The sequence below is a fragment of the Hypanus sabinus genome, chromosome 27, assembly GCF_030144855.1.
Source record: "Hypanus sabinus isolate sHypSab1 chromosome 27, sHypSab1.hap1, whole genome shotgun sequence".
Taxonomy (NCBI): Eukaryota; Metazoa; Chordata; class Chondrichthyes; order Myliobatiformes; family Dasyatidae; genus Hypanus; species Hypanus sabinus.
Genome location: NC_082732.1, coordinates 9,666,228 through 9,810,406, shown reverse-complemented (window position 1 = coordinate 9,810,406; position 144,179 = coordinate 9,666,228). Strand labels below are relative to the sequence as shown.

Sequence of the window (144,179 nt, the reverse complement as noted above, 5' to 3'; positions counted from 1 at the left end):
CAATGTCTGTAGGTAGTTTTTGCACATTCTCCCCGTGACTGCGTGTGTTTCCTCCGGGTGCTCCGGTTGCTATAAGGGCCTGCTGTGCACTCTATCTCGATTAAAAAAAAACTGGTGTGGGACCTCTACAGATTCTGTTTAAAACTCTTTCCTATTGCCTTAAAACTATACCAATTTTCTTTAGCCCTAACAACCAAATAAAAAGGCTCTGACTATCTCCTGATTTGTGCCTATTAATTTTATATATCTCCATCTGGTCACCCCTTAGCCTTCTTTGCTTCATGATAAATAAGCAACTTTTCCTCATAACTGTAGTGCTCCAATCCAGACAACATCTTGATGTACCTCCTCTACACTCTCCTCAGTGTAATCACATCCTTCCTATAATATGGCGCACAGAACTGCTCCAAGTACTGCCTAACCAATGTTTTATGAAGTTGCAAAATAACCCTTTTTCTATATTGCATGCCCCAACCTTTAAACTCAAGAATACCATCTGCTTTCATCTTCTATCTGTGACTATACTCCTTGAAATCTCTGTACATCAACATTCCTTAGTCCTTACCGTTTACGATATATTTCACTTCACTACAAATGAACAGCACATTATTTTGTAACTTTGTCTCCTTTTTTGTTGCTTTCCCATTAGTTACCCTTCTCTTTTCTGGTGGCTTATAAAGGTGTAAAGATTTAGAACAAGTGTCCAGCAATCTCTTCCTTTGTTTCCCTTAGCGGTTTGGAATGACTGTTATCCAACCTTAAGGATTTATCCATTCTGATGCATTCCATGACATCCAACACCTTAATACTGATATGCTTTGAACTAGCATTGTACCTCCTTCCTGAACTCACCTTCCTCCACGTCCTTCTTGATGAATACAGTTGAGAGTTCAGACAATCCTCCGGTAATGAATGTAAAAACATCCATAATTCAGTTCTGTTCATAAATTGGAAAATATGCAAAATCAATTGAAATGGTAACCATGCCTCCACAATATTGTAATGAATGGCAGCAAAGGCACATTAGGTTGACAAGAAACAACTACTGGAAGTGGTAAGAGAGATGCAAATAGTTCTGCTATTCATAGGAGCAAACATATGTAAATAAACAGGACTTCTGAATTGTGTTTCATTTGGACATCAGTCATTTTCTCTGGCTTCCCTTTTTACTTGGCTACCCTGTAACTAGTAACATGCTTGCGCAATGTCTTAAGGTTCCCCTCATCTTGCCTGACAAAGATATTTCATGGCACCTTTTTACCCTCCTAATTTCTTGCTTTAAGTCCTCTCTTGCACCCTTTATATTTCAAGAAGGACTCATTTGATTGCAGTTACATCAATCATATTTTTTCCTCAATGAATTCTTCAATAACTTTTGTCATCCAGAATTCCCTAATCCCGTCTTTTCCTTTCACTTGTCACAACACTTTGGTTCCAATTGTTACTAAGATTATTTTAAAAGACTCCCACTTGTCAGTTGCTGCTTTGCTCACAATTATTTCCATCCAACTACTTTTGCCATGTGCTATTGAAATCAGACTTAATCCAACTCAGGACCTTAACTTGAGGAATGTAATGGTATTGCTTTCCATGCCCACAATGTCCTAAACTCATAAACAGATTTTAAGCCCTATCTGAGTTAAATATCTATGGTTGCCTTCATTATGGGAGGTTATAATGAATCCCCTACTCTTCACAAACTAGCTTATTTCCCTGTCTAGCCTTTGTAGTGAGGTTTAACTGCCAATAACAACTGCTTCAAGGGTGTGTTTTCCCCCACCCCCCTCCATCCCAAGGAGAATATACTTCCAGCTAACAAAGTAGTTTAAACACAGTTATTTTATTTTTATGATATAAGTTTAAATTCAGATGGTGTTTCTTAACACACATGTAACCCTCACAAAGGATTTCTAATTCCGAATTACAAAAGATTTACAAACTAAATCACCTGCTGTGAACTAGCAGCTTGATTTCTCTAACAATTTGCAAAACTCTGTGACCAATTTCAAACTGATTGCTGCTTGCAATTTACATTACAAAGCGAATACCAATTCTTGTTTACAACAGCAAGCTGATCAAAGCATATTTGTGAGAAGCTTAACTTTATAATGAACAACTCAGACCCTTTTGGACAGGTACTAGAACTGCCTTGCAACTTTTAGAATTCTGATGACTATTCCTGAAGAATTCTCCAGTAACAATCCTCCACCTACCCAGTTTCATTTCCTTAGTTAAGTTTAGGTACTAGCCAATCTCTCGTAGGATTATCAACCTTGTCTGACAAAAACTTTGGATACACGTATCAAATGATGTTTTATTTAAGCCTTCCATTAAGACAATCCCAGAAAATAATGGGAAATTTAAAATCCCTCACTAATATTACCCTATGTTGATGTAGTGTATATGGATTTCAGCAGGGCATTTGACAAGATACCCCTTCAGCAGGGCTTATTGAGAAAGTAAGGAGGCATGGGATCCAAGGGGACATTGCTTTGTGGATCCAGAACTAGCTTGCCCACAGAAGGCAAAGAGTGGTTGTAGACGGGTCATATTCTGCATGGAGGTCGGTCACCAGTGGAATGCCTCAGGGATGTGTTCTGGGACGCTTACTCTTTGTGATTTTTATAAATGGCCTGGATGAGGAAGTGGAGGGATGGGTTAGTAAACTTGCTGATGACACAAAGGTTGGAGGTGCTGTGGATAGTGTGGAGGGCTGTCAGAGGTTACAGCGGGACATCGATAGGATGCAAAACTGGACTGAGAAGTGGCAGATGGAGTTCAACCTAGGTAAGTGTGAAATGGTTCATTTTGGTAGGTCAAATATGATGGCAGAATATCATATTAATTGTTAGACTCTTGGCAGTGTGGAGGATCAGAGGGACCTTGGGGCCCGAGTCCATAGGAAGCTCAAAGAAACTGTGCTGGTTGACTCTGTGGTTAAGAAGGCATATGGTGTATTGGCCTTCATCAATCATGGAATTGAATTTAGGAGCCGAGAGGTAATGTTGCAGCTATATAGGACCCTGGTCAGACCCCATTTGGTGTACTGTACTCATTTCTGGTTGCCTCACTACAGGAAGGATGTGGAAGCCATAGAAAGGGTACAGAAGAGATTTACAAGGATGTTGCCTGGATTGGGGAGCATGCCTTATGAGAATAGGTTGAATGAACTGGGCCTTTTCTCCTTGGAGCGACGGAGGATGAGGGGTGACCTGATAGAGGTGTATAAGATGATGAGGGGCATTGATCATGTGGATAGTCAGAGGCTTTTTCCCAGGGCTGAAAAGGTTGCTGCAAGAGGACACAGGTTTAAGGTTCTGGGGAGTAGGTACAGAGGTGATGTCAGGGGTGAATTTTTACGCAGAGAGTGGTGAGTGTGTGGAATGGGCTGCCGACAACGGTGGTGAAGGTGGATACGATAGGGTCTTTTAAGAGACTTTTGGATAGGTACATGGAGATTAGAAAAACAGAAGGCTAGTGATTTCTAGGGTAGGGACATGATCGGCACCACATTGTGGACTGAAGGGCCTGTAATGTGCTGTAGGTTTTCTATGTTTCTATTGCTCCTACACTTTTCTGCAATTTGCTTGCTTATCTGTTGCTTTAATTGACTATTGGGAGGCCAAAAGTATAACCAACAAATTGATCCCCTCTATTATTCCCAAATTCTACCCAAGTGGCCTGATTGAAATCATAAGAGGTGACAAATGCCGAATTCTGAGCAACAATCAGTCACGTTGTTATCACCTCAAAACAACCTTTAATAACAAGGAACTGTCACAACTTCAGGCTGTCAGTGGAGTATTCAGAAGGTTGTAGCTTTTTGCTGGTGTATTTTTTTGTATTCTTTGTATTTATTAATTATAAGTATCAGTATTGTTATGTTTTGTGCTTTATATGTGTATTTGTTAGATCTTTGCTAGTTTACATATAAGTTGCAATAGTCCCTGATTACTTCCAATGAATTATCCTAGACTTTGCAGGTGTCCAATTAAGTATCTTCGGACTTTTGTCTCTTATTAAAATAACTTGTTAGCCTGTAATTAGTCTGGGGTTTTATCAGCTGGGCACAGATTCTTTTGTGCCTTTGAATGTACTTAAAGGGGGCAGTGCCAGCTGTTCAGTTGTCTTGATCTTTGCCTAGTGAAATTCTGGCTGAATTATCTAACACCTTGTAAGTTTGATTGTTCAGCTTTGTCTCTTTTGCTAATAAAATTTCTAGATTTGGTTAATCATTTTGTGTGATCCTGTACTTGGGTCTGAAGATGCAGTGTGAAGATACAGGGTAGCATTGCTGGTTAGAGAGGAGATTAACGCAATAGAAAGGAAGGATGTTAACCTGGAAGATGTGGAATTGATATGGGTAGAGCTGCATAACACTAAGGGGCAGAAGACACTGGTGGGAGTTGTGTACAGGCCACCTAACAGTAGTAATGAGGTTGGGGATGGCATTAAACAGGAAATTAGAAATGTGTGCAATAAAGGAACAGTAGTTATAATGGGTGACTTCAATCTACATATAGATTGGGTGAACCAAATTGATAAGGGTGCTGAGGAAGAGGATTTCTTGGAATGTATGCGGGATGGTTTTCTGAACCAACATGTTGAGGAACCATCTAGAGAGCAGGCCATTCTAGATTGGGTATTGAACAATGAGGAAGGGTTAGTTAGCAATCTTGTCGTGTGAGGCCCCTTGGGTAAGAGTGACCATAATATGGTGGAATTCTTCATTAAGATGGAGAGTGACATAGTTAATTCAGAAACAAAGGTTCTGAACTTAAAGAAGGGTAACTTTGAAGGTATGAGATGTGAATTAGCTAAGATAGACTGGCAAATGATACTTAAAGGGTTGATGGTGGATATGCAATGGCAAGCATTTAAAGATCGCATGGATGAACTACAACAATTGTTCATCCCTGTTTGGCAAAAGAATAAACCAGGGAAGGTATTGCACCCGTGACTGACAAGTGAAATTAGAGATAGTATCAAGTCCAAAGAAGAAACCTATAAATTAGCAAAAAAAAGCGGTACACCTGAGGACTGGGAGAAATTCAGAGACCAGCAGAGGAGGACAAAGGGTTTAATTAGGAAAGGGAAAAAAGATTGAGAGAAAGCTGGCAGGGAACATAAAAACTGACTGTAAAAGCTTTTATAGATACATGAAAAGAAAAAGATTGGGCAAGACAAATGTAGGTCCTTTACAGTCAGAAACAGGTGTATTGATCATAGGGAACAAAGACATGGCAGACCAATTGAATAACTACTTTGGTTCTGTCTTCACTAAAGAGGACATAAACAATTTTCCAGAAATAGTAAGGGACCGAGGGTCTAGTGAGATGGAGGAACTGAGGGAAATACATGTTAGTAGGGAAGTGGTGTTAGGTAAATTGAAGGGATTAATGGCAGATAAATCCCCAGGGCCAGATGGTCTGCATCCCAGAGTGCTTAAGGAAGTAGCCCAAGAAATAGTAGATACATTAGTGATAATTTTTCAAAACTCCTTAGATTCTGGATTAGTTCCTGAGGATTGGAGTGTGGCTAATGTAACCCCCCTTTTTTTATATATATATATAAAAAAAGGGAGAGAGAAACCAGGGAATTATAGACTGGTTAGTCTGACATTGGTGGTGGGGAAAATGCTAGAGTCAGTTATCAAAGATGTGATAACAGCACATTTGGAAAGAGGTGAAATCATCGGACAAAGTCAGCATGGATTTGTGAAAGGAAAATCATGTCTGACGAATCTTATAGAATTTTTTGAAGATGTAACTAGTAGAGTGGATAGGGGAGAGCCAGTGGATGTGGTATATTTAGATTATCAAAAGGCTTTTGGCAAGGTCCCACACAGGAGATTAGTGTGCAAACGTAAAGCACGCGGTATTGGAGGTATGATATTGATGTGGATAGAGAATTGGTTGGCAGACAGGAAGATAAGAGTGGGAGTAAATGGGACCTTTTCAGAATGGCAGGCAGTGACTAGTGGGGTACCGCAAGGCTTAGTGCTGGGACCCCAGTTGTTTACAATATATATTAATGATCTAGACGAGGGAATTCAATGCAGCATCTCCAAGTTTGCGGATGACATGAAGCTGGACGGCAGTGTTAGCTGTGAGGAGGATGTTAAGAGGATGCAGGGTGACTTGGATAGGTTAGGTGAGTGGGCAAATTCATGGCAGATGCAATTTAATGTGGGTATATGTGAGGTTATCCACTTTGGTTGCAAGATCAGGAAAACATTATTATCTGAATGATGGCTGATTAGGAAAAGGGGAGATGCAACGAGACCTGGGTGTCATTGTACACCAGTCATTGAAGGTGGGCATGCAGGTACAGCAGGCGGTGAAAAAGGCAAATTGTATGTTGGCATTCATAGCAAAAGGATTTGAGTACAGGAGGAGGGAGGTTCTACTGCAGTTGTACGAGGCCTTGGTGAGACCGCACCTAGAATATTGTGTGCAGTTTTAGTCCCCTTTTTGGAGGAAAGACATACTTGCCATAGAGGGAGTACAGAGAAGATTCACCAGATTGATTCCTGGGATGGCAGGACTTTCATATGAAGAAAGATTGGATCGACTAGGCTTGTACTCAGTGGAATTTAGAAGATTGAAAGGGGATCTTATTGAAACGTATAAAATTCTGAAGGGATTGGACAGGCCAGACGCAGGAAGATTGTTTCCGATGTTGGGTAAGTCCAGAATGAGGGGTCACAGTTTAAGGATAAAGGGGAAGTCTTTTAGGACTGAGATGAGGAAAAACTTCTTCACACAGAGAGTGGTGAATCTGTGGAATTCTCTGCCACAGGAAACAGTTGAGGCTGGTTCATTGGCTATATTTAAGAGGAAGTTAGATATGGCTCCTGTGGCTAAAGGGATCAGGGGATATGGAGAGAAAGCAGGTACAGGGTTCTGAGTTGGATGATCAGCCATGATCATACTGAATGGTGGTGAAGGCTTGAAGGGCCGAATGGCCTGCTCCTGCACCTATTTTCTATGTTTCTATGTGACAGGAACATTAACCTGCCTGTCCTGCTTTCCCTCAAACACACCACTAGTATTGTAATTCCATGTACTGATTCATTTTCTATGAGCCTCCTTGTACGGAATGAAATGTAGTTTGGTCTGGCAGCCCTCTCAATCGCTCCAACCTGCCTTTTTCTCCTTTGTGTTCTGGATTTGCTTTACTTTTCTTGTCTCTGCTCTCTTACTGTTTTGCTTCCCACTGCCTTGTAAAATTAGTTTCAACCTATCTGAGCAGGATGAGCAAATCTTCCTGCAAGGATATTAGTTCTCTTCCAGTTCATGTGCAACCTATCCTTTTGTACAGGTCCCACCTGCTGTCGAAGTTATCCGAATAGTCTAAGAGCCCATGGCTTTTCAAGAAAAATATTAGCATTGATAGAAAATTATCGGCCTGGCAGAAGGCGAAGAGTCAGAACAAAGGGGTTCTTTTCTGTTTGGCTGTCAGTGATAAATGGTGTTCTGTGAGAATCAGCGTTAAGACTGATTCAATGTCATATGTTAATGATTTGGTTGATGGAATTATGGGCAAGTTACTAGCTAATACAAAGAGTCCTTTGGAGTCCTTGTTAAACTTAAGGTTGAGTTGTTGGTAAGGAAGGCAAATGTAATGTTGGCATTCATTTGAAGAGGACTAGAATATAAAATCAAGTATGTAATGCTGAGGCTTCATACAGCATTATTCACACTGCACTTGGAGTAATTGTGAGCAGTTTTTGGGCCCCTTGTATAAGAAGAGATGATCCAGAGGAGGTTCGCAAGAATTATTCTGGGAATGGAAGAGTTCAAGGAGGAGTGTTTGGCTCCGGGCCTGTGCTCACTGGAGTTTATCAGAATGATGGATAATCTCATTGGAAAGGATTGCACATTAAAATGCCTAAACAGAGTAGATGTGGAGAGGCTGTTCCCAATTGTGGGGGTGTTTAGGACCAGAGGGCACAGCCTCAACTCTGAGGGACATCCTCCTCAACTCTGTTGTAAATGGAATTTCTTTTGGAAGAATGAATCAGTGGAATTCATTGCCACAGATGGCTGTGGAGGCAAAGTCATTGATTTGCTTGGAGGAGGTTGATGGTTATTGATTAGTCAGGGCATTAAAGCTTAGGTGGAGAAGGCAGGAGAATAAGGTTGAATAAGATAATAAATCAGCTGTGATGAAATGATGGAGCATCCTCGATGAACTGAGAGACTTAATTCTGCTCTTGTGGTCGAACCTGAAGCATTCCATCCTACACACACATTTTGCCTTGCACTTGCATGTCCTATCATCCTGTTACTACTCACTAGTAAGTGGCATAGTGTGTACTCATGAGATTCCACCCCTGAAGGTATTACTTTCTCACCTTCTAAATTCCATTTACAACACCTCATACTTCTAACAACATGAGTAGGAAGTAGTAATGTATCCTGTTCATCCTTCTCTTCAGATTGTTCAGTGGTGAGACATCTCCGACCCAAGAACCGGAGAGGCAACATCTATTCCACTACTGCTCTCCATTTACCTGCTGTGCAGGAGAACCAACCATACTGCAACAAATTTAAGTGTTGTTACTGCTTTCCTCTAAGAAGCTCCTGCTCCCGGTAGAATCTAATAACTGCTCAAGGAGAAAGTGACCACAGGGGTCTCCTACACTGCCTGCCTGCACTTGCTGATCACAAATCTCCTTTATTTCTTTCCTCTCTCAGCAGTGGAAAATTACAGACCACCTCATGCACTACCATGAAACTGTCTGAGTATTTTCTTTTTGCATTGATGTGTTTAGTCTCCTGTTTTTCTTTCTTCATTTTGTATCATTTGTGTTTAACTTGTGTTGTCTAAGTCCACGTACCTGGGATGCTGCTGCAAGCATGTTTTTCATTGTACCTGTATCTTGCTGTGCTTGTGTGCATGACAATAAACTTGACTTGACATGCAGTGTGACTAACTAGTTGGGCATGCCATCTCTATTTTCAGCATTGCTGAATTAAGTTCAGCTCAGAACTTCTCAGTGTGCTTAGACAGGAGCTGCAGATGGACACACCTCCAGCCAGATTGGTCACCAGTGATAAGAACAGTTACTTCCTTTCAACTATTCAGCTCTCGAACTTATCGAAAACTACCTCAGCATAGCTACACTAGGATCATTTTGCACTATAATGCTGTTTGTTTCCTTTTTCTAATTGTTCATTGTAGAATCTTGTATAACTTGTTCTATTTGTGAACATTATATGTATATGTATGTCTATATTATATACAAACGTATAACAATAAGATAGAGGAAAGAATTAGGCCATTTGGCCCATCAAGTCTACTCTGCCATTTCATTATGACTGATCCATTTTCCCTCTCTGCCCCCATCTCTTTACCTTCTCCTGGTGTCTCTACATGCCCTGACCAATGAAGAATATCAACTTAAGATTTAAAAAAAAATCGTAAAGAATTGTCCTCCACAACTGCCTGTGGCAATGAATTCCACAGATTCACCACTCTGGCTAAATAAATTACTCCACATTATTCTAATATTCCTCTATTCTGAGGCTGCGTCATTTGGTCTGTCCACATCCGCTCTATCAAGACATTTCATCGCTCATTAGGTTTCAATGAGGTCACCTGACATTCTTCTGCTTCCAGTGAATACAGGTCCAGAGCCATCAAACACTTCATACGACAAGCCACTCAATTGTGGAATCATTTTTGTGAACCTCCTTTGAACCCTCCAGTGTCAGCACATCCTCCCTAAGGTAAGGAGCCTAAAACTGCGCACAATAGTCTAAGTGAGGCCTCAGCAGTACATTCCTGCTTTTGTATTCTAATCCTCTGGAAATGAATGCTAACATCACATTTGACTCTATCTGCAAATATCTGGCACTTTTGACTGAAATTCTGTTGCAAATCATTTTTTCATTGCATCTGTGCATACATGTACTTGTGTATATGATAACACACTTGACTTTGACCCATGATATCAATGAATTTTCTCTACATCATCTCCAATGTGATCAAGCCCTTCCTACAGAGCAGTGGCCAGAACTGCACACCGTTCTCCAGCTGAAATCTGAGTAATGCTTTATAAAGTTAGATCATACCCTATCTCCTCTTGTATTCAGAGCCCAGACTTATGAAGGACAGTCTACCAGATGCCTTATGAACCATATTATCAAAGGTTTCAAAGGTACATTAAATGTCAGAGAAAGGTATATAATATACATACTGAAATACTTTTACTTTGCAAGCACGAGAACAGGAGTGCCACCAAAGAATGAATGACAGTTATCTATTAGAATCACAATGCCCCCCTCAGCTCCCCCCCCCACATGTAAGCAGCAGCAAAGCAACAATCCCCCCTCCCCCCAGCAAAAAGAAAGCATCAGTACCCACCACTACTGCAACACCAGTACTGCACTCAAATGTGCAGCAAAGCATCAGCAAAGACAGACTTGCAGTACCCCAAAGACTACTCATTCACCCGGTAATTTGACACATCACAGGCTCTCTCTCTCTCTCTCCCCCCAATAAGGAAAAAAGATGTCTCCATTTCACAGCAAGAGGGAAGACATAACAAGCAACTGGCTGATTTATGATGTTCAATGTCTGTTGTGTTGCTTTTTCCGAGCTCTATGCCCAAAGAGCTCTGGTCTCTGGGCTCACGGACAGCAGCCAGCTCGCGGCTTTCGATCTTCTGTCTCCCACGACACACCAAATTCCAGCAGAGGCACTGAGCTTCGGACTGCCCATCTCCAGAGCCACGAGATAACAGAACTTTGAAGATGAGCTAATCTCCTAGGCCGCATCCTTGGCATATCGAATAACGGGCTGTCGTGAAGCCCCGAGATTGGTTCCCATTCCTGCAAAGAACCGAAGTCAGTGTGTAATGCCAGGTCAAGGTTGTCAAAAAACCCCAGAAGGTTAAAAATAGAGATATTAAAGATAGAAATAGAGCTGTTTCCAAAGATGCAAACAAAGGAGTTGCAATTAGGTGCCATTGTCTCTGCGATGATATTCTACTATACTGCACATCTTGGGCAACTCAAGTAGTAAAATGCTTTAAATCATATTGGCACAGTGCAACAAACAGTAGCTTTAATGTGCTTTTACACAGTGAAGAGTTTGTAGGCAGTGATATCTTTAGTCATCCTTTTAATTTCGACAAGGCTATAGATGCTGGAAATCCAAAGCAACACCCACAAAATGTTGGAGGAACTCAGCAGGTCAGGCAGCATCTATGGAGAAGAAGAAATAGTCAACATTTTGGGCCAAGACCCTTCTTCAGGACTGAGATGAAATGAAAAGGTGAGGGGAGGGGTAAGAGACTGGCTGGAAGGTGAAAGGTGAAGCTGGGTGTGTGGGAACGATAGAGGAATCTGAAAGGAAAAGAGACACTTCCATAGGAGAAAAGGAAGGAGGAAGAGACCCAGGAGAAAGAAATAGGCAGGTGAGAAGTGAAAGGTCAGTGGGGAATAGAGGGTGGGAGGGGTTGGAAATTGTTTACTAGAAGGAGAAGTCAATGTTTATGCCATGACGTGGGAGGGTACCCAGATAGAATATAAGGTGTTGCTCCTCCATCCTGAGGGTGACGTCATCTTGCCACAAGAGGAGGCCATGGACCGAAACTTGGAATGGGAAACAAAATTATATCATTTTTCATTTTTAAAATCTTTTTATTGATACATAATCTTCTACAGCTATAAAATGATGTAAAACTTCAACAAGCTGATGTATATATACAATTAATAAAGCTGAAGAGAAAAAACTTATCAAAAAAGGATAATATATGAAAATGAATTTTTTTTTAATATTTGGTAAACACGAGGAAATCTGCAGATGCTGGAAATTCAAACAACACACACAAAATGCTGGTGGAACACAGCAGGCCAGGCAGCATCTATAGGGAGAAGCACTGTCGACGTTTCAGGCCAAGACCCTTCGTCAGGACTAACCGAAAGAAAAGATAGTAAGAGCTTTGAAAGTGGGAGGGGGAGGGGGAAATGCAAAATGATAGGAGAAGACAAGAGGGGGTGGGGTGAAGCCAAGAGCCGGAAAGGTGATTGTCAAAAGGGATACAGAGCTGGGGAAGGGAAAGGATCATGGGACGGGAGGTCGAGGGAAAAAGAAAGGGGGAGGGGATCACCAGAGGGTGATGGAGAACAGGCACTGTTCTCAATAGGCAATATTCGGCCACCAGGAAGTCACACTTGTGTTGGATGGTGCGGAGGTGTTTGAAGAAGTGGTCCCCCAATTTATTTATCATGGGTCTTGCCAATGTAGAAGAGACAGCATTGGGCCCACCGGACACAATAGACGACCCCAGCAGATCCACAGGTGAAGTGTTGCCTCACCTGGAAGGACTGCCTGGAGCTCTGAATGGAGATGAGGGGGGTGGTCTATGGGCAAAGACCCATGGTATGGGTTGCTTGCTAGGGTAAATGCCTGGAGGGAGATTAGATAGGTGACAAATGAACAAGGAAGCAATTCCCACAAAGTATAAGGAGGGGTGAGATAGATACGTTTAGTAGTTGAGTTCCTTTGGCGATAGCGGATGTGGAGGATAATGTGATTGATGCAGAGGCTGGTGGGGTGGCAGGTTAGGACATGAGGGATTGTATCACTGCTCCAGTGATGGGAAGATGGGTGACCGTGGATATATGGAAAATGGGGGAGATGTGGGTGATAAGAGGGAGAGAAACCCCATTCTTTAGGGGAAGAGGACATCTCCGATGTCCTGGAAAGAAAGCCATGTCCTGGGAACAGTTATCTCTTTGGATGAATCAGTTGCCTTTCTTTTCAAGTGCAGCTGACCTTCAAAAATAATATTCTCTGATACTGCAAAATCTATGCTCACCTGCTGGAAACAAATCCTACATAAGCCAGAGACTTTAGCCCATGATTACAAGATTGGGGGGGGGGGGTGCGGTGTCAGATGCAGTAACATGAGGGGAACAATAAGTAAACAATAATGCAGAGATTGTTCCCTCTCAGATGTCAGTCTGATGCCTCTATTGTCCTTGAGAAGCCTTTTGGCTAGGCTGATGTTAACAACAAATCGAACATCAACTCTAATCCACTAACAGGATTTATTCTGCAATTCTCAATTGCTGTCAACATTGGTTTGCACTGAATGCAGCCCTGCTTCTTTCCCTGTGATACATTCTTCCAAAACAATCATTTAGAATTCAAAAATCATTCATTTAGTGACCTCCAGCTCCTGATTACTGGCTATGAAAACTAAAATGCATCCACAGACTTGAGAGCCCAGCATCTAATGTGAATTACTTTTCCTCAATTGGCACACAACCAGTATTACATACACAAGTCATCTGTTCATTTTCACTGAGCTCTACCAATTTGTTCCAGCATGCTTCAGGTTTTAAAACTGGTATTAGTATTGGTTTATTACTGTCACATGTGGAAAAACCTTTTTTTGAGATACTGTTCATACAGATCAAATCATTACTGGTGCATTGAGACAGAACAAGGTAGAACAGTAATAACACAGAATAAAGTGTAACAGTTACAGAGAAAGTGCAGTACAGGTAAACAATAATGTGCAAGATCAGGATGAGGTAGGCTCTGAGGCCAAAAGCCCTTCTTATCATGTGAGGTCCATTTAAGACTAATGACAGCAAGATAGAAACTGTCTTTGAATCTGGTGGTATGTGCTTTAACAATCTTGCATCTTCTGGCCAGTGGAAGAGTGGAGAAGAGAGAATGTCCAGGATGGATGAGTCTTCAATTATGTTGTGTACTTGTCGCCTCTTGTTTTGTGGCCTCTTGTGGCCTGTTATTTTGCAGTTTATTGGTGAAGTATTATTTACTGCTATATTAACTCTGCTCTGTTTTTGGGTTAAGCCTCCTCTGTTTCCTGACAGGATGAGTGAACCAATGATGGACCGAGCGGAGTATGCTCAGCAGAAGGGAGTTGTCCATTGAGAGCAGCACATGATCCCAAAGCAGCAGGAAACCACTGACTATCTGCTTGCTACTCTCAACTAACTATCCATCTTATTACAACAACACCACACCAGTCAACCTTCTCTCCGAGCCCCAGATTTCCCGTCCCAGTGCATCTTGCATTTCGAGCTCTGGCCATCATTCCATTCTATGGACCAAGCCAAGATTGCCTTATCATTTCTCCCCTGACAGCACAGGCTCTGACCTGGGCTGCCACTAACTGGGACAATAAGACCACCATTTGCAATAAAATGAGATGTGCGGGTTTTTGACCATCGGGGAAGTGGATGCGGGGCAGCATTTCCAATACTCAGCCTGCGTCAAGGCTCAGACTTGGTGCTGGATCACATCATGGCATTCGGGACCCTCAAGATGCAGTGCGGCTGGAATGCAGAAGCAGTGCTGTTCCATTACCATCACGGCCTCTCAGAGACTGCATGTTCTCTCTCTCCTCCTCCCGACTCTACAGAGACCCAAGTCATAAGTGATGACATTGCCACAACATGACATAATTCAATCCAAGACTCCATTATAATGCCCACCAACCTCATTATTCTAGCCCTGCGAATTGACTAGCAACTTGTGGAATGATCCTCCAGATCAGCCAGAACCCCAGTTCCATTCTCAGAACTACTTCCGTCTGCCAGACCTCCAGTACCCGTGCAGTTAGTGAGAGCTCTCTTAACCCTCCAAGAGCATGAACATCACTAGAGAAACAACTTGTTCTCTTACTATGGGGCCGCTGATTACCCACACATTAAATGCCCACTGCATCCGGGAAAATGGCACCACCAGGAAGAGACGAAGGGCCTTTTATCTGCTAAGCTCCTCCTGCACCGTAATCTGAATTTTCTCTTTCTGCCTCCTCCACACTGACATCTCTACGCACACAGGAGGTTCTGCTGGGTTCCAGTGCAGCTAGCAACATTTTGGACAGGGCTTTATATATGCAACTTGGCCTCCCTATTGAAACCAACTCTTCACCCCTTTCTACATCACAGCCGTTGTTAGATGTCCCTTGGGGTCTGGGATGGTCAGGGCTCGCATACAGCCTGTTCCTCTTTATCAACTCACCTAACACTCCTCTCACCTTGGATTACCCCTGGATCACCACTCACAACCCTTTTAGAACAGCTTACTAGTGCTTCTGGTCTCTGTCAGATGAACCCCTCCAGGCCCTTTGTGGTACAGGTGGATGCATTTCATAAGTGCCAGGGCTATTCTCTCCCAGCAAGTACCAGACAGGAAGACAAGCATTTGTGACGCCTTTTCCTGCAAATTCGGCTCTACACAGTGTCATTATGGTGCAGGAGACAGGGAGCTACTCACCATTAAGTGGGCCTTGGAGGAATGGAGACAATGGCTGATGGGAAACCCCAAAGCTCTTCATGATCTGGATTGACCACCAGGAATTCATATCCATTCTGCAGACCTGCCAACTCAACCCACAGCAGGCTCTCTGAGCCCACTTCTTTGAGCTATTAATCTTCACCATCTCCTACTGATCTGGCTCCAATGCAGATGTCCTGTCAGAGTGGTTCAGCCCAGCTAATGGAGATTGACCCATCAATACAACTTCACGGATCCTTGCCCCAATCATCTGAGATCTTGAGAATCATATCCGCCAGGACTTATGACACAAGCCTGGGCAATCCACCTAACAACTGCTTGTGCATGCTGACAGCTATGCACTCTGTGTCAGGAACGGGGACTGGATTGGACCCAAATGCAGGACGCAGGCACTGAAATACTAGGATGGGGATGCCATGGCATGCAAAGGGTAAGGCAGGTGGGGCTGGATCCCAGAGTTCAGACAAGGCAGGCGGATTCCTCATGGCGGGCCGCATGGATCCCAGGCAGGGTCACTTCCCAGGCAGAAGCGCAAAGGCCTGGGCCAGTCGCAGGCACCTGGGCAGGTGCAGGGCACAACCCTTAGGGAGCAATAGATGGAAAGTGCAGAAACCCCCACCGGCCAGCGGCAATCCAGCCAGATCTGCCCAACAGAGGTAACAGATAGGAAGGGGCAGAACCCCCACCAGGCAGCGGCAGTCCAGCCAGATCTGCCCAACAGAGGTAACAGATAGGAAGGGGCAGAACCCCCACCGGGCAGCGGCAGTCCAGCCAGACCTGCCCGACAGAGGCGAGGGAACAGAAGGGAGCTGGGTCCAGGGTGAACAGCAGGACTACCTTGATACACCTGTAAACTGGGAAAGGCAACCAACAGCATGGCAGCACGAGCAAGGGGAAAAAGGCAGAACAGCAGGACCAGCACACAGGAGAAAAGCAGGGGAACATGACCAACTGGATAGAGCATATACAGAACAGGCCAGCAACCAGGGCAGAGCAGGATACAGACAGGATTCAGAGCCAGCAGTCCAGGTACAGAGCAGGACAACCCCACAACTAGGCTCAGTCCCCGAGCCCCTTATAAACAGCTGCCCCCTCATAGGCAACAGGTGTACCTCCTTAAGCCAAGATGATTCAATGCCTCCGTGTGACAGGAGGGCTGGCTGCAAGGCCCGGAGTCTGGAGTCCGCGGACCGGAGCAAGACCCAGAAGGCGGACTCCAGACCGAACCCCGACAATCTGAGGCATTCCAGTGGGCCCATTTCTCACCCCACTTCAGCCATCCAGATGGACAATGGACTCTGGGTTTTCTATGATGCCAGTTCTGTTAGCCCACTGCAATAGTAGACATACATCCATTCACAGTGACCCTCACAGTGGCCAGCCTAAATCCTCAACCAGATTCCCTCTGGGCTCCTGCAACCCTTACTGGTCCCCCGACACCCGTGGTCCGATGCCACCATGTATATATCATCACAGATTTGCCACTTTCCAGTGTGGCCATGGTCTTGCTGATAGTGGTAGACCACTTTCCAAGGTGGCCCACTTCATTGCTCTCTCCCAACTTTCATCAGCCACTAAGATGATGGGCCTGGTTCTCCAACATGGAGTACACCCCACGGTCTCCCTCAGACCATTGTGTCAGACCCAGACCCTCAATTCTTCTTCCCCTTCTGGCAAGCCTTCTGCTCCCTCCTCTGCCCCTCAGTGAGTTTGTCCCTGGCTATCATCTGCAGACAAACGGTCAGTCAGAAAGAGCAAATCAGCAAGTGTAGAAGTTTCTGCAAAACTTCACCACATCTGACCCTTCCACATGGAAAAAGTTTCTGCCCTGGGCCGAACTGTCCTATAATCTAACATTTCCTTTTCCACCGGTATGGCACTCTTTGAAGTGCTTCATGGTTACCATCCCCTGTTGTTTCCCTGCAGAGGAAGTCCTGTCTGCCAGGGCCCTGATTCAACATTACTGGAATGCTTCAAAGAAGGCACGGAGGGTCATCTTTGCTGCCAACTGTACCTAGTACTGACAGATTGATAGCCATCAATGCCCAGCCAGACTACTCCAGCCTGGGAACTGTTTGGCTGTCCACCGGGGATCTGCCCCTGTGCACCAGCTCACATGTTTTTGTCACAGTTCATTCATCCATTTTAAGATTTCCCATTGCATCAACTTAGTCACCCGCTGTCTCCAGCTGCCACCATCCCTCAGAATCACATGTACTTTCCATATGTCCTGCCTCAAGTCTATGGACCACTCAACCCACCTTAGTCTGCACCTCTGGAACCAAAGATGGTACAATGTATATGGTTCACTATTTGATGGATTCGTGTCATCGTGGACAGGATGTGCAGTATCTGGTGAACTGGAAAGGGTATGACCTGGAGGAGAAACTTGGAATCTTGGTCTAGTTTCATCTCGGATTTATTGTTCAATGAGGATTTCCACCTTACCCATCTGGATTGTCCTGGGCCTTCAGACACCAGCCCAAGGAGGTATGCATGTGCAGGCACCTCACAATCTGAACCCAGCTGACTGGAGTAACCTACCACTCATTTCCAACTCATCACCTGCAGCCTATTTCAACCCAGCTCTCACCCACAGCGCATGTTCACTCGTAAAACCAACTTGCCTCAACCAGGTGCTTCTACCTTGTTGCCTTGTCTGTTCTTCCTTGTTTTGTGGCTCCTCATGGCTTGCTATTTTGTAGTTTATTAGTAATGCATCATTCACTACCAAGTCATTTCCACGGCTCTGCTTCTGGGTAAAGCCTCCTCTACATAACACAACTTGCACCATCATTCTGTCAGGAAAGCAAAAAACTATAACACTATTGGAAATGGACTATTGAGAAATCAATAATTAGTTCATATTTAATTAAGACTGTCCAGTTGCTCATTAAGAATAACTTGTTTACCAATAGAACCCACCTGCCCTATGGAGAAATGGTAATTCTCCCCAATTTAGGCCACATGGAAAATATTGGATTAACTTCTGAATATGTACAAATCTTCATGTTGCTAGGATATCTTCCACTTAAAAACTATTCCACATGCATAAGGAAAAGAAGCTATAGAAAATCAAGTAACCCACGTCTCAGTGAGAAAGGGTTTGATAGACTACTTCAAAGTTTCTTTCTTGATTTATCAGTTCTTACTTCGTCTTGGAACAAAAGTTTACTCCACTGTTTCATGAGCCAGCTATAAGGCACTGCTACACAGTGATTTATCTGACTTATATGAGCCAACCTAAAAAATATCAATATTCTTATGGCCCTCTGGCAGAACTGTATGATGTGCTAATGGAACTGCATAAATTGATTTTTAGCTTTTTTGAAGGACAGCTGAGAGGTGTTTCAGCGTAAAACCAAATCAAATAGATCACATGTTAAAATGCATTTCAGTTCCATTGTATATCTTATACTGATATTGGGAGGAATGGGACTAGTAGAGTCGCTAGACAAGGCAACGGGGTGCTTCTCCTTATTGATGCCCTGGAACCACAATTGAAAGCTGAACGATGACATGTCACAACTAGTAAAGGCGCTTCCTCAGCACTCCAGCAATCCGTATTCAATCCTGACCTAGAGTGGTTTCCACACTCATCGTTTAATTGCATGGGCGTCCTTGGCATGCTGCAGTTTCTTCTCACCTTCTCTAGACGTGTGCGTCGGGAGGTTAATTAGCCACTGCAAATTGCCCCCAAATATGTAAATGAGAGGTTAAATCTGCGAAAGTTGTTGGGAATATGTGGAGAATTAAGAAGAATTAGTGTAATTGGGTGTCTGTCAGGGTGCACTTGGTAACCTCTCTCCAGGCTGCATGACTCAGAAGGTTAAGGTTACCTCTAAAGCCAGAAGGGCCAATAGCCAGCCTGTAATTATAGTAGGGGTCCTAGATGTGACATGATAATTGTTGGCTATAATACAGAAAATATATACATTCTGTTTACATACAGTGAGATCCCACAGCTGTAAAATGTGATGTCACCATATACAACCCTGAGATTTGTTTTCTTGCGGGCATACACAGTAAGTCCAAAAAACACAATAGAATCAATGGAACACCATACTCAACAGGCTGGACAAACAACCAATGTGCAAAGGGCAACTCACTGTGTGAATAAAAAATAAAAATAAAAATAATAAATAAGCAATAAATATCGAGAACATGAGATAAAGTCCTTGAAAGTGAGTCCAGAGGTTGTGGGAACATTTCAGTGATGGGGTGAGTGAAGTTGAGTGAAATTATCCCCTCTAGTTCAAGAGCACATTGTTTAAGAGTACTAGCTATTTCTGAACTTGGTAGTGTGGGTCCTGAGACTCCTGGACCTTTTCCTGTTGGTAGCAACAAGAAGGGAGCATGACCCGGGTGGTGGGGGTCCTTGATGATAGATGCTGCTTTCCTGCAACACCTCTCCATGTAGATGTGCTCAGTGAAGAACTAGGCCATAGCCACTACTTTTTGTGGGAATTTCCATTTAAAGTTTCCACACCAGACTGTGATCCAACTAGTCAATCTACTCTCCACCACACATCTATAGAAGTTTGTTAATGTTTTAGATGTCAGGCTGGATCTTCTACCTCAAACCTCAAAGGAAGTAGAGACACTGCCATGCATTCTTCATAATTTCACTTCCTTGCTGTGCCCAGGACCGATCTAATGAAATGATAACACAGAAGAATTTAAATTTGCAGACCCTTTCTACCTCTGATCCCCTGATGAGGACTGGCTCATGGACCTCTGGTCTCCGTCTCCTGAAGACAATGAATCAGCTCCTTGGTCTTTCTGAAATTGAGTAAAGAGATTGTTGTTATGGAACCACTCAGTCTGATTTTCAATCTCCATCCTATATGCCGATTCATCACCATCTTTTGATTCAGCCAACAACAGTGGTGTTGTCAGTAAACTTAAATATGGTATTGGAGCTGTACCAATAAGCCAGACAGGCTCTGATGCCTATTATAAAATTCAGTAGCATTCTTCAATTCAACACTGTCTGCAGAGATCCATTTATAATAATTCTCCAGAGTGGGACTTCACTTCACAATTTTTCGAATCAGGAGCGTTCTCACAACTAATCCACATTCATCACTGTAGTATTGAAATTAAATTATAAAATACCATAAAAATTACATAGCACCCTCCAATTTCAAATATCAAAGTACTTCACATGCAATGGTCTGCCTTGCAAATAAGTGATTTGCTGTAGGATAAAATGCTCTTAACCATTTTGGAACTCAATATCATTCCCCAGAGGTTAATGAGGAAAAGTGACAGGAACATACTGCAAACATTTGTTGCTGTATCCAAGGAGCCATGAAGAGTCACCACTAAACGTCTGAAGTTAACACCCCGGAGTTGGAACTTCATCTCCTCTTCTCTTTGTCTTTTAGCAAGTTAAAATGTGGCTTCCTGTAAATCTTCACTGCCCCTTATACCTTAGGAGATAACCATTACTCTTAGAATACCTTTTTGCCCTTGCTTATTCCTGCACTGCGATCCATGACCATTTACAAAGGTCGCTCAATAACAAGGAAAAATTACAAATAGTAACTAGTTCAATTTTGTAACCTTGGTTTCAGTGTTGTTCAGATGTATAATTTAGTCTTTTCTTGATCTGTTTTCAAAAGGGCTTCTTGGAAGAAAAATGCTAAACAGTACTTAGAAAAAAAATCAATAGTTCCCTGGCAGAGTTTTCCAATTCAGTAGGTATGCAACAATTAAAGTCATCCTTAAAATATTCTACATCACTACTTGACTTTAATTAGAAGTATAAGTCTGCATCAGAAGAGAACAACAGATGGTAAGTGTTTACCAAAGCCAGTACACTGCTTTTATGCTATTGATTCTCTGAGATGACTTCAATTCCATATCTAGAGACACAATTAGAAAATAAGTAGGAAAATTTGAATTGTAGTATACATTAAAGGGGCATTCCCATGCAAAGGATGTTTGCCAAGTCTGTCGTTGGAAACATCCTGAAGTATTTCGTATGTATCCTGATGCAGAGTTTTGACTGGGGAAGTCAGTAACTCCTTTCTGCTCACCGGTGCTCGACTTGCTGTGTTTCCGCAGCTGATAGTCTGTATATCAGCAGAGCAAGAGATGATCGTTAACTTCAGGGACGGAGCATTCGTCCCTGTCTGTATAGTGCTAAAGAGGAAATGACGGGGAGCTCAATAGCTTGTTCTGGTCCTACCATGCTGATGCCTTTGACCAAGAAAGTGCACCAGCGCTTCTAATTCCTCAGAAGGCTCAGAAAATTTAGCACGCCCCCCTCACTAATTTTTACAAAGGTACCAAAGGAATTGTCTTCCTCATCATGGCCTTGCACCTTGTTGTCTACCTGAACTGTGCTTCCTCTGTCAATGTAACACTGTTTTCTGTATGCTGTTTTTGATTTTCCCTTGTACTACCTCAATATACATACATTGTGAAATGATCTGAATGAATGGCACACAGAACAAAGTTTTATCTGATGAAGGGTCTCGGCCCAAAAAGTCGACTGTTTATTCCACCCCCTCAATACTGTCTGACCTGCTGAGTTCCTCCAGGAGTGTGTTGCTCTAAGTTATTTTAATCTATCTCAGTCCATAGGCCTATAATAAACCAATTATGAATTGTTGCTTCTTTTTATATACGGGACCTCTCTTAAGTCACGAAAAGCATACATTTTATAGCACTGTTCAGGATTTCAAAGCACTTCAGAGCCAATATGCCACTTTTGAAAAGTAATTAATGTTGCAAAATGGAAAGGGGGATAATAATTTACTCCTGGAAAATAACCAGAAACAGTGACCAAGTAATTAGCTTTTAGTGATATTGGTTTACCGGTAAACATTATCCTGGACAAATGCTTTTCTTCAAAATGATAGAAAGGAAACAATCAGGGGATTGATGATAGACCTTGCCCTCACCTAATGTGTCAGCTGAAGGATTGTACCTAATGATGTTGTGGTGAATAATCGACCCAACTTTTGCTCTCAACTGGTTGGAATGGAGCAAGAATAACACTTCATCTCCAAATGATTATCGCTGCCATTTAGCCAAAGCTGACACTTCATGAGGCTACTAGTCACATTCCCATTCCTTCTCTCCCTGGGAGAATTTCCAGGGACCACCAACTCCATCTAAAGTGGTGTAGCTAGTAAGGCATGGGCTGTACTATCTCTATAAACCTACAACTCTATTCATATATGATGTAGCAGGCAACACATTGGAAGCAGATTTAGATTCCTGAAAAACAGTGGGTTAAATTTTCTTCAATTTGAGAATGATTCCAAGCCTCTATACTGCTTAAAATGGCAGAGGCTTGTGCAGTGCTCTGTCAGTTCAATGAAGAGAACAGTTTTTACCCATTCTGCCCACTGTGCAAAAATGATAGTGATAGTGGAACAGAGAACAAAGACCAAAGGGAGTTAGTAAATGTGGGAAAGGAAGTAATTTTAAGGGTGAAATTCAACATGGTAAGTTGATTAGTATGCAAATATAGGTAATTTGCTTGTAGTATTATTGTAAGGAAATGGTGTCAAACTCATTATAATCTGCTCCTATCAGAATAATATCCAAATAGTGTATTATTTCCTGACGTTGCTCAGATTCACTGCAAGAGTTTGCATCTTATCATTGAAATGATGAGCTGGATGTGAATGCTTGAATTTAAATATTTCATCAGAGCAGACGTGGATTGTGCAACTCTGTGGGTGACCTCTCTGTTATGGAAACAGTCAGTGTTGTGATCTTCCATTACACAAAGCCTCTTCTCTGTGCCTATAACAAAAAAAATTGCTAATTGAAAAGAAGTAAATTTTGCCTTTACCTATTTACATTTTTCACATAAATTTCTTGAAGTAGAATTTTATCTCAAAATTGTGAATATAGATATGTGGATTCTGTAAGGATGAATTCCCTTAGCATGTTACAAGGGATTGCCTGAATCACTGACTGAAAATTAAAGCCTTCAGTTGTATTAGCCCTTGGCTGAAGAAGTCCTGGACAATCTTCAACCCCCACATCAGCTAACTAATCAATTTTTTGACGTTAAAATCTTTTTTTTAGCCTGGTTAGGCATTCACACTTCTGAGGCTTTGATAAACATTACAGTAGAGAATACAGCTCTGCCAATCTTCCTATTCCCATACCTCTGGAATTACCTGGAGTCCAACAAAGTACAATTGGCACATGCAGCACAGGGATACATTGAACAATTCTGGAAAACTTTGAACATGTTTGAAAGAGACTTCTTTACCCAAGAATAGTAGAACTGTGGAGCTCACTACACTGGTTGATTGAAGGAAATAATACAGTATTTAAATGAGGAAGGATTCCTGCCTTCAACCGTATCATTCTATATCTGTAATTTGTAAGGAGGAGCGCTAAAGATCCTGAGGATACTACAGAATGGATCAGAGATTTCAACGATTAGATGTCAAACTTCAAATCTGAGTTGAATTTGAATCAGTTTGAGACAAATGAGAGAAAAGTCTGTTCGTCTTGTACTTATTTATTTTTATTTATTGACATACAGCACAGAATAGGCCCTTCTGACTCTTTGAGCCACACTGCCCGGAAATCCCCTAATTTAACCCTAGCCTTATTACAGTACAATTTACAGTGACCAATCAACCTACCAGCCCATACATCTTTGGACTGTGGGAGGAGTTCTTGTGATGTCATCGTCGAGAATGGCAGCTTAAGTCACTAGCTCCTCTGGAAAAAGGTGTACTAAGCCCAGTTAACCCATCAAATATAGTATTTTTCAAAAAATATTTGAACTGAAAAGAGGAGCAAGAACGGGGAAAAAGAATGGAAATTTAAAAAAGCAACACTGCGGAGCCTGTGACCGAGAGGAGTGCAGCGAGCGGCTCTCCTACCCGACCGCATGCTAGCAAGGCGGACTCTGGGCTTCATTCAGACGAAGTGGCGAATATGATCAAAATTCTGAAAGAGATAAGGGAGTTCCAGAAAGATATAAAGCAGCAGCTACATGATATTAAGTCAGAGCTCGCCAACGTCAATCAAAAAATAGCGGTGGCAGAGACTCAAATTGAGAAGGTGGAAGATCGCATTCAAAACGTGGAACGGATACTGAGTAAGATGATAAAAATATTAAATAACCAAGAAGGTAAACTGCTTGACCTGGAGGTAAGATCATGGCAGAAAAATATCAGAATATACAACGTTCCCGAAGGAACGGAGATCTTGTCTGTGACGGAGTTTGTTGGAAAGTTGCTGCGGGATGTGCTGGAGATTCCCTCGACTATGGAGCTGGAAATCGAGAGAGTGCATCATGCGCTAGTCCCAAAGCCTACCCGAGATAGAGCAGATAAGCCACGCTCAATAATAAATAAATTCCTTCGGTACAGTACCAAGGCAGAGATACTATGAAGGGCCTGGGGTAAGAAGAGGGAGTTTTTAGATGATACATTAATGTATTTCGACCAAGATTACCCCCAACGGTCCTGCAGAAATGTAAAGAATATTCTGAAGTAAAGCAAGTACTAAAGCAAGAAAGGATTAGATTTCAAACTCTGTACCCTGCTAAACTTTGAGTGTTTTATGAAGACAGGATGCGGTTGTACTAGATAGTGGAAGAGGCGACTACAGACTTGAAGGCCAGAGGGTTGCCCATCAGCATGATAAAACCGAGGGAAAGCCTGGCAAATGAATTAGCCTGCTCCGCTTGGGAAATAGTGCGAGAATCAGTAAGGCAGGAGATGGGAGGAGGACGATAGAAGTATATCAGGAAGAAACCAGTTTTCCAAAGACAGCCCTCACCCCCATGTGAAGAGCCATAAGGTTTGGCTAACCTTAAAAATGTTGAGAAGCTAAACAGAAGCAAAAGCAGACGGTGATATACCTATCTCGAGAAATACTTATTATAATGTGGATTTTATATTTCTTAGTTGTTATTCTTTATTCCCTCACTTACTCCTCTTTCCCCACCAAAATTAGAATATATATGTGTGCATATATGTGTATATATGTAATACATATGTGTGGGTGTGTGCATATAGGAGGAGTACACAGGGGAATCTTTTCTGTGTAATGGATTTGTTCACTGACTTTTATGAATACTGCCCTCAACTCACAAGTAGGAGGGGTTATCCCCCACAGCTAGACATTTCCACTAGCTCAACGCAGGGTCATTACTAGAGACCTCAGCCTTGGAATCACACGTTTATTGCCATTTTTGTTATTATTTGCATTCCCTGGTTCTTATTTGTTCAGTGAGTAGAACGATTAAGTTTTACTCTGCTAATTTCAATGATACATTGACAGATAAATACAGATAGCAAAGGACAAAGTAAAATCCATTTCTTTTAATGTCAATGGGCTATTAAATCCAATCAAACATAATAGAATTTTATCCAAAATGAAAAAAAGAATAAGCCCATGTAGTATATTTACAGGAAACTTGTTTAAGTGATAATGAGCTTAGAAAACTAAAGAGAATGGACTTCACTAACTTGTTTTTCACCTCATATAAATCAGGACATAGGAGAGGAGTTGCTATTCTTATCTCAATTAAGTTAAATTTTAAAAAAGTATTTGAAATGGGAGATAAAGAGGGCAGATATATTCTGGTAAGGGGGAATATAGATGGAAATTCAGTTATTCTATTGAATATATATGCACCCCCGAGAAGTGATATTGGTTTCTTTCAGAAAATTACTGATATTATGATAGCGGAAACAGAAGGTCTCCTGATATGTGGGGTAAAATTTAAATTTATAATTAGAACCAAACTTAGACTCTTCCAATAGAAAAACCAATGAAACAAAATCCTTACATAAGAAAGTTAATACACTTTTTGAGGATGTTGGTATAATTGATATATGGAGGGACCTTTTCCCCGACAGAAGGGATTGCTCTCATTATTTTGCTCCCCATTCTGTATATACAAGAATAAACTATTTCATAACATTTGGAAAAGACAAAGACAAAATACACACCTGTGGAATTGGGACAATAGATGTAAATGACCATGCAACTATATATTTATCTGTTGATTTTGACCTACAACCAAAGAATACTAATTGGAAACTAAGTTCAAGTCTACTCAATGATCCATACTTTAAGGAACAAATTAAAAAAGAAATTGGTCTCTACTTAGAATTTAATGATAATGGAGAGGTTTCACCTCCCATTTTATGGGATACTCTGAAGACTGTCATAAGAGGGAAAATTATAGCGATTTCTTCATATAAGAAAATAATAAGGAATAAAACATTAGAGGAATTACAAAATATGCTGAAGGAACTAGAGAAAAACACAAATTGAATTTGGCACATGATACATTAGGGGAAATTAAAAGAATTAGGAATGAAATTAATAGTTCGGCTATGCAAGAAATCAGGAAAAATTTAACATTTCTGAAACAGAGACATCATGAAAGTGGATCAAAATCTATGAAAATACTGGTGTGGAAACTGAAAAAAAAGATAGCAGAAAATACAATTCATAGAATTAAGGACCCAAGAACGAAAATGATTAAAAATACGCTAAGTGAAGTTCCTGAAACTTTTGAAGTGTTTTACAAAACTCTATATTCCAAAGTTCCAGGGGGAAGCATAACCCAAATTGACACCTTCATGAATTCTCTGGAGTTACCCACTTTAAGCAAAAAACAACATAGAACAACGACTGCTGACATAACTGAAGTTGAATTAAAAGCTGTAATTAGCAGGCTTAAATTAAGCAAGTCACCAGGATCAAATGGGTATACTGCAGAGTGGTACAAAGAATTTAAAAATGAGTTAATTCCGGTTTTACTCCCCACACTGAACTGGGCTCTAAAAAAGGCACAAATGCCACCCAGTTGGAAGGAAGCGATACTCTCAGCTATACCAAAAGAAGGCAAGGATAAAATAGAATGCAGGTCATTTAGACCAATATCTGTTCTTAAAGTAGATTATAGATTATTTACCTCCATCATGGCCAAACGATTAGAGGAGTTTCTACCCATACTGATACGTAACAATCAGACAGGTTTTATATGACAATGCCAAACACAAGACAATATACAAAGGACTCTTCACATTATGGATCATATACAAAAAAATCGAAGCAATAATGATAAGTGTGGATGCTGAAAAGGCATTTGATTTGGTTAATTGGAATTTTCTTTACAGAGTTTTACATAGATTTGATTTCCAAGACACAATTATTAAAACTATACAGACACTATATGACAACCCACTGCTACGATTAAAATAAATGGATATTTATCAAATAATCTTACCCTAGAAGTGGGCATGTGACAGGGTTGTGCATGGTCACCGCTACTCTTTGCATTATATCTGGAACCATTAGCTCAATACATCAGACAAAATGAAGAAATCAGGGGAATTACTATTAAAGGGACAGAGCATAAATTGGCTTGTTATGCAGATGACATTTTGATCTATCTAGGGCAACCAACATACATACTCTTTACCTAAATTGATGAAATCCTTTGAACAATACAGTCAATTATCAGGATGCAAGATCAACATAGATAACAACCCAATTACTTTCATATTACTATAGCTCACCAAGGGAAATTGAAAGTCGATATCCCTGGGCATGGCACACAAAGTCTTTCAAATATTTGGGCATCATTATGCCAAAAGATTTGGCAAAATTATCAGAATGTAATTATCAGCCTTTACACAAAAAATTAAGGAAGATATGGCAATCTGGAACCTGATTCCTTTTTTCAGTCTCAGTTCAAGGATTGAGTCTATTAAAATGAATATACTGCCCAGACTGCTATATCTCTTTCAGATTTTACCAATAGAGATTATTAAAAATCAATTCAATGAATGGAACAAGATGCTATCAAGGTATATTTGGCAGGTTAAAAGGCCTAGAGTTCATCTCAAAACTTTGCAAATAGCAAAGGAAAAGCAGATAGGACCTACCTTCTCTTAGAGATTATTATTTTGCAGCACAGCACAGCTGTGATTTGTTGGTGCAACCCATCATATGACACTCAATGGAAAAACATTGAGGAGTGGGCACTTCCCAACCCCATACAAGTAATTTTGACTGATAACAACCTGCAAAGGTACATAAATACTATTGATAACCCATGGGTGAAATTGACCCTTAAAATATGGAAAACCACTATAAACAAATGCAACAATATGTTAATAAGATGCTTAAAATTGTAACCAAGGCAAATACATGCTTAATAAAGCTATTTAGAAAAGAATATCATTCAGATAATGGTAATAGAATCATTTCAAGCAATTATAAGGGGTTGTCAAATCTTAAAACACATTCGACTTCATACATTAAAACAAAATGGGAGAAGGAAGGAGGGATAATTATATCTGAGGAAGAATGGACAACAATATGGAGATATCAATGGAAATGCACGTTCACAGAAATGAAGGGAGTTTGGATGGAAAAACTTGATAAGATATTTGATTATACCCTCTCAGAAATCCCATTATGATAGTAACCTCCCTGTTTGCTGGAGAAATTGTGGAAATCAAAATGCAAATCATTATCATATTTTTTGGGACTGCCCTGTTATCAAAAACTATTGGAGGGGGATACACAATGCCCTCCAATACATCTTTAAATGTGAAATACCCTCGAGAGTAAGACCATATATTTTGGATTTCTACCTCAAGAATGGTTGAAAAGAGATAAATATTTAATGAATATACTGTTGGTGGCTGGTAAAAAGAATCTTACTAGAAAATGGTTATCAGAGGAAAGACCAACTTTAAATGCATGGATGGAAATTACAGTGGATATTTACAAAATGGAGACAATAACAGCATCTGTTAATCATAAGCTGGAACAATTTGATTCATACTGGGAAAAATGGTTTAACTACATAATGCCTCATAGGCCTGGTTTTATTCTCACAAATCAATGAATATGTTGTAAAAAAAATCACTCCCTACTTGTACATAGTTCTTTCCTTTTGCTTGTTTTTTCTTTCCACTCTTTTCTATAAGCGCATACCTCAGATAAATACTTTGTGGAGATTTGTGATATAGATGATTATATGATGTATATGTACAATTTCTGAAATACATCTTATGGAAATGTTTGATGATGAACTTCAATAAAAAAATAAATTACAGAACAAAAAAAGAAAAAAAGGAATGTGGGAGGAAGCTCATGCGGTCACGGGGCGAATGTCCAAACTCTTTACAGGCAGCGATGGGTCCCTGTACTGTAAAGTGTGGTCTGACTACCATGCTACCATGCACCCCCATATTTGGGGTTCTGGATAGATTAGTCTCACTGAGACAGGAAAAGGATGGTAGAATGAAGAAACCATGGTTCACAAGAGAAGTGTAACATTTAGTTAAGAGCAAGAAGAAGGAATACTTCAAAGGTTCAAAGATTAATTTATTAACTGCACAACTCTGAAATTCTTCAGTTCTCCAGGCAGCCATGAAACCAAGAAAAAAAATAAAAGGCAGCATGATTATCAACCCCCAAATCCCATCTCCCTGTGAAAAAAACAAACAAAAACACATCAGGCACACCAACCCCCAATCCCCCTCCCCAGACAAAAACCATGTCAAGATCAGTCAAAAAAAAAACATAGAATATCAAAATTATAAGACTTTAAAAAAGGGTCTATAGTCCAAGTCCACATCCAAAACGCAGAAAGAACCTGGGCAACACTAGGCAGTTGCAGGCTCTTCCTTCTCTGGTACAGAGCAACCAATCAAAAGGCAACCAACTAGAGCTTACCCTCTGCACTCACTTCAATTCTTCAATCTCTCTTGTCGGTTTAATCGGTGAACAAAAGAAATTATAATTGGCAATACGAAGCCTACATTAGCTTGCCCCCCATCCTGAAGCCTGCCCACTACAAGATTTGCACACGCTGCCTTTGTCTCAGAAACTGCAGAGTGCTGCAACCCCAAAACGATCTCCAAACTTCTGTACCTGCCTTGATGCTTCAATTGCCCTCACCACTTCGTCAGCGAGTAATGAATGCTATAATTGGAGAAATGGAGCCAAACATTGGCTTGCACGCCAGCCTGCAGCCCTTTTGCCACAAGGTTCACTCACTCTGATTCCCAGAATCCTCTCAGAGACTACGGAGGGGTGAAGCACCCAAACAATCTCTGAACGGCAAAACTTGGGCTCCAACCGTTCCAAAATCACATTCAAGTCCAGAAACAAACATAAAAGACAAAATAAGTGAAAGAGATGGTTTCATGATCTATCCATAAAATATCAACCAAAGGAGCCATCTTGATGGGACTTCAGGTTTAGGAATCAAAAAAAAAATCAGAGGTACATTTTACTGCTAAAGGGTAGAGTTGAGTACAATAGGGCCATTGAAGGGACTCTTAGATAAGGACATGCAGGTAAGAAAAATGGAGGAGTATGAGACCTGTGTAGGAGGTAAGGATGGAGTAGGTTTATATAGGAGCTGTAACGTTCAATGTTCTACGTTCATGTGGAAAAGCAAGATATTCTTCACCATTGATCATACCTTTTCTTTCGATATGGATTTGGCATTGGACATTGTGGATGTTGACATGAAGGGGATGGTCATCTGTCTGTTTACCATAAGAGGTCTATGATCTGTGGATAGGTTACTGGAAAAGCATTTTTGTTTTTAGGGTTATGTTTATTTATTTATTTTTATTTGAGACTACTCTGCCTTCTTGAGCTGCATTCATCTAATTTGAAGCATTTCAAGGGATTGAGAAAAATTGTATATTGCTAAGAAACAATCTGGAACAATCCATTATCCCCTCTGTTTACTTTAACGCCTTACTCCCAGCTACATTGGACCCTTTCCAGTTTGCTTAACGCTTGAATTGATCCACTGACGATGCAATAGGCTCTGCCTTCCACTCTGTCCTGTCCCACCTGGAAAATAGAGTCTCATATGCCAGACTGCAGTTTAAAGAATTCATTTTGGCCTTCAACACTGTCATACCCCAGAAATTGGTGGGAAACTGACCTCACTTGGTCTCAACACCTCCCTCTGTAAGTGGATCCTGAACTTCTTAACCGAAAGGTCACAGTCAGTGGGGGCAGCAACATCTCTAGTCCCATTATGCTGAGCACTGGTGCAACTCAGGGTTGTGTGCTCAGCCCGCCTCTGTCCACTCTACTGACACGTGACTGTATTACAGGATTCAGCTCAAACTGTGTCATCAAGTTTGTGGATGACACTAAAGTGGTCAGCCTCATCAATGACGATGATGAGTCAAAGCACAGAGAGGAAGTGGAGCGGCTGGTGGATGGGTGTGAGAACAACCTAATTCTGAGCATGGATAAGAACAAGGAAACCATTGTGGACTTCAGGAAGGTGCAGATGAATGATTCCTCTCTGTGAATACATAGAGACAGTTAAATGCACCAAGTTCCTGCAAGTTCACACCATGGATGACCTCACCTGGTCCCTTAATATCACCTCCCTGAACAAAAACCACGCAGAACCTCTAATTCCTAAGGAGATTGAGGCAAGCGAAGTTCCCCTTCCCCCCACTCAGATATTTTAACTGAATTTTATAGGAGCACCATTGAGAGCAACATGACAAGTTGCATCTCCATCTGGTATGGGAGCAGCTGAGCATGGGACCAGAAGAACTGTGAGAATGGCTGGAAGGATCAAAGGGGTCCATCCACTGGGGACATTTATCAGACGCGCTGCGTACCAATGGCCCTTAGTATTATTATTAAGGATCCCATCTATCCATCCAGCACACTCGTTGACTTTTTACCATCAGGAAAGAGACGGCAATGCATAAAAACAAGAATGGTCAGGATGGGAAAGTTTCCTCCCTCAGGCCATTAGCCTTCTGAACTTCCTGCTGCATTGCATTCAAAGTGTCACCAGTTAATCTGTTCTGTCCCTTATAATATTTAACCTATGAACTTTGTTTATTTATGTGTAATTCATCTGATATTATGTGTTACATGCGTGTTATGTGTACTACTGTGCTTTATCCGCTGGTTCAGAGAAACATGGTCTTGCTTGACGATATACATGAATATAGTTAAATGCCAATAGACATGACTGGACTTTAAATACTTTGTGTCTAGCACTTCAGGACACCTGGAAGCATGCTACACATATCCAAAGAATTACATTTTTACTATATAGTCACCATTACTTTGAGGATACAAAGAAGTGCATCTTTCAACTGCTGTCCTACCAGATGCTTCCATACCTCAAGGTATCCAGGAGTCCGAGAGAATGGATTGAGGAAAAACGAGCCCTCTGCATCACCGTATTTTTCGCAATTTGAGTAGAGTGAACAAGTGAGCAACTGCAGATCTTCCCACTGATATTGTTGTCAATCTCAAACCTTATCATGCACAAGCAACGTGCCATTCTATCACTGTCCAAGGTATCTAATCTACAAGTTCCTAATCAAGAATGAAAATTTAAGAGCTGCACCATGTTCAAGTTTATTGCCATGGGTACAAATACCTTGTAAATTAGTCTTTTTGCAGCAGCAGCACAGTGCATTACAAAGGTGACAAACATAAATTACATATATCTCCAGCTTCCATTGGTGACTGTGACTTCAGGAATTTCCTTCCTAATCTAGTCAACCTCTTTCTCTGATCACACTGGGAAACCATCCTCCACCTGATGCTGCTTTATGTGACACTGATAGAATTTCACTTACAGCAGTGTTCAGAAGCGACTTGAGATGATTTCCTATGTTGGATTTGGACTTTTAAAAATTCAAAATGAACCTTATTCATAATAAAGACAACATTTGCTAGAATATATTGTGCAATGCCTTCTTTACATTCATGGTCAATGCTTTCAGTACTGTTCTATTATGTTCCTACACAGCAATAGCACTGCTGCCTCTGATGGGACTCCCTGGGGTGGTATGCTCATCATTATTATCTGCTGTGTCATATGATGTGGGCGATCATGATCTTTCACCATGATTGTTCTCGACAAATTTTTCTACTGAAGTATTGCCTTCTTCTTGTCAAGTCAAGTTTCTAAATGTCATTGCACTTTTTCCCACGCAAATTCTTCAGCAACTTTTGCATTGCAACAATACACGCAGGTGACACCATTTTCTGTTTTGTATGTAAATATTTCTCATAGCTGCACGTTCCTGACCTCATGAACTTTTGGTGTAGCAGTTTCTACTGTTTCATTAAGCCATTCCGCTTTAAATGAACTAACAGTTCTTTTGCACTTCACACCCATTGCTTTTTTGTAATTCAACCTGGTGTATCAATAATTCTTTCAATAAAAGCAGTTTAAATAAGCCAGTGCTAAAATCTGCTGACAAATCATTGCAAACTCCAAGTTGTCTGCATCAGAAAACAGAAAAGGAAATGTGATTGAGTATGATTGTGAAATATACTTACCATGCCAACTAGGTAGAGGTTGACAACCTTTTCTGTGCAGTTTAAATTCCTTTGTGCTCTAGTAGCACAAGATGTGTGTTCATGCATAAGCACACACCTTAGAGGGCACATTGTTTATCCCTCCTTTGGCAGAGACATGTCTCCATCCTGCCACCCAGGTGGTATACTACTACAATAATTTAGGGGTCTCATCAGCCAACCTGGCCCATCCCTTTCTAAACAACTCAATTTGATTTATTATTGTCACATTGAAAAGCTTGTCTTGCATACTGTTCATGCAGATCAAATCATTACACACGACTTTGAGGTAGAACAAGGTAAAACAATAGCAATGCAGAATCAAGTCTAACAGCTATGGAGAAAGTGCAGAGCATGCAAGCATTAAGGTGCAAGATCATGATGGTCACAGCGTTCCTCTGCTGCTGTCCATCTGGTGTTTCCACTTCCTCTCTGGAATCACTTCCCAGATATTCCAATTTCTTCCCTCGTCAAGAGATGCTAGTTGGTTTTAATTGTTCACTAATGAGCAACTGTGTAGAAGTATCTGGCGGCAAGTTGGTGTGATTAGTGTAAATGTGCCCTTGATGGTCAGCACAGACTCAGTGGGCTAACAAGCCTTTCTTCGTGCTCTATGAATTTACTCCAGTTACAGAAGAAAAATCCATTTCCCTTGTCTGGTCTTGTTTATAAATGATTCTTGCCCTAAAGCAATGTAGTTGACTTAAAGATATGTTTTACGATGAGCAAGCAAGCCATTTCTACACTGTTGCGGACCAAGGAATAGGATCATAGCTGTGATACATGTAATATCGTTTGAGCAGTGATTGTTACTTCAGGGCTGTCACCCTTTAGTGATGGTGACTAGCACCTCTCTGGGTGCAACAACACTGTTGAATGCCACAGAAACAGCTTGTGAATAGACCTTGAATAAACCAAACCGACTTTGCTCCAGTTCTGCATATCTCATATATTGCATATCAGTCTGTACATTCTGCAATGAGCTTCATTTATGGTTATAATCTACTGAATCCAAAACTTTACAGCTATCTTCCTAGGATAACAAATGATCTGCTGGAGAATTCAATGGGCCAAGTAACGTCTGTGGGGGAAAGGAATTGTTGGAGCTTCTGGCCAAATGCCGTATTAGGACTAAAAATGTAGAGGGAAGATGGCCAGTATAAAAAGGAGAGGAAGAATAGTAAGATAGGAGCCTGAGGTGATTGTGGACTGAGGAGGTTGAAAGATAACAAGCAGGTTGTACCAGGCAGGGTGAGATACAGTGGTAGGTGAATGATAGCAAGAGACAGACAAAGAGAGGAACACATGATGCAGATAGGGCAAGGTTGAAAGAGGATAAAGACAGCTGCTGGATCGAGATAAGCAGGAACACAAAGCACCATTGGTGCTACAAATTGATAAGTAAAGGGGGCGAAGATGGGAACCATTAAGGAAGAGCTGAATGACAGATGGAACCAGACCCAGATGAGAAGAAGGGGTTGGGAAGCCTATAAGTGAAAAGAGTTTAATGAAGATTGGAGCCAGGAAGGAGAAATGAACAGAGATGGCTGATGCCCTTGGGCTGTAGACTACCCAAATGGAATATGAGGTGTTCTTCCTCTAATTTTAACTGGCAGTGGTGAAAGCTGAGGATGGATAGGTCAGTGTGGAAATAGGAAGGGGAATTGAAATGGCATGCACCTGGGAGCTGGGTGTGACTACTGTGGAACTTTTCCTAGGGTATCTAAAGCTGGGCTTGATGTGCTGGGTTTACAAGTGATCTCTGTATGCTTGAAGTTCAGATTGTGTGGGAGAAATATTTGAACATTTATGCATGTTCAGCAAAAATTGTGAAAGAAAATCTACTTTTAAGTTATTGGCATGACTTTTTTTTATTTAGAAACTTTAAAAAAAAGTCCAAGGAAATAAGCAACACCAGAAGAATGTTCCCAATTGCTGGAAAGAAAGTGAGATTACAGTAATTCCTAAGTTAGAGAAGGCCCCTGTTTAAGTAAAGGAAGAAAGAAAAGGAAATATTCAAAACTAAGGTAGTTGCAATGTGCATCCTCTATCACTAAGCCTTACCTGAGGTAGACAATGTTTTAGAAGACATTTGACAGGGTACGGGAAAAGGTCACAAAATGGATTGCGATGATTGAGAAGACATTGGTGGATGCTTGGTGGGCCAAATGGTCTGAATAAAGAGAAAGGCAAATGAGATTTCTCTCTTATGTTATATCAGGCTTCTATGTTTAATTTTTAAATATATTGATTGCAGGACAAAGACAGAAATGAGGAGGAATGTAAGAGCCCATGGAACATAACCTCTGGGAAGAAATCAGACAAAATGGGAGATAAGAGAAAGAAGAAATATTAAAAGACAATGCTGGAAAAATTCAGTGGCCTAGGAAACATCTATGAAAAGGGAAGCAAAACTAATGCTTCAGGTCAAAGATCTGAGTGTTTCCAACATTTTATATTTTTATTTTGGATATCCAACAGCTGAAAAATTTGATGATGCAAGTCTTGATGTTATCAGAAGGGTACTCTTCTGAAGAGTACAGGCAGACGAGTACATTAAGTACAAACCAAGTCTGACTTCTTGAACTTCAAACATTTTTTCAAAATGGTCTGTATGTGCAGGGGACTTAAATGATGAACTTTATCACCTATGCTTTGAGGTGTTAATATGACCACACTTTCCAGAGGGTGGTGTTGTATAATAGAGACAAGTTAGTAAAGTATCTCTGTTTTGTGGTTGTTCTGTGTAAGACCCATCTTCACAAGGATGGTGTGTTGCCTCCAAAATGCTAGGGTCAAAGTTGTCTCTGAGGAGCTACATAAAATTCTCCTGGGGGACAATGTACAGCCTAAGGTTGTTCTTCAACCAGGCCAACTTCAAGAGTGTGTTAGCAAAATATCACCAGCAAGTTTCCAGTCCCACAAGGGATCCAAACGTCCTCAACCACTGCTATATAACCATCAAAAATGTCTACTGATTACAATACTATTAAGTAGCTTACTAGAGTGATAAGATGGGGCTTGACTTCACTATCTACCTCATTATGATCTTGTACTTTATTGTTCAGCTCTACTGCATGTTTTCTGTAACTGTTACACTTATAAAGCATGCTATTGTTTTACCTTGTACTGCCTCAATACACTGAGTAATGATCTGATCTGTATGAACAGTATGTTAAACAAGCTTTTCACCGCATTCTGGTATACTTGACTATAATAAACAAATTTCAATACCATGTATGCATATTGGTACAAATAATATTAATACAGCAAGGGATGACGCCCTATAAAAAATGTATAGGGAGCTTGGTAAGGCATTAAGAAGCAGGATCTCAAGGGTAGTGATCTCCGGATTACTCCAAGTGCAATAGCAAATAAGGTCAAAAATGGGATAGACCAGATGAATTTGTGGCTGAGGAGTTGGTACAGAAGGCAATGTTTCAGATTTCAGACCATTGGGATCTCTTCTATGGTAGAGGTGACCTGTACAAGAGAGACAGATTATGATTGAACTAGAGGTGATTGATATCATTTCAGGGATATTTGCTAGTGCTACACAGGAAGGTTTAAACAAGAGTAGTGTGAGAGTGGGACTCTGAACAGGAGCAATGATGGGCCAAAGGAGTTGCTGGAGAGATCAAGTCTTGTAATCAGGATAGCCAAGGGGACAGAGGAAGAAGGGAAATAAATATTGAGTAAAACTGCATTTATTTCAATGTTTGATGTTTAACAGGTAAGTCATTCAAGTTCAGAGTGTGGATTGGAACGTTATACCCATAAAAGAAACATGGCTGATAGAAAGGCAGGACTGGCAATTCATTGTTCCAGGATACTGATGCTACAGGTGTGAGATTTGTACAAATAAGTGAAAAGGAGCTGCAGCCTTTTTGAAAAGGCAGGGTGAAACAGCGGTTTTTCAGCAATGAAATTCTTGGGGTATCATCCAGTGACCTTACGAATAGAACTTAGAAACAAGAAGGGGAGGGTCATTGTACTCAGTGAGAACAGGAGGAACAGGTGTGTAGAGAAGTTGATCACAGCTGTATGAATAATAGAATTAATTTAGTGCAAGATTTTAACTTCCCCAGTATTGACTGGGCTACCCAGACTGTTAAGGGCCTTTTAGTGGTGGTATTTGTGAAATATGTCGAGATCTAATTTTTGGGTGAATTGAAGAAGATCTAGCAGAGGTCAATTGGGTGAGCCTATTTGAAGGGAAAGGAACGAAAAGGAAATGTGAGGATTATAGGAGTGTGATAGCAAGTGTCCAAGAACAACATGTTCCTGTTAGACTGAAGGGCAAATCTGGAAAATTTAGGGAGCTTTGGCTGATGAGAGTTATTGAGGGTCTGGTTAAGGAAAAGAAGGAAGCTTACATTGGGTTTATGAGGATGGGATAGAGCAAGTTCCTTGATGATTATAAAAAGATTAGAAATACTCTAAAAGAGGGAAGATCAGAATGATAAGAAGAGGGCATGAGGTGGATCTGGCAGGTAAGGTTAAGGAAAATTCCAAAAGGTCCTATAACAATATTACAAATAAAAGGGTGGTTAAGGAGAGAATACATCCCTTAGAGATCTAGAGGGTGACTATGAAGCACAGGAGTGGGAAGTGGGATTTTTAATAAATATTTCTCCTCAGCAGTTAATGTAGAGGAAAGCATAGTTGTGCAAGGGATAAGGGAAACAAGTGGAGATGTTTTGAAAGACATTCATGTTAAATTAGGTTAGATTATTCTGTCACATTTAAATGTACAGTGAAATATGTTGTTTTACATCAAATCAAGTCAGTGCAGATTCTGCTGGACAGCCCATAAATGTCACCACACTTTTGGCCCTCACATCGCATGCCCACAACTTACTAACTCTGATATGATTCAGATACCAAAAACAATGAGACTTCAGAGCTCAGCACCCAAACATGAGTAATCTGTATGCTACGACTCAACTGTGGGTGACCTTGCGGCTGGAGTGTAAAGTATAGCTAGAGCCAATTTCCATTAGTCTGTGGACTAGTTCCAGTGCTGCAGTCAGCTTGTAAATTTTTGCAGTGAGGTACCATGCAAAGATATTGGGACAATTCAAATGTGCTGGGAAGTCAGAAGCAGCAGAGTGCAGTGGATCATGGAGACATCCATGCCCACTATCAGGAGTCTCTTAACTGAGCACTCCATCAAGAAGGTGACATAGATCATCAAAGATCTCTACCATCTGCAACGCGCCATCTTCTTGCAGACACCATTGGGTGTGAAGTACAGAAGCTTGAGATCTCAAACCACCAGATTCAAGATCAGCAATTGCCCTTCAACCATTCAGTTCTTGAACCAGCTGGCACTGCACTAATCACAACCTCAGTATGACAACACTATGATTAATCTGACCATCTTGCACTATAATAGACATAGTTTTTATTTTTTTCTAACTGAGATCATTCTTATAAAGGTTGTGTATAATCTGATGCTGTGTACCTGTGATGCTGCTGCAAGTCTGTTTCTCATTACACCTATACGTACCTCTACTTGTGCATATGACAATGATACACGTTGCTTCACATTATTTGGAACTGAGGCCGAATGTAGTTATTCCATTGGTTAGGGTGAAGATAAGGCAGCAGTGGGAAGAGAGCATGATCTGGATGGCGAAGGTCCCTGATGATGGACAAGTTCTTCTGTGACAGCACTCCATGTAGATGTGTTCAGTGGAGGGGAGGGCTTTACCTGGAATGGACTGGGTCATGCCACTACTTTGTGTAGGATTTTCCATTCAAGAGAATTGGTGTTTCTATACTAGGTTGAGATGCAGCCAGTCAATATACACTCCACCACGCATCTATAGCAGTTTGTCAACATATTCATACAAATCATTTTGAAACATCAGCATATCAATGAAGTACAGAGGGTAAGAAATAACAGAGAGTAGAATATAGCACAGTATTTACGAGGTGTAGTGCAAACACACAAATAAAATCCAAGGGCCATGTCTAGATATGTTAAGAGATCACGTGTTTACCTTTATGGAATCAAAGATCCATTTGAGGGTCTTATAAGAGCAGGAGAAGTTGTCCTTGTGCATGTTCTCATGTTTTTATATCTTCTGTGTGATGGAAGGGGGGAGAAGAGAGAACTTCTGGGATGGGTGGGGTCTTTGATTGCGTTGGCTGTTTTCTCAAGGCAGTGAGAAGTGTAGAAAGAGTTGACAGAGGGGGAGGCTGTTTTCAGGACAAATTGAGCTCGATCTGCAACTCTCTTTACAGGCAGAAGGGAGAATGGCAAAAGGTGCAGCTCAGTTCAGAAACTAAAAACTAAGTACATTTAGACAGGAAAAACTGCCCTCCCCCCCAAACTCCAACCTCAATTTATCATTGGAAATATTGACAATACTCATGGACCAGATTGTTCACCATAACACCATTTCAAACTCCAATTTAATATCATGCAGGTTAACTCCATCTTCCCCCCTACAGTTAAGAAAAATAGGCTTCTATAATTCAAATTCTCTTGAATTATTTTTCCTCCATACTAAGGCAGAGGATCTGTAATAACATTAACCATTTTGAATTAAGGTTACTCTTCAGGATTTTTGCAGAGAGTCAAGATTTATTATTTACAGATACAATGCTGTTTCCACAAAAATGACAATGAAGAAAACTGAGTTGATTATAATGATGCAAACTGCAACAACTGTAATTGGATTTTAGTTCTCTTCAAATTCTATTTTATGAAATGGTTGCATTATAAATATATAATTGCTTAGCAACTTACTATGAAATGTCCCGACTTAGAAAATGCCGGACACAAAGAAAAACCTTTTCCTATTCCAGTATTCCAGAATCAGAATCAGAATTTCATTGGCATACATTGTGAAATTTATTAACTTTGCGGCAGCAGTACAATGCAATACATGATAATATAGGAAAACAAACCGTGAATTACAGTAAATATATATTTGTATTAAAAATAGTTAAATTAAAAAAGTAGTGAGGTGGTGGTCATGGGTTCAATGTCCATTCAGTAATCGAATGGAAGAGGAGAAGAAGCTGTTCCTGAATCAATGAGTGTGTGCCTTCAGGCTTCTGTACCTCCATCCGAATGGTAAAAATGAGAAGGGGGTAAGGGTGGGGGTCCTTAATGATGGACACTGCCTTTATGAGGCCCTGCTCCTTGAATGATGCCTTAGATACTATGGAGGTTTGGATCACTATGGAGGTTTAGAGGACTGACTAAGTTTACAACTCTCTACTTCAATCCTGTGCAGTAGCTCACACCCCACCCCCATACTAGAAGGTGATACAGCCACTCAGAATGCTCTCCGTGGTACAACTGTAGAAATTCTCGAGTGTCCAGCAGGCCAGGACTGCAAGAATAGTGGACTGACGGCCAGTGATGGATTTCAACCTCTACCAATTTGTCAGCAAAGCAGCCGGGCAAGAGAAGAGAAAAGCTTCTTGTGTTACATAGAACTGGGAGCTATAAACTGGAAATTCAATTGCATGCCACTCGCTTTTTTTAACACTGCAATTCAAAATATTATTTCCCAGTGGATGTGATAATTGTTTTGTGTCACTCTGGAGATTCTAGGCATGAGTCACCCTTGATGAGATTCCCATGCATGGTGTAACATCATGACCTTAGTAAACAGCTGCAGAGAACGTAGACCAGATTTTCACAGAATGACCCTGTTTCTGTGCTGTAAAACTACATGCCTCAGTGTAAAGGCACACAAAGTTGCCAAAAGCAGCAGTAACGGAGTATTGGGAGTGTTTTAGAAACTAAGGAGGATCAAGAGGTAGGTTTAAAAAATATTGAAGGTACTTTAGAAAAATACTGCTGAGAAAGGAGCAGTAAGAACTTCTTTTCAACATGTAAACACTTAAAATAATAGCATGGACAAATATAGTCACACATTTGGAATGATGGGGAGGCCATTTTGGACTCAGATAAAGATAATTTTTTTTCACTCCAGGGGAGGAGATCCTTTGGAATTCTCTGCTTTGGATTGCTGTGGAGATTTAGCTACTGAATACATTCAAAACAGAGATCTATAGATTTCTAGGTAATATGAAAATAGAAGAATTGCAGGAAAATGGAGCTAAGCTAGATGATCAACCATGATTTTAATAATTGGCAGAGCAGGCTTGAAACGATAAGTTGTCCATTCCTGCTATTAATTCTTTAGATTTTAGTGGTTTTATGTTCCTTCAACTGCCACATCTTCATGTCTTCTTAAACCACTCTTCCGCCCCTCACTGTAGCAATATTTTATGCACCAAGAGTTGAGCATATGCCCATTTATATTGCTCAATTTGTTGATAATGCACTTATGAAGCTGTTTGAGGCCACTTTAAATGAGGTACAAAAGAAAGCTTTAACACTCAAGCAACTTAACAGCAACCAGGACAACTTATGCATTATGGTATATGATATAGAAGATCCCACCAATAATACCTCTCAATTTCACATTCTCCATCACCAGGAATGGCAATGGTTTATCATGCAGAAGAATACCAAATTCTCTAACATTGCAGCCACCAGTGTGACAGACAATGAACATCTCCAAGAAGAATGAGTCATTACCTACTCTTAATTACCAATACATGGCCATTACCATGTGTCCTACCTCAGGGAGCTACCACAGAAGAAGTTCTACTTGTTTGGACTCATGCTGGGTCAGCTGCTTGTGCTATTTAATGCCAGATTTTAAGAAATGAGTTCAGCCTGTCTGGACATTCTGCAGAGCTTGAGGTTGCTTGGGTTATTAGACAATTGGCTAGGACCAATAAAATGAAGTTAGGTTTAAGCAGAATGGCCATTGTAGGAGTGGAACAAGGTTAGTGTGCAGAACTCAAGCTTTGATAAGAAGAGATGGAGGCAAGTCGAATTTCTTGTCAATTTCTCTTTCCTTCTGTCTAGAGTAATGAGAATGAATCCCAAATCAGTGGTGTGCTCTTCCTGCAAGATGTGGGAAAACTGACACTCACAAATCTTCAACACACACAAAATGCTGGTTGAACACAGCAGACCAGGCCAGCATCTATAAGGAGAAGCACTGTCGACGTTTTAGGCCAAGACACTTCGTCAGTGCTTCTCCTTATAGATGCTGCTTGGCCTGCTGTGTTCCACCAGCATTCTGTGTGTGTTGTTTGAATTTCCAGCATCTGCAGATTTCCTCGTGTTTACTCACAAACCTTGACTGCTGCACCTGCGAGAAGTGTATCTGGGTGAGGCTCCTTACAGACCTAGATGACCTTTGGCTAATTTGAGAGAATGAGGATGTGATAGGTAAATGCTACAGGGAGGTAGTCATGCCTAAGTTGTAGGAGACTGGTATAGACAATAGACAATAGACAATAGGTGCAGAAGTAGACCATTCGGCCCCTCGAGTCTGCACCGCCATTCTGAGATCATGGCTGATCATTCACTATCAATACCCAGTCCCTGCCTTGTCCCCATATCCCTTGATTCCCCTATCCATCAAATATCTATCCAGCTCCTTCTTGAAAGCATCCAGAGAATTGGCCTCCACCGTCTTCCGAGGCAGTGCATTCCACACCTCCACAACTCTCTGAGAGAAGAAGCTCTTCCTCAACTCTGTTTTAAATAACTGACCTCTTATTCTCAATCCATGCCCTCTGGTACTGGACTCTCCCAACATCTGGAACATATTTCCTGCCTCAATCCTATCAAATCCTTTAATTATCTTAAACGTTTCAATCAGATCCCCTCTCAATCTCCTCAATTCCAGCGTGTACAAGCCCAATCTCTCCAATCTCTCTGCATAAGACAGCCCTGCCATCCCAGGAATCAACCTAGTGAATCTACGCTGCACTTCCTCAATTGCCAGAATGTCCTTCCTTAAACCTGGAAACCAAAACTGTACACAATATTCCAGGTGTGGTCTCACCAGGGCCCTGTACAAATGCAAAAGGACATCCTTGCTCTTGTATTCAATTCCCCTTGTAACAAAGGCCAACATTCCATTTGCCCTCTTCACTGCCTGTTGCACCTGCTCATTCACCTTCATTGACTGGTGAACTAGGACTCCTAGGTCTCTTTGCATTTCTCCCTTACCTAACTCTACACCATTCAGACAATACTCTGCCCTCTTGTTCCTGCTTCCAAAGTGGATAACTTCACATTTATTCACATTGAATGACATCTGCCAAGTATCTGCCCACTCACTCAGCCTATCCAAGTCTCCCTGTATTCTCCTAATGTCCTCTTCGCATGTCACACTGCCACCCAGTTTAGTATCGTCCGCAAACTTGCTGATATAGTTTTCAATGCCCTCATCTAAATCATTGACATAAATCGTAAAGAGCTGTGGTCCCAATACAGAGCCCTGTGGTACCCCACTAGTCACCTCCAGCCAGTCCGAGAAACACCCATTCACTGCTACCCTTTGCTTTCTATCTGCCAACCAGTTTTCTATCCATGCTGAAACCCTGCCCCCAATGCCATGAGCTCTGATTTTACTCACCAATCTCCTATGTGGCACCTTATCGAACGTAGCTGGGTGTAGCTGGGTGACTGTAAATAGAGGGAAAGGGAATAGGCAAATAGTGCAGAGTTGTTGACTCGGTGACTGTTGCCCTCAAAATCAAGTAAATCATTTTGGATACTATTGCAGGGACAACTTATCAGGGGAAAGCAGCAATGACAAAGATTCTGGTATTGAGACTGTGGCTCTGAAGGGAAGAGGGGAGAAGAGGAGTGAGTTGAATTGGTGAGTTTTATTCCAGTAGTGGGCAAGCTATTCAACAGGAATCACAGAGACTGAATTTATGAGCATTCGGAGAAACATAGTCTGATTAGGGATAGTCCGCATGGCTTATTGACGAGCAGGTCATTCCTGGTGAACCTGATTGAATTCTTTGAGGAAGCAAATTGATGACAGTGAGACTAGTGCATGTGGTGCATACAGATTTTAGTAAGGCATTTGGCAATATTCCCCATGATAGGCTCGTTCGGAAAATCAGGAGGCATTGAATCCAGGGAAACTTGTCTTGTCTACAGAAGGCAGTGGTAATGGACGGAGATTACTCTGCTAGGAGGTCAGTGACCAGTGGTGTTCCACAGGGATCTGTCCCAGGCTCCCTGCACGTTGTGACTTTTATTAGTGGCTTGGATGAGGAAGTAGAAAGGTGGGTGGAAGTAGAATTCTGTAGAAGTTTGTTATAGGTTAAAATGAGACATTGATAGGATCCAGAGTTGGACTGAAAAGTCACAGATGGAGTTCAATCTAGATATGTGTGAAGAGATTCACTTTGGAAGGTCAAACTTGGAGAATGTCAGGTTAATGGCAAGATCCTTAGCAGTTTAGAGGAGTAGAAGGATACTGTTGTCTACATCCATAGACCCCTCAATGTTGCCGCACAAAAATACCACAGAGGATACCAGGAGTTGCTCTGACATATAAAAAGGAAAAGAGAAATGAGAGCGGGTATTGGGCCACTGGAAAATTACACTGGAGAGTTAGTAATAGGGGACATGAAATAGTGTTTGAAATTAAAAAGTATTTTGTATCAGTCTTCACTGTGGAAGACACAAGCAGTATGCCAGGAATTCAAGAGTGGAGGGTGTCATGGGGCAGAAGTGAGTGTAGGTGCTATTACTTGGGGAGAAGGTGCTTCTGAAGTTGAAAGGTCTGAATGTAGATCTGTAACCTGGACCTGATGGACTGCAACTCACAATTCTGAAGGAGGTAACAGAAGAGATTCTGAAGGCAATAGTAATGATTTTTCAAGAATTACTAGATTTTGGAATGATTCTGGAAGACTAGAGTACTGCAAATGTCACTCCACTCTTTAAAAAGGGAGGGAGGCAGAAGAAAGGAAACTATAAGCCTATTAATCTGACTTCAGTGATTGGGAAGATGTTGGAGTCTATTAATAAGGATGAGGTTTTGGGGCATTTGGAGGCGTATAATAAAGAAGGCCAAAGTCAGCATAGTTTCTTAAGGGGAAGTTTTGCCTGACAAATCTGTTGGAATTCTTTGAGGAAATAACAGGCAGGATAGACAAAGGTGTGTCGGTGGAAGATGTTTACTCGGATTTTCTGAAGATCTTTGACAAGGTGCCACATATGAAGCTGTTTAACAAGATAAGAGCCCATAGTATTACAGGGAAGATACTAGCATGAATAAAAAATTGTCATAAAAGTGGCCTTTTCTGCATTGGCTGCCAGTGACAAGTGCTGTTCTGCAGCGGTTGGTATTGGAACTGTTTCTTTTCATGTTATATGTCAACCATTTGGATGATGAAATTGATGGTATTCTGGTCATGTTTGCAGAGATACGAGGATAGGTGGAAGGGCAGGTATAGTTGAGCAAGCAGGGAGTCTGCAGAAGGATTTGGACAGATTGGAATCATGGACAAATGGAATATGAAATTCCATGGCAGATGGAATATAGTGTAGGGAAATGTATGATCATGCATTTTTCTGGAGGAATAAAGGCATAGACTATTTTCTAACAAGGAGAAAATTCAAAAAGCAGAGGTAGAAATGGACTTGAGAGTCCTTGTGCAGGATTCCCTAAAGGTTAACTTGCAGGCTCAGTTGGTAGTAAGGAAGGCAATTCCAATGTTAGCATTCACTTTGAGAGGACTAGAATGTAAGAGCAGGGATATGATGCTGAGGCTTTATAAGGTATTGGTCAGAGATCATTGGAGTAGATTTGGGTCAATTATCTAACAAAATATGCACTGGCATATGAAGGGGAGGTTCACTAGAATTATTTGAGGAATGAAAAAGGTTACATACAAGAAGTGTTTGATTGTTCTGGGCTTGTACTCGCTGGAATTTAGAAGAATGAGAGGGGGATCTCATTGAAACCTAACGAATATTGAAAGACCTAGACAGATTGGATATGGAGAGGATGTTTCCTATAGTGGGAGATGTGATCACCAGAGGGCACAGCCTCAAAATAGAGGGATATCCATTTAGAAGAGAAGAAAAGATGATGGCAGATCTGTGGAATTCATTGTAACAAGCAGCTATGGAGGTCAGACCACTGGGTACATTTAGATCGATAATCTTGGATAGTCAGGATGTCATATGTTACAGGGAGAAGACAGTAGAGTGGGGATTATAAATCAGACAAGATGGAATGGTGGACCCCACTCGGTGGGCCAAATGGCCTCATTCTGCTCCTATGTCTTGTCATATATTAGCTCCCCTGAAAATTTCTATCGACATATGGGTGCTGAGCACTCTGACTGGCTCCATCTCAATCTGGTTTGGAGGCTTCAATGCACAGGATCACAAGAGGCTACGGAGGGCTGTAGACTCAGCCAGTTCCATCACATTCACAACCATCCCCCCATCTGACAATTTGACAGGGTGGTTAAGAATGTGAATGTTCTGTTGTCCTTCATTAGTTGGGGGATTTTGAGTTCAAGTGCTCTAGGAAATGTTGTAGCTCAGTCAAGGGAGCAGGATAAACAGGCAGCAAGAGAACTGGGGCACTAACTACTCTGAAAGCTAACCCAATCAGACTGGCGGTACCATCACTTTTCCTGGCCCGTGTCTGCTTGCTAGAAAATAAAATGGATTCACTGAGAAGAAATTGAATGCACAGAAAGAGATGAGATACTGCTGCATTCTAGTTTTCACCAATCACGTGGTTAGAGAACAACGTGACAACTCAGCATTTCAGGTCAATGGATAACTCTGTTCCATGTGGATAGAAACTCCCTGTAGGGAAAATCCAAAGGAAGTGGGTTCAGTGTATATATTAACAAAAGGTGGGGCATGAACTCATCAGTAGTTAGTGGTCAGTGGTGGTGGCAATTGAGTATCTTACAACTAAATTAGTTTTTTGAATTAGTGAGTGAAGGAGCAATATCATTGCAGGAAAGAAGGCCTTTGAAAAGAGCAAGTCTCATTGGGAATGAGGTTTATTTGAATCATTAAAAAGAAGGGAGGTTTAAATAGAGCAGCCATTGTTGGAGTGGGCCAGTGTTCAAGCTTTGGTGAGAACAGACAGAGGCTGTAGGTGCTGAGTCATTTGTTATCAATAGTTTTGATTGTAGGACTTGGGCTTGAGAAGTTAGAGCCAAAGATATAACAAGCTCAGTGAGAAGAGGCCGACATAGGTGAAGAACTGACATAGGTGAATGCAAAACTCAGAGATTTCAGAGAGAAAGCACAGGTGAGCCTTTTTTAATTGTCTGTGACTCCTTAGTCCTTAAGTCAGTGCAGGCAGGATTGTTATGGAGGTGGAATGCTGCTTCTGTGAGACGTGGGACCATCCAGGAAGCTGAAAACTTGATAGCTGAAACTTTTACTGAGGTGGTCACATCCAGACTGCAGACCTCAGATAATAGATGGCTGACCACCAGGAAAACTAAGGGGAGTAAACAGTCGGAGCAAATTACCGTGTGGATATTCCCCTCAGCAACAAGTATACCCCTTCGGATAACACTGAGGGCATAACGCGTTAGGGCATAGCAGCAGCAGCCAGACCAGTGGCAACGTGGCTGGCTCTGACACTCAGAAGGGAAGGGTCAAATCAGACAGCGCGATAGCGATAGAAGGCTCAATCGTTAAGGGGATCAACAGGAGATTCTGTAACTCAGGAAGTAATGTCAGGATGGTGAGTTGCCTCCGAGGTACTAGGGTCCAAGATGTCTTGGAGCAGCTGCAGGATATTCTCGAGGAAGAAGGTGAATAGCCAGAAATTGTGGTGCACTGTGGCACTAATGACGTAGACAGAAAAGGAGAAGAGGTCCTGCGAAGAGACTATAGGGAGTAAGGGAAAAGGCTGAAGTGCAGGATCTCCAAGGTAGTAACCTCTGGATTCGGCCCAGTACCACGTGTTGGTCGGGGCAGGAAAAGGATTGTAGTGCAGATGAATGGGGGTTTGAGGAATGAGCGCAGAGGGCATGATTTTCAGGTCCTTGGATAATCAGAACTTCTTCTGGGAAGGGGTAAGCTACACAAAAGAGACAAGTGGCACCTAAACTAGAGTGGAAACAATAACCTGGCGGGGTGTTTCCCTAGTGTTATTTAGCAGGATTTAAACTGGCAGGCAGGTGGGAACCAAAGCACCAGGCCAGAAAGTGGAGGGATGCAGAGGAAGGTAGATATCAGTGCCAATAAAACAGCAGGAGCAAAATAATAGATATGATAGTTTGAAGTGTGTGTATTTTAATTCTAGGACTATTATGGGTAAAGGTGGTGAATCTTGAGCATGGATCAGTACATAGAATGATGTTGTGGCCATTATAGAGACTTGGCTGAGAGAGGGACAGGAATGAGTGCTTAACATTCAGGATTTTGGTGTTTTAGAAAAGATAGAGACGGAGGTAAAAGAGATGGGAGGGGAGTTTCACTACTAATCAGCAACAATATCATAACTGCACTCAGAGGGGACATAATGGAAGGCTCGTCCACTGATTCTATATGGGTAGAACTCAAAACTAGGAAGGGTAGAACACTCTGATAGGATTGTACTACAGACCACACCCTCCCAACAGCCATAGGATATGTATGAGTTCCTAAATGAGTTCCTTACATCAATATTTATCAAGGAGCAGGATGTGGAGAATAGGGAGATAAATTCCAAGCGCATTAATATGCTAGGGCATTTCGAAGTAAAGGAGAATGTGGGTGAAGGACTTTCTAACCAACAGGCCTATTTGTTGTTATAATCTTTGGACTTTGTATATTAGCACCTGCCTGAAGGTGAAGGACAGTCCGGTGACCAACTTACCAAAATTGAATATGGGCAAGGAACAGTATAATAGGGGTTGAGAATGTTGGGACCTCTGGGACCTCTGGTGCTAATTGGGCAGGGTTTCTTTAAACAAGCTTGATTGAAGTCTCCGACTATGATTTGAAATGTGTCGGGATGGGGCATGTCTTGTCAGAGACAACAACCTGCTGTATCATGAGCGCTTGATTACAGCCGGCCACCGGTGGTTTGTTAACTACAGTCAGGATTATGGAGATGTACCTTGGTAAGTAGAATGGGCAGGATTTGATCATTAAATGTTTAGGGTCGGAGTATGTGGATTTGTCAAAATTGCCTCGAAGGAGCACCAACAAGAGTTTATCATAACACACACACCTCCTCCTTTTGCTTTTCCAAAATCAGCAGTTTGCTCCATTCTGTGAATCAAAAATCCTTCTGGCTTGACTGCTGAGTCTAGCCAGCCCAGAGAAAGCCATGTTTCAATAAAGAAGACAATGAAGCAGACTCTCAGTTCTCTTCAGTACAGCAGTCTTCCCCTCAGGTCCTCAATTTTGTTCTCCAGCGACTGCATATTTGCCAGCAAGATGCTGGGTAGAGAAGTCTTCACCCCTTTGCATTTCAGCCTGGCTTGGAATCGCCTCCACCCACCCTACTGCCTTGTTTTCAGCCATGGTGATGAACATTAAAGGTGCCACGTCTGAGTGGTCTGGGTTCTTCAGTCGATCTTGACATATAAAGGTCATTGAGTTGATTTAAACATCCAGGAAATAACACGTTGCAGATTGCAGTGAAAGTAATTAAAAAGAAGTGCAGTTAAGAGAAACATTGGAACAATTTCCTGATGATCACCCAATGTCCATCCTTGTTGACGAGACACATAGGTCAAGCGGTCAGGCAGTGTCTTTTTCCTTGGGTGGAAATTTATAATGCAAATATAAGATTATATTATTTATAATTTTGATTGGAGGGAAGTATGGGAGTGATATCAGAGGTGTTTTATACAGAGAGTGGTAGGTGCATGGGAAGTGCTGCTAGAGGTAGTGGTGGAGGCAGACACATTAGGTACAGTACATTTAACAGAAATTTCTTAAATAGGAACATAGATGAAAGAAAAATGGAGGGCTTTGTTGGAGGGGATCTTTGAGTAGATTAAAAGTTTGGCACAACATCATCGGCCAATGGGCCTGTACTGTGATTTATTGTTCTACGTTCTATGTTTGTAATGATTAACAACATCCATGACAAAGTACTCTTCAAGACTGCCATCACATTCACCACCCTGAACATGTAATTCTTCCATCACTAGTGAACCACATTTGCAGTGTGCACCATTTATAAAATATAGTGCAGTTTCTTGCCCAGTCTACAGTAGCTACACCTTCCCAACCCTCGATCTCTATGACCAAGAAGGATAAAGTTCACAGATGCAAGGGAATATCACTAGCTACATTCTTCCCCACCCCGTCTCAGGTAACACACACAAATTTGCACATCATTTTGACTTGGAAATGATTTGCTGTTCCTTCACCATTGCTTGGTCAAAAATCTGGAACTGGCTGTCTGACAGTATTGTGGGACTTTCGCCATGATGTGGAATCAAGAAGGCCAAGTTACAAATGTCTATCTGCTGCCACCTCTGATTCCATCCACAGTCATCTCTGTCACAATTCACACTCCTTCCAAAGCTCCTCCCTTACCCTGAACCACTTTCTCAATGGCAGTAAATCCTTCCATTCTCCACTGTCCTTTCCAAACTGATTCCAGCACTTATTCCCTCCACTTCCCTATCTCTATCGCTATTCCCACTCTCCCTCCTCTATCTGTCAATCACCCCTTGTCAACTGGATCCTCCTATCCCCTGCTAGCCCTTCCACTATTCCTTCCCCTCACCTCTTTAACCTGGATATCTCTCCTCGATTATTCAGTCCAGATGAATGGTGCCCATCACACACGTTGCCTAACCTGATTAGCTTTTGCCCCCAGTTTCCAGCATCTGCAGACTCCTACATATCCATGGGCAATAAACCATTGGTTTTAAAAGTGACATCCATATCCTGAAAGTAAGTATCAAAGGAAAGATGGGGAAATTTATTTTGCAAATTATGCTTTGAAATTCCACGCTTAGTTTGCTTACACCATGTATTGTATTTGCAGACATAAGAAAGATAACTATTACGCATTGTGGCTGCTAAATTAAAATGAGACTAGGATCCACTCTGCACTTCAACCAGTTCGCTCTGTTTGACTCACTGATTCAGGCATAATGCACTCCTCGCCTGTGTGTGACTTTTGTCTGCTTACCTCTCATGGCCACTATTACCCCTCTCCGGGTAATTCCTTTGGTTGGCATGTGCTTATTCCAGTATTTGAGAGATCAGTGACAAGGAAAACAGGAGGTCAGTTTTTTTAAGGAGCAAACAATCTTTCTTGATTTTTTTTATATAGAGAAGCCCTTGGCAAAGATTTGACATGTAATTTACACTGAACCACATTACTGCTGCACATACATTGATTTAAGGGATTTGTGACAGATGCAGGAGCTGTTCAGTGTTCTCAGAGTATGCCTGGTCCAAAATGTCAGTTCTCTACAGAAAACATGGCAGTGGATCAATATAACTCTGATCGGGCAAAGGTATTAAAATCCCGATTTTGGGAGATCTTGAAAGGTTTGGGGAAAGTCTCAGTTACAAAGCCCAGAGGGGCTTCTATCACAATAATCTATCCCTTCAACTTCAATAAATCACCTTTCCATTCCAATCCGGAGAGAGAGTCTGACCTCACCAGGGAATGAACGTGCTGATATCAGGAAGACTGTGCGATAGCACAAGGGTTTAAATGAAAGGAGAAACATACTGAAGTTACAAATATTCTTGCAGATTTGTATGAGCTGGAAATGGTACCACACTGGAAAGGATGTGTTAGAGCTACAGCATAGGAACAGGCACTTCAGCCCATTACATCTACACCAAGCACCATGCCTATCTATACTAATCCTATTTGTCCACATTAATTCCAGATCCCTCCCTGCCCTGTCTATTTGAGTACCTGCTCAGATGCTTGTTACATGTTGTTATTGTCCACACCTCCATCTCCTCCTCTGACAGTTCATTCCAAATACTAACAATCTCTTGCATGTATAAATTTACCACTCAGATCCCCTTTAAACTTTCCCCCTCACCTTAACCCTTTGTTCTCTAGTTTTAGACACCCCTACTGTAGGAGTCGTGCACCTGTTCTCCGCCTGCACTGTATTTTGCGTTACGCGTTTACAATGGCAATTAGTCACACGAGTGGGGGCACAATACAGGCAAAGGGAATAAGTTACGCATTCTTGCTTTGTTCATGGCAGCTTATAGCTTCGGTCTGACGGACGCCGTATATTTTGCAGTCCACTCAATTGCGCTTAGCTTACACTGGGTACATTTAAGTTTCATCACTTCAAGATTGTATGTTTGCTAATTGCTAATAAAGGATCGAATAAAGAATTTGACTTTTGAGAAAATCATAATCAGAGCTGGGGGTGCACCATGCAAGTATAACAAATCTGTAGGGTTCCAGGCAGTGGCAGTTGTTTAGTTTTGGTTTTGTCGTTACACCTGCCATGGAGAACAACCTTTACCTGCCACGTTAATGCCTGTAATAAATGTGAATAGCTTATACACTCAGTGGCCACTTTATTAGTATTTAGTGGTCACTGAATGCATGTTCATGGACTTCTGCTGCTGTACCCGTTCACTTCAAGGCTCTTTTGCACACCCCTGTTGAAGTGAATGGTTATTTGAGTTACTGTCACCTTCCTGTCAGCTTGAACCAGCCTGACCATTCTCCTCTGATCTCTGTCATTGACAAGGCACCTTCACCCTCAGAACTACCACATACTGCATGTTCAGTGTGCAAAATTTCCAGATCAGCAGGTTTTGAGATTTTCAAGTTGTCCCATCTGGCACCAGCAATCAGTCCATGGTCAAAGTCACTTCGATCACATTTCTTCCCCATTCTGATATTTGGTCTGGATAGAACCTAATCGTCTTGACCATGTCTGCATGTTTTTTTATTCACATGGAATTGCTGCTACCTGATTGGCTGATGATATGTTTGCATTAACGAGCAGGTGGCCACTGAGTGTGTAGTTACAACAGCACTGAAAAGTGTGAGCATGCCGGTGAGTCAGTGCTAATTATGTCCAAGGCAGCCACAAGGCCCTTCATCTGTAAGCCCACACCAGAGCCGAGCCTGCAAAGCGAATCAATCAGGTTTGGGGTGGGGGATGAGCAGAGAGATTTGGAGGTATCCATGAGGGTGGGGTGTAGCAGTTAGCGGTCAGTCAAAACATGGACCAGTATTGGCCCTGACTAAGCTTGGTGGGTGGGGGGAGATGATCAGAATAGGCTTTAGTTTGATCACAGATACGGTGTAAGGGCAAGTTGAATAACCAAAGGTGTGACTTTGGAGGAATTTGGAGTGGGAATTTGGGGAGGCAATTAGTCTGAGGTCATTAGAATAGGGCAGAAGAAAATATACGTCAATTCAAGCAGCATTTGAGGACACTTTGATATTGCTTACATTGTGTGATAATCTATCCTATCCCCAGGCATATATTAACCCCAGCCTCCACCAAAGCACTTCAAGCAGACGGTCAAGTAGACCTGCATGAACTCAAGCATCCTAATAGGGAAGAAGCAAGTATTTATAGGGTGACCCAGAACATCTCTCTAAGTGGCTGGCCATGTTAATCCATGCAGCTCCCTCTCTCCAGTGGGAACACTGAAACAATAGAGGCCTCCTTTCCTTGAGACAACATCAATTTCAATATCCTTTGAAGATCCTGGAGAATAGACTAAATTAAACCAATAGGAACTTAATTGATAAAAGAACTTAGAGAAATCTAGTCTAGTGTTTCTGTTAACTGCTTACTCCACAGAGGAAGACAGAAGCTTTTACACTAGACATTGTTTTGATGTGTAGAAAGCAGCCTCTCCATTGCTCCAATCCTTAAAGTGGTTTACAACAGATATTACTAAATGGATATGTTACAGCAGAAACAAATAGGAGATCACCAAGTTATGCAGCACTCCTGCAGGCTCCTCACCCCACTGGGCCATGGAGTCTTTAAGCGCCATTTGAATTGAATTGAATTGAATTGAATTGACTTTATTTCTTACATCCTTCACATACATGAGGAGTAAAAATCTTTACGTTACGTCTCCATCTAAATGTGCAATGTGCAATCATAGTAATTCATAATAAATAGAACAGTCAATGTAATACTCAAATCAACATGAGTTAATCAGTCTGATGGCCTGGTGGAAGAAGCTGTCCCGGAGCCTGTTGGTCCTGGCTTTAATGCTGCGGTACCATTTCCCAGATGGTAGCGGCTGGAGTAGATTGTGGTTGGGATGGCTTGGGTCCCCAGTGATCCTTTTTACACACCTGTCCTTGTAAATGTTCTGAAAACATGGGAAGTTCACAGACAGACAGACAGATAGACAGACATACTTTATTGATCCTGAGGGAAATTAGGTTTTGTTACAGTCGCACCAACCAAGAATAGTGTAGAAATATAGCAATATAAAAGCATAAATAATTAAATAATAATAAGTATATTATGCCAAGTGGAAATAAGTCCAGGAACAGCCTATTGGCTCAGGGTGTCTGACACTCCGAGGGAGGAGTTGTAAAGTTTGATGGCCACAGGCAGGAATGACTTCCTATGACACTCAGTGTAGCATCTCGGTGGAATGAGTCTCTGGTTGAATGTACTCCTGTGCCTAACCAGTACATTGTGGAGTGGATGGGAGACATTGTCCAAGATGGCATGCAACTTGGACAGCATCCTCTTTTCAGACACCACCGTCAGAGAGACCAGTTCCACCCCCACAACATCACTGGCCTTATGAATGAGCTTGTTGATTCTGTTGGTGTCTGCTACCCTCAGCCTGCTGCCCCAGCACACAACAGCAAACATGACAGCACTGGCCACCACAGACTCGTAGAACATCCTCAGCATCGTCCCACAACTATAAATGCACTGGGCTGTCTGCACCACTCTCTGCAAAGTACTGCGATTAAGGGAGGTACAGTTCCAATGCCAGACAGTGATGCAGCCAGTCAGGATGCTCTCAATTGTGCCCCCATAGAACGTTTTTAGGATCTCGGGGCCCATACCAAACTTCCTCAATCGTCTGAGGTGAAAGAGGTGCTATTGTACCATTTTCACCCCACAGCTGGTGTTCACAGACCACATGAATTCCTCTGTAATGTGGACGCTGAAGAACCTGAAGCTGTTTACCCTCTCAACCCCAGATCCACTGATGTCAACAGGGGTTAGCCCGTCTCCATTCCTCCTGTAGTCCACGACCAGCTCCTTTGTTTTTGCAACATTGAGGGAGAGGTTGTTTTCTTGGCACCACTGTGTCAGAGAGATGATTTCTTCCCTGTAGGCTACCCTTCTCATCCCACATAACACGTTCCATCACCTCCCCACAGATTCTACCGCTCAACTGCACACTAGGAACAAATAGGCAACAAACACACACATCACTGTGATGTGGGCGGAAATCCGGATACGACACAGTCCCAGGGAAAGCGTATAAACTTCACCCCGACGGAAACAGAGGTCGGGATTGAACTCTAGTCACTGGAGGTGTGAGGATGTGGCTTTCCCAGCTGTGCTATGGTAGCACCAAATCTCGGTGGTTTTATCGAAACATCCTTTATCAGTCACAGTCCATGCGCCATGCTTCTTCATGCAAACAAATTTGCCTTGGGCCTTAGGACAGTGCTGACAGCTGGTAAGAACCTGACAGACTGTAGGAAAAACTGCACAGCAAAGAAATCAGTTCTAAGTAGCCCTTCTACAGCCATTGTATCAGCTGGTTATAAATGCAATGGTAGTAGCCTACATTGTACATTAATCTAAACTTAAGAAACAGTGCATAACAGCTTGAAATGCCACAGTGTTTAGTTGATTTTGTATGAAAAATACTTCTTGATTTTATTTGAGGTTATGTTTAGGAGTCCAAATACAGTCAAAATTAAGTTTATTGTCATATCCACAAATACCTTTATGCGTAAGTGCAATAAAAATCTTACTTGCATCAGCATCATAGGGCCGTAGCATCAAATGAGAATTCACAAGAAAATAAATTATACATAAATTAAACAATTTTTACAAGAGAAAGCAGAATTAGAACAAAAAATATGAAGTCCATTTCAGTGAATAGTGATCAAATCGTCATGGTGTGACTAAACAGTAATGACTAGTGTTTTGTCAGTTGGTTCAAGAACTGAATGGATGAAAGGAAGCAGCTGTCCTTGAACTTTGTTATATGGGACTCTAGGCTTCTGTATCCCCTGCTGGATGCAACTGTGAGAAGTTAACATGGTCCAGATGGTAGGGGCTTTGATGGATATTGTCTTCTTGTGACAGTGTCTCATGTAGGTACAACTGATGGTGGGGATGGGTATGCCTGTGATGTATTGGACTGAGTCCATTATCCTCTACAGCTTCATAAGAATTACCATACTGTACCAAACCAAGATGCAACCAGTCAAGGAATGTCCTTAAAGTTTTCAGTGACAAGCTGAGACTCTTTAACCTCCTAAGAAATTAAAGACACTGGCATATTTTCCTCAGGATTGCATCTGTGTGCTGGGCCTAAGACAGGTCATCTGAAACGATCATGTCCAGAAGTTGAGAATTGCTGACTCCGCCGCGAATTCCCCAATGTAGACTGGCACGTCCTTGCCCTCCTTCCCCTTCCTGAGGTCAATAATCAGCCCTTTGGTTTCACTGTTGATGATCGAGACATTGTTGATAATCAGTTGCAAATGGTAAGCAGGCCTGGTTTGATTATCAATGCCGGACAATGGATATGGATGGTAGTCATTTCAGCTCACATTAGAACATTGATTAAGTGATACGATTCAATGAGAAGCGTTTGTAAATTTCACAGTAAGACCAAAGCTCAGAAATAATAGTTGCTGAGATACTAGAAACAGTAAGGCAACATTTAACACATTGATCAACTTGAACGAGTAAGTGATGTAAAAACTTATCAAGAATTAGACAACCGATGACGAAAATTATTACAGATTAAGTGAGACTACAAACAAGTCCTGGACTGGAAATGTAATACCTTCACACTGAGGGAACAACATCTCATTGGAACTCTGTACATGTGCATATCTAGATTCAGGACAGATGCATTTAGATTTGTAACTGATGTGATTAGCTCTAGCAGGTCTGTTAATTTATGGATAATGATAATCCAATGATTGCTCAGCTCATCTGTAAACGATATGGCAAGAGCTTATTGACTTTCAGTATAATGAGGGAGAGAAGATATTTCTGGAATGTCACCTGGTTCGTACAAAGCAAGGAATGCTTACTTAAGCTTGGAAGACTGTTCCTGGAACATGAAATAATAAGAAGAGGTCCCAGTGGCTAAAATAGGATTCTTCTCAGATTTTCTTTTATTTCCTTTGAATATAGAAGAGGCCATTCAGCCCAACAATCACCTCGCTTCACACAAAACTCTATAAAATTTTCTCTCTCAGACGCACATTTACTCTCGTCTGCTTTTCATCTCATCCAACGACACACAAGAGGTAATTTTTAGTGACTATTTAGCCTCACAACCTGCACACCTATAGAATGCGGGAGCGCCCAGGGTAAACTCACAAGGTTACAAGGAGAACATGCAAACTCCACACAGACGGCACTAGAGGCCAAGACTGAATTGAAGCTGTGAGGCGATAGTCCTACCTGCTAAGTTTGTTCCTCCAACACTTCTGTCAAATAAAGGTAGGAGTGTTTGAGGTTATAATGATGGAAAAAACATATTATCTTACATATGTACCCTCTCAGATGACAATAATTACTGCATTATCTGCTTCAGGCTTGGTTTTGTTGCAATATGCACCCGACAGCACAAGCTTCTGGGGTTTACTGCCTTTCTGGAAGCCAGCGTGGTCCCTTTGAAGATTCAGGCCCGAATTGGTGCCCATGTTTTGGTGCCAGGATTTTAATATTTAAAGAGAACCTGAACTGGGTCTCAGTATTCAGCTCTACTTTGGATTCGCCTTTAGCGTCTACTTTCGAACCTTATCCATGTCTCAGTCTCATATCGTGTCTCAATTTAGTCTCAGATACTCCAGCACTTGTTCCTTACCATCTTCTCCTGCATCTCTCATCACAGTTTAGTAAATTTGTTAGAGATCGTTAGTAAAGCCAAATCTACTAAAGCTTTTACTTGCAACACACACAAAATGCTGGTGGAACACAGCAGGCCAGGCAGTATCTATAAGGAGAAGCGCTGTTGACGTTTCGGGCCAAGACCCTTCTTCAGGACTAACTGAAAGGAAAGATAATAAGAGATTTGAAAGTAGGAGGGGGAGGGGGAAACACAAAATTATAGGAGACCGGAGGGGGTGGGGTGAAGCTGAGAGCCGGAAAGGTGATTGGCGAAAGGGATACAGAGCTGGAGAAGGAAAAGAACCATGGGACAGGAGGCCTCGGGAGAAAGAAAGGGGGGGAGCACCAGAGGGAGATGGAGAACAGGCAGAGTGATGGGCAGAAAGAGAGAAAGAAAGAGAAGGGGGAAAAATATAAATATATCAGGGATGGGGTAAGAAGGGGAGGAGAGGCATTAACGGAAGTTAGAGAAGTCATTGTTCATGCCATGGGGTTGGAGGCTACCCAGCCGGTATATAAGGTGTTGTTCCTCTAACCTGAGTGTGGCTTCATCTTGACAGTAGAGAAGGCCATGGATGGACATATCAGGATGGGAATGGGAAAGCTTTTCCTTGTGTATCCAATGCAACAAAAGTAGTAACTGTGTCCTTTCATTTAAAGTATCGGTTCTCCCTCCGACTATCATCCCTGACACACTTCCTGGAACCCTCACTGGGGGTATCTTGATAATTAATCCCGGCTCAGACTGAGGAGATGTGCTTGATACTCTTCGAAACATGGACTGAGCAAATCCAATTTAAATATAGTGGATCAGCGAGTTTGACATTTCTCTGTAAAACTACCAAGATGGGATCTGCCCTGTCAGTACAAATGTTAATGTCTTCAGAGGAATTCACGTCATGTGATATTCCATTTACTTAGATTTCCTGAGCTTTTCCCTGGGGATCTGGCATTTTCTCAGCTCCTAGATACATTATGTTTTGTTACATTTAAAGGAGACTAGGTAGAGAAAGGGTGAGATTTGCTGTGAGATTTAGTTCTAATTATATCCAAATCTTTAGCTCAGCAGAAAAGTGAAATTAGTTGGAGAATAGATTGCTGTAATCCTCTCTCTCCCTCACTCTGTATCAATACACATGTGCTCCTCAGTTACAGCGCTGGCAACAGCTGAAGTTTTCACAGATTAAGAACGCACAGTAGGCGGTGTGTATAGGGAAATGTTCCATCAGTGTTTAGAGATGATGTCTGCGAATAATCCTGTTTTATCACTTTGAATATGCTCAGCTAATGAAGTCACCAAACATGGCCTGAAACAAAACACAAAAAATAATTGATTGAGTTGGTATATTATTTATCTCAGCTGGTAGAAGACCACGCAGTTGCTGAGTTGCTTGGCAGTGATTAACCATTTCCTGCCTTGCGCCACTCTCTCTCACACTCCAATCCCCGAAGTTCAAGGGGGATATTAGACGAAGGTTTTTCACTCAGAGAGTGGTTGGTGCATGGAATGCACTGCCTGAGTCAGTGGTGGAGGCAGATACACTAGTGAAGTTTAAGAGACTACTAGACCAGTATATGGAGTAATTTCAAGTGGGGGGAGTTATATGGGAGGCAGGGTTTAAGGGTCAGCATAACATTGTGGGCCAAAGGGCCTGTACTGTGCTGTACTATTCTATGTTCTATGAACTAATTATCTGTTTGTTTATTTATAGAGATACAGCGCACAATAGGCCATTCCAGCCGCTCCGCCAAAATCCCCTGATTTAGTCCCAACCTAATCATGGGACAATTTAAGATAACCAATTAAACTGCCAAGCGGTATGCACCCAGAGGAAACTCATGTGGCCATGGGGCGAATGTACAAACTCCTTACAGGCAACAGTGGGATTTGAACCCTAGGTCGCTGGTAGAGTAAAGCATTGTGCTAACCACTACACTACTGTGCCGCCCAAGACACAACCCTCCCAGTGTTGCTGTCATGTTCTTGAGCTCTTAGTTCTCTCTTAGTTATGTTATAATTGTCACTTTAGAATTTTTAAATTTCCGTTCTTTGGGCATTATTTCAGATTGTAGTACAACCTTTGGACATATTTATTGTGACTTTTATTTGGACTTATTATATTTATTGTGGTATTTATTACTATCATATACACTGTTTGCTCTGTGAGCTTTAGTCAATAGACAATAAACAGTAGGTGCAGGAGTAGGCCATTCACCCCTTCTAGCCAGCACCGCCATTCACTGTGATCATAGCTGATCATACACAATCAGTACCCCGTTCCTGCCCTTTCCCCATATCCCTTGACCCCACTATCTATAAGAGCACTATCTAACTCTCTCTTGAATGCATCCAGAGACTTGGCCTCCCCTGCCTTCTGGGGCAGAGCATTCCACATATCCACCATTCTCTGGGTTAAAAAGTTTTTCCGCGTCTCTGTTCTAAATAGCCTACCCCTTATTCTTAAACTGTGGCCTCTAGTTCTGGACTCACCCATCAGCGGGAACATGCTTCCTGCCTCCAGTGTGTCCAATCCCTTAATAATCTTATATGTTTCAATCAGATCCCCTCTCATCCTTCTAATTTCCAGTGTATACAAGCCCAGTCGCTCCAATCTTTCAACATATGACAGTCCCGCCATTCCGGGAATTAACCTTGTAAACCTACACTGCACTCCCTCAATAGCAAGAATGTCCTTCCTCAAATTTGGAGACCAAAACTGCACACAATACTCCAGGTCCGGTCTCACCAGGACCCTGTACAGCTGCAGAAAGACCTCTTTACTCCTATACTCAATTCCTCTTGTTATAAAAGCCAGCATGCCATTAGCTTTCTTCACTGTCTGCTGTACCTGCATGCTTGCTTTCATTGACTGAAGTACAAGAACACCTAGATCTCATTGTACTTCCCCTTTTCCTAACTTGACTCCATTTAGATAGTAATCTGCCTTCCTGTTCTTGCCACCAAAGTGGATAACCTCACATTTATCCACATTAAACTGCATCTGCCATACATTTGCCCACTCACCCAACCTGTCCAAGTCACCCTGTGTTCTCATAACATCCTCCTGACATTTCACACTGCCACCCAGTTTTGTGTCATCAGCAAATTTGCTAATGTTACTTTTAATCCCTTCATCCTAATCATTAATGTATATTGTAAACAGCTGTGGTCCCAGCACCGAACCTTGCAGTACCCCACTGGTCACAGCCTGCCATTCCGAAAGGGACCCGTTAATCACTACTCTTTGTTTCCTGTCAGCCAGCCAATTTTCAATTCATGTCAGTACTCTGGCCCCAATACCATGTGCCCTAATTTTGCCCACTAATCTCCTATGTGGGACTTTATCAAAAGCTTTCTGGAAGTCCAGGTACACTACCTCCACTGGCTCTTCCTTGTCCATTTTCATAGATACATCATCAAAAAACTCCAGAAGATTAGTCATTTAGGTGAGCAATGTATTTCATTATACCTGGTGTGTTAGACAGTAAACCAATCTCAACCCTTCTGCTGTGATGCGGTTTCACCTGCAAAACTGGGAAACTATCAGAGCAAACAAATTTATATCTCTGACAATAAAATATTGAGATAGGACCATCAGAATCAGGTTTATTATCATTGGCATGTGACGTGAAATTTGTTAACTTAGCAGCAGCTGTTCAATGCAATACGTAATCTAGCAGAAAGAGAAAAAAATAATAAATAAAACATAATAATAAATAAACAAGTAAATCAATTATGTGTATTGAATAGATTAATTTAAAATGTGCAAAAAACAGAAAATACTGTATATTAAACAAAGTGAGGTAGTGTCCAAAGCTTCAAAGTCCATTCAAGAATCAGATGACAGAGGAGAAGAAGCTGTTCCTGAATCACTGAGTGTGTGCCTTCAGGCTTCTGTACCTCCTACCTGATGGTAACAGTGAGAAAAGGACATGCTCTGGGTGCTGAAGGTCTTTAATAATGGACGCTGCCTTTCTGAGACACCACTCCCTAAAGATGTCCTGGGTACTTTGTAGGCTAGTACCCAAGATGGAGCTGACTAGATTTACAACCTTCTGCAGCTTCATTTGGTCCTGTGCAGTAGCCCCAGCCCCCATACCAGACAGAGATGTAGTCTGTCAGAATGCTCTTCATGGTACAACTATAGAAGTTTTTGAGTGTATTTGTTAACATGCCAAATTGCCTCAAACACCTAATGAAGTATAGCCACTATCTTGCCTTCTTTATGAATACATCAATGTGTTGGGACCAGGTTAGATCCTCAGAGATCTCGAAACTCAGGATCTTGAAGCTGCTCACTCTCTTCGCTTCTGATCCCTCTATGAGGATTAGTACGTGTTCCTTGATCTTACTCTTCCTGAAGTCCACAATCAGCTCAAAGCTAACATCCATCGCTTGCTGAAAAAAAAATTAAACTGCAAGCAAAAGCGAAAAAAAAAAACTGGAAACATTCAACAGGTAATGCAGAAAATGTAGGGTTTGCAGAAACATTTCATATCTTCAGATAAAGTCACCCTCTCAATTTTCTGGAGCTCGTGTGAGAAGAGATACTTCCACAACGCATTATTAAGATAGATTGCAAGAGACTGTTCCTGCAGGAAAGGTTTCCCCAGAAGGAGGATGTAGATTGAGTGGAAGAGGTAAGAGATCTAGGGAGCACCTGGGATGGTCTTCTCTCACCCAGTGAATGCTGAGTGACTGGAATACACCACCAGAGAGAACTGTGGAAGCAATTTGGTGACAGCATTTAACTATTTTCTGAATGAGTTTACAACAGATTCTTGAATAGTTTAAGCACACGAAGTGCTAGAAGATGGGAGGAATACTGATGGGTGCCCAGTAGTTGCTGGACAGTTGGCTTCCATGCTTTATGATGCTATGACTCTATTGCTATTGAGGAGAGAGTTCTAGGACTTAGATCCAGCAAGACAGAATGAGTGACTTATCTCCATGGTAGGGCCGGAGGGTGTGTAATGGAACAGAGGCACCATGGACTACTAGCGCAGAGTTTGCAGAAAGCAGTGTCACAGGTAGACAGGGTATGAAGAAGATGTTTAGGCTGATGGGCTTCATCAGTCAGTACTGAGTATAGGAGTTGTAACATCATGTTGCAGTTGTGTAATTCACCGGTGAGCCGCACTGGAAATACCATGTACAGTTTTGGTCCCATTATTATAGGGAGGACATGGCTAAACTGGAAATAGAGCAGAAAAGATTTATTAGGATGTTGCCAGGACTCAAGGGCCTGAGTTAGAGGGAGAAGTTGGTCAGGCTAGGTCTTTATTCCTTGGAACATAGGTGAACCTCAGAGAAATGATTAAAATTATGGGAAGGATAAATAATGTCTATGATAGGGAGTCCAAAACAAGGGGTCATAGATTTAGTGTGAGGAAGAAAGTTTAAACGTGACCTGAGGGGCAATGTTTTGACAGAGGGTAGTAAGTTTATAGAATGTACTGTCAAAAGAAGCTGTTATGTTTCGTAACTCCAAAGCTACCGGTAATCAAAAGAAATAACATGGAAGCCAGAAGATGTGGGTTTACTAGTTTTACTTTAAGCGAGGTTCACACAGTTAACATGGTGGCATAATGATGTATACCATTCACTACTTCTTACTTGTAACCCATAATGAATTAAGTTAACAACCAAGAATGCTTAATCAAACAATATATTTATGATATTACTCAAGTATTACTGAATATTAAATGCACAAGAGAAGTGGCTGAGGCAAGTACTATATTGTAATTTAAGAAAGTACATGGAGGGGCAGGGCTTAGAGGGATATAGGCTTAGTGCAGCAAATTGGGACTAAGTAAAGATTGAGCACCATGGTCAAAGGGCCTTGGTAAATGCTATCTATGCTGTAATTGTCTATGACCCTATGACTCTAATGACATATAAGAAGAAGTCTTCGAAATAATAATGCTCCAATGTGCCTGCTGCCCTTATCCTTTTAAGTGACGATTGTAACCTTAGGACATACTGTCCAAAAATGTAGGCAATTGCTCCAACATAACAGCAGATGGTACAAACAGTGACCAGGGTGCTTGCTGACTTATGGTTGAGCCTTTCCCTAGATAACCTGATGGCATTCCCTGCAGCACATTGATTATTGGTTGTATGATTGCTCTGGTTCTCCTGCCAACTGCATTCATTATTTCTGCCCTCATTGAGGACAATCAAGCCACCACATGCAAAGAAATATCATAGGAAACTTTTGTCTCAACGCCTGATCAGTTCTCTGATTGAACTTGATGAGTTGTCAAAGGACAACTGAGAAAATTCTGAATGCCTATATTTTTGGTAACTGATGGAATGAATCAGTTTTACAGGAATCCTTAAAGACAAGGATATTCTATATTGAATTCTTGCTTGTTATTGATTTTCCTTGCTTTCCTTACCTCCGTTATCTCATCCAACTGACAATTTTACATATGTGAACCTTCCCATGCAAACATTCCTTACCTGTCTGCTGTTTTCATGCAGTATCAGTAGAAAATATACCTGGTTCCCAGGTCTGCTGTGGACAACCAGCTCTGCCTCACCACACTTCTGTGAATCTTTCTACTTTCCATGGGTTTTCATAGTACTGTTGGGGCATATTCTGGAGTTATGGGATATAGCAAATATTAATTTGAACAACAACCAGTCTTCAGATCTCAATGTGGGTTGTAGCTTGAGTTGTTAACCATGGTGTTCTTGGAGCTGCAGAGTGGGGTTGATTCCAAATCAAGAAACTCCCCATTGAATTTGAAGTGTCTGCATATGCATGAATGCAGTTCAGAGACAGAGGTGATTAACATTCATTTTGGGTGTCTGGTGGGAAGAAGTGGGTGTTTGAAAATTGTATGTCATTCAAAGTAGTCATTGTGGATACATTGTAACTGTAGAATTGTCCTGCCGTTACCTTTGATCTTCAGCATATAAAATGTCACATACTATTGTCTCTTCCAGGAGTGTCTCCATTATGATACTTGCTTATGCTGAATAACAACCTCAATATCCACCAACCTCAGTGTCTCTCCAGTGACTTTGATCACAATCACAACCGTACGTGACTGATATCCAATCCTGAGTGATCAGAAACTTCATCCAATCAAAGATGGTCAAATGCGGTTTCCAAAGAAGCTTGTTTTCTGAGTATTGATCCATCCTTTCCCTAATCCCTGTCTGAGCCTGTAGCAGACTCCCTGCAGTAATTGGTGACCTACTGGGGACTATTGGTGTTCGCTCAATGGAAGACAAGGTGGATTGCCCAGCACAAGATGAGGACCTACTGCATGCTTGTTCTTGCAGAAACATCTCTCCAGGCCATCATCCTATGCAGCATCAATCTTCAGGCCCCGCTTAGAGAATTGTGATAGTATTACTTTGTGACTGTGTGTGCTACTGGAACTATATGTATTGTGTGTGCTGTGTGGGGCTGTATGTAATGTGCCTTGACTTTGGGGGAATGCTGCTTCATTTAGCTGTATACATGGTATGGTTGAATGACAATTCAACTTGAACTTGAACCAATTTGCCCTAGTTTCTAAACATATATCTGCTCCATTGTGTATAAAATCCCCAGCTGCAGTCCCAGCTTAGCCCATCTGTCATTGCAACCTTCATCCATGTCTTTATTAGCTCTGAACAGATCTACCGAAGGGCACTCATTACACATGTTCTTACATTCATATTCATATCTCTGCCTTCCCTTCCATAACAAAATGGAGCTCATTTTAAACTCGGATGCCTGTTCATAATCTGTTTTACCCTATTGCTTGGTAATTCTTGAACTTTAACATTGATTTACTAACATTTTATTATTAGTCCTGTAGCTGCTATTTCAAAGAACAGCAGGAACAAGCAAGATCTCTCCACGTCCCATCTACCAACAGCTCCGCAGTTCTCTGAGTTCCTGCAGCTCGGGTCTCATGAGTAAAACTAGTTTTAATTGCTCCAGTGTTTGCAGATATGCATCCTCCTGCCAAAGACCTTGAATTTCTCCTCTCCGGTGTTTAAAGCATTTGTTAAAACCTACCTCTTCACCTATGTTTATATTTCCCTATGACACAGACAATTTCTTTTGATAAAGCTTTTTCTTTTTGTTCATTCGTCGAATGTGGAGACCTTAGGCAGGGCCAGTATTTGCTGACAGTCCCAAACAAATCGAAGTAATGAACAGTTATACTGGCAAATGATATTTTCTCCATGCTTGCACATACGTTTATATAGTCAATATACTAGACTCCTTCATGAAATATTTTACTAGGAATTTGAGAGTTTTGTATGTCACCAAAGACCTAAAGACCTACATTCAATGTGTTTAAAAGCAGCTTCTTCCCCTCTGCCATCAGATTTCTGAAAGCTCCATGAACACTATCTTGTTGTTTGTCTTTTGCACTATTTCCTTATTTTGTAAGTTATAGTAAAATTTAAATCTTGTACTGTACTGCTGCTGCATGACAACAAATTTCATGACCTATGTCAGTGGTTCGCATTTGCAGCAAAAACCTATATATATGATCTGTAAATGTTAAATGTTCATTCCTGTGAATAACACTTTACCTTTCTGGGTATATAATTTTTGTGCCTCAAAGTCTCGTAAAGACATTATTGATGCTAGCATTTAATCTACTCCAAGATCAGTCTAACCCTTCCCTTCTTCATTTTTCTTTCATAAACATGCCTACCCAAGACTCCCTTAAATGTCCTGGCTGTATCTGCCTCTACCATTACTTCTGGCAGTGTGTTCCATGCACTGACCAACTGTGTAAAAAGCATAACCCTAGCATTGCCTTAAAATTAAGCCCTCTTGTACCAGCCCTTGCACTCCAGAAAAAAAAAGTAGCTGGTTGGCCACTCTATCTATGCCACAGATCACTTTATACACCTCTATTAAGACACATCTCATCTTCCTTCAGTACATAGAGAAAAATCATTTATTGTTCAACCTATCCTCATAATGAGAGGACCAAAACTTAACACAATATTCCAAGTATGATCCAACCAGAGCGTTATGGATCTGCAACATTACATTGCAGCTTTGAAACTCAGTCCTGCAGCTAATGATGTCCAACATGCCATATGGCCTCTTAATCACCCTACCAAGTTGCTTGGCAATTTAGCGGGATCTGTGGACGTGGACCCAAAGAACCCTCTGTTCCTGCACATTGCTAAGAATTCTGTCACTAACCTTGTATTCTGCCTTCAAGTTCAACCTTCCAAGGTGTTCCACTTCACACTGATCCAGATTGAACTGCATCTGCCACCTCTCAGCCCAACTCTTCATGCTACCAATGTCCCATTGTAACCTATGACAATCTTCTACACTTTTCACAACACCACCAACCTTCACGCCATCTGCAAACTACTAACCCATCTTTCTACTTCCTCATCCAAGTCATTTATAAAAATCACAAAAAGCAGGGGTCTCTGAACAGATCCCTGTAGAACTCTACTTGTCATAGACCTACAAGCAGAACACTCCATCTACAACAACCCTCTGTCTTTGAGGTCGTCAAATCTGAATCCACATAGCCAAGTTTCCCTAGATTTTATGCCTCTTGACTTTCTGAATGAGCTAACTATGGGGAATCTAGTCTAATGGTTTACTAAATTGGATATATACCACATCTACTGCTCTATCTTTATCAATTTGTTTTTTCACCACCTCAAAGAAGACAATCTGGCTCATGAGGCATGACCTACTCCTTACAAAACCATGCTGACTAGCCCTAATCAGCCTATGCTTCTTGCAATTCCTGTTTCTAAGAATTCTCTCTAATAGTTTGCCTACCACTGATGTAAGACTTGCTGGTCTATGATTCTCAGGCTTATCCCTATTACATTTCTTGATAACATTTGAGACTGCGAATCTTCAGGTGCTACTTCTGTGGCTGGTGAGGATATGAAGATCATCACCAAAAACTCAGTAATCTTTTCTTTCATTTCGCATAGTAGCCTGGGGTAACTAAATTCTGGCCCAAGGGACTGACCAATCCTAGTGCTTTTCAAAAGCTTCAGTACATTTTTTTTCTAAACGTCAGCATGTTCCAACATCTTAGCCTGTTCTTTGCTGACCTCATATTCATCAATGTCCCTCTCACTGGTGAATACTGAAGCAAATTATTCATTAAGGACTTTCCCTACCTCCTCTGGCTCTAGGCACAATTTTCTTCTTTTATCCCTGATTGACCTTAAGCTCACTCTAGTCATCCATTTGTTCTTCATGCATGTTTAGAACACTTTGGGGTTTTCCTAAATCCTACTTGTCAAGGCCTTCTCTAGATCTCCTAAGTTACTTCTTAAGCTTTGTCTTGGCTGCTTATAACAGGAGCCTTGTCTGATCCTTGCTTCCTAAAGTATAATTCCATCATCCTCTTGCCTAGACATTCTATTTCTCTTGTGAACCATTGTTCCTCCACCCTACCATCTCTTCCCTGCCTCAATGGGACAAAATTATGCAGAAATCCATGTAAGTGCTGCCTAAACAACCTTCACATTTCCTTTGTGCATTTCCATGAGTGCATTCATTTCCAATTTACACTCCCAAGTTCCTGCCTAATAGCATTACAATTCACCCTCCCTCAGTTAAATACTTTGCCATACCATCTGCTCCTATCCTTGTCCAAGGTTACACTAAGGGTCAGGGAATTGTGGTCTTTGTTTCTGAAATACCCACACACCAAGAGGTTTGTCACCTGACTAGATTCATTGCCTGGCACTGGATACAGTTTGTCCTCTCTTCTAGTTGGCCTGCCTACAGTTTATGTTAGGAATTCTTCTTGGACACGCCTAACAAATTCTGCCTCATCTAAGCACTTTGTACTAAAGAGGTACCAATCAATGTTAGGGTAGTCAAAGTCCCCGATGTCAATAACCCTGTTATTTTAGCACCTTTCCAAGATCTACCTCTTAATCTGCTCCTTGGTGTTTCTATTACTGCTAGGGCAGGGGTCAGCAACCTTTACCACTGAAAGAGCCACTTGGACCCGTTTCCCACAGAAAAGAAAACACTGGGAGCCGCAAAACCCGTTTGACATTTAAAATGAAATAACACTGCATACAACGTTTTTTTTGCCTTTATGCTATGTATAAACAAACTATAATGTGTTGCATTTATGAAATTGATGAACTCCTGCAGAGAAAACGAAATTACATTTCTGCATGCAACAAAAACATTTTGAACTCCGAAAAAAAGACGTTGGGTTGAAAGTTACTTTTAAGTAAAATACTCAATGTCTATTTGAGTCCTTCTTGTATTTATGAAAAACGCCGAACTTAAATTTTCCGCCAGCAGCAAACCAAAAATAACATCAGCCAGCTGTCAGCCTGAAAAATAAAAGGACTATTTCACTGAACAATGAAAAAATATGAATCTACATAAAATAATAGGCAATTAAAATATTTATCATACTTGGTTAATGGGATTTCTGCTCCTGGACCTCAGCGCACAGCGTCTGCACATCAGGGCTGTATGACGTCACCTTCATCTTTACACAGGATCGCAAGCTGTCATCTGTGAGGCGTGCGCGATGTTTGTTTTTAATAAAGTTCATGTTGGAGAACACCTGCTCACTTACATATGTGGATCCAAAGATCGACAGGACTCAAAGCGCATACTTTTTAATGTTTACATAAATGTCGGGCATAGCATTCCATGTTTCGAACACAAGTTTGTCCGGTTTTGGAAGATTTTCAATATCACTCCATTTGTGTTTCTGAGCAAGAACGGCCTTCTGACGGGCAACATCTTCAAGGTCTGCTGTCAAGCGTCTAAACTTGGACACCCATATGTCTTTGTCGGCTATGTCGGCCAGTTCCATCTCAAGATCAGGTTGACTCACACCTGCCAATGCAGTCGTATTCAGTAGGGAAGGATCGATGCTTAAGGGAGTGACCGGGAAGGATAATGTGTTTTTTTCCTCTCTGAACTCACAGAAGCGTTTCCCAAACGATGTTTGCATTGCGATGATTGCAGAATGTAAATACTCCGAAATTATCATGTCGTGACCTTGTTTGAACTCTCTCAAATTGGGGAAGTGAGACAAAGTGCCTTTCTGTAAATCTCTGGCAAGCAACGTCAACTTGCGCTTGAATGCCAAAACATCCTCCAACATGTGCAGGGCTGTACGTCCTTACCCCTGAAGAGCTGTGTTCAGCGTGTTCAGGTGCGCTGTCATGTCTACCATGAAGTGTAGCTTTTCCAGCCACTCTGGCTGTTCCAGCTCAGGAAAGGTGAGCCCTTTGCTGCCCAGGAAAGTTTTCACTTCTTCCAGACACGCGACAAAGCGTTTCAGCACCTTCCGTCTGGACAGCCAGCGATAAAAACACGTTGTAGCAGTGTCAGTAAACTGCAGTCAAAGATAGCTTTATTCGAACTAAACAGCCTTGCTTTTAAGCCTCCCTCAACCCAGCCCCCATGGACGCAGATGCTGCAAAAGACGCGTACTCACAAACCCCCGTAGGCTATCTCCCTTAGCCGGAATGCTGGCTAATTGTGAGCCGTTTCGGATGTGCCAGCCACACTTAGATTGTACAAGATCACCATAATCTTCAAATTTAGAATTACATTTCAAAAGCTAACAAACTAACATAAAATACATTTTAATTAAATACTGACCAATTATTTCCCAAAGCCACAGGGAGCCGCAGCACAGAGGTGAAAGAGCCACAAATGGCTCGGGAGCCGCAGGTTGCCGACCCCCGTGCTAGGGTATCTGCAGAATGTGCCCAACAGAGTGCTTCTCCCTTCTTGTTTATGCCTTACACCACACTGATTCAGTAGGTAATCTCTCCACAACGTCCTCCATTCCTGCAGCTGGGTTACTATCCCTGATTAGCAAAACTACTCTCCAAACCTCTTTTACTTGCCTTCTTGACTTTTTTGAAACATCTAGCCTCAGTACATCAGCAGCCATTCTTGCCCTTGTGACAGCTAAATCTCTATATTAACCATAATGTCATAGTTCCATGCACTGGCCCATGCTCTGAATTCATTACGTTTGTTCCTGATACTTCTCACATTAAAGCAGACATATTTCAACCCATCCAACTGCCCTAAGCAAACAGCATTTGAGCGCCAGCCACTGCCTGTCGTTCCTCACTGTCTCTCTACGTGTTGAATCTACACTGACACCAGCTGCTCCATCTTCTGGCCTACTTCTCCAATCCCCATCCTCCTGCCAAACTAATTTAAACCTTCCCCAACAGCTCTATCAAACGTGCCTGTAAGGACATACATCACCCTTGAGTTTAGGTGCAACCTGTCCCTCTTGTAAAGGTAACACACACAAAATGCTGGTGGAATGCAGCAGGCCAGGCAGCACCTATAGGAAGAAGCACTGTCGACATTTCAGGCCAAGACCCTTGAGCAGTGCTTCTCCCTATAGACGCTGCCTGGCCTGCTGCGTTCCACCAGCATTTTGTGGGCGTTGCTTCAATTTCCAGCGTCTGCTGATTTCCTCGTGTTTCCTCTTGTCTAGGTCATACCTTATGCAGAAGAGATCCACAAATCAGTAACACTGCCCCTGCACAAATTCTTCAGCAATGCGTTCATCTACCATCTCATTATCTTTTACTGGCATGAGATTAGTACCCTTGAGATCCTGCTGTTTAGCTTCCTATCTAGCTCTTTATATTCACTCTTCAGGACCTCCTTTCCTTTCATAGTTATGTCATTGATATTAGTATGTACCACGACTTCTGCTGCTCACTCTCCACTGTAAAATACTGTGGACCCGATCTGAGACATCTCTGACCCTGGCACCTGGGAAGCAACATGCCTTCTGGGAGACACCTTCAAGTGCACAGAATTTCCAAACTTTTCCCCTGGCCATTGAGTCCACTGTCAAAACCACTCTCCCCTTTTCCCCTTATCCTTTCTGAGGCACTGAGCCAGACTCAGTGCCAGGGACATAGCGTTCTCTGGTTGTTTGTGCACTCCTCCCACTAACAGTATCTAAAGCCATATACCTGTTATTGAGGGGAATGGCCACAGGGCTACTTTGCACAATCTTCCTATTCCCTTTTCCAGTCACAAAGCTACCTTCATCCTGCAATTTAGGTGTGACTGCATCCCTGTAGTTCCTATAAAGCAACACCTCATATTTCAGTAATATAGCCAGAATATGTTCTGTGAAGCACCAGCATCTACTTACATTTAAGATGGTGTTGTGTTTCAATATCCCCTTCAGATTTCCCTTTTAGTATCTGCAACCAGAGCTAATAAACAACCAATAAACAATAATCCCTATCACTGTTTCTATTCACTATAGCCAGTGTGCAGTTGAAACCCCTTTCTCCATGCTGAGTCAATTCTGGGAGGTGCTCACAGTGTCCAATGCTACATTAACATCACATACTTTTTGCAATATCAATGCAGTGCCTACTCCATGTCCGATGCTGTGGCTTATGTCTGTATTATTCTGCATTCAGACCTGTGTCCATTCTGTATTCATAGTTCCGTCATTCTAAAATGAGTGCTGTCCCTTTGGAAAGTCAGAGGAAGGAATTTATTGCCACGTGCACAAGTATATGTACGATATGCACAGGTGCAATTATAACTTGCTTGCAGCAGCATCACAGGCACATGGCATCCGATGCCCAGCTTTCGCATGAAAAACATATATTAACATTAATTTGCATAGCTTTAGCAGTGCAATGTCCAGTGCTGTGCCATTTGGTAGATAAAGGTGTGACATGGGTATCTCATATTTAATTCTGTTCCATTCCTATTTCCAGTGCAGTGCCTATTATGTACCAGTACGGTGTCTATTTCACACCCTATAAAGTGCCCATTCAGTGTGCAATACCTTGCCGATTGCCTTACCCTGAGGCTGTTACATTAAGATTTGACACAGAAGGGTGATTACACAGCTGGCAAGGCAGTGGAATAAAATATAACTATTTGGAAGCTGTGATGGAGAAAACAACATGTTCTTCAAATAGATAAGCTGGAGACTTCTCTGTGTGTCCGTCTAGAACTGTTGACACGATCGCTATCCATCAGTCTCAGAGTGATTTCAGTTTCAATGAAAGTATAAATACCATACTGATTCCTGAGAGGTAATTCCACAATCCCACATAGCTCTGGTATTCAAAACCAGAGGGCATTGGTTTAGGTTAAGGGGAAAGAGATTTAGAGAGGATCTGAGGAAGATGTTTTTCACCCAGAGATTGTTAGAATCTGGAACACTCTACCAGAGTGGGTAGAGGAGGTGCGGGCCCATACACTCCCGATAAGGTAGTGGGGACAGGGAACCACCACAGTGGACAAAAACCTGAACCACTAGTATGTAGATAGTATGCACTAAGTGCTGGTAAAGGAGATCAGTATAGATGAATACTCAATGTTTAGTATGAACATGATGGGCCAAAGGGCCTGTTTCTGTGCAGTCTGAGGCTATGACAGTCTCATGGAGATCTCTATTCTGGTCAGCAAGGGTTGCAGAGTCTTGTCTGCATTTTATAACCCCTGAAAAGAACACTTCCCACCAAAGTGATAGATTTACAGATTATCACATAGCTTTTTGAGGATCTTGCTGAGTACTAATCAGCTACATGCTTAAAGTACTTCATGGACTGTGAAGTATTTAATGGGCCTCCAGCATCTGTGCCAGATGCTACATATATACAGGTTCCTCCTTCTTCTACTCTCTAAGAGAAATTTCTAACCTGCCTCCCAAGTGCATGGTATAAAATGCAGCGGTAAAGCAAAGTGCTCTCAATCTAATAACTAGCTAATCTTACAATATGCTATTCCCTTTTCTCAGTTTCTTCTCCTCTACATCATCTGTTCCCAGGACATTTTTTTCCATTCCAGGACATCAGAGATGTCCTCCTTCTTCAAAAAATGGGATTTCCTTCCTTCCACTATTGATGTTACCCTCACCTGCATCTCCTCTGTTTCCCGTACATCCATGTTCACCCCATCTTCCTGCCACCTTAATAGTGATAGAGTTCTTTTTGTCTTTACCTGCCACCCCATCAGCCTCCGCAACTGACGCGTTAGCTTCCACAGCTTCCACCATCTCCAAGAGGTTCCTACCACTAAACATATCTTTACCTCCCCTCCCTTTCTGCTATCTGCAGAGATCGCTCCCTCCATTATCTCCTTGTCCATTTGTCCCTCCCCACTAATCTCCCTCCAGGCGCTTGTCCCTGACAGCAACCTGCCCATACATCTCCTCCCTCACCTCTATTCAGGGCTCCAGTTAGTCCTTCCAGGTGAGGCAACATTTCACCTGCAAATCCTCTGGGGTCACTTATAGTGTCCGATGCTCCTGATGCAGCCTCCTCTGAATTGGTGAGACTCATTTGGGGAACTGCTTCATTGAGGACCTCCACACCACCCGCAACAAGCAGGCCTTCCCGAAGACCAAACATTTTAATTCTGATTCTCATTCCCATTCTCATGTCAGTCCTCTGGTGTCAGATGAGGCCATATTCAGAGTAATGGAACAACACCTTATATTCCCTCTGGTTACCCTCCAACCTGATGGCATGAATATTGGTTCTCCTTCCAGTTAACAAATCCCCCCTTCCTCTATTCCCCACTCTGCCTTTTACCTTTTCTCACCTCTGGGTCTCCTCCTCGTTCCCTTTCTCCGATGGTCTCCTCTACTTGCCAAACAGATTCCTTCTTCTCCAACCCTTTACCTTCCAATTCATTTGGCTTCACCAATCACCTTCCATCTAGCCTCCTTCCCCTCCCCCCTGCCTCTTCATTCTCTGTCCTGAAGAAGGGTTTTGGCCCAAAATGTTGACTTTATAGTTATTTCCATAGATGCTGCCCAATCTGTTGAGTTCCTCCAGCACTTAATATGTGTTGCTTTGGATTTCCAGCATCTGCACAAGTTCTTGTGTTTATAATCTTACAATATACCAATCAGAGAACAATCTTTAATTAATAAGGTTTACAAAAATATATACTGAGTTGCAAGAGATAATTTGCATTGGCCACCAAATTGCTTTTGCTGCCAGTGGAATTATGGCATCTGCAGAGAGTCTGGTTTATTTATATCGTGCTTAGACTCCAAACTTCAGTCAATCAGAGCCAATGGCACTGATCCAGATTAGAGGACAATTGTTGCCTGAAAATTGACAGGGGCACAATGGAATGATTTGCGTAGTTCTAGCTCTGTGTAGGTGATGAGTGGCAGATCTGTCAATAAGTCTTTTTCACAGTTTGATGATTAAAGCAGTGCTGCTGTTTGAACAGAGTGACTATAATTCATTGTGCATGAACGAAAATAAAGAGCAATTCAAGCGCAGTCATAGTGAATTTAGGTAAAAAGCAGTTGGAATTACTATTTATTTTAGACTGCAGATTAGAACATGCTGATAGGAATCTAACAGTACAGAGATCACACAAAGCACTTTAAATCCCCTTTACAATACATGTTGATACAGTTCTATAAAAATTCCTTTATATGATTTTTAATGGAATCTAAAATGTTAGTAGTATCTTTTAATGATGTAGTTAAAATATTGAATTAATTAAAGTACTGAATTAATTAAAATACTGAATTAATTAAGTAATTAAAGTGCGTAAGAGCATAAGAAACAGGAGCAGGAGTAGCCATCGGGCCCGTCGAGCCTGCTCCACCATTCAATAAGATCATGGCTGATCTGGCCATGGACTCATCTCCACCTACCTGCTTCTCTCCCACAGCCCATAACTCCGCTACTATGCAAAAATCTATCCAACTGTCTTAAATATATTTACCGAGGTAGCCGCCACTGCTTCATTGGAAAGAGAATTCTACAGATACACTACTTTCTGGGAAAAGCAGTTCCTCCTCATCTCTGTTCCCCCCAATTTTGAGGCTATATCCCTTAGTTCTAGTCTCACCTACCAGTGGAAACAACTTTCCTACCTCTATCTTATCTATCCTTTTCATAATTTTATATGTTTCTATAAGATCTCCTCTCATTCTTCTGAAGTCCAGTGAGTAGTCCCAGGTGACTCAATCTCCTCTCAAGGTCTAACCAGCTCATCTCTGAAATCAACCTGGTGAATCTCCTCTGCAGAGCCTCCAAAACCAGTATATCCTTCCTCAAGTATGGAGACCAGAACTGCACACAGTACTCCAGGTGCGACCTCACCAGTACACTGTACAGTTGCAGCATAACCTCCCTGTTCTTAAATTCAATCCCTCTAGCAATGAAGGCCAACATTCCATTTGCCTTCTTGATAGCCTGCTGCACCTGCAAATCAACCTTTTGTGATTCATGCACAAGCACACCCAAGCCCCTTTGCACAGCAGCATGCTGCAGTTTTTTACTATTTCAATAACTATCTGCTCTTTCATTTTTCCTTCCAAAGTGGATGACCTCCACTAGTGAAATTCTGTAGAATGCCCATCCTGCAATTTAGGGAGAGGCCGCTGATATAAGTCTATCAATCATGTTCCAGGGCTGTGGTGAACTACATATGCCTGTCTGGACAGGCCCTCTGCTGACTGCTCCTATGGCTCCTCCCACAGACCCCTGTACAAAGGCGGTTGGAGGCACTGCTCCTCCCTCAGTCTCCAGGATGTTGTGTGGTGGTTGCTTGCCGCTAATCGTGGTCTCTTGCAGCTAATAAAAGCCTATCATTCGCCTCCCGTTTCCGAGAGTTATTGATGGCGCATCAAGGGCTGACCATGGCTCATCCCTGCACACTTAAATTTTTTATTCAAATATTTATAGACTCTTTTTTAAATGGATTCTACTTTTACCTATGCTTCTAGTAGAGTGTTACAAATCCTTCCACCACTCAAATCATAGCTCTGGTTGAGTGATAATGCTCTTAGGCTTAAGTCAGCAGATCACAGGTTCAAGAGTCATCTCAGAGACTTGATTACACAGTCCAGGCTGTTATTTCAGCACCATTTGCAAAACATCTTTTGGCTATCATCCTAAAGGAAACAGGGGATTCCAGGCTCTTATCAATCCACCAACTGACAATATAATATATATAGCTCAGTATTATCACTTTGTTACGACTTTTACATTCAAATTAGCTCCCACTTTCTGTGCACTGCAAGTGATAAAATTAGCAAGTGCTTCACTGCTTGCAAAATACATTGTGGAAAGATTGTGGAAGTGGTGTACTTAATTTTAGGTTTGCGAAAACCTTTCCTCTCTTTTCTTTTTGTTCTTTTGGTGTCTTTCATATTGATTTATGAGCCAGTGGAAACAGTTATCAGTTTTAATTTGCATTTTAATTGACTGCAAGGAGCTCATTTACAGTGAGTTGTATCAAAACAGGAGAAAGTACAGGAGATGATGCTATCATTACTTGCTAATCCTCAAGGTGGAACACTGGAGCACAGGAAATGGAGTTTCCTACCACATTTAAGTATGTGAGTATATAACAAGAAGCCACCAATACAGGTGATTAACTGGATAAGCCGACTGATACACAATGAGAAACAATGATTGTATTCTTTATTGCTAAAGATACTATAGAGATACAAAATGATTTGTTGTTGAGATGGTACATCAGACGTCAACAGTGTGGTCTGGTCCACTTACATCCTTCAGTGTGGATGTCTGAGAGACACTAAATGGATATTAGTCTAAACAGAGTCCCTGGAAATAAGGGCAATTTTTATAATTGTTTTGCATTAGATGTTGCATTGTTCCCCAGTTTCACTTGGAAATGGTTTCATTGCTTGTCTGGTAATCTGCCTCCAGTCCCTTTGCTGGTAACAACATTGCCTTTTACTGAGCAGAAGATTTTATACAGTGCTCGAAGACAGAACATAGAACAGTACAGCATTATACAGGTTTTTGGTTCCCAATGCTGTACTGACTTTTTAATCCACTCCCAGATCAATCTGACACATAGTCCTCTGTATTATTTTCATCCATGTGACAAGCTGAGAGTCTCCTAAATGTTCCTTAAGTACCTGCCTCTACCAGCACCACTGGCAGTGCATTCCACACCCCCACCATTCTCTGTGTAAGAAAATCTACCCCAGTCATCACTATGGTATTCTTCTCCAATCAATTTAAAATTAGACCCTGTCATATTAGCCACTTATTTTCTGGGAGAAAGGTGCTGGCTGTTCTCTTGATCTTTGCCTCTTAACATCTTATGCACCTCTATCGAGTCATCTCTCATCTTTCTTCAGTCCAAAGAGAAAAGCCTTTACTCGCTCAACCAGGCAACATCCTGGTAGATCTTTGCCTCCTCTGTAAATCTTACTCCTTCTTCCTATAATGACACAATATTCCAAGTGTGGTCTAACAGTCAACTTTTCAATGAAAACAGGCCACCACACCATATGCCTTATGAACTATCCTATCAACTTGTGTGGTACTTTCAGGGATCTATGGCTGCAGACCACAAGATCCCTTCATTCTTCTACACTAAGAATCCTGCCACTAACTCTATACACTGCCTTCAAGTTTCACCTCCCAAACTGTTTTCCAGATTGAATTTTATTTCCCACTTCTCAGCCCAGCTCCGCCTCCCATCAATGTCCTCATTGTAACCTACGACAACCTTCTACACTAGATTGAATTTGATTTGCCACTTCTCAGCCCAGCTCCGCCTCCCATCAATGTCCCCATTGTAACCTACGACAACCTTCTACACTAGATTTGAAGTGACTTAACTAAAGCTTTTAGGATTTCATGGAAAATTGACAAAATAAATCAAGTAGATCAGTCATTGTTTGAAATGGGTTCAAAAAACAGGAACACTGACTATAAATTACAAACTCAAAGAGGGGAAGTCAAGTGGAACACGTTCACTGAAACAGAAGTAATTTTAGAGTAAAATGTCAGAGAAGGGCGCTGGAGTGGACAATATAATTTTTTTTTCAGAGTCAGTTCTGCATTTATGATATCGAAGTTGGTAAACAAGGTCAAAAGGGACCAGCTTATTAAGTCTAATGGTTCTTTACTGTTGCTGAAAATAGTCATCTTTTGTGGCATTCGTTGTCAATTTTTTTTGGATAATGCTGCAATGTAAGTGATTCAGGAAAAAGTGCCAGGTAAATGAAAGTGGTCATAGTTTTAAGGGAAATACCTTCTAACGAATGGAAAATGGGATAAAACTCAACCCTCAAAAGAATCAGACCATTCTCAAGAGGTACTGGCATCACAAAGACTGCATAATTTTCAGAATTGTTCTGCTCCATTTACAGGGAAATCAGAATGTGGTCAGAACCTTCCTCCCTCACTTGACTCTTGTGTCTAGAATCCATAGAAAAATAAAATTGGTTCCACTTTTGCCCAGTTAAATTGTCCACGAATTTTGCCTAATGCCCTCCTGCTGTTTCTATATTCGAATTCTATTAAAGTAGCTACAAGATTTCTACAAGCTCAAGCCTTGATTAATGCCATTTTTAAAAATTAAAATCCTTCTCATAATTTCAGAAGTAATACATTTTGCTTTGCACTCCAGGTGATATAAATTTGAGTTAATTTTCTCTGCTTGCCTTTTTTTGTTATATTACAATGAATATAAATGAGTCATGTAAAGAACTTGATTCAGCATATGTTCAGAATATTATTTATGCTTTACTGGAACTTTTAACTCTTTCACCAGCACAAGGCAATTTTTAATTCAGACACAAAGGACTGCAAATATTGGAACAGCAAATAATCTGCTGAAGAAACTTAGAGGGCTGAACAACATCTGGACTATTTCAGACTGAGACAAGGGAGTGGACATGACCAGTATAAAGAGGAGAGGTGGAGTAGTGATTTATAGTCCATAGATAATTGGTGGACTAAGGAGGGATGGAAGATGACAGGCAGGTTATGCTAGGTTGGAGAAGGGAGTGGGAAGATATGGGAGGCAGGGTCAGATGGATGATGATTGATGGAGATAGATAAAGAAGAAAAAGAAATGAGAGGTAAATGAAAAAGTGAGGTGGGGTGAAGGGGAGTATAAAGGTTGGAGACAGCTGCTGAAAGGAGATAAGCAGGAACACAAAGGGCCACCAGTGCTGGAATCTGATAAACAACAGAGATGACAAATAGAACAATTAGTGAAGAGGCCAATGGCTGATGTATGCACAGCCGGATAGGGAAGGGGATGTGGGGAGAAAATCTATGGTGTATTGGGTGTTTTTTCAATCATCTTCCTTTTCAAATGATTTTTTGAAAAAATTTTGGAAAAATTTCTGCTCTCCTCCTCACGTAAAATATTCGGTGCAATGAGAATGGGAAAATCCAGCATGATCAAGACATTTGTAGTGGCGGACTATCTGTTTTTCTGGACTAATTATAACAATTAATAATCCATTTCAAATGTAATGTGTAACAAATTTTAGATGGTACACATTTTTGCGCAATGACTTCATTAAGCTATAAGGGGATGCAGGATTCCTAGCCCTAATGAGCTTCAAGGAAGTGTAGGAAACACCACTGACCTATCAGGATTTCCAAATAGACAGATTAGAGTTTTACTGCAGTTGGAGCCTTGCATCTTAGCCATTGTCTATCTAGTAGGACCTTTGTCTTTGAATTAGAAATGTTCCATGAGCTCAAGAGGCTGGAAAGCAACATGTCAGTCACTGAACAACACACACAAAATGCTGGTGGAACACAGCAGGCCAGGCAGCTTCTATAGAGAGAAGCACTGTCGACGTTTCGGGCCGAGACCCTTCGTCAGGACTAACCGAAAGGAAAGATAGTAAGAGATTTGAAAGTAGTGGGGGGAGGGGGAAATGCGAAATGATAGGAGAAGACCGGAGAGGGTGGGATGAAGCTAAGAGCTGGAAAGGTGATTGTTGAAAGTGATACCAAGTTCGAGAAGGGAAAAGATCATGGGACGGGAGGCCTCGGGAGAAAGAAAAGAGAGGGGAGCACCAGAGGGCGATGGAGAACAGGCAAACAACTGAATATGTCAGGGATGGGGTAGAAGGGGAGGAGGGGCATTAACAGAAGTTAGAGAAGTCAATGTTCATGCCATCAGGTTGGAGGCTACCCAGCCGGTATATAAGGTGTTGTTCCTCCAACCCGAGTTTGGATTCATTTTGACAGTAGAGGAGGCCATGGATAGACATATCAGAATGGGAATGGGACGTGGAATTAAAATGTGTGGCCACTGGGAGATCCTGCTTTCTCTGGTGGACAGAGCTTAGATGTTCAGCAAAACGGTCCCCCAGTCTGCGTCGGGTCTCACCAATATATAAAAGGCCACACCGGGAGCACCGGACACAGTATACCACACCAGCCAACTCACAGGTGAAGTGTCACCTCACCTGGAAGGACTGTCTGGGGCCCTGAATGGTGGTGAGGGAGGAAGTGTAAGGGCAGGTGTAGCACTTGTTCCATTTACAAGGATAAGTGCCAGGAGGGAGATCGGTGGGAAGGGATGGGGGGGAACGAGTGGACAAGGGAGTCATGTAGGGAGCGATTCCTGCGTAAAGCAGAAAGGGAGGGGAGGGAAAGATGTGCTTGGTCGTGGGATCCCGTTGGAGGTGACGGAAGTTACAGAGAATTATACGTTGGACCTGGAGGCTGGTGGGGTGGTAGGTGAGGATAAGGGGAACCCTATGCCGAGTGGGGTGGTGGGCAGATAGGGTGAGGGCAGAGGTGCGGGAAATGGGAGAGATGCGTTTGAGAGCAGAGTTGATGGTGGAAGAAGGGAAGCCCTTTTGTTTAAAAAAGGAGGACATCTCCTTCGTCCTGGAATGAAAAGCCTCATCCTGAGAGCAGATGAAGCGGAGACGGAGGAATTGTAAGAAGGGGATAGCATTTTTGATAGAGACAGGGTGGGAAGAGGAATAGTCCAGGTAGCTGTGAGAGTCTGTAGGCTTATAGTAGATATCAGTAGATAAGCCGTCTCCAGAGATGGAGACAGAAAGATCAAGAAAGGGGAGGGAGGTGTCAGAAATGGACCAGGTAAATTTGAGGGCAGCATGAAAGTTGGAGACAAAGTTAATGAAGTCGACGAGCTCAGCATGCTTGCAGGAGGCAGCGCCAATGTAGTCGTCGATGTAGCGAAGGAAAAGTAGGGTATGGATACCTGTATAGACTTGGAACATGGACTGTTCCACAAAGCCAACAAAAAGGCAGGCATAACTGGGACCCATACAGGTGCTCATGGCTACACCCTTGGTTTGGAGGAAGTGGGAGGAGCCAAAGGAGAAATTATTGAGAGTAAGAACTAATTCCTCTAGACGGAGGAGAGTGATAGTAGAGGGTAGAGGGTAGTCACTGCTTCTCTGCATTACTAAGCTCATAGTGGCCTTTGCACATTATTGTCTCCTGCACTGCACTTTCTCTGTAACTGCAACTAACACTGTAATCTGCATTCTGCTCCTGCTTTTCCTTTTGTCCTGCCTCAATATATTTATGTTTGCAATGTGACGTATGCATGGAATGCAGAACAAAGTATCTCAGTACACGTGACATTAAGAGACAGGAGTAGTGGTGGAGGCAGATACAGAAGAGGTGTAGCCCTCTTACTGGCTCCTATGCAAACCTTTGCTTGATAGCTGCCTCTGCTAATGGCCACATGACTCAGCAGTGAGGAGGCCACCTTTCACAAGCAATATACATCTAGGGTCAGTATAATTTGGGGTTCATCCAAACAGGAAAGTTGGGATGTTGATTAATGGAACCTCGACTGAGCAAATACTAGGTAATTACTGCCCATACACAATTATCAGTCAGCAAGAAGTAACAGATCGTACACTGCACAAAATTATAAAGAAAGTGTATTTGCTAAATCAGCTTTATCAAACAATTATTTAGAATTTTACAAGACTTTTCATGAAATGCTTATACCACATCTTCATCAAACGTTTACCGATTCTACATCTTCTGGGAACCTTCCTAAAACTTTTTATGAGGCACTAATTTCATTGATTCCAAAAAAAGGAAAAGACCCACTGGAATGTGTATCCTATAGAGAAAGAAAAGAAAAATAATATAAGGCCCCATTACAGTTTAAACAGTCTAAATATGCACATGACTGTTAGAGCTTGTTTTCTCTTAAAGCTGGGTACAATCTTTACTCACGATGCTGAATTTTCATCACCAATCACCGGTGGATCTTCTCATCTTGGACTCCTTTGTCTCACAAATCACTTTTTGTGATCGTTCCGTCAGAACAAATCCCAAGGCCGTCTCTCCCAATCTTCTCTGTATTTCCCACCAAAAGATCATGAACCCCATCAGTGTCCATCATAAACCTCTCTCAGCCCAGCTCTCTCTAGAACCTTCTCCCAAATCCACCATCCTGACTGGCTGACACCATATTCCTAAGTTGAACATCATGCCAAAATATTATCTTTAGCCAAAACCAAAATATTCTAGTAGCATGACACACTACTTTTACAGAAAGCTACTAAATGAAATGCCCCACAGCATAGCAGTAGAAATCTTAACCAAGGCATTACTAAGGTATTTACGATGCTTTTAAACAGGCACATAAATTTGCAGAGAATGGAGTGATATGGAGTGATATGGGCCAAAAGAATTAGGGTTCATTAGTGTAATTATTTTGGCATGACATCATGGGCTAAAGGGTCTTTTCCTTTGATGCACTGTTCTATGTTTTAAACCAATTACCAATTACCTGTAGTTGGGGGTATCTTAGATGGAATATTTTCTGCTATCTCACATTAATATAGTTGAAAAGCTTCCCCTTTTTTAATGTGGCCCATATGTTTCCATTGATCGAATTGGATAAATAAATAGGTTATCTACTTATTTTCTAATGATATTCTGTAGAAACTCACAATGTGACTGCCAATGTTTTTATGCTTCAGCTCTGATTATTAAGCATCCAAGAGTGGTTACTAGGTCTATTCTTTCTTCTAAGTAAACAACGTTCATGACTGAGACAACATAAGGTGAGGTTGAGAGGAGATCACAGCTAATGTGATATTGTACAAATGTATACACCACAGCAGAGGTCCTAGATTGCAATACAAAGCAATATACTCTGATTCTATGGAAATCATGTTTGGGATCTTTATTCCTCAATTCAGAGCTAGACCATATTTTTACCAACAAAGTACCTCTGAATGTAGGATTCATCTTTTTAGTGATGTAAGATTCTGTTTAAAATCCACACTATGGGAGGGATTAACTCAAAGTTCAAAGTAGATTTATTATCAAAGTACATACATGTCACCATACAGAACTCTGAGATTTATTTTCTTGTGGACATACTTTGCAATTCCAAAAAATGCAATAGAATCAATGAAAGGCAGCACATAACAGAATGGACAAAGGACCAATGTGCAAAACTCAACAAACTGTGCAAATACAAAAGTGAACAGAATAATAATAACAAATAAATAAGCAATAAATATTGAAAATATGAGATGACTAGTCCTTGAAAGTGAGTCCATAGGTTGTGGGAACAGTTCAGTGATAGGGCAAGTGAAGTTGAGTGAAGTTATTCCCTTTGGTTCAGGAGCCTGATGATTGATAGGTAATAACCGTTCCTGAACCTGTTGGTGTGGGTCCTTGGCTCCTGTGCCTTCCATTCAAAGATACTGATGTCTCCATAGCAGACCATGATGCAACCAGTCAATATACTTTCCACCACACTTCCATAGAAATTTGTTAAAGTTTTAGATATCATGCTGAATCTTTGCATACTTCTAAGGAGGTATAAGTTCCTTACTCTGCCTTCAATAAGAGAAGACGGAAGTACTATGCAGGCAATTAACTGTGTCATATGTGGAAAATTACAGCTGACCCTCATCTGGATTCCCAATACATACAATCAGCAATCATGTTTCCTTCTGGAGAAACAAATTATCCCCTGCATGTTTATTTTATGATTTTTCAGTTAATTTTAATGGGGACTGTGATAACCGAGGAGGAGCGTGACATAGTTTATGTAAAATTTCTTAGTTTGATTATCCCCCGAGATACTGCATAATTAAGAAAATACCACTGAAATTAATGTAATTCGTTTTGACATTAGCTCTGCCTTGTTTTTGAGGTTCAAGTCCACTGATTTGAAAACACAAGAATGAAGGAAGTTGGAAGCAGAGTAGAAAGAAGGAATCACATCAAGCCATATTGTCACCGAGCTCATTTTAACTCCAGCCAGTACTTCTTCTTGCCCTCCTGTTCAAACAGTCCACTAGTGTTTTGTGGCCATTAGTTGCTTCAGGGCTATGATGCAGGAAAAACGTTGCATACATTTCAAGCTAGAGCTGTCATGGTCCAGTCTGGCAATTACCCACCTTGTTATTACCTCAATAATTGGGCTTCAATCCCCTTGTCTAATTTCCAATCATTCCTAGCTCCACTAATTACTCACACCTGCCTTCCATCAGCAAATGCAGGATAAAAACCCTGTAATCACAACAAGGAGCTGCCAGTTCGTTGGTCGACTCTTGTATGAGTAACCTCATTTTATGGTTCTTTAGGACTGCCAGTTCTAAGTTCCGCATTGTTTTCCTAGATTCTCTACATGAACCTTGTCTCCATGTCAAGACTCTCCTGGATACCCATTCCACGCTCGTGACTGTGCGAACGCCTCTTAATCCTGTCTCCGTTTCTTGATCCTGTCTTGATCTGTGCCTGTGTCCAGCACTTGGGTTCCCCCCACAGCCAAGTCCTTGCAACAAGAGCTGCCTCCATTTTGTAAAAGAAAGCATTTTAAGTGAAGCTATCTCCCCTCCCCCCAGATATGGAATGTCAATGCAGAGTCAGAAACCTTTCCCTTCATTGTTTTCAAGTCATTGCTACAATCAGCCAATTATACTTTTTTGGTTTTGTTTGATTATTCTACATATCAAGGTACAACTGTAAGCTTGTCTTGCATATAGCCTATACAGATAAAATTATTACACAGTGCATTGAGGTAGAATAAGGTAAAACAATAGCAGCTGAAAATCTACAAAGGTATGGTTCAGTGCAGATAAACAATAAAGTAAAATGTTAATTGTAAGGTCAAGAGTCCACCTTATCATACCTGGGAACTGTTTAGGAGTCTTATTTCAGATGGATAGAAGCTGTCCTTAAGCCTAGTGGTACATGTTCTCAGGCTTTTGTATCATTGCCTGATGGAAGACAGGAGAAGAGAGAATGTCTGGGTGAGTAGGGTCTTTCATTTCACTTGCTGATTTACTGAGGCAGTGGGAAGTATAAACAGAATCCATAGAGAGGAGTGTGGTTCTTGTAATATGCTGAGCTGTGTCCACAACCCTAATCCAAACATTATGTCCAGACGGAACGCTTCCGATGGTATGCAGATAAAAGTTAGAAGGAGTCAATGGGGATGTGCCAAATTTCTTGACCATCTGAGGAAGTAGTGGCACAGTGAGTTTCCTTGGCCATAATGTCAACATGCTTGGACCAACACAGACAGCTGGTGATGTTCACTCCTAGGAACTTGAGCTCTCAGTCTTCTCATCTTCAACACTGTTGATGCAGACAGGAGCATGTGCATTGCCCCTCTCTCTGAAGTCAATGACCAGCTCTTTTGCTTTGTAGACATTGAGTGAAAGGTTATTTTCATGATACCATTGTTCTCTGTCGCCTTCCTGTGTTATCAATTACTGATGGCCTAGGAGATAGGGCTGTATTTATACTGTCCATTAGACTGCAGACAACACTAAAGACCAGAAAAAAACTTCTTCAAAAAACAGCAGATGTTAGAAATCTGAAATTAGAAAAAAACAGAAAATGCTGAAAATCAGGCAGTACCTGTGGAAACTGATGACAAATCATCTCTGAACTAAAAAATTAACTTTGTGTCTCTCTCCACAGATGCTGCCTGACCCGTTGAGTGCTCTCAGCATTTTCTATTTTTATTTCAGGCCAAACAACATGATAATTTCATGTTTCTCTTATTGGATCTCCTGCAGCTGTCATAGGTAGGGTTGGCCGAATAAAGGGTGGTTTGGTACCCTCCCATTAACAAGCAAGGACTGTGTTAAATCTCTCTGAGGATTTCACACATGGGCATTTTGTGAACAGATTAGAGAACTGCATCACCTGAAATCATCTTGAAACAAACATCCAAAAGCAAATTTTTTTTGTCTAACAAAGCACAAGTTGGCATCTAGTGTGGTATTTTAATGTTCATAACTGCCAACATCAAACCTGTAGATTTTCACCCAAATAGTAAACTTCAACATTATTTACTGGTAATATCGCTTCATTTGACATGGTTAGTTCTGGAACTATCGTGAGTAGGAACGGTCCATAATCAGTGCTAATTTAGCTGATCTCAGCATTGGTGATGGAAGCAGTACTGAAATTTTTTGGTATCTTTGGCCTGGGGAGGGAAGACATGAATCAAGCTCTCTGCGGGAGATTAAATTCCTCAGTGTTTTCATTTCAGGGGACTTGTCCTGAGTCCAGCATGTGAGTGTAATTATGAAGAAAGCAAGGTACTGCCTCTACATCCTTAGAAGTTTGCAGATGTTCAGCATTACATCTAAAATGTTGACAAATGTCTGTAGATGGGTAGTGGAGAGTGTATTGACTGGTTGCATCAGAGCCTGGTATGCAAACAGCAATGCCCTTGAATGGAAAATCCTGTAAAAGGTAGTGGATATGGGACAGTCCATCACGAGTAATTCCCTCCCCACTATTAAGCACATCTACAGTAGATGAAATGCTATCACAGGAAAGCAGCATCCATCATCAGGAACTCCCAGCACCCAGGGCATGCTCTCTTCACTCTGCTGCCATCAGGAAGAAGGTACAGGAGCCTCAGGATTCACACCACCAAGTTCAGGAACAGTTATTACCCTTCAACCATCATGCTCTTGAAGCCAAGGGAATAACTTCACTTTCTCTGTCTCTAAGGTCTTTCCACAACCCATGGACTCAATTTCAAATACTCCACACTGCATGTTCTCTATATTCATGCTTGTATTATTGTTGTTGTTGTTATTATTATTTCCTTTTCTCCCCTTTTGTATTTGCACAGTTTGTTGTCTTTTGCACATTGGTTGTCCGCCCTGTTGGGCACAGTCTTTGACTGATTCTATTATGCTTCTTGGATTTACTGAGCATGCCAACAAGAAAATGAACCTTAGGGCTGGATATGGTGACATGTACTTTGATAATAAATTTACTTTGAACTTTGTACTTTGGTCTTCATTTCCAACCAGTGACTCCTGCAAGTGGTTTAGAGAGGGTGTGGAGGAATTACCATTGTATCTCACTTGATTTCAGGCTTGAAGGAAACCTGGGAAGACTGTAAAACTCATCAGACCAATGTGCATGAACTTTAGATGATGAGAGTCTTAGGCTCTGGTGCATTCATTATGCTGAACTGTTGGTACCAAGTCAACATTCATCGAATCCTACAACATGGAAGCAAATCCTTTGGTCCTTCTGATCCAGTCGTTTGATGACAAACTTGGGATTCTTTTTTTTTAACCAGGATGTTACATCCTTATCTCCCTAAAGTTTTCTTTCCTTATTCTGTGGATAATTAATGAGAGAGAACTGTTGATCCAAAAGATGATCCAGTTTCCTGGTTTTCCTGCAATTGTTCTCCTGATATAATTAACCTGACTTTCAAGAGAGGAGGCTCGAATGATACTGTTACAGCTTGGAGCTTGGAGGTCAGTTTCAGTGCCATCTGAAAGGAGTCTGTACGTCCTCCCCATGGAATGTGTGAGTCTTCTCCAGGTGCATCCGTTTCCTCCTACAGTCCAAAGAAGAACCAGTTGGTAGATTAATTGGTCATTGTAAATTGTCCTGTGATTAGGCGAAGGTTAAATCAGAGGTTTGTTGGGACAGCATGGCTCGAAGGGCCAGAAGGACCTACACAGCACTGTACCTCTAAATAAATTAATTAATTACATTAACACCTTTGTGAAAAAAACACTCACTCATGAATAAGCAGTCAAAGGGATGTGACAGGAACATCTGCACAGTCTACTCTGCTGGAATGTCAAACACTAGATTCATAACCATGAAATACCAAAGGGTGCTTACAAGTCAGGAACTCCTGCAGAGAGATCATCTTCTTTTATACAGAGCTGACATTTATACAGTATCTCTGTAGCTGGCAATCTGTTGTTTATTGTTGAGAATTTTGCTTATGGAAATAGTAATGATAGCCTGAAGGACAATGAGATCAATTATTCCTGGCATGTATCTGTGATAGACTACCATTTCTAATGCTGCAATATTGCTCACAGTACCAACCAAACTAATTGATTGAATAAATATAGAATGTGCAGTAATAATATTGCCATCATCTTAATGTGTTATTTTATTGTGTTCCTTAAAAGAGAATCTAAATAATATATGAAATTTCATCAAGCTGCAGCTAATGTTTTGATTTACAATTTGACAATCTCCATACATTTCACGGGTGGTTGCCTGGACAACCAGATGCACAGGAAGTGTTGGTGGCCGGACAAGCTGAAGCAACAGTTGACACCTTTGTGGCTGGCATCTTCCTGTACTTGCAAAGAGCAAAAATGGACAGGCAGATAGGTGGGAATTGGAGGTGGAGCTTGGTGGGAATGCTGCTTTACCATTGAGCCAACATGTGAATCTGGACGTTAATAGGGAAGAGGATTTCATTGGGCAGTGTACCATCTTGAAGAATGCATAAAAACTATTCCCATTGACAGAGGGGTCAAAAAGCAAAGTAATCAGAATGAAATTTTACTATGATCTACCCCTTTGTAGCAATGATCAGAGAGGCACAGAGAGAATCTGTATTTACCGACAAGTAGCCTTTATTATCTCAACTAAAAAGCATATAGGTTCACAAACTCACTACTTGTGTGCACACCCACTAGGGTTTCCTGAACCTCCATGAATAGTCAATGAGGAGAAAAGGTATAACCCAGGAAAAGAGTCTACGCTGGCCAGGTGCTCCTCATGGTTCCGATCTCCTTGTGTATGTGAGGTCTTCCTCATCTGTGATGGTTGTTCTCTGTTCTCTGGTGGGTAGAGAGTCATTGCTGTTACATATTTGGAGCTCCTGACTCTATAGTTTTCATCACCATTTGTACTGATAGATCTTCATTCCATTGGTTCAAAGTCACCCAACCAACCTGAGTCACCCTCTTACTTGCTCTATTCTAGGGCTACAATTAACATTCTTGGATGGTTTCTGCTCCCTCCCTCCCACCCCCCACCCCCACCAGGCCTCATGCCTTGATTTCTTTCAATTTGACTAATTCAAACCAGTTAAACTAGGTGACCTAGACAGTGAGTCTAACAAGATTACAGATTGTTTCTCCAGTTAACCTGCCACTTTTACATAACAAATAGCTTCTCATCCGAGACTGGTCTCAGGTTAGCTGGTCATTAACTGAAGCTTCTTGTGTCCACATTCAATTGCTCTGACTAGATTATCCCAGAGCAAGTAACTGTCCCACAAAGACTGCCCCACAAAATGGGCATCTCCATCTCCTTCAAGTACATGGCGACAACAACGACAATTGGTTTGTCTACTTTTACAGTCCTTGATTCATCAAAATCCATTGATTTGTCGACCTTCTGGCCAACTTCTCCCTCCTCTTGATCCAATAATATTTATCTTGGGATGATTATCTTTCATTCATTCAGTTGACTACCCATAGGACTGCTATGGAACCCCGGTAGGTGTGCAGCAGTAAATAATACTAACATTTACTTACTAAATTCACTTTATACTGACAATCATGTCTGCCATTTCATGAAAGCATTACCCTTTAACTTTTTGCATTATTTCAGCCTTCCACCTTCTCAGATGATATACATTAAACATTCCAATCATTAACATATATAAAATGTGTATTACAACATCATGCAATACTATTCCCACCAATGGATGTATTTGAACATTTGTTCCCCAATTCCAAATCTTTCTCCAAAAGCCTGGGTCACTCAATATTTCATTTGCCTTCCCACCATGTGTGTTTAGTCCATTTATGGATTATTTTGCTGACCTCCTCCACAGTTTGTGTCCAGTCTACTGTCAAGTGAGGAATTAGTGGCGACTCAGTAACAATAGAAGGCGAACCCCCAAAAAAAATGCAATAAACACTCATTTAGCCAATATTTATACATTCAGAGTTCTCATGCAACATGGAAAATTTATTGGAATATCAAATAGCTTTATATAATGAAATTAAGTTCAAACAGTGAATTTGATTTGACATGTTAATCAAAAGAAAGGGACAGCTAGTTTTAAGCTATTTACATTTATTCATCAGGTAAGTGTAGTTATAGGCTGACTAGTAGCAACATCCTCTTTTAGGACTTAACACTTAATGTGATGGGCAGAACACTGTATGTGATGGGGAGTGGAGTGACTAATTTTGTTTACTGTTCAGCTTTACAGTTTAGATGTTCCAGAAACAGCAACAAAGGATCCTACCACAGTTCAGTACGACGGTATTCCTGAGTCTCCACCTGGGACCTGCATGACTGCCAGAAGTGAAAACTGAGAGGGAGCGACATGATGAAGGAACCCTGAATACCATCAGAGATGGAAGACCTTCTTTGCTGTCTCAGTGGTGTAACGGGCAGTAAGTTAAAACTAAGGACTGCAATGTAAAACATCGTTACTTAAACAGGTAAGTAGATTGCATACACTGCAGTTCAGCAATTTGTTTAAAGGTTAATGAAAGACTCCTAGTGTGTAATATGTTGTAATGCTTACTTTGAGCAATTCATGCAACCATTACTCCCCACGACATTCCCCATTCCTCTTTTAGATTGGATAGGTGAGTATATACTCTTATTAGGAAGTTCCTGGTGCTGCCTGTAAGGAGTTTGCATATTCTATATACGACCTCGGTCAGACCCCACTTGGAGTACTGTTGGTCCTGACAAAGGGCCCCGGCCCGAAATGTCGCACTTGCTTCTCCTTATAGATGCTGCCTGGCCTGCTGTGTTCCACCAGCATTTTGTGTGTGTTGTTTGAATTTCCAGCATCTGCAGATTTCCTCGTGTTTGCGCTTGGAGTACTGTGTTTGGTTCTGGTCACCTCACTACGGGAACGATGTGGATACTCCAGTGAGAGTGCAGAGGAGATTTACAAGGATGCTGCCTGGATTGGAGGGCGTACCCTATGAGAATAGGTTGAGTGAACCTGGTGAGCGACAGAGGATGAGAGGTGGACCTGATAGAGATGTATAAGATGATGAGGGGCATTGATTGTGTGCACAGCCAGAGGTTTTAATCAGGGCTGAAATTGCTAACATGAAGGGGCATAGTTTTAAGGTGCTTGGAAATAGGTACCAAGGGGATGTCTGGGATAAGTTTTTCACACAGAGAGTGGGGGGTGCATGGAATGGTAGAAGCCGATACAATAGGGTCTTTTAAGAGACTCTTAGATAGGTACATGGAGCTTAGAAAAATAGAGGGCTATGCACAAGGGAAATTCCAGGCAGTCTCTAGAGTAGCTTACATGGTCGGCACAACATTCTTAGCCGAAGAGCCTGCAATGTGCTGTAAGTTTCTATGTTCTCTGTTCTCTGTTCTATGTTCTGCCCGTGACTGCTTGGATTTCCTCCAGTTGCTCCAGTTTCCTCCCACAGTCTAAAGATGTACCCGTTGGTAGGTTAATGTGAATCATCCCATAATTAGTCTATGATTTAATCGGGTGATTGCTGGGTGGCGTGACTTGAAGGGCTGTATCTCAATAAATAAATAAACTTCTTTGCCACAGTGAGTGCTTATCTTGAGCATCGAGAGGTAGCAGGGAAGGCAGGCTGAAGTGTAGATTTTATGTCCTGCCAAAGGGACTTGACCTGAAGTGCTGTCTCTACTTTCTCCACAGATGCAGCCTGGCCTGTTGACTCCCTTCAGCTTTTTGTGTGTATTGCTTGCAGAGTTTAAGTGGTTGCTGAATAAGCATCTGAAAGAAAAGAACTTAAAGGATTTGGAGGTTAGAGGAGTGGGACTAGCTGGATATTGTCCTTCCACAGAGCTTGGATAGGTACACAGGCCGAATGGTTTCCCAAGTGTTGTAACTATTCTGTGATTCTGTTAATTAAAAACAAAGCTACAATGAAATAAAGAAAAATAAGCAAAAATCTTAACCAAACTAAGAACCAGGTGTTCTTGTTTATTACTAGGGGAATTAAAGAGGAAATAGGAGGTAATACTTCAATTTTATCAAGTGTTGGTAGGATCGGGTATATCATTTCAAGTAGATGGAGCTCGTCAGCCTGGGAAGGCAGACCATCTAAGAGAGGGAAAACTCTGATTTCAAACTTCCACTGCCTTGCAGCCATACCCACTCACGGGAGAGACTTCGGGACAAATCCGGAGCTGGAGACCCTAAGGCAGTCTGACGTTGCCTTCAATCTCGTTCTGGCAACACCTGCGACGACACAGGTGCCAAGCTGTATCGGCCCTTGCTCTTCCCTTGGACAACGTCAGTGGTGTGGAGAAGGAGACTCATTGCATGGGCAACTGCTGGTCTTTCATACAACCTTGCCCAGGCCTGTGCCCTGGAGAGGGCACAGATGCATGGTCTCACAAGACTAATGAATGCCACACACGTACACACACATGGTAGGATCACATCTGCTGTATCATGTACAATGCCATTCTCCATGTTTCATGAATAATGTCAATGATTTGGATGTTTTTCAGGACTTTGCATAAACACAACTATTAGACATGGACAAGCAGAAACAGAGAAATCGTCCCTCATGGTGGAAGAGTCATGAACTGGAGGAAACAGAGAACATTTTTTCAAAAGATCCATATGTAACGGAAAGAAGATTTTCTGTGTGTGCCAAGTGTTTAGGGTCAAGAATGTACTGCTAAGAAAGAAGTAGAGGCGCATCCACAATAGGGTTCTAAGTGGTCAGGATAAGTATTTTAAATAATTTGCAGAATTCTGGGAAGGATGAAGGGGAAAAGGATTAGTAGGAGTACAAAATTTTATATGGGGTTAATGTTTACTTGATGGGTTCTTTCTATAGTGTAACCAATCTATGATTCTGAAGTAAACTCTTTGTGATGATTCAGATAAGCATATGATAATTCTTTAATTTCTCCATATCAACCCACCCAGAATGCATGTGGCAGATTGTACATCTTGCATTTAGATTAAACGTAGGAAATGGCCACTTAATCTTTTGACAATTTCCCATCATTCCCTTAGTATTGACTTGCACTTGTTCGTCATTCCATAATACCCTGACTCCATGCATTAGGTCAGGCCAGGGCTTCTTTAACATGAGGGGCAACAAAAGAAAATGGACTACAGCTCCATTTTCAATTCTCCAATTCCAAGCAAACTCATCTCTGAACTGCTAACACTGGGACTCATAACCTCCCTTTGCAAATGGATCCTGGACTTCCTGACAAACCACAATCAGTCAGAATACGCAATGACACCTCCATCATGATTATCCTCAACACTGGTGCTCCACAAGATTGTGTACTCAGCCCCTCAGAGTGAACATCACCTGGTCCAATAGCATGGCTTCTGTAGCCAAGGAAGCTCACTAGAACCTCTATTTCCTCAAGAGGCCGAAGAAATTTGGAATCCCCCTTTGCCCCTTGCATTGATACACCACAGAAGGCATCCTGTCCAGATGCATTACGGCTCTGCACGTGACCATAAGAAACTGCGGAGAGTTCTGGACACAGCTCAGCTCACATGGAAAACAGCCTCTCCTCCATAAGTTCTGTGCACACCTCCTGCTGCCTCAATAAATGTAATCAAAGTCTCCACCCACCCTGGACATTCTCTCTCTTCTCCCAATTCCCTTCTGGCAGAAAATACAAAAGCCTGAAAGCATGTAGCACGAGGCTGAAGAACAGCTTATACCCCACTGTTGTGAGACTTTTGAACACTTCTCTAGTACAATACCTAAGTGGACTCTTGGACTATAAGAGGCTACTGATGCTAGAATCTGGAGCAACTTACAAAAGCCGGAGGAATAATGGAGGTCAGTGGACAATTGGCCTTTCGGATCACAGTTCTTCATCTGGACTAATGAAAGTTCTCAACCTAAAGTGCTGACTGTCCACTTAGACTAGAAGACCACGAAGTATAGCAGCAGAATTTGACCATTCAGACCATCAAGTCTTCTCTGCCATTCAGTTCTGGCTGATTTTTCTTTCTTTTGAACGTCACTCTCTTGCCGTCTTGCTGTAATCCTTAAACCTGCTATCAATCAAAACATATTGATTTCTACTTAAATACACCAATAACTTGGTCTCTACAGCCATCTGTGGCAACAGCTTTCATAGATTCACCATTCTCTGTTGAAGTAATTCCTTCTCATCTCAGTTTTAACAGGCTGCCCTTTTACCCTGAGGCTTTACCCTTGGATGCGGGACTCATCCACAAGATGTATATGAGCCGTTGAGTTCCTCCAGCTTGTTGTGTTTTGCTGTCAAGAATGGATTTGACTCATTTTCAGTGAATTGCCAGAAACCATCATATCAGTCAGTAAGTGGCCAAAGGGTCGCTTCTCCTGAAGGCAGGAAAGGGAACCTAGCATACGCATACACCTGTCTTCGCACTCATGAGCCTAAAACTATATATGGAGCGCAGACAATACTGAAGTTCCATGTATTCTGAGAGGAAACCAGAGGGGCTTTTCAAACCATGTTGTCAACACTAGATAAGCCAATTCTAATGTGAATACTGAACAAATGTCAGAATTAATTAAAGCAGGATTTACTCTGGTGTCTGGTATGGCACCAAGCCATTCAAAACAGATTCAACCCTTGGCCTGAGCTCATCTGGCAGGAAGATTTGTTCTGGATACTGCAATGAACTCCACCTTCAGGTGCAGGAGGGGAAAATCAAAATTCTTCACAAAGTCATTAAGAGATCGTGCACGGAAACAGGCCTTTCAGCTCACTGAGTTCACGCTGAACCAACCTCCCATTTGCACTAGACTTACATAAGTCCCATTTGTTGGTCTCCACACAATCTAGGTTCTTCCACTCAACGATACACTAGGTGCACTTCACAGTGACCAAGTAACCTACTCAGCAGCAAGCCCTTGGGATGTGGTAGGAAGCCAGAGGCCAGAGCAGCCCGAGGAGGCCCACACACTCACAGGGAGAATGTGCACAGACAGCATCAGAGTTCGTGGTTGAATCAGGGTCTCGGTAACTGTGAAGCAGCCATTCCGCTAGGTGCAACCATTTTGGAGTTTGCTTCCTTCAGCTGTACATTACCCAGGTCCTGTACTGGACTGTGTGCACACGGGCATGTGGGATGATAGCTGAAGCTCATGGCTGTAACTTTCATGATGAGGTCACATAGCCACAGTCACTGTTATAACCAATGGTGTGTGATCACTGAAATAATATAGAGGAAGGCAACAGCTGATGTGTACACAGCACAGAAAACAAATGCCTTCTTATCCCTCTACTTCCCAGCATCCTCGCACTGTTCTGATGGCCACCATTAACTTGGGCTCTCAGAACCAGTTTCACTGGCTATAACAGTGAAATTTTTATAAAAGTGTCAATCTCCAACTGTGCTGTAAATTCATATAACTTATTCCATATACTGTGCGCATTCAAATACGACACTTTCAGTCCTGTATTCATCCTTTTCGGTTTTGTCGGCCTTTTACATTGCATCTCATCCTGTTCACTGCAACATTGCTCTGTCAACAGCCCTTCTTCACTACACATTGTCTCTATTTGTAAACCAGCTACATCATCTTCAGCACTATTATCCGCCTTCCCTACGATACTTCTTGCATTGAAGTATAGGTAGCTCAGGATTCTAGTCGCTCCATGCTTAAATATTTGATCCCTAACTTTGTCTGATCTTTCACCAACATCTGCCTCCACTAATTGTTCTGGAACTCTCATTCTCATCCCTCTGCAACTCAAAGTTCAAAGTTCACATACCACCAACATCCGACTATAAGCAAACACTCGCGAAGCTGCACAATGTTGTTTGTAAACAAAAAACAGCTCAACCCGCGCATTTCAAATTATAGCTGGCAAATTAACCAGGCCTATTTGGATCATTTGGCTGTATTCCTACCCCTGCATGCAGACAGAGCTAAGCAGCTTGACAGATAAGAGGTGGTCACAGCAGGCTGAGGAACCGTTACAGGATCGCCTGAGTCAGTGAACTGGGTCATGTTCAAGAACTCATCTGAGGGCCTGAATGACGACACCAGAGTTGTTACAGACTTTATTAAAACAGCTGTACATGAGTGTGTCCCTGCAAAAACATTCCAAGTTTTTCCCAATCAGAATCCCTGGTTGACCAATGAAATCCAGAATCTGCTGAGAGCCAGATCAGAGGCATTCACGTCTGGAGATCAAGAATGCAACAAGGGGTGCAGGTATGATCTCTGGAAAGCCATCTCTCAGGTGAAGTGGAGATTCCAGTCTGGGCTGGAATCAATGAGGGATGCTCAACAGCTGTGGCAGAGCTTAGATGTTATAACCTACTACGAAGTTAAATCTTGTGACGTAGGGGACTGCAGATCTTCGCTTGGAGAAGAGTACAATGCTTCTATGCTCGCTTTGACCATCAGTATGGGGAGGAAACATCGTGCACCCCCATGTCTCCAAAGTTCCATTGATCTTAGAATCTGAAGATGACGTGCAGGCTGCGTTCATGAGAATGTATCAAAGGAAAGCATCAAGCCAGGATGGAGTACCTGGCCGAGTACTGAAGACCTGTGCCAACCAACTTGCTGGTGTATTCACAGATATCTTGAAGCACTTGCTCTGGCAGTGTGTGGTACCCACCTGTTTCTAGCAGGCTTCTGTCATGGTACCCTGTCTAAATGAGAACTTCCCAGTGGCACTTCCATCCACTTTGATGAAGTGTTTTGAGACCGCTGTTGTTGAAGCATATCAGCTCCTGTCTGAGTGGTGACTTGGGTCTGCTCCAATTCACCTGCTGAAGCAACTGGTCTACAGCAGATGCTATTTCAGCTCTTCACACAACATCTGGATAGCAAAGATGCAAACTTTATCGATTACAGCTCCGCATTTAGCACCCTCATCCCTTGAAAACTAATCAGCAAACTCCAAGACCTGCACCTCAATACCCCTTCTGCAAATGGATCCTGGATTTTCCTCACTTGTAGACCCCAGTCAGACAATAACAACTTGTCCACAATCTCCATCAGCACAGGAGCACTGCAGGGATGTGTGCTTAGGCCCCAGCTCTACTCACTTTACACCTATGAGTGTGTGGCTAAGTACTGCCTCAACACCATATGCTGTACAAGTTTGCTGGCGACACCATCATTGTGGGCTATTTCAAAGGGGATGATGAATCAGCATACAGGAAGAAGGTTGAGAACTTGGCTGAGTGGTGTACTAACAACAGCCTCTCACTCGAAGTCAATAAGACCAAGGAGCTGATAGTAGACTTCAGGAGAGGGAAACCAGAGGAATGTGAACCCTTCACGAGGAAATCTGCAGATGCTGGAAATCTCCCTTGTTCTGGCCTCAGTAGCTTGTGGCCCAGGTAGCAATCCCAAGATCGCAACCCTGGAAGTCCTGCTCTTTAACTTAGCACCTAACTCTCTGAACTTCCTGTGCAGAATCTTGACACTTGTCCCACCCACTTCATCAGTACCTGCCTGGCCCAGGACTTCTGGTGGTTCACCTCCCACTTGTGAATGCTGAAGACTCGGTTCGAGATAACCTGGACTCTGGCACCCGGGACGTAACATACCGTCTGGATATCTTGCTCTCCCACAGAACCTCCTGTATGTTCCCCTAACTATCGAATGCCATCTGTCTGCCTTCCTGCCTATCCTTTTGATACAATGTGTATTCTTGGTCATTACGCTCCCAGCTATAATCTTTCAGCCATGATTCATCATCATCATACCTGGCAATCTACAGCTGTACTGAAAGCTCATCTACCTTATTCTGTGTACTACGCTCAATCAAATACACCACCTTCAGTCCTATACTCATCATTTTTGATTTCACATTGCAACTCATCCTGTTGACTGCACTTTTGCCCTGTCCACAGCCTCTCCTCACCACACATTGCTGCTGTTTGTAATCCAGCTACCTCATCCTCAGCACTATTATCTCCCTTTCCTACGATACTTCGTGTATTGGAATATATGCAGCTCAGCACACCAGTCGTAACACGTTCAACCATTTGATTCCTAACTTTGAGGTCTTACTGGCATCTGCCTTCGCAGCCTCTCCACTAACCGTTCTGGCACTCTGATGCCCATCACCCTACACTCTATTTTTAAACCCCACCATGCAACATTAACAAACTTTCTGCTGGGATATCAGTTACCCTGCAGTTCAGATGCAAAACTGTCCCTTCTCTATCGGTCCCACCTTCCCTGGAAGAGAGCTGAATGATCCAAAAATCATATGCCCATCCTCCCTTACCAACTCCTTGCAATTCATCCTGTTGACTGCAGCTTCTGTATAATTTTCCAAGTTCTAGCCTCATTAGCACATGGCACAGATAGCAACGCTGAGGTAGACCATAGACCATATGACATAGGAGCAGGTTTAGGCCATTCAGTCCATCGACTGTCCTCCACCACTCCATTATGGCTGATCCCAGATCCCATACATGTGCTTTCCTGCAACATCGTTTATTACCCTGACCAATCAGGAAATGATCAACGTCCACCTTAAATAAACCCACGGGCTGGGCCTCCACCACAGCCTGTGGAAGAGCATTCCACATGTTCACTACTCTCTGGCTAAAAAATATTCCTCCTTACCTCTGTTCTAAAAGATCGCCCCTCAGTTTTGAGGATGTGTCCTCTAGTTCTGGATACCCCCACCATAGGAATCATGCACCCTACCCTACCTACTCCTTTCAACATTTGGTTGGGTTCAATGAGATTCTCCCAGCATTCTTCTAAATTCTAGTGATTACAGGCCCAAAGCTGCCAAACATTCCGCATATATTAAGTAACCCCATTTCCAGAATCATCCTCATGAACCTCCTCTGAACTCTCTCCAAATACATTATATCATTTCTAGGTATGGGGAACAAAACTGCTGACAATTTTCCAAGTGCGGCCAGTCTAGTGTCTTATGAATGCTCAGCATTATCTCCTTGCTTTTGTATTCTATTCCCCTTGAAATAAATGACAACATTGCATTTGCCTTCTTTACCACAGATTCAACCTGTAAATTAACCTTCTGGGAGTCTTGCATGAGGACTAATAGGTCTCTCTGTACCTCTGATGTTTGAACCTTCTCCCCATTTAGGTAATAGCCTGCACTATTGTTCCTCTTACTAAAATGCATTATCAACCACTTCCCAACACTGGAGATCACATCCCTGGAGGTCTTGCCCTTTAACTTAGCACCTAACTTCCTGAAATCCCTATACACTCATTACACTCATTCTACCCATGCCATGGATCACACCGTCTGGCTGCTCATCCTCACACTTAAGAATGTCTGGAACCCGGGAGGCAATATACCACCTAAAATCTCATTTTTGTCCACTGAACCTCTCGTCTGTTTCCCTATCTGATGAAAATCCTATCACCACAATGTGCCTCTTCTCACCCCTCATCTTCTGAGTCGCAAAGGTAAACTCAACCACTGTGGCTCTGCTCTGTTAGGGCAACTCCCCACCAGTATCTGAAGTAATATACCTGTTGTTGAGGGGGATGACCCCAGAGGTACTCTGCACTGGCTCCTTAACCCCTTTCCCCTTACAGACTCTCACCCAGCTTCCTGTGTCCTGCACCTTAGGTGTAACTACCTCTCTATATGTCCAATCTATCACCCCCTCTGCCTCCTAAATGATTCTGAGTTCATCCAGTTTCAGCTCCAACTCCATAACACAGAGTTAAAAGTTGAAACTGTATGCACTTATCGCAGTTTTAGTGATCAGGGGTACTGGAGTACAGGGGTTCCCAACTTTCCGCAAGATGAGCATATCGCTATCCAGCCTGGCATCTCTACTGTCCTAGCTCAGCAGATATAAAGAAGAGAAGGGGGAAAAAAAAACCTGAGCTTTTCTTTCCTTTGCTTTCTCTGAGTGAAGCCTCAGGATCATCATTCTAACTATATCAATTCAAATGATGGCTGCAGCGATGATCTGCTTACCCCTGCCTTCCTTAAATTTGCACTTACTAATCAATCCCAGACACAGATTGGTCATAGGTCAAAACTGTATTACACTGTTGCAACCAGCTGCTGCCTTTTATCCTCGGGCCATGGATCTGATTGAAGACCCTCCTCTCCAAACCTCTGAAGACAGGATTGACCACTGGTGAAAGCTCTAGACAGCCAAGGGTACACGAGGATCAGGGGTATGAGCGGTGAATCAATCATGTAGATTGATGCCTGATGCCTTCCATGTGACCCCCTGTCTGTTTCTGCATATGCCCAGAGCTTCACGTGTAACCGTCCTAGATCTAGAACCTAGTGGGCAAGGACTGACTCAACTCTGACAACGGTATGTCAAACTGACAGGCGGCTCCTCAATCCAGAAGATTACCCACTGCCCCAGAATCCACAAAAGCCTTCACCTGCCTCAGGTTCTTACCCCAGGTAAACTCCCCATTCAGCATGAAGCCAGAATCCTTCGGGTTGGGCGTAGTGGCTGCTACCATCATAGACTTCCCTATGTTGGCCGGTCTTAACAGTTTCTCAGGTAGCTGTGGTTTCTGGCATTCAGCCCACAGGTGACCTCTTTCCTCACAATAAAAGCAGCAACTTTGAATCCGGTGCTGGCAGAGAGTCTAGTGCAACTGACCAGCCTGAATACAATTGGATCTCGAACAGGCAATGGGCAGAGGTTGCGGAGTGGGACAAAGATGCAATTTTTTGGTCTCGGAATAGCTGTCTTTAATCTCGTGGTATAGTCCCACTTACACTCTGCTAGATGATTATCAAGATTTTGGACTCCAGAGATGAGAAGCTCTAAGTACTCTTCAGACACTCCCAAGGCGAGGGCATCCTTCAGTTTATTTTTGAGTCCATGGAATTACAGCATGGCCAAGGCTGCCGCGTTCCAACCATTCTTTTGGACTAGGGTCCAAAATTCGCTCGCGTAGTCGGCTGCTGACCAACCCCTCGTTGAACCTTCATCAGGCAGTCTGAGGCTCGGTTAGCTCCAGTGGGGTGATGAAACACCCCCTCATGGAAGCCATGAATCCCTCCAACTCCAAGTAAATCTTGGATCTGCGTTCCCAATGCATGATTCCCAGTCAGAACAGAGATAATGAAGGCCACCTTTCTGAGCTCCAAAGGGAACCAAGATGGCTGGAGCTAAAACACTAACGAGTACTAGATGAGGAGGCTGCAGCAAGAACCTAGGACACCATCAAATCTCTCCAGGGTTGGAAGATGTACTGGCTCTAGGGTGGGACTGATTGGTTCTCCCAAGCTAATCTGACCTCCTCCTTGCAAAAGTTGACCAGTGGCTTCCTGGAGGTAGTATATCTTCAGGCTCTGTCGAGATTTATCTTTGCTGTGGCTAGTCACAGTGGACAAAAGACTCTGATACCCTGTTAGGTTCATAGTGGCTCGATTGTACTATGATGAGAGTGCTTGGTGAAAATGGCTTCGACCCAAATGCTGGCATATCCGTGGCAAGGATCAAGAAACAGTATCAAACTGGATCAAAAATCTGAGCACAAAGCAAGCACTGGACAAAATTATCGAGTAGGCTTACGATTGAATGCTGAACCTCAGTTCAGCTGCTCCTTAGAAGCTCAATCCTTGGTGCCCAAAACATGATTGCAGGACTGTCCTGAATCTTTAAAGAGCCCACACCAACTATCCATATTGCAGTGAGTTTGAGCGTCTAAACCTCAGAAGCTGGCACAGATGGGTGCATGTTGTTACACAAGCTAGCAGATGATAGGTGAAACCTGGTGAGGGACTTGGTTAGATTAGTTGGATGGGGAAGGGGGATGAAGGGAGAAGATGGGAGGTGATAGGTCGAAAAGGTAAAGAGCTGAAAAAGAAGGAACCTACAGGGGAGGAGAGTGAACCTTGGGAGTAAGGGAAGGAGGAGGGGCATCAGAGGAAGGTAGTGGACAGGAGAGGAGAAGAGAAGGAGTAAAACGGGTAAACAGAATGGGGGATGGAAGAAGAGAAAAGAGGGAGGGGGAGAAATTAACACAAATTTGAGAAATTGATATTCATGTTATCAGGCTGGAGGCTACCCAAATGGAATATGAGGTGTTGCTCCTCCAACTTAATGGTGGCCTCATCGTGGCAGTCAAGAAGACCATGGACTCTCATGTTGGAATGGGAATGCAAAGTAAAGTTAAAAATGGATGGCCACCTGGAATTCCCATCTTCTGTGGCACACAGAGCAAACTGCTTACCAAGCTTTCCCTCAGTCGATGTCAGGTCTCACCAATGTAGAAGAGGCTGCACCAAAGTTGAAGTTCAAAGTTCAAGGTAAATTAATTACCAAAGTACATATATGTCACCATATACAACCCTGAAATTCATTTTCTTGTGGGCATTTACAGTAAATACAAAGAAACATAAAAAAATTTGAATAAGAAATAAGCAATAAATATCGAGAACATGACTGAAGAGCCCTTGAAAGTAAGTTGATAGGTTGTTGGAGTAAGTGAAGTTGTGATGTTATCCACTCTTTTCAAGAGCCTGATGGTTGAAGGGATAATAACTGTTCTTGAACATGGTGGTGTGAGTCCTGGGGCTCCTGTGTCTCCTTCCTGATGGCAGCATGAGGAAAGAGCATGACCTGGGTGGTTGGGGTCCTTGATGATGGATACTTCTTTCCTTTCACAGTGTGCCATGTAGATGTGTTCAGTGGTGGGGAAGACTTTACCCATGAGGGACTGGGCTGTATCCACTACATTTTGTAGGCTTTTCCGTACAACTATTTGCATAAACAGGTCTTGATGCAGCAAGTCAATAAACTCTCCACTGCTAACCTACAGAGTATATCAAAGTTTTAGATGATAATGCAGAATCTTCACATACTTCTAAAAAAGCAGAGGGGCGTTCTTTTTAATGACACTTACATGCTGACCCAGAACAAGTCTTCAGAAGTGATAACACTGAGGAATTTAAAGCAGCACCAGATACAATAGATACCCCCAAGAGATTTGCTGGTAAAGTGTTGCCTGAATGGTGAATAGGGATTGTAAATCAAGTGTATTTCTACAATGGCTCCACATCATAAAAGTGCTTTAGTTATCTTCTAAGTAACCACCTTAAATTAATTATTATATTCCTCATAATAATTTTGAACTATTTAATATATTTGTTCATTTTTGCATTTCCATTATTTTTTCCATTAATTTGTCCTAAGGGAATAAGGCATCCAGATAACTGGCAGCTTCTTTTTATAATGCTGTATTACACAGGCCACTTAGGACAGATGATTATTTTGAAGCTTTTATCGGCCTTTTCTCTAATGAGTTATTTAATTAAGTTTAGTTGACTAATTCACATACTTCTCACTCTGTGATCATTGTTGAGCCTTTGTATCATTGATTGTTTGAAGAAGTTAATTGAGAACAATTTTGGAATTTAGCAAAAAGAGGAAAAAGATACTGATGTGGAAAAGAAGGTAAAACACAGGAGAAATCTGGTGAGAAGCATAAAGACAGCTGGCAAAAGCTTCTATCGACATGTAAAAAGAAAAAAAAATAGGCCCTGTACAGACTGAGATAGGAAGCATGACATTGGGAATAAGAAAAATAGAGAACTTAACCGAGTATTTTATCTTTACAGACAATGACGCAAAGAAAAACACTTGGAAATAATGGATGAAAGCAAGCTGAGAAAGAAAGACAAGGTAACTGATAAAACTCCAGGACCAGATGACCTGCATCCTGGGCATGTGACACAAGCGTCCTTGAAGATGGTGTCTCTTGGTTTCTGAAATTGCATTGATTCTGGAATGTTTACAGAAATTTTGGGATTTACAGATGTTTTAGACAATCTGTGAGAAAATGTTGAATCTTATTCATGAAGAGGAAACTGGGCATGTAGAAAATAGTAGCAATAGGACTGGTTAGAATCATCCTGAACTTATAAATGGGAAATCACATTTGTTATTAGGGTCCTGTGATCTTGTGGCAAAAGAATAAATAAAACAGATTAGTAGATGTGCTTTATTTGGACATTCATATGGCTTTTGATATGGTACCACAAAAAGAAGACTTAAACAAAAAGGGTGATGAATGCAGGACTGAAGGAGTTATATTTGAATGCATGCAGTATATAGAATAAGATAGATGATCTTTTTTACGAGATTGACACATATGACGTGGACATCATTGAATGAAGATCATAGTTGGAAATACAAGGCTACACCTTGTATTGAAAGGACAGGCAGGTAGGCAGAGGGGATGGGGTGCCTCTGTTGGTAAAAAAAAACATGAAATAAAATCCGTAGAAAGAGGTGACATAAGATTGGAAGATGTAGGAACTTTGTGAGTAAAGTTAAGAAACTGCAAGGGTAAAAAGACCATGATGGAAGTTATATGAAGGGTGCTGAACAGTAGCCAGGATGTGGTATATGCTGTAAATTACAATGGGAGGTAGAAAATGCATGTAGTAAAAGATAATGTTATAATAGTCATGGGAGATTTCAATGTGCGGGTAGATTGGGAAAATCAGATTGGTGCTGGATCCCAAGAGAAGGAATTTGTAGAATGCCAATAAGACTGCTTCTTAGAGCAGATTATGGCTGAGCCCATCAGGGGAAAGGCAATTCTGGATTAGGCATTGCGTAATGAACCAGATTTGATTAGGGAGTTTAAGGTAAAGGAACGCTTAGGAGGCAGTGATCATAATATGATAGAATTCACCATGCAGTTTGAGAGTGAGAAGCAAAAGTCAGAAATTTTAGTATTACAGTGGAGTAAAGGGAGTTACAGAGGCATAAGAGAGAGGCTGACCAAAGCTGATCAGAAGGGGACACTATCAGGGATGAGGTGTATAATTGTGAGTTTTGTGCAGGATGCACAAAACCTTCAAGATAGTTGAGTGAATGGTAAATCACGGGGAACAAGTAAGTGCATAACTGATAACGCAGCAGTAACCTGAAAAAATAGGAGATTATTCACAGTGTAAGACTTAGTTATTACAATAGTGATGGACTGAGAAATGTTAAAGCACAAAGGACTCTGGATGTCCTTGTAAGCTCTCACTGAAAGCAAAAACTGAAATCCAGCAAACAGCCGAGAAGACACACAGTACGTTGGCTTTTGTATGAGAGAGTTTGAATGAGGACGACAGGACATGTTGCTACCATTATACACGGCCTCAGGTGATCCACACCTATAAACTGTGTGCATGTTTGTTCTTGGCCTGAAACATTAACTGTTTACTCTTTTCCAGAGATACTGCCTGACCTGCTGAACATTTTGTGTGGCTAGAGATATTGGCTATTCTAAACTTTGGGAGTGAGAAAGGTTTGGTGTCCAAAGTGACCTAACTATCTTTATACACATATTATTGAATGTTAACAACCGACTATAATTATGAAGGCAAACAGTATACTGGGTACAGTTATGGTTAGGGATCCCACAACCCATCCGGGTCACAGGGGTGCCATACAGTTGAGTGCTGCACCAGTTGTCTCCATCTCTCACTTTTGTGGATGAGTGCCTGGGTTGTGGCAAAGCTCTCTTTGGACCACTTTGTTGTCTGCCCATTTCTTCCCTCGTCTGCCCCTTTTGCTTTTCTTCTGCACCACTCTCTGAAGAATGGTCTTTGGATGTCCACTTGATCTTGTTATGTGGCTATACCATTTCAGTTTCCTTTTCTTTACTGTGGACAGCAGATCTTCATAGTGCCTCATGTCGTTATTTGTACTTTGTCATTTGAGACTTGGTCTGTATAGGAGATGCCACAGTTCTACTGTCAAAGCCCATGAATCCCATGCATACAAGAAGATGGAGAGCCCAAGTGCATGCAGGAGTTTCACCTTGGATCTGAGAGAAATGTCATTGTCTCTCCAGATTATTTTTTGTTTAGCCAGTGTTGCTATTGTTTGGGCTGTCCTTGCAAGGACTTCCTTTGATCCTTCTTGGTTGATGATACCACCAGGATACTTGAACCATTTGACAGTCTCTAGTTCCTGTCCACTGATTGTGATTTTTGTCGTGACTGGCTCCTCACTGTTTCTCATCAGCTCGGTTTTCTCTGTGCTGATCTCCATACCATATCTGGTTGATGTATCTGGTTGCTACAGGAAATTTTTGAACAGCTGGTAGTTATTGCTAAGTGAAACAAGTTGAAGAATAGAGAATTGTTTCTATTAGATTGGGCCCTGGTGACATCCCATCTGGAATATTACGTGCAGATTCGGTGCCCTATCTAAGGAAGACTGTACTTGCAGTTGAAGGAGGGCAGTAACAATTCTTGTGATGACAGGATGTAGAAATTTTGAGCGGTCTAGTACATACTCTCTAGATTTGAGAAGAATAAGAGAGGATTTTTTTTGAAGCATATGAAAATTTTCTGGGGCTTGATGGGTTAGATGTGAGGATGGTATTTCCCTTGGCTGTGCTAACAAGACCACAAACACAAAATAGAAGGAAGGTAGTGAGGACAGAGATGAGATAAATTTCTTCACCCGAAGTATAGTGAATCTTTACAATTCTTAGCCCAAGCTAAAGACTGAAAGGATTTCTTTCTATTAAGAGAGCCAAGTGACATAGTATTATTTGAAAATGTTTTGTGTTAAAAGGTCATGCATGATTTTACTGAATGGTGAACCAAGTATAAAAGGGCAAAAAGCCCAACACAACTTCTATTCCTCACTCAAAAAGTTTGAGGAACTCAGCAGGTCAAGCAACATCTACGTATGAAGGGAAATGCACAGTCAGCATTGGGACAGGCTCTCCAGCTCTTGATGACTGTGCTGAAGATGGAGCCAAATTAACTTTCATTTTCTGTCCCAATGATGGGTCCTGGCCTGAAACATTGTGTGTACATTACAGAAAAGATGTAAACACAATGGATCAATTATAATGTATTTCTTTTGAATATTGAGCATCGGTAACACAGTGGGGGCGGCCTTAAAAACACAAGTTATACATAAAATGTGAGCCAATCAGAGTGCACAATTGATTACCAGTGGATGTTCAACAAAATCCAGGAGTTGATGCAGTATTACCAAATTTAATCATTGTCCCATTTTGAAATACAAGCATTTTGGGTATCTGAAATGCATTCTGAACTGTCCTTATGAAGCAATGCTATTCCATATTTAATGCTGTCACTATTCTTTAATTACTTGCAATTCGAAAGATGATTGAAAAGAAATTGTGGAGGCATCCTATGATATGCAGCAAGCTAATCTTCGGTCAGTTGACAGGTTAATCTTGCAGTCAGTCAGTCATATTCTCTTTATGTCTCCAGCCTGAATTGTTAATATCATTTATTCAAATGAAATCCAGAAAAAAAATCATATTACACGTTCTTGGTTTATTTCTCCTTGCTGGCTCTTTGCATATAGGTCAGCTGTCCCTTCGGATGCTCTGTTTAGATGGGAGCTTGCTGAGTACTGATGCAGCAGTGTATGTGTTTCAATGGCACAGTCACTTATTATTCCTGTGACTCCGGCACCAAAAGGCATATTATTCACAATCATGAACACATCTCTTTCTGATTGATCCAAGCTTAATGGAAAATGATCGCTGTTGCTCAGTGCCATAGCATGAGAGAAACTATTGTGGCTGAAAGAACTGTGCCCAGTCTGTGGGAGAGATGGAGACTTTGTTTAAGATTTGACCTTTTCGCATCATTGAGCAGAAGACAGAAAAGGGAAGGAACTTGCTTCTTCATGCCACTTTCAGCACATCCAAAAGCAATTCATACTTGATAACATACTTTTGAAATCTAGACACCATTGTTATGCAGGAAATGTGAACGATTTATTCACAGCTAACTCCCAAAAACACAGCGGTAATTACCAGGTAGCCTGTCTCACTGATGCTGATGGAGCGATAAATGTTAGCCAGGAGTTGAGGGCACTTTCCAACTATTTCACAAATTCTGTGAAGTGTTATTTTCTGTGGGTGTTTGGCTTTGGCTCAGGTGGTTGACAGAAAATCAGGATGAAGTTCATAACATAATGAAGGCATTATATGAATAAACAAACAAGCAAACCAACAAACAGCCCACCGATTCTGTGATAACCATCTCATACACCACTTTACATTAATCCTACGCTAATACCTTACATTCCCTTTGACTTGCCTTCGATTCCCAGGAAGTTCTACATATTTGTCTACACACTAGACACAATATAAGAGGCCCATTAGCCTAACAAGTTACAGAATAACACAGGGCAACCAGTCCTGTATGGCCATGCTGACCAGAGGGCATCCATCAGTATTAATCCCATATTCCAGTATTTGATCTGTAGCTTTCTATCTGTAGACGATTAAAAAGTGACTCATGGGATGTGAGAGGAAACCAAAGCTCCTGAATGAAAATCATTCAGCCTCTAGGACAATATGCAAACTCCACACAGACAACACCAGAGAACAGGATCTCACCTAAACTAGAGAGAATAGGCCACATGAAATAAGCGAGAGAATCTAACGTACATTCTTTTCAGATCGCTTCATAAGACCAAGAGGCCATAATATTACAGTAATTCTTGCACCACCATCTTATCAGTGTGAACTTGGAAATTTTGTATCTTTGACTTGTAAATCTTGTACATTTTATTTTTAAGGCAACTTATTTTTTATTCTTTCTTACTTCTCTTCTAATATTTGTACAGCTGTGCACTTGTAATGCTACTGCGACACCGTGATTTCTTTTGGAATCAATAAAGTATCTTTCTCTTCCCACTCCAAATTCCTCTGCAGGTCAGATGAGAAGCTGTAAAAACCTGGGCACCAGGCAGACCACACAGTCTTCAGGACTCAACCCTACAACAGAGAATTAGAGCATGGAACATAGAAATCTACAGCATATTACAGGCCCTTCAGCCCACAATATTGTGCCAACCATGTAACCTACTCTAAAACCTGCCTACAATTTTCCTACCGCTTGGCCCTCTATTTTTCTAAGCTCCATGTATCTATCCAAGAGTCTCTTAAAGGACCTTATTGTATCTGCCTCTACCATCTTCACTGGCAGTGCACTCCATGCACCCACCACCCTCTGTGTGAAAGGTGCTCATTGTAAATTCTCTTGTAATTACACTGAGATTAAATCGGGGGATTACTTGGCAGCATGGCTCAAAGTGCCAAAATGGGCCTATTCCACACTGTATCTCAATAAATCAATAAAATAAATAAATGGCATTGCTCTTCTTTCCCCTCTCTTAAAATGCTCCCTGAACCACTATGCCCATGGTTCGGTTGCTCATACAACCTACAGCTCCCATTCCCATCCTCACAGGGAGCAACGATCTCAGACCTGTTGGGGAAGCTCATGGGCTGCCCCCTATACTGTGAGAATATAAGAAAATATATAAGATTTAGCAAGGCATTTGTGTTGAAATCTGGTGTTCAGAAGGCACTGCTTGAGAGGGTGTTAGAGGGAGTTATACAACTTTTCAGAAATATTGGAAGGGGCTTTTCAATTGTCAAGGCATAGAAGGCTACAGGGATAGTATGGATAGGTACTTGAGAGTCAACATGGACAATGTTGGCCAAGTAACCTTTTTCTGTACTGTATGACTCTTTGACTCTAACAGAGCAGCTCGAACCATTAGGATCAATCTGAATCCTTGATCACTGAACTGTCAGGCCTACACAGGCAGGCACCTTGAAATCACGGCCCAGCTAACAGGAGCCACCTGCCACTTGTTTCCTGCTCATCCTCGGCAACCTATTTAAGCCCATCTCTCACCCACAGTCTCTGTTCACACATTGAGCCAGCCAGTTGCTCCTAGCCTTCAATAACCTTGTTGCCTTGTCATGTTAAATATTTGATCTCCCTTGTTTTGTGGACCCTTGTGGCTTGTCACTTTGCAGTTCATTAACTAAATATTATTTTGTGCTGTATTGTCTCTGGTGTTCTGCTTTTGGGTCAAGCCTCCTCTATATTTCCTGATATGGATAAGTGGATTGATAATGAACAGAATGATCTACTTAGAGCATAGGACAGTACAACAGAGTATGGGCACTTTGACACATAATGTTGCACCTCCAAGCTACTTCAAGATCAATCTAACCCTTCCCTCTGACAGGATACATAACTCTCCACTTTTCTTTCATCATGTACAGTCTCTGAAATGTCTCTGTTGTATTATCACACTTGACAGTATGTTCCTGGCACACACTACTCTGTGTGCATAAAAAAATCCTACCCCTGACATCTCCCCTAAATTTATTCCATTCACTTTAAAAGAATGTCCTCAGGTATTAGTCATTGCTGCCTTAGGAAAAATGCCCACTTTGTCTGTGCCTTTTGTGTTGCCCTTAAGGCATTCGTTTAGTTTATTATATTTTCGCTTTAGCAATTCATTTGTAATCATTTTCTAGTTAAAGTTAAGGTTGTTGAAAGTAAATTCATTGTCTGTGATATATCGCGGCCTGCGATGACGTCACACCCGGTTTTGCTGCGTCCCGTGGGAAAATACCAGTTTGGAGAAATGGGAAGGAGGGGGCTTGTGTGTGTAGGATCAGTACGAGTAAAGTTTTCTTTCTACGCACTAGAAACATCATAGAAGCAATGCCGTAAGTTCATAAGATAATCGATATGTTGAAGTAAAAATGTTAACGCTGATTCTGTTAAAAGTAATGATGGTTGATATAGTTTATGTTCTTTGTTATTTAAAGAGTTGTGAATAGTTTGTGTTGAAGTGTACTTAAAGCCAGTCAATGGCGTAGGTAGATTCTGACTGTATGTTGTACTTTAATGTAATATAGTTTGTTGTAGTTATATTTTTGCAAGTATTTATGAGGTAAATGTGATGCCAAGAAGGAAACAGTGTATATATTTTGTATTGTTTTATCAACACTTTTCACCATACGTTAATGTGGAAGAGTGAACAGTAAACGGTTAATCTTACTGGGATCGCGCCTCATTGACTCCGGTTTATACTTGGTGTTTAGTTCAGAGTTTTTACACCTGTGTGAGAACACTACACCTTTTATAATCTTACACACCACTCATCCTCTTTTACTCTAAAGAGAAAAGCTCTAACCTGCTCAGCCTTTCCTCAGATGACACATCCTTTAATTCAGGCAGCAACATGGTAAATCTCCTCTGCACCCTCTCTAATGCTTCTCAACTGTTTGGTTCTGTTGGAGTAGAAGTGGCTCAAACCAGACCGAGAAAAATTCTGCCCTTTACAGACCAAAAATCCATCAGGAATTTGGTTCAGCATCATATCCCTGCAGCTGTTGGTTACAGTTAAATGCGATAAACACTAAACTGGTACCATGAGATCATTTTTTCACTGCAAGGGACATTGCACAACAGTAATGCTGACCAGTGATTCTGGGTATTACCTGAACTTTCAATAATTCACCTGTCAACAAGGCATTCAACTGGAGCAGAGTTGTAAATCAATCAGGTCTATATTCCCCGTCAGTTGGTTAGTGACATTTCACCATGCAATATCCCATTCACAACATTAGAAGCTTCTATACCTGTTGTGTGACTTGCCGTCTTTTTTAAATGTTTGCAATTAAAAGCCTAGATACTGTAAAACTCTTAAGCTGAGAACAATCCTAAGTAATACTAAAGCCCTTTCTTGTGTTATGAAACCAAAATGGGTGCTTGCTGAGAGCATTGCCAATGCCCTACCAATGATTCAGAGTTTGCAGATTTTTAATGGGGCCTCTATGCAATAAAACCTTTCATTTTGTTGGCAAAAAATGATAACACCATCTGCTTTTGCTGCTTTTTCCATGTTTTTTTTGGCTCACAAGTGGCTTCCCAGAGCACAGTTTTAAAGAAATAAGAAATCTTTATCCACTGTGGGCATTCGTGACATTGTGAATAAAATTCTAGATATAATAAACAAAGGTAATGGCATGTGTTTTTTTTTAAATATATCTATCTGGTGCTTTTTTACACTTCTGGAACCTTTAGGTTCAAAGCCTGCCAAGTTAAAAAGAAAGTTATCAATTCCCATTTTCAGTGGTTATCAAGGTTGCAGAGCAAGTTAATATTGGTGTTCTTACAATTTTATTTGCTGGGACTTAATCTCATCCTGGATGACGCTCAAACTTTGCCACCTCAGACCTCCAAGAAAGGATATGTAGACTAGCAGTTTTGGATTGCAGGCAAAGTTTCTTTTCTGAAATACTGTTTGTTGTAAAGGTCATGGTTTCTGCTGGAGACATTTACACTCTACACTGTGCATTCTGCATTGTTATTGTTTTATCTTGTTCTACTTCAATGCACTGTGGAATTTGATCTGCATGAACAGTATGCAAGACCATTTTTTCACTGTATCTCGGTACATCTGACAATAATGAACCAATACCAATACTTTTGCATCAGAAATAAAAGAATGTATTTCACAGAATGGTTACGGTATAGAAGGACCCAATTGACCTATTGAGTACCTATGGTCCTGTTTGTGACCAACAGCTCTTTGTGCTGGGTGACCTGGCAAAATGGGGTTTTCAAACTTTAACCCATTGCTTCATCCAGACAAAAAAAAAATGTTAACAATAACTAACTAACTATAAATCTAACTGGAGTTGGAACAAAACCTCTTTGATTAAATATTAAAGGCAATGTGATCATACAATCAAATTTCAAGTATATTTTATCATTACATGTGAGGTTAGGTTCAGAGCAGTCAAGCTAGAAGAGGGTTGTGTAATTCCCTGGTGTATGGACTACGCTCACTCCAGGCATCTTTCCTCCCTGCTCTTCCCAATCTCCTACTTGTTATTAATACTCCTTATGGGCTACACTACTCACCCATACCTGATCCATCTTGGTGACCCACTCATTATTAATGCTTTGGCTCAGATGTGAAATTTCACATTTTTCAGGGTTACAGTTGTTTTTGGTAACATTTCCTTTCCTTTGATCAAATACCACCCTTACCTTCTGTTTGATCAAATACCACCCTTACCTTCTGTTTGATCAAATACCACCCTTACCTTCTGTTTGCCACTGGAGACACACTTATACTTTTAGTTTTGTATTTTATGTTTGTTAAAAACACATTAATTCACTAAATTTTGGACATTGCATAAGCTTTAATCCAATTTCCTTATTTATCACAGACAGCTGAATCATTATATTTTCGTAACTACCTTGTTCAGATTCAGGATTCTCACTTCAGGTTGAACTAGATTGCTCTCAATCTTAAAATAAAACTCTATTACATTTTAAATACTCTTCCATAAAAGGGCTTCAGTTCAAAAGTTTTTAATTAACACTTTCTCATTGCAAAATAAGAGATCTAAAATAGTCTGTTCCATAATTAGTTTCCCAGTGAACTAATCCAGATAAATCCATGCACATTCCATGAATTTGTCCTCACACCATTGTGATTAATTTATCCAGTTAAAATGTCCCATAGTTATTGTATTTCCCTTGTTGCATGTGCTTTTAAATTCCTAATGTCTGCAATGGCCTGTGTCATGAATACTGTTTGAGAGACTGTAGAAAATATCCATTAATGTTTGCTAGCACATGTTGTTTCTTAGATTTTTTGAACTGTTTCTACAGCTTGACTTTGTGGGCTTAAGATTTTTTTATTCCAGTGAAATTTCATCTTGTACTGTAAAACCCCTCCACATTTGCTCCAAATGTTTTCAAAATATTCAAAGGGTGATACCACAAAATGGTGGCACACACCATGAAGAACCCCACTGTGCAGGACATGCCATCTTCTAACGCTGCCATCAGGGAGAAGGTACGGGAGCCTGAAGACGCACACACAATGTCTTAGAAACAGCCTCTTCACAATCAGAATCAGGTTTATTATCACTGCCTCTCTAAATTATCTTTCCCTCAACCATCACTTTGCTGAACAAATAATAAACCCATGAACTCTACCTCACTATTTTTGTCCTCATTTTGACACAGTATACATTATGTCTAACACTGTATTGCTGCCACAAACAACAGACTTCATGGCATATGTCAGTGATAATAAGTCTGATTCTGATTCTAAATTTAGATACCTGTAATATTTAATATCTTGCCTTAGTTGCTTTGGAATTGTATCCCTGTAGTGGCTGTTAGACCAGAGCGATTTATTCTATCTGTACTCACTTCTTTCTGAATGCTGTATGTATTGAGATAAGAAACCTTCAGTAGTGTAACTTTATTACTTTTCCTGACTCTAATTAGAGTAGACTTCTTCCTGTGCTTATGTGGGTAGTTGAATTTGAGAAGGATGCTGCACTCACTTCCAGCTAATGGAATCAAAATCATCGGTGAGTCTTCAATGTCCCTTGTATAATTTTCGTGGCTACTCTCTGTATTTCTCATGGAGTCACCACATGCTGAAAATCATATATACTGTGCACTTAGGTTGACAGAGCCCACACTATAATGCAGGGAGTAGGTCCTACCTTCCCTTCTCTCTGCTGGATCACTTCAGAATCAGAATCAGAACCTGGTTTATTACCAGTGGTAAGGAGGTTCAGTATTCAGTTGAGCATGACTCAAGAAAGCAACCAAATCATTGCCCAAAATATTTTTTTGTATCTACTCAAAGCAGACTGTCACATATTGACTCCTTTTGAAGTCTTACCAAACCCCCCTCTGGTTGACAAAACACCACTTTGATCTGGTTCTGCAGGAATTTGATTTTTTTGTGAAAAATCTGAGGTCATTCTGAGGCCAAGCTTCAGAATGCAGCCCCCCCCCCCCTTCCACTTCTACCTGCTCGGTGGGAAGGCAGGTGGAGGCAGTGCATGAGGCTGCAACCAGCTCTGGGAGATCAACAAGGGAGCCCTGTGACTGGAAGATCCAGGTCTAGTCTTCACCACCCTGCTCTTTATATGGGCCAATCAGCTGGTGGAAGGAAGATCCCAAAATGCTGTCATCCTGATGAGCTCAGGAGATTTTTGACCCACTGTGCTACATCGTATCTGCTGGGGGAATCAATTCCTGTAAGACTCTCAGGCCCTTTTCAACACTGAGATGCTGAGTCAAGGAGACAGGTCCACTATAGTATTCAGATGACCTCCCAGAGCTCCGTAGGCAGAGGGCAGATATTTTTCCTCCTCTGTGGTTCGTTTAGAGCTGCATTAGGAAATTGTGGCCCTTGCTAACTCCAGCATGCTCCATCTTGGCTCAATCCAAAGTTTCAAAGCCATGGAATGAATCCTACATGGCTGTAGGCAATTAGCACCTTCCCTTTAATCATTACAGTTCAGTTGATCAATGCTAACTTGTTCCAACTTGTGCTAGCCATTCATAAAAATGGACATGAAATATGATTGGCATGCACTAAATACTGCAACCAGAAACACAAACACAAGGTTTATTTGCAATCCTTGCTGAATGCGAAATGCCTGACCCAGATATTGTTAAAAGAATTGCAGTGTTCCATTGAACAGACGTCATCCACCTCTCTCCCTTTAACTTTGTATAAAAAAATAGCAGCATACCCTGATAAAATTTGAAACAAAAAAAAAAGTGTTACAATTTCAGAAGAATTTTCACAGAAGATTAGAAGCGGAATCATCGACTGCAACCTTCCCTAAAGATGATGTAAAACCTGGTGAGTATTACCATTTTCTGATTTTGTTTCAGCTTTAATCGGAGCGCTTTCTGCAAACATGTCTAAAGCTGTTTATTTATGTAACATGGATTCCTGGGGTTTAAAGGACAGATTTTCCAATCAGTAGATCAGAAAATGGTTTTCTTTCAGAAACAACCCTACGCCTACTGTAAAATGACACAAAAATATGATTAGGCAAAAGATTTGATCCTGTCACACATCAAAACTTGCTATAAATGCAGAAAAATCATTAAAAACATAAGTTGCTCATTGGAATGCTTCTATTAAAAGAAGACTGACTATGCCTGCATACACCCAATCCCAGAGAAAAAAAATACTTTTTAATCCACTTTGGGACTTAGTTATTTACGCCACAGGATTGGTGGGGGGGGGGGGGAATTCTTAGATACAGGCTGCATCTGGCCATCAGAATCTGGCTTTGTTGGCTACCCCAGCTTTGTTTCATTGGGGAGGATGTCTGCCTCACACACACTGCCTTAACTAACTCTTTGCCCAGGAATGCGTATAAGTCTAAGTTTTCCAAACCCTTGGAATGGTTGAATAGCACTGGGTTAGTGCCTTGAAGTATGCTACCTAATGGAAGTGGTTGTCAGCTGGAGCTCCTGTCCTGAGTTGCAGGATTTTGTTCAGTGTCTTTTATCACGGATCATTAATCCAGGCATGTAGGGTACGGGACCTGCAAGCACATCAAAGGAATTTTTTTCCTTCTTCTTTGGGAACGCAGGTGCCGGGTAAGTGTCTCTCTATAAACACAGCAGCGGGTATGACTAAGATCCTGTTCATTCTGGTTGGAATTGGTATAGGAACACAATACTGTTCTATTTCTGAATAGATTACCCTTGTGTAGATATAAAAAAGTATGCCTTGTTATTTATTTCATCACAATACAAAAAGAATATAAAACTTGTTTTTATAAATTTGCACCTTCCCTCTGAGGATATCCTGAATTTCTTCCTAATCAATATAGTTGCTATGTTGCTTTCGATACTTTAAGAAAAGCCATAGTTTTCCTTTTCTTCTTCTTTCTTCTTTTTCTTCCTCAGGGTTTCTGAGAGATTCCCGGATTCTGCCACTGTGAAGCTGGTGGTGCTTGACAAGATGGGTGATTGAGTCTGAGAATCTCCCAAACATTTGGGAGTATCCAATTGTAGAGACACAAGGTGATCATTCACAGCACAGAACAAGTCTATGAAGCTGGCAATTTCATTCAGGGAACAATAAAGGCCTGTCGATGTGGAAGTGAATAAAATTTAGATCATAAGACATAGGCGCAGAATTGGACCATTCAACCCGTCAAGCTTTCTCCACCATTCAATCATACTGATTTATTTTCCCTCTAAACCTCATTCTGCTGCCTTCTCCCTTACTAATTAAGAATCGATCAACCTCTGTTTCAAAGTACCTAGAGACTTGGCCTCCACAGCCATCTGTGTCAGTGAATTCCACAGATTCATTAAGACCTGACTATAGAAATTCCTCCTCATCTCTGTTCTAAAAGAATTTCCTTGTATTCTTAGTCTGTGTCATCTGGTACCAGACTTCCAACCTATGGGAAACATCCTTTCCACATCCACTCTATCTAAGCCTTTCAATATTCAGTAAGTTTCAATGAGATACTTCCCACCTCCCCCCCCCCCCCCCGCCCCCACTTTCATTCTTCTAAACTCTAGCAAAGTTCTGATAGTTCACTGTGATAGTCCCTTTGAGGCTGGAACCACAGCATAAAGTTTGGGGAAGTTGAACAACTTTGCAATGCAAATTTGACTGATATGCATTAGGGATCAGCTAAACTTTGCAAAGCTATACTCTTGAGCATGAAGTGGAATCGTTACTCATTTGAAATACTGCATCTGACATTTGGGGTGTTACCTGACAAAACTATTGAAGTCCCCACTCTTCTCTGCATCATCCTTTGAGAAGAAGATTTCTGAAAAATTAAAATTAATTTCCTACCTCTTTTGCACATCCATGATATTTTCTCAGTGTGAACAATCTGATTGACAATTGTCTCAATAGCTAATCTCAAAATTTCTTCAATCCAGTTACCAACAGTTTGCTATTGCCATTGCTCAGCAAGACAGTAAAGGTTAAAAGCACAACCTTACACTGATAATAAATCTTCTTAGTCCTGTTAATAAATCACATCTAGTCCAAAGCACACTGACTTGAGCTCTTGTAAACCACGTGATATCCTCTGCAGTGGAACACTAAGATCTTGAAATCTGCTCCCATTTAGGTGGGAAGTTCAGCATCAAATGAAACACTGACTATATATCTAATCACATATCTGTATTTAATCTTGATCTGTTATCCTCCATGACTAACCCTCGCCTCTCCCAGCCAGTACAGTCAACAATGCACATTGGATCTCTGCTCTATAGTTTATCCTTAAACTTCCAATCCCAGCACCATCTAAGTTTATAGATGGTTCATTTTTAAATGGAGTAACCCATTAATGTTTTGTTGTGATTCTGCTTAACATAGTTAATACTCCAGTGTCATGTTGTAACTCATACTAGTTTCTGTAGAGGAAGTCAGTTATAAACCCGAGTCTAGAACTGCCAAATCACCTCGATGGAATTGGAAACATAAGAGATTCGGTAGATGCTGGAGATCCAGAGCAACACACTAAAAGCTTGAGAAACTCAGCAGGTCAGGAAGTATAACTGGAGCGGAATAAATTGTCAATGTTTCCGGCCGAGACTCTTCATCAGAACTGGAAAGAAAGAGCAGAAATCAGGTAGGGGAGGAGCAATGCTGTCTAAGTGAGGCTGATGGTGGATGGGTGGGGATGGGGAATGAATTGAGAACCTGGGAGGTGATAGGACGAAAAGGTAAAGGGCTGAAGAAGAAGGAATCTGATAGGAGAGGAGAGTGGACCAAAGGAGAAAGGCAATAAGGATGGGCACTCAAGGAAGGTGATGGGGCATTGAGGAGAAGTGAAGGGTTAAGTATAGGGAATGGAAAAAGAGAGAAGTGGGGGGGAGGAAGAAAAATTAACGGAAGTTAATGTTCATCAGGGTAGAGGCTACCCACACGGAACATGAGGTATTGCTCCTACAAACTGAGGGGAAGTGAAAGAGCACCTCCTCTCTCACCACCATTCAGGGTCTCAAACAATCCTTCCAGGTGCAGCAATGTTTCACCTGCAAGTCTGTCACGTCATCAGTTGTAACTGGTGATCCTTGATGGCCTCCTCTACATTGACGAGACACAGCATAGATTGGGGGCCTACTACATCGAGTGCCCTCGCTCCATCCATCACAACAAGTGGGATTTCCTGCTAGCCACCCATTTTAATTCTACTTCCCATTACCATTCTGACATATTGCATATATTCAATGAGGTTTCGATTTTTTCTTTTGGAGTCTATCCAATCTCTCCCCATGACAGAGCTCAGAATAGTCAATCTTTTATACTGTTAAATCTTTGGCACAGTCAGAATTAACTGTATTGAATAAATAAGAGTAGCTGAGTTCAAATATCAATAAAAAGCAGTGATTTGGAAGCGTTTCAAGGCAGTGTGATGCACAGTGGATGTCATTTGTCAAGTGTGAAAAATGTCCCTGTGTGCACCTGGCTGGGTCTCTACCTTCAATAGTTACCAGATGCATGACTGGATAGAAAGATAATTTACTAGCATTGAAGCTGTGTGAAATATTAGTACTGATATTGATTTGTGAAGTGATCTTCAGTCAGGATAAAATTTTATAGATCCTTTGCCACTGTGACAAAGTATCTCACAAAACTTTCCTCTTAGAGAATAGAAAGCATTTAGTGAAAGTGCATGTCATACTTGTATCACGGCGTCAGGCACAAACTAGGCAGCCAACATGACTCTGCATTACTCTGCTTCAATTGCCATTGTCCATAGTTAAGTCCTTGCTTGGAGTACCTCCAAGCCTGAGTCTAACAATCAGGAGGTATTAGGATGAAACAATAAACTGAAACCACACCTCTGAGGACCATAAGGCATAGGAGCAAAATTAGGGTATTGGGCCCATTAAGACTGCTCCACCATTCAATCATGTCTGATTTATTAGCCCTCTTAACCCCATTCTCCTGCCTTCATCCTGTAACCTTTGACACTTGTACCAATCAAGAATCCTACCAACTTCCACTTTTAAGTATAATCCAGTTACTTGACCTCCACAGCCATCTGTGACAATGAATTCCACAGATTCACCACCCTCTGGCTAAAGAAATTCCTTCTCAATTCTGTTTGGAAGGGATGTCCTTGTATTCTGAGGCTGTACGCTGGGGTTCGAAACTCTCCCACTACTGGAAATATCCTCTACATGTCTACTCTAGGTAGGCCTTTCAATATTTGGTAGGATTCCAGGAGATCGCCCCCACCCACATTCTTCAAAACTCCAGCAAGTACAGGCCAAAGCCTTGAACATGCCTCATACATTAAGCCTTTCATTCCCGGGGTCATTGGAAAATCAGGGCTCAGAACTGCTCACAATACTCCAAGTGTGATCTGACCAATGCCATATAAAATCTCAGCATTACATCCTTGCTTTTATATTCTAGTCCTTTCAGAATGAATGCTAACATTGCATTTGTCCTTTTTACTACCAACTCAACCTGCAAGCTAACCTTTAATGAATGCTGCACTAGGACTTCCAAGATGGGGATTGACTATTGTGCACTCAGCAAAATTATTATTAAGAGCCACTACCCACTCCCCTTGATGTATAATGCATTCAAAATACTCCATGGAACCCAGATCTTTTCCAAACTGGATTTACAGAGCACATACGATCCGATCTGCATCCGTAGTGTGATGAGTGGAAGACAGCATTCACTGGCCACAACAAATACTTTGTGATGCCTTTCAGACTTTCCAACAGTCCAACAGTTTTCCGAGCCTTCATTTACAAGAGCCCTTGGGACGTGTTACACAGGTATGTGTTCATCTAACTTGAAACATCCTCATCTTCTCCAGGTATTCCAAAAACCATGTCTGTCATGTCCAGTTCTTTAGCATCTCTTCGAAAAACAACTGCATTGCAAGTTATAGAAGTGCCATTTCCATGCCCCAGTCATTTCCTTCCTGGGTTACGTCCTTTCACTCCAGGGCGTAATCGTGGACCCAGAAAATGGATGCTCCATTGTTGAGTGGCACCGACTGCGCACCCCCAAACAGCTACAGGGCTTCTTTGGCTTCTTCAACTTCCACGGCCATTTCATTAGGAACTACAGACAAATTGCTGCTCCTCTCACCTCCTTCACCAAATCACCTACCTCACGGATAGCCTGGTTTGTTGCTGCTGCCACTCTCCATCACCTGAACCCCTCCAGACTTTGTGCGATAGAGTTGGATATATCTGACATGGCCATCCTCTCCCAGTGAGAACCAGACAGGAAGATGCACATTGTGCCCTTCTTCCCTTGCAAGTTCAAATCTGCACAGTGCTGTTATGGAGTAGGAGACAGGGAGCTACTCACCATTAAATGGGCCCTGGAGGAATGGAGACATCGTCTGATTGGAAACAACAAGACTTTCCTGATCTGGAATGACCACCAGAACTTCATATCCATACAATAGTCCCGCTAACTCCATCCACTTCAAGCTCTCTGTACACTCTTCTCCACCTTCTCCTACCGACCCTGCTCAGAGAACACTAAAATGGATGCCCTATCACAAGAGTTCGACCCAGCTGAAACAGAGATAGACCTTCAGCCCATTATTCTCTTTTCGCAGATCCTCACCCCAGTTGGTTGGTATCTTGAGAACTAGACCTGCCAAGCCCTACAGCATAAAACTCATCGGTACACACCTGAAAATCATAAGTACACACCATGAACTCTGAGGCACTCCAGTGGGCCCACTCCTTACCACTGTCCAGCCATTCAGGCATACAGCGGACCCTGGATTTTCTGTGGTTCTGCTGGCCCTCCATGATTGCAGATGTACGTCAGTTTCCCGTTGCCTACCCTCAATGTGCCCAACCCAATTTTGAGTTCTGGACTCCTGCAGCCCTGACCGGTCCCTCAATGCCTGTAGTCCCAGATTGCCACAGATTTCATCACGGGTTTTCTACCTTCTGATGGGCTATGGTGATTATGTCAGGGCTGGACCCATTCTCCACCTTACTGAATTTTCCGTACTTCTGTCAGCTGCTGAAATGGCAAACCTGGTTTTCCAAAAAGTATTTCGTCTCTACAGCTTCCCACAGGGCATTGTGTTGGACGGGAACCCAGAATTTGTCTCCCATTTCTGGTAAACACTCTGCTTCTGCCTCCACACGTCAGTCAGTTTGTCCTCTGGCTGTCATCCGCAGTCCAATGGTCAGTCAGAAAGAGCCAATCACCAATGGAGAAGCTTCTGTGGTACTCCGCTGCCTCCAACCTTTCTACATGGAAGAAGAATCTGCTCTGTGCTGAACTGTCCCACCATCTACTCACCCCCTCTGCCATAGATATGTCACTCTTTGAAGTGCTTCATGGCTTCCAAACCCCGCCACTGGTTCTGGTGGTAGTCCCATCCCCCAGGACCCTGGTTTGCCAATGGTGGAATGCTTGCAAGTGGGCATGGAGAGCCATCTTTGATGTCAACCGTGCCTGCTGCCAACACTGTTGGTGCCCACCCAGACTGCGCTGGCCTCAGGACTGTCTGGCTGTCCACCCAAGATCTGCACCGCACACTGACTCCTGCAAGTTATCATCCGGTTGATTAGATCCATTAAGATTTCCAATAGTATCAACCCAGTCACTTAACACCTCCAGTTGCACTGATCCACCAGGATCACACCTACCTGCCTCAAGCCTGTTGTCTGTAAACCACTCAATCCATCTGAGCCTGCTCCTTGGCAACCAATGGTGGAAAAAGATTGTACAGTGTACATGGTTCACCGTCTGATGGATTTACATCCGTGTGGACAGTATCTAGTACAGGCCTGAGGAAAGGTCCTGGATGCCATTCAGTTTCATCTTGGATTCATCATTTATCATGGAGTTCCACATGACCCTTCCAGAACATCCTGGGCCATTGGGTGCCAGTCATGAGATGGGGGGGGGGATGTAACACCTACCCAACAGGCTGGTATATGTCATGGGGAAAAGGAGATCCAGCCATTCAACAACCCCACCTCCCGTACACGCAGGTGCTGTGAGAATCAAGTTTATGCCGCGTCGCACACACACCATATCAAACTCACACCAGATACCACTATGGAATACACTTTAAAGATTTTACTAAAACTAAAAGAGTACTATGCAATACAATTTATATGAAGGAAAAGAAAATAAAGTAAAAGGCACCAACTTATCAAAGTTCAGTCAGTTTAGTACATGTCGTTGGAGCTCAACCATCGAACCATTCGACCCCTCGTCACTTTCCTCTGACCTCCACATCTTCGCACCTGGGACCATCCAGGTGGTCGACCGAGCAGTCCACCTTCCTCAGCGTCTTCTTCCCGACTACCCTGAAAAGACCGCGAAAGCCCCGCTCCCAGACCCACAAGACAAAATAACATTCCCCATTGGTCAACAAATGAATACAATTCCGATATCAGCAAGTCTAAAGCTAAACGACTGCGAGAGAAAGCACTTATCATACCAGGAAGCATTCCTACTCTTAACAAAACAAAGAAGCCATTTTGATTAACATACACAGTACATTGTAAACCTATAAGGACTGCACAGGAAGGCACTCCCCAATCTCTACCCAGCGAATCACTGCCACTTATTTCCAACTCATCACCTATTTATACCCAGCTCTCATCCACATTCCTTCTTCACTCATGAAACCAGCCACGCTCAACTAGTTGCTCCCAGCCTTAAGCTACCTTCTTGCCTGTGAGTTTAGTATCTGTTCTCTTTTGTTTTATGGTCTCTTGTGACTTGTTATTTTGCCATTGATTATTAAAGTCATTGCCCAATGCTGAATTGTTTCCGCTGCTCTACGTTTGGGTCAAGCATCCTCTATGTGTCCTGATACTAGATAGTTTTCTTGGGGTTATAGACTTTTCTAAATTCTGACAAGAGTGGGGAAGAAACTATTTCTGAATTACTAAGTGTGCATCTTCAGGCTGAGGTACCTCCTCTCTGATGGTAGTATTAAGAAGAGGGCATGTTCCAGATAGTGAGTGTCCTTAGTCAGGAATGCCAACTTGAGGTACCAACTCTTGAAGATGTCCTTAATGGTGATAGGTTTCATGCTACGATGGAGCTAACACAGAGCTGCAACTCTCTACAACCTCTTGAAATCCTGTGCATTGGGGTCTCCATACCTGGCTGTAATGCCGCCAGTCAGAATATTCTCCACCATACATCTTAAACCATTCTCAAGACCTTGTTAACATATCGATTCTTTTCAAACTCTTAATGAAGTAGAATTCTAATGTTCTTTGTGAATGCATCAAAGTTCTGGGCTCAGGATAGATTCTCCGAGATATTGACACCCAGGAACTTAAAGCTGCTCACCCTTTCCAACACTGACCTCTTCACTGAGGACTGATGTGTGTTCTCCTGACTTCTCCTTCATAAAATCCACAATCAATTCTTTGGTCTTACTGATGTTAAGTGAAAGGTTAATTTATGACATCGCGCAACCAACATGACTATCTCACTTCTCCTCCTCATTGTTCAGTCCCAAATATGGTGAGGAATAAAGATCAAGACAATAATCCCATTGGAGAGCCTGAGACTGCACTAACAGTCCAGTGGGATTTCAGCACCGAGAGAAATTAAGGGGCATAGATTTTTCTGGCTAGTGTGAGCAAGATAATTATCTTGATACTTTCTACACTCAATGTATTAGCTAGAGGTTGTAACCATGTTAACATTTCTCAGATCCTTTGAAATTCTTTTCTGGAAGAAAGAGTTTTATGGAACTTGAAAGGGTTGTGCAGATTGAAATTGGGGACTAGCAAGGACCAGAGAGACTTGTTTGACTAGCAGAATAAATAAACAGATGGGAAAAGCAGAAAATGAGAAGGAATATATTTTACAAATAACTGTGGGAAAACAAACCACAATGTAAATATCAACAAGTTAATGGGAATAAAACAGGGAGAGAGTGCAAGAGGATAAACATAAGAAATGGGAAACTGAATTATTTATTTGGTGTTCAGAGAGGTAGAATGAAAAACAATGAGATTCATGATACATAAGTTTGGATCTCAGTCCATAAATTATTTTAATAGAAGTAAAAAAATTGCCTGAAAAGGGCCATAAAGATTTCAGTACCCAAGGAGAGTTGTGGAATTAGTTTAGATGGCTCATGAGGAGTAAGGTACGAGAAATGATATATGACTGCTTCCCTTTCATAGGAATCACATATAAAATGACATTGAACCTAAGTGATTTGTGTTGGAGACAAAAGAGCCCCCAGGCACTGCAAACTGAAGCAACACACAATCTGCTGGAGGAACATAATGGGTCTGGCGGTATCTGTGGGGTGTAAAGTAGAGCTGGTGCTTATTCTCCACACAAGAAATAGTCCAAGTTCAGACACTAGCCTCTATTTCATATCTCTTCATTCCTATTTCACCTAACCAGATAGGTATTCTATTTTTGAAAGCTGGCATTGATTTTGTTTCAGCTGCAAACTGCAGTATGGGTAGTGAACATTAATCTTTATTCTAGTCCCCACTTTATCAAGTAATGTTATCTCTGCATTGTTATATTACTCTTCAGTCCTTTTGTAAAAATAATCCTTATCCAAATGGATACCTAGAGACAATAGAAACAAGAAACAAATCAGAAAATTTCTTGAAAGAAGGAAGAAATGTATGATATGACATGGTATATCCCATTTTGAATTGTTATACTCAGTTTTCTCACTGCCACCGTCAGGCAGGAGATACAGAAGCCTGAAGGCACACACACAGTGATTCAGGAACAGCTTCTTCCCCTCTGCCATCTGATTCCTAGATGGACTTTGAAGCTTTGGACACTACCTCACTTTTTAATGTACAGCATTTCTGTTTCTGCATTTTTCACTGGATAACAAAGATTTTGCTTCCTGAATACCTTTAAGTGTATCTTACAAATTTTGTGCTACTGATCATGAAAATCACCATGAAATTTCCCTATCATGCACCATTTTTTAAAACAACCTATGTTTATTATTTCAATTCATAGTTCAAGTCAATTAAAACGTAAGCTGGAAAGTTTCCTATCTTGTCTAGACATGCTTGGGGATGCTTAGGCGGCCCGGCTGCTGCATGGCAGGTCAGGTTTTAGTAACAACTATTGGGTTCAGGACTGAAAGGATGGAATTTGCTATCACCAGGCACAAAAATTTCTATGAAGGATTTTGATATTTGAGACAGATGCTTCCCAGAATAACTGATGCTAAGATTAAGGAAAGCATTTTTGTTGGTCCACGAATCAAGCAGGTCATCAATGACAGGCAATTTGGAGAATTTCTAGTGGGACCGGAGAAAATCACATGGAAGGCATTCAAGGAAGTTGTTGAAATTTTTCTCGGCATCTACAGAGCACCAAACCACATGCAGATGGTTGAAAGCATGCTTCAAGCATATAAAACCATGAAATGCAACATGTCTCTAAAGATTCATTTTCTGTATTCCCATTTAGACTTCTTCCCTGCAAATCTTGATGATGTTAAGGACGAACATGGTGAAAGGTTTCACCAGGACATTGCGGTCATGGAGAAAAGATACCAGGACGACTGGAATCCATCAATGCTGGTGAATTATTGTTGGACACTTAAGCGAGAAGCCTCAGACACTGAGTATAAATGAAAATCATTAACAAAATATCTTTTTCTTTCTTTTTTTTTAATCTTTTTATTGAGTTTCATATATATATAAGAAAAAACATAACATAATAATGAATAGGTTATAAATACAATAGACTTGAAATTACATTAGTAATAGGATAATAATATCCTATTAAACATCAACAAAAAAAGTACATTAATCAATCGAGTCTATATAATTAAATATAAAAAAAAACAAAGACAATCATCAAAAGAAAAGGAAAAAAAATTTGAAAATATATAAAAGAGAATATATATTGAAAAAAACTCTAAACTAAACTAACATGGGCAATAATAACAGTTTATAAGTATATGATAGTGTCAAAAAAAACTCCAGAACTCCATACCTGAACAAGAATAAGAGGAGAGAAGGTCTGAAAAAGGCCAAATTAATTCATATGAAAATGTCGAATGAACGGTCCCCAGGTTTCTTCAAATTTAATTGATGAGTCAAAAATAGTGCTTCTAATTTTTTCCAAACTCAGATAAGAAATAGTTTGAGAAAACCACTGAGACGTGGTAGGAGGATTTACTTCTTTCCAGTTTTGTAATATAGACCTTCTGGCCATTAATGTTACAAAAGCAATCATTCGTCTGATTGGAGGGGAAAACTGATTACCATCCTCATTTGGTATACCAAAAATTGCAGTAATAAAATGAGGTTGTAAATCGATATTCCAAATTGAGGAAATGGCACCAAATATGTCCTTCCAATAGTTATGTAAAGTGGGACATGACCAAAACATGTGGGTCAATGAAGCCACTTCTAAATGACATCTGTCACATTGAGGGTTAATATGAGAATAGAATCGAGCAAGCTTATCTTTAGACATATAAGCTCTATGTACAATTTTAAATTGTATTAAAGCATGTTTAGCACATATAGAAGAGGAATTAACCATTTGTAAATTTTTTTTCCCATTTATCTGTTGATATATTGTATCGAAGTTCTTTTTCCCATTCTTGTTTAATTCTATCTGATATTTCTGGTTGTATCTTCATAATCATGTTATAAATAAAAGCTACTAATCCCTTCTGACAAGGATTAAAGGTGAAAATCAAGTCTGAGAAATCCAATGGAGTTGAATTGGGAAAAGATGGTAGAACTTTATGTAAGAAATTTCTAATTTGTAAGTATCTAAAAAAATTAGATTTAGTTAATTTAAATTTGTTGGAGAGTTGGTCAAAAGACATCAAAGTACCTTCAAAAAAAAATCACGAAAACATTTTATACCTTTCCTTTTCCATATGCTAAAAGCTTGATCTGTCAATGAAGGTTTGAAAAAAAAGTTAAGTAAAATAGGGCTATCAAGAACAAAGTTTTTCAGAATAAAAAACTTACGAAATTGAAACCAAATTCATAGTGTATGTTTAATAACAGGATTAGATATCTGTTTATTGAATTTAACTAAATCAGCAGGAAGAAAAGAACCAAGAACGGAGAATATAGAATATCCCTTTACCTCACTACATTCCAAATTTACCCACTGTGGACACAATGGTGAGTCCAAATCTAGTTTCCAATACGTTAGGTTACGAATATTATTCGCCCAATAGTAAAATCTAAAGTTAGGTAAAGCTAAACCACCATCTTTTTTAGATTTTTCTAATTGCCTTTTACTTAACCTGGGGTTTTTATTTTGCCACACAAATGAGGAAATTTTTGAATCAATGTTGTCAAAAAAAGATTTTGGAATAAAAATTGGTAAGGCTTGAAATAAATATAAAAATTTCAGTAAAATCATCATTTTAATAGCATTAATCCGACCAACTAATGATAGGAATAAGGGAGACCATCTTGTAGTAAATTGTTGAATTTGATGAAGCATAGGTAAAAAATTCAGTCTAAATAAATCTTTATATTTCCTGGTGATTTTTATACCTAAATAGATAAAGTTATCAGTAACAACTTTAAATGGTATCCTGTCATTCAATAAGGTTTGCGCGTTTAAGGGGAATAATTCACTCTTATCTAAGTTTAATTTATATCATTATTAAATGTAGATTCTAAGATTCTTACAAAAATTTTAGCCATTAGATTAGAAAAGATACTATCACAGATTATTTCAGAAGATCAAACTGGCTTTATTAGGAATCGGTATTCCTTTTTTAATATTAGAAAATTGATTAATATAATTTATACTTCATCACCCACAACCCCAGAATGTGTTATCTCATTAGATGCTGAAAAAGCTTTTGATAGAGTTGAATGGACATACTTATTTAATGCATTGAGAAACTTTAATTTTAGTCCTAATTTTATATCATGGATTAAATTAATATATTATAAACCTGTTGCTTCTGTTCTTACAAATAATTATAGATCCTCTTTTTTTTAATTATCTCGTGGTACGAGACAACAAAATATTTTTAACTTAGTTGAACTATTGCAAAGCATCAGCACCATTATGCAATTAAACACATTATATTCAATAACATTTAATTTGTTGTTTCTCCAAATTCCTTTACTTTTTGCTTTAGCTATAGAACCCTTAGCATTAGCATTTCGAGAATCTAAGGACATTTCTGGTATACTAAGGGAAGGTATGACTCATAAAATTTCGTTATACACTGATGATATTTTGCTTTTTATCTCTAACACTGAAACTTCTTTCTTTCTTTAATTTCCCAGTTTAGCTTTTTTTTTTCAGGATATAAGCTGAACTTACATAAAAGTGAGCTATTTCCTTTAAATGACCTCATGTCATCAAATGCCAAATTTCCGTTCCAAGTTGTTACAAGTCAATTTACATATCTAGGTGTAACAATTACTAAAAACTTCAAGAATTTATTTAAAGAAAACTTAAACCCCTTATTGAATTATGTGAAAAAGACACTTACTCAATGGTCTCCTCTTTCTTTATCACTAATTGGCCAAATTAATTTGATTAAAATTAAGATTCTTCCTAAATTTTTGTATCTTTTTCAGGCTTTACCTATTTTTATTCCTAAGACCTACTTTGATTCTTTAGATTCAATTTTAACATCTTATATGTGGAATAATAAACAAGCTTGTTTAAGTAAAGTTTACCTACAAGGAAATAAAGACATGGGTGGATTAGCTCTACCCAATTTTAGGTTTTACTAATGGGCTGTCAATATAAGGAATATTACTTTTTGGTCCTATTATATTTATCGTAAGGATTGCCCATCATGGGTCTCCTTAGAAGTTAATTCTGTAAAAAAATTCCTCTATTGTCTCTCTCTTCTTGGATCATACTCTTCTTTTTCAGCAAATAAAACAACAGATAACATAATTGTTAAGCAAACTTTAAGGATCTGGTCTCAATTTAGCGAATTTTTCATTATCCTTAATTATTTTTTTATCCCTTCCACGACTGACAAAATCTTTAAGGATTGGGATGAACTAGGTATTAAGTGTTTTTGGGACCTGTTTATCTCAGGACCTCTTGCTTCATTTGATCAACTGTCAACTGAATTTGCACTCCCAAAAACACATTTTTACAGATACCTTCAAATTAGAGATCTCTTATGTTTCTAATTAACTACTTTTCCTATAGGTCCTGATAAAAATTTACTGGACGATCTTTTAAATTTAAAGCCTTTTGTTAATGGTCTATTACCAGTATCTATAACTTGTTGATTGATTCTAGACAAGACTTTTTAGATAAAATAAAAAAATGCTTGGGAGGATGAACTAAATTGTCAGATTTCTGATGATAGATGGACTAAAATTCTTAAATGGGTTAATAAATCATCTTTCTGTGCTCATCATTCTCTTCTACCATTTGAAGTGGTTCATAGAGCTTACTTTTCTAAACAAAAGCTGTCCAGTTTTTATCCGAACATTTCTCCACTTTGTAATAAATGCAACTCTGCTGATGCCTCTTTAATTCATATGCTTTGGTTTTGCCCTAAAATTGAAAAGTGTTGGCGGGAAGTATTCCATACCGTCTCACAATTTTTTAGGATCCAATTTAACCCAAATCCCCTTACTGCCTTGTTTGGTATTATTGCAAATGAAGATATAACTTTAAATACTCCTAACCTACAGGTTTTAGTTTTTACCTCTCTTTTAGCAAGGAGAGCAATCTTGCTTAAATGGAAGGAGTCTACCCCTCCTACACATCTTCAATGGCTACGTAATATTATGTCTTATTTAAATTTAGAGAAGATCCGCTGCTCAGTCTTAAATTCGAAACATTCTTTTTATGATATCTGGGGACCTTTCCTCAATTACTTTTCCAATTTATAAAGTTTAACAGTGCACAGACTTTTATGTATATTTTTGTCTTTTCTTCTTAAGGGAATATGTTTTTTTTCTAATTATCCATTATCATCCATTGGCTTTTTTCTTTGTTAGTTGGTAGGGGGTTGACTTTTTTTTATATAAAAAAATTATTTTATGATGTATGACCTATCTTTAAATTTTTGATTACAGAGTGGTATACTAAGTGATAAGCTATAACATTTTGATCAATGTTATTACAATATATGAATGTACACAATTTATGTTGAGATGCATTTATGTGTTGCACTCTGTAAATCTTGTTTTTTCTTCTGAATAAAAATATTGTGAAAAGAAAAGAAAGCTGGTTGAAAGCATGCTTCAAGCATATAAAACCATGAAATGCAACATGTCACTAAAGGTTCATTTTCTGCATTCCTATTTAGACTTCATCCTTGCAAATCTTGGTGATGTTAGGGATGAGCGTGGTCGTTGCGGTCATGGAGAAAAGATTCCAGGGCAGCTGGAATCCATCAATGCTGACAAATTATTGTTGGACACTTAGGCACTGAGTACAAATGAAAATCATTAACAAAATATTTTTAACTTAGTTGAACTATTGCAAAGCATCAGCATTATTATGCACTTAAGCACATTATATTCAATAAAAGTTAATTTGTTGTTTCTCCAAATTCCAAATTCAGACAAGTAGTCTGAAATTATATTTGTATTCACCTTTAAGCAGTCTATCATAAACAAAATAAAATTCTGAGGAAGCAACACTTTTGAAAAAATTTGTTGTCCAGTGTAATCTATTCAATATATGTAATTGATTTACTTGTTTATTTATGATGTTTTATTTTATTTATTTTTTTCTCTCTCTGCTAGATTATGTATTGCATAGAACTACTGCTGCTAAGTTAACAAAGTTCATGTCACATGCCGGTGATAGTAAACTTGATTCTGAATCTGATTCTAATTCTGGAATGTGGTTTCAATTGGGAATTATTGCCTTAAATTAAAGAGGCTTTCTTCATTCATTTCTCAAGACAAGGGTGACTTTGGCAGCCAGCATAGGTTTTCCATTCCTAATTGTCCTTGGGTAGTGATGGAAGCCACTGTAGCCATTTTGGTGGAGGTGCTCACAAAGTTCTTTTGTGGAGAGAATTCCAGGATTTAGATGCAGTGATGATAAGGAATATATTTTCAAATCAGGATAGTATACAATTTAGAGGGAGAAGCTGCCATGTTCCCAGGTGTCTGCTGCCCTCACCCCTGATGGATTTGGTTGGAATATCTAGACAAGAAAGTGCATTTTGTAGAAGGTACACACTGCAGGATCTGTGTGCTGGGCATGGAAGGAGTGAATGATTAGGGTGATGTCAATTAAATGAGCTGCTTTTTCTGAATGTTGTTTAACTAGGTACTGTTTTGAACTGTACTCAGAATGGAGAGCATTTCATTAAGTTCCTGCCTTGTACTTTGTAGATCATCTTGGGCTCTCAGGAAATGAATTGCTCACCAGAGGATATACAGCCTCTAACCTACTGTTGCAGCCATAGGTTTTATGTTTCTTGTTTATTTCAGTTTCAGGGACTTGAAGATGGCATTGAACAGAATATCAAATGTAAATGGTTAGCGTACAGTACCTCTCGTTGGAGGTGATCATTACTTGTCATTTCAATGTCATGAATCTAGAGCTACAAACAATCTGCTGAAGGAGCACCATGTGTCGAGCAGTATCTGTGAGTGAAAAGTAGTGTTTGTGTTTACCCTCCACACAAGACATCCCTTATCCTGAAACCAATAAAGTTGTGTCGTGTTCCCAGCCCCCTGCTACCTTTCCTCTCCTTATGTGGCAAAGATTGTGGGTTTTGGGGCTGCTGTTGAGGTAGAAGAGGTAAGTAATTGTGCACTTTGTAGTTGGAGGACCAAAACAATGTGAGAATCGCGTGAGTGTAAGCTTTTTTTAATTTCTTTGTGTACCATTTACACTTTCTCATTGTCCATCTCTGGACTCTTCCTTCCCTTGTCTTGATCTCCATCCATGGGATATGACCAGTGATGAATATCCACTGAAGGCCCACAAATAGGCTCAGCCACCTTACTTGCATCATCTCACAGTTAAAGACTTGTTTCCTCTAGTTTCTCTGTTCTATCTGTTCTAACAACTTCCATACCAGTACCTCTGAAATGCCTTCCTTTCTTGTCAACCTTGGTCTCCTCCACCAGAGCATGTGACGAAGCTCTCTATCATGGGCTCACATGCCCTGAAACCTTGTTCCACCACCTCCAGCTAGAGCAGTGTTTCTATTACCCACAGCTTCTACCCCATTGGTCCTCACATTCAATGCAGTCCAAATTAATAGTTTTGTCATTTCCCTACAACAAAGGTCTACCTTGTCTGCACCAACTCTCATTGGTCCCTGTCCGCAGTTCAAATGAAGCACCTTGGCCCAAAATGTGAACTGCTGATTTACCTCCATGTCTGCTATCTGGCTTGCTGAGTTCCTCCAGCAACTTGTTTTATTTTATTCCAGGTTCCAGCATCTGCAGTACCTTGTGTCTCCATTCCCTACTCATCCACTGTCCTCCAAACCTCTCTCATATGCCTAACAATATCCCCTTGATCTACCTCCCACCAGCCAACACCAGGAGTCAAGGAACACAGGGGCTGTGTAGCCATCGTACAGATAGCACTGGGGGTCTGAGTCAAATCCCGGTGCCAGAACTGTGAGCCAACAGCACTAACTGCTGCACCACAATGCAACCCAAGCATTTTATGGTGGTATGGTATGGTGTGGTATTGCCTGGTATGGTCGTAGAGGCAAATACATTAGATGCTTTTAAGAACTGTTTGGATAGGCACATGAATATGAGGAAGATGGAGGGATGACGGCATTCATTTTTGTGGTTTTTTTGATTTATTTTTTAGCTGGTTTGACACATCTTGGGCGGAAGGACTTGTTCCTGTGCTGTACTGTTCTGTGCAACATTTTGCACTTCAGAAGCAAAGATCCACCAATGTGTTCCTCATCTAATTTACTGTCAACAGAAACAAAAGTTACTGGTGAAGTGCGCGTGTGAGGAGAAGAAAGATGACCTTAAGATAAATAGCCATGTCTAGAATAATAAAGCACAATAATAAAAATAAAACAATCAAATATGGCTTTACGGAGAGGACAATGAAAATCGATGCACAATAAAATACTTCCTTTCCATGAGGCAGTTTGATTAACAGCCACTGCTTCAGACCACCTTCAGTTTTAAAAAATCGTTTTCACAATCCAGACATTAAACACAACAGGGTCAAGGATTTCCTGAGGGACTGAATGGATGATCTAATGTAAAATGATACTTTAGCTCTTGATGTAACTTTCTATATGAATTCAGAATGCTTGGAAGTTGGGAACATCTCTCAGCAGGTCTGAATATTATCTATTTGAATCATTTAACTTCAGTAACAAATTTTAGGTAATTTTAAGGGAAGAGATTAATGCGATGGACTTTTCCTTATACAATGTTTGATAAACCCTCCACTATAAATGAATATTCAAAGCCAATAGTGTTTCAATTGCAATACAAACAAAAAATACTGGAAATATTCAACAGGTCAAGCAACACCTCTGAAGAAAGAAACAGTTAATGCTTCAGATCTAAGTTCCCTTTATTTTCTCCAAACCAAAACATCAATTATTTTGCTTTCTACAGATGCAGCCTGACCTTGTGATTTTCCACTAATTTCTCATTTTATTTCAGATTTACAGTGTGAACAGAATTTTTTTCCCAAATTTTCATTGTTATTTTAATTAAAACTTGGCATGAGGCATTACTATTACAAAATGTATGATGCAATGCCAGTATTAAAACATCCAATTAACACATCTAGAATCTTATAGCTTAACTCTCAATCCTAAACTTCAAATTGAGGTAAGTATGTTAATAAGATGAAGCATACCTAGACACTTCACAAGGATAGAAGAGAATCTGTGCATGGAGAAACAAGGAATATTTTTATTCATTCCCAGGATATAGAAGTCACTCGCAAGGTCAGGAATTACTGCTTATCCCTTATTGTCTTTGAACTGGATGCATTCCTAGGCCATGTCAACATGTTGCTAAGACCGAAGAAATCAAGCACCTGAAGTAGTCACTTTATTCAATTCTCTGTTATGGGAAGAGATAACCAGGTGGACAGAGAAGAATCAAGGACACTCTCAAATTCATCTTGGGAACTTGCATCATTCCCCCTTCACTCCTAGGAATCTGTAACTGGTGACTGCTTAAAGGTGAAGAGGAGCATTTAGAATTGCACTAAGGACCCCAGTCCACACTTCAAGAACACACAGAAGCCCTGCATAAACAACAGAAGAAATGCACTTTCTCACAACGAGCCGGATGCTCTCCTGTAAGCACTTCTTGCCCTCTTTGTGGTAGAGTTTGCAGTGCCCACAAAAGCCCCTTTGCTCACCAGAGAGTCATAGCAGTGGGGCAGGAACATGTCAAGCTCTATCCCGTAGAGCCTATGAAGAAGAAGAAGAAGAAGAGTACACCACATTGCTACAGGTCAGAGTCACACATTTACCACTTCGAGAAATGCTGGCAGATACCTTTCTTCTGAGGACTAATAAGGGGAAATGCATTTCTGCAAGACAATTGAATAGCTTTCAGAAAGATTTTGAAATGGAGTATAAGGATAAAAAAAAATCTAGAGCAATAATGGAAAACACAGAGATTGGAATATTTGAAATGTTAGCACAGCAAAAGGTGCCCAGTAAATAGGATTTAAGGACCCAAGGATTGGTATTGGGGAGAGAATATACAGAGCAAGGAGACTATGAAGGGATATAAGCATGGATTTTACTCAAGTGTGGAAGAAATTATCACTGAACATTAAGTAGTCTCATTTATTTTCAGCAGCTAACTGTTTGTGCATTGATATTGAATTGCGTTATACTTAATTTTAATGAAGCTGCTAACACTTCAAGTATGCTAAAACAGTGCACAAATATTTTTTATGCAGATCCATTAAATATGTCACTAAATAGAGGAAATGATCTCCTAGTGTTTAATATTCTGTTGGCTTCTTTCATTTTATTGGAATAGAGATGAAGTATTAATTGGAGAAATTTGAATATTTATTTAATGTAGTGAACATAACCTGAGAAAAAAAACGATATAAATTCACTGAGTGACTCTATTATGTTTTTTCCCCATTAGTACAACCTGTTACTGGGTGTCAATATCGCCGATGAGCTTTCCTGAGCCCAACAGATTGATGCAGCTACAAAGAAGGCACGACAGTGGTTATATTTCATTAGGAGTTTGAGGAGATTTGGTATGTCACCAAAGACACTTGCAAATTTCTGCAGATGTGCTGTGGTGACCATCACTGGCTGCATCCCTGTCTGGTGGGGTTGGCTATTGTACAGGATTAAAATAAGCTGTAGAAAGTTATGAACTCAGTCAGCTCCATCATAAGCACTAACCTCCGTAATATCCAGGATATCTTTAAGGAGTGATGACTCAAAAGATGGTCTCCATCATTAAGGACCCTCCATCAACCACGACATGCCTCATTCTCATTGCTACCATCAGGTAGGAGTTACAGAAGACACTCTGATTCAGGAACAACTTCTTCCCCTCCACCATCTGATTTCTGAATGGACAATGAACCCATGAACACTACCTCACTCCTTTTTTTATTTTTATTTTTGCACTGCTTATAACATATATATATATTTACTATAATTCACAGTTTTTTTCTATCATTATGTATTGCCACAAAGACAACAAATTTCATGACATATGCCAGTGATATTCAACCTGATTCTGATTCTATTATAAGAAGCCACCTCTGTATTGGTCTCAGCAGTTCTTGCCCATAGTTTGTTCTCCAATGCCTAGTGTGTGTTTCCCTACCACCGGTGAACAGCAGCAGGCAATATGAGAGGCCCTGAGGTGTACTGAATGAAACCTTTCGCACAGAACGGCCTATCCCTCCGCTGTTCTTTCGGTGAGAGGAGGCAAATCCAGGCGCAATGCACAGTGGTGGGTGGGCTGAGGGCGAATGTGGTGGATCAATGGAGAGAGAGAGCCGGGGGGAAAGGCTTATGCATCAGAAGCCAGTGGACAGAGGCGACTGCCAAAAGAAACTCAAATAAAATGAAGTAAAAAAGATTTCTACACAGTGTGTGGTACAAGAATACAAATGCATAGGGGTATCAATGGAAACACTTCAGTTACAGCATTTAATAATGAACTTGAATAAATACTTAACATTTAAAAAAGATACAGAGTTATGCATGTTGTGTATTTAATATTTCAAAATATTTGAGTGATCGTGCATATATATTTTTTGATTAAGCATCCTTGTTCATTTAAATAATTAATTATGGGTTATATGGAAAAGTATGTTAATTGCTTATATCACCACGCTGCCACCTGATACATGTACCTGAAAGACTAAGTTACAGCCATATTTCGACCTCCTCATGTTTTCCTCAAATTAGTTTAATGTTTTGAAGTTATAAAACTTGACAATGGAGAGAGGGTGAAGTAGAAGGGCAGTTTGGATTGCTCTGCTCTGAGCTGGCACAGATGTGGTGGGGCAAATGGCCTCTTTCCTTGCTGTAATCTTTTGGAGACTCTCTTCTAAACAGTGGAGACCAGCCCAGCACCTCAACAATAGCGATCGGGGTGATAGGATAGGTAGAGATGAAGGGAACCAGCAGGCTGTGGGAAGCTCTGGGCATCCTATTGATATGCAGGAAGGGGAATGGGGGACTGAGATGGCAGGTTGGCGGTGGGAGTGAAGCTCCCACAAAGATCACGTGCTGTGCAGGGGTTAAGGTGAGGGTGGGTGAGAGCAGAGTGCAAGAGGAAGAAATTACAAAATTATCGGAACTAAGATCTGGAAGATCATTATTTAATATGCCTGCATAAAAATCACTTTGCACGGTTTGTAGCTAGTTCCCGAGCCTGCAAGCTCTTCCACCAAACAGGACAAGGACAACGGATAGACCAGCTGAATTAAAAGAAGAAAATTTAGTGAACATTCAATAGATCAGGTGGCAATTGTGGAAAGAGAAACAGAGATAGCATTTAATATTGAAGACTATAACCAGAACTTTGGATTATGCTGCCCTTCATTCTGCACACTACCCTGACAGAGAAAATACTGTCTATCCTCATCGTGGCACAGTCCTGGAACCCCTTATCTGACAGCATCCAACCAGAAGGGCTGCAGTGCTTCCAGAAGATAGTTCGCTGCCACCTTCTCAAGAGCAAATAGAGATGGGAAATATCTGCTTGACATGGCATTGATACCGCAATTCCAACAAAAAACAAAAATGGGTTTGCTTTCATTGCGATCAGACAGTGAAATCTTTATTTGTCTACCTTTGGGGGAAATAATAGATGAAGTGAAATATTCCAGTTGGCTCAGGTGTAGAAAGCATTGGTGTTCTGCCTCCAGGGGTGCTGTTCATTTTGTATGCAGTTTGCTTTGTACAAATATCACTTCCTGTTTGTTATAATTTCCTGCGCGTGTTTAATTGGATTTCGACTTGAAGCACGCGCAAGTGTGCTTCTGTCCACTCTTTATTTACCCTTGAAAGAAACGTCTGTGAGTCTTGAGCTTTTCAATATTGGTAAATATTTAGTAGATTTACTTCGAGGAAGGTATTACGTTTATCGTTTATCACTATTAAACTATCGTTGCCCAAAAATTCAGTCTGGTCCACACGACGGAATGCTGAATTACCTTGTTTAACGTCGATCGTGAGAATAATTGATAATATTAGAATATTCAGCTGTGTAGTGGTTCTGTATTGAATCTAATATGCGTTTTATATAACTTTCTGCAGTTTCACAATGTTTTTTCATTAAAACCCCTGAATAAAGTTTCCGGCTCAGGTGATTTTCGAGAAGGTGTTTAATTCACTGCCCAGTTTTGTACGCAGCACACTGCAAGAGTGGAAGAGTGAAAAGATAAATCATTCTGAAAGGCTTCGCCCGTGGACTGGAGATGTGTTTGAACGCTCTACTCTACAATGTCAGCTTCTGGCCTCAGCAATGTCAATCGCTGAGCCCCGGAAGTCAGATCAAAATGTGGGGGGCACTTCGATCACATCTTCGCGACACTCAAATCAGCAATGATTGGCATAACAACAGCACGAACCCACATCAGAGCAAAGCAGAAGGAATAAGAGCAGTGTATGCTGAGTGCGAAGCTGAGTTGCTCATTGAAGAAGTTTGTGTAAAGATGGAGAAAGCTTGTGTAAAAGCTACATGGACTGTGTTGAAGGAGGAGTGGAAACCTGTGGCTGCCATAGCAGAGACAGAGGTGTATGAAGCGGCAGCTGACTTCGACAGCGGTGGCTGGCTCTCCAGCAAGGCGACTGTAGAACCGACCACTGGTGCAAGTCCTCTAATATGACATGGTTGATCAACACAGATGATGCCAAACAGCAGAATACAATAGAAAACACAAAGTCCACTGCAGATACTGTGGTCAAATCAAGCTGGATGAACTCAGCAGGTCAGGCAGCATCTGTTGAAAGAAGCAGTCGACGTTTTGGGTCGAAACGTTGACTGCTTCTTTCAACGGATGCTGCCAGACTACGATAGAAATTGATTTTCTTTCAGGTTTCACACCAAGATTTTACCCAGTCCTTCTCCTGAACTTGCATCCTCTGCCTCAGATTCAATCCCAAAGAAAGATGAACCTTCATTTAAGGTATAAACTGAGAAGTGCCCAAAGTTACCCAACTTGGAAACACGTGGGTGGGTGTTCGCCAATCAGAAACACGTGGGTGGGTATTCACCAATTGGAAACAAGTTTGCCGCTTAATAGGGGTGCACCAGGGCAATATGGTCCACCAAGTAGATCAGTGGCTCACCTTTCAACAGAAACTACTGCAGAACCAATTGCACAGCCCTCCCTCCCTGCACCAGGCTATCACCACTGGACTGTGGTTTGAGGGAGGTGCTGAGTCTGGACAGAGATCCCCTGAGGCAGTCAGCCCAAATGTGGACAAGACAGTCATCTGGAGAGTGGTGGAGAATCAAGGAGAACTAAAAAAGCAGGAATGATGTATTTCAGAAGAAGAATGGACAGACGGTGCAGCAAGCACCAGTGGTCTCCAGGAAAGTGAGACAAGAACCTATTGATCCTTCAGAAGAATTAGACCCAGATACAGCTGTAAATTCAGGGCCAGCACCTTGGGCTACTGTTCCAGCACACCGCAGCAGAGCACGGCAGGGAGCCAGCTAAGCTTCCATCAGATGTGGCTACTTCCCCAGACACTGAAGACATGTTCTGGAACATCAGAAGTTACCGGAAGCAGAGCCGGCGGATTTGCCACAGAGACCATAGGAGGGAAGGTCCGCTTAGCCCCGCCAGCTCTCATTGACTATGACCACATTCCCAACAACAGGGATGAAATCCCAACTCCTGAAGCTGCACATGGTCATTCACAGATTAAGGACATAGCTGACAAGATCCCCCACTTGACTATCCAGCTGAGATTCTCCGGTTGTTTGGCGAAGACGCCATCTGTGTGCAGAGGAAGTGCGGGTCATTGTAAAGCAGGAAGCTCTTCCAATCCAAAGTTACCTTAGTGAACTCTGTCTCTTTCTTGACTGTGAAGGTCTGCAGTGAGCTCGAGGACGCATTAAGAAGGTACAACTCACTTGAAGCACACACAGTAGAAATTTATCCATCTCTATCCATTCTTTATTTCCCCTTGAAACAGTAATATCTGTGAGTTTTGAGCTTTTCTTAAATATTGATAAACTTGTACTTTGAAGGAAGTATTATATTTTGTCCATCCCTATTAAGATATCATTGTACCACAAGTTCAATCTGGTCTACAGAGCATAGTAATGGAATGGTGCCTAGGTCTGTTACTTTGGTTAATGCTGATTGGAAGAATAATCAATAGTATTAGCGTATGAAGCTGTGTGGTGATTCTGTATTGAATCTAATTTGTGTTTCACTTAACTCTCTGCAGTTTCATAAAATTTTCTCATTAAAAACCCTGAAGAAAGCTTCTGGTTCAGGTGATTTTTGAGAATGTGTATGTATTCTGTTTTGTACACAATCCTGCTTTGTATTTCTGCATTCTGTTTTATACACAACACGTTGCAAGGACAGTAGAATCAGCAAAGAGAAAATAGCAAAACACACGTCAGCTCAGTAGCATGAATTAGGGAGAACCAGAAAAGACGGGAAATTTGCTCATCAAATTGAAATGTCAGAAAGAAATGAGTAAAAAAAAAGCAGACGAAAACTTAAGAAAAACGATGCTGGAAAAAAATACCAGAATGGGAGAATATAAAAAGAGTGATGAAGGATCTTGAGCTGAAATGTCAACTGTTTATCGCCCTCCATGCATGCTGCTTGGCACACTGAGCTCTTCCAGCAGCTTTAACTGGACAATTAGAGAACAAAAAGAAAAGAGGAGAGCATCAGAAAATTAGGAAAACTGCAAAGGAAATGAAAAGCAAATGGTGACTGGAAATAAACAGAGAAATTATCCCTCAGATAGAGGTAACAGCAAAGGAAAACACAATCAAGAGCAGTAAGATTTAAACAATTCAAAGAGTAAATTATCTTATTGCTGAATTTAATTGCCCTTGTACTGACACAATAACAGAAAAGTTGTTTTCCAAATCAAAAATACACATTAATTCAGATAAATATCTCTCACTTTTACATATGCCAATGTACTAATGACTCACACAAATCATTTAGTTTTAAATTAATTCTTTAGCAAGCAATGTGGCATTTGTAAATTGACACTTGAGTTATTCTGGGTGTTTCAAACTGCTCTATTGACTAGAACAAAAAAAGGTAATTTTCTTGTCCAAATTAGATTTTATACTACAGCAAACTTTTCAGCTCCTCTTAAGTACATTTGATAATGGCCGTTTGCAAGGCATTTTAAAATTGTTTCACACCCCTAAAGGCTCAGATTTGGTTGATAATTAAAGATACCAGTTAATAACGATTAGCGTTTTGTCAGAAAATTGGAATGCTTTTGTTTCGAATTATCTAGCTAGCTGCTGACTGATTTATGTACAGTTTGCTGAAAGTGCAATTGTGCTCTTTGAGAAATAAAGAGAGAGTATTACCATAAAATGTGAATGAAGTGTTTAATACCAGCTTTGTATTCCAGAGGTGTTTCTCTATGAGAAACTATGAGAAACTTCAGCATCCATCTCAGTTAGATCACCAATAGCGGAACAGCAGTGTAGTTACCAACTTCAGGATATAATTGTATTTGTTACTTTCAAGAAAGTGATCCCTGCCTGTGGTTGATGTATAAAATGTTGGAATGGAAATCATCTGGCAAAAATAAGCTATGAAAAAATACACGGCTATAAGTAAATGCATGTTTGGGATCACTGACACAGCTGTTCCTTTGAAGGTTCTTTTAGAATAGCTCTCTTTCAGTTTCTAAGTTCTACTTGTATCGGCATCGTTATTCATGTTATAATACTGTCACTGGAATCAAACTTGATAGCAACAACCGCACGGGAATGTAGAAAGATCGGCGCAGTGGCACAGTGGGAGAGCAACTGCGTGGCAGTGCCAAAGACGTGGGTTCGGGCCTGACTTTTGAAGCCGTCTGTGTGGAATTTACACTTCCTCTGTGTGACGCTGTGTGCTTCCCGCAGATGCCTTGCACATCCCTGAGATGTGTGGCAACTGTAAGTGACCACCAGCTGCAAATAGCATCAGACGCTATATTGAAAAGTGATTACAGTAACTTGTCTGGGCAAATATAGAAGAGCTAGATTGTGGCATTGATAACAATGCAACATTGAAATGAAGCCAGTCTTGTCATTTTGACACTCAATATTCTACCCACTGCCTATTTTTAAGTTCACATTTTAGGGCTCACATTTATCAGCAGGAAGGACAAGCAACACCATTATTTATGTGGATCAATAACTGCTGACGGCTTAGTTACAAATAATTTCTCCTGCCTGTTTTTATAATCTACAATCATGAGATTCTTTCTGCTGCATGGGGAGGGGAGAGAAAGCATTGGGGGTTCTAACACTTTTCCGTCATTCATTCTTTGGTGTTTTTTCATCACTTCTGTGTATATCTGTGAAGAGTATGGATTTTAGGTTGTATACTGTATACATTCTCTGATATTAAATGGAACCATTGAACCATAATGTAAGGAGCTCTGTAGCTGGTGTAGATGCAACTGTCCAGCTGAGATAATTGTTCTCAAATATGGTGCATCCATAGGTAAACACGTTG

The 144,179-nt window shown here is 41.2% G+C and overlaps 1 protein-coding gene and 1 long non-coding RNA gene across 6 annotated transcripts; one reads left to right on the top strand and one right to left on the bottom strand.

Annotated features, from left to right (window-relative positions):
- Positions 1-80,985: 80,985 nt before the first annotated feature.
- LOC132381986 (uncharacterized) lies at positions 80,986-119,040 on the bottom strand. 4 transcript variants are annotated; one of them, XM_059951728.1, is made up of 5 exons: positions 118,923-119,040; positions 117,543-118,194; positions 110,045-110,217; positions 88,605-89,105; positions 80,986-83,372 (listed from the first exon to the last, which is right to left on the bottom strand). In XM_059951728.1, exon 5 carries the CDS (start codon positions 82,705-82,707, stop codon positions 81,715-81,717), a length of 993 nt encoding a protein of 330 aa, XP_059807711.1. In that variant the 5' UTR covers positions 82,708-83,372; positions 88,605-89,105; positions 110,045-110,217; positions 117,543-118,194; positions 118,923-119,040; the 3' UTR covers positions 80,986-81,714. The 4 variants fall into 4 exon arrangements, with proteins under 4 accessions (XP_059807711.1, XP_059807713.1, XP_059807714.1 ...); XM_059951730.1 differs by lacking the exon at positions 110,045-110,217 and having other exon boundaries at positions 117,894-118,194; XM_059951731.1 differs by lacking the exons at positions 110,045-110,217; positions 117,543-118,194.
- Positions 119,041-119,484: 444 nt separating this feature from the next.
- LOC132381985 (uncharacterized) lies at positions 119,485-132,623 on the top strand. 2 transcript variants are annotated; one of them, XR_009508165.1, is made up of 4 exons: positions 119,485-119,709; positions 121,726-121,879; positions 127,524-127,636; positions 132,343-132,622. It is a non-coding gene; the product is annotated as an uncharacterized LOC132381985 (long non-coding RNA). The 2 variants fall into 2 exon arrangements; XR_009508164.1 differs by having other exon boundaries at positions 127,524-132,623.
- The last annotated feature ends 11,556 nt before the right edge of the window (positions 132,624-144,179 follow it).

Excerpts from the sequence above, each read along its gene's own strand:
- LOC132381986 (XM_059951728.1), bottom strand. The coding sequence starts at position 82,707 with ATGAGCTTAGTAATGCAGAGAAGCAGTGACTACCCTCTACCCTCTACT.